The 144179-nt window shown below is 43.3% G+C and overlaps 5 protein-coding genes and 1 pseudogene across 11 annotated transcripts; 2 read left to right on the top strand and 4 right to left on the bottom strand.

The window, feature by feature from the left end:
- Positions 1-3515: 3515 nt before the first annotated feature.
- On the bottom strand, positions 3516-3760 carry LOC121848621 (annotated as a pseudogene).
- A 42990-nt stretch (positions 3761-46750) lies between these two features.
- Positions 46751-50967, top strand: LOC103178930 (N-acetylneuraminic acid phosphatase). Its single transcript, XM_007893920.2, has 2 exons — positions 46751-46878; positions 48903-50967. The coding sequence occupies exons 1-2, from the start codon at positions 46780-46782 to the stop codon at positions 49533-49535; spliced, it is 732 nt and encodes a 243-aa protein (XP_007892111.1). The 5' UTR covers positions 46751-46779; the 3' UTR covers positions 49536-50967.
- A 5991-nt stretch (positions 50968-56958) lies between these two features.
- polr1b (RNA polymerase I subunit B) lies at positions 56959-79435 on the bottom strand. The gene is made up of 15 exons (XM_042333371.1): positions 79238-79435; positions 77876-78043; positions 74123-74269; positions 72206-72338; positions 70875-71011; positions 69884-70107; positions 69135-69306; positions 67058-67229; positions 65218-65499; positions 64792-64925; positions 63621-63791; positions 62409-62565; positions 60730-60926; positions 59302-59555; positions 56959-58274 (listed from the first exon to the last, which is right to left on the bottom strand). The coding sequence occupies exons 1-15, from the start codon at positions 79418-79420 to the stop codon at positions 57392-57394; spliced, it is 3414 nt and encodes a 1137-aa protein (XP_042189305.1). The 5' UTR covers positions 79421-79435; the 3' UTR covers positions 56959-57391.
- Positions 79436-84564: 5129 nt separating this feature from the next.
- On the bottom strand, positions 84565-98886 carry ttl (tubulin tyrosine ligase). Of its 4 annotated transcripts, none has more exons than XR_006084959.1 (8): positions 98682-98886; positions 95809-95887; positions 94936-95168; positions 91965-92100; positions 89271-89540; positions 87757-87900; positions 84977-85766; positions 84565-84682 (listed from the first exon to the last, which is right to left on the bottom strand). XR_006084959.1 is itself a non-coding variant. In XM_042333546.1 (7 exons), the coding sequence occupies exons 1-7, from the start codon at positions 98836-98838 to the stop codon at positions 85646-85648; spliced, it is 1140 nt and encodes a 379-aa protein (XP_042189480.1). In that variant the 5' UTR covers positions 98839-98886; the 3' UTR covers positions 84880-85645. The 4 variants fall into 4 exon arrangements, 2 of the variants coding, with proteins under 2 accessions (XP_042189480.1, XP_042189481.1); XR_006084960.1 differs by lacking the exon at positions 84565-84682 and adding an exon at positions 86707-86928 and having other exon boundaries at positions 85704-85766; XM_042333546.1 differs by lacking the exon at positions 84565-84682 and having other exon boundaries at positions 84880-85766.
- Positions 98887-105058: 6172 nt separating this feature from the next.
- LOC103178933 lies at positions 105059-111787 on the top strand. 2 transcript variants are annotated; one of them, XM_007893924.2, is made up of 4 exons: positions 105059-105174; positions 107264-107479; positions 108307-108490; positions 109631-111787. In XM_007893924.2, exons 2-4 carry the CDS (start codon positions 107274-107276, stop codon positions 111335-111337), a joined length of 2097 nt encoding a protein of 698 aa, XP_007892115.1. In that variant the 5' UTR covers positions 105059-105174; positions 107264-107273; the 3' UTR covers positions 111338-111787. The 2 variants fall into 2 exon arrangements, with proteins under 2 accessions (XP_007892115.1, XP_007892116.1); XM_007893925.2 differs by lacking the exon at positions 105059-105174 and adding an exon at positions 105850-105944.
- Positions 111788-113712: 1925 nt separating this feature from the next.
- Positions 113713-143705, bottom strand: LOC103178934 (zinc finger CCCH domain-containing protein 6). Of its 3 annotated transcripts, none has more exons than XM_007893929.2 (13): positions 143523-143705; positions 132060-132183; positions 131371-131563; positions 131064-131180; positions 130152-130533; positions 129592-129722; positions 127997-128140; positions 125807-125918; positions 124624-124733; positions 123434-123738; positions 120528-121069; positions 118176-118421; positions 113713-116261 (listed from the first exon to the last, which is right to left on the bottom strand). In XM_007893929.2, exons 2-13 carry the CDS (start codon positions 132062-132064, stop codon positions 114751-114753), a joined length of 3798 nt encoding a protein of 1265 aa, XP_007892120.2. In that variant the 5' UTR covers positions 132065-132183; positions 143523-143705; the 3' UTR covers positions 113713-114750. The 3 variants fall into 3 exon arrangements, with proteins under 3 accessions (XP_007892120.2, XP_007892118.2, XP_007892117.2); XM_007893927.2 differs by lacking the exon at positions 143523-143705 and adding an exon at positions 143197-143249; XM_007893926.2 differs by lacking the exons at positions 132060-132183; positions 143523-143705 and adding an exon at positions 143197-143463.
- Between the last annotated feature and the right edge of the window lie 474 nt (positions 143706-144179).

Here is a 144179-nt window from a genome sequence, read left to right as displayed (position 1 = left end):
CCCCACCCAACACAATAAATAAACCAACCAATAAATTGATTATTTTACATGTGCCTCCCTTTGCGCCCCCCCCAATCCCTCCCTACACAAAAAAACTATGCTTGTTTGAATCTCTCAAGTCAGAAATAAAGTCCAAAATGATGGTATCTGCTTGATGTGTTGAGTGAGGCCAATCCAGGGTGTAATATTTTTGAGCGTGGCGCTAAATGCTGTGTGTAAAAGCCCTCAGGGTTACATATGACAGGAGTTCTCCAGATATCAAATCTTATATCTTTATGTAGATTTAAGTGTCTGAATTTTGTAATTGCTTTTTAGTTAGCTTTGTTAGGAAGTTAGCATTAGGACATTACTTCGGGTACTTTCCCTCTCTACTCCCTCTTTCTCACTCTTTCCCCACCCCCACCCACCACTTTTCCAATTTTCCTGCATTCAAAGCTGCAGGACTCAAAACTTTGCTTTTAAACGTGTACTTATGAGTTCTCCACAAGGCTCTCCTGATTGGCTCCCGTCAACACCTCCTTACTTCAGGCGCTGACAGCATCGCCATCCATGGTTGCACACTCCACCTTACTAAGCCAGTCCGGAACCTTGGGGTCTTGTTTGAGCTTCAACTATCCTTTCTACCTCACTCACATCTGTGCCATGGCCCGCTCTGCCTTCTCCCACCTCCGCAATGTCGCCCGGCTCCACCACTGTCTCACATCACAGGCCATTGAAACCCTCATACACACCTTCATTACATCGAGGCTCGACTATGCAAACTCACCGCTTGTCGGCCTCCCCAACTCCTCCCTCCAAAGGCTGATCATCCAGAACTCTGCAGTCCGTATCCTCTCCCGAACCAGGCTCCGTGACCCTATCACCCCCATCCTCGCCCGACTCCACTGGCTTCCCATCATACAGAGGATACAGTTCAAGATCCTGGTGCTCACCTTCAAAGCCCTCCACAGTCTTGCTCCACCTTACCTCTCTGACCTCCTAACCCCATATTACCCTGTTCGCTCCCTCCGCTCAGTGGGCTCTCGCCTGCTTTACGTCCCCTGCCTTGCTCGCCCCACTATCGGCAGGTGGGCCTTCTGCCACTCTGCCCCCACCCTCTGGAACTCACTCCCGCAGTCCCTCCATCTCGCTCCCTCCCTTTCCACCTTCAAGACCCACCTCAAGACCCTCCTCTTCGACTGTGCTTTTGATCTCCCTGCTTCCCCCCCTGCCCTCCCCAAACCCCAACCCTCAGCTCAGGTCCGTAACTGTTTGTCCAGCGCCTTGGAACAATCTCCTTAGAAATGTAATTTTGTTGTTGTTGTTTGGGGGGCAGAGAAACCAATTTCACGACGTGTTGAATTGTGCAGCTTAACCAGAACAAAGCTAAGGTTGCTTCACATACCTTCACCTCCCTCCTCTCCCTCTCCTCTCTCCTCATCTCCCTCCTCACCCCTCCCCCTCCTCCTCCCCTCCCCCTCCTCATCTCCCTCCTCGCCCCTCCCCCTCCTCCTCCCCTCCCCCTCCTCCCTCCTCATCTCCCTCCTCGCCCCTCCCCCTCCTCCTCCCCTCACTCCTCCTCCTCCCTTCTTTCCCCCTTCTCCCCTTTCTACCCCCTTCTCCCCCCCTCCCCCCTGAGATGAGCTTGGTCTGATGAGTGTATCAATGATCCTTAATAAATAAATAAAAGCCGCAGGTGGGGTCGGATGTAACACACTGTTTAAGAAAAAGAAAAATGCGCTTGATTTAAAATAAATCAAAGAAATAATACATTTTAAAAATCTAATGAATGGAAAGCTTTTAAAAAAAATAAAGTGAAGAAGTCATTCCATTTCACTGCCTCTGAGCATCATGTACCGTTTCAGCACACGCACCATTTCAATCACAGATGCTGTTTGTTCATGTCTTTGTGTTTAGAAAAATAAATTAAAAATGGGAAAGTAGACCAGCTCTCTTTTGTGTGTTTCTTGCTCAAAGGTTTAACTTAAAAGAAATCTTTGCGTATTGGTTGTGGTCTCTGACCTTCAACGTGAAAGGCACTGTACAAATGCAATTTTGTGGTGGTGGTGGTTGTTGTTGTGACTTATTTTTGTACCCTTGATCTCGGATCAGGCTTAGAATTGATCCCCCTTACTGCGGAGGTGATTTGGAAGGTAAAAGACCCTCTGTGGAGAGCACTCCAGCTGGCCAACGATTTCCAATCATTGAAGCACTTTCAGACGTCTCGAAGACGTGATAAGGCACTATATCAAATACAAGGATTATTATTGTACTAAATGTGGGGTTGATGCTCACACAGATAATGGTGGCTAGTGCCAGGTCTAGAAGGGTAGGGTGACCAGTAACCGTCTAATTGTAACCTAGAAGGCGGCAGGTAAACTGGTCTCACTTAAAACTACAATTCAAGCTCAATAAGAGAAGTAGAGCTTTGTGTTAAAAAGGGAGACAGGTAAGCTAAGGTTGAAGGTCACAGCTCCACTTGGTACTTATAATAATAATAATAATAATAATCCTTGCATTTGATATAGCGCTTTTCACGTCGGGAGGACGTCCCAAAGCGCTTCACAGAATAGACTGTAAAGTGAATTGACTGTATATTTGTGGGCGAACGCGGCAGCCAATTGCGCACAGCAATGTCCCACAAACAGTCGTAAATTGAAAATGACCAATTTATTATTGTTTTTGTTTTTTTGGAGGGATTATTATTAGGCGTGTGGAGTAAGGAAACTTGCCCAAGGTTTCGCCCTGCCTGGAATTGAACTCAGGTCTCTCACTTGCAAAGCGAGTGCTCTAACCACTGAGCTACAGGACTCCACATTTTTTGGAGGGATTATTATTAGGCATTATTAGGGATTATTATTACTTACATTTCCTCTTAGTATCTAATTGTAGCGAATGGTAGACTTCACCTGTTATTAATGGACACTTCTGTCTCTTTTTGTCCACTCTTACTCTTTTATTCCATCTCCACATTAAATCTCTTCACTGATTACGAAAAGCCTATTGTTCACAATGTAAGTGTTTATTCGGACACAGAATGCCTTTTGTAAATAGATTTTAAAAACGAATTGGATAAATATTTGGAAAAGACAGATAAGGGCATAATTTCACTATAAATGACCTGTTGCTTCTAAATTCTGAATGGTTACCTTAACCCTCAGATCTGTAATGCTGTATTTTAAAACTGCATTAAATGGGCAATGATCCGCACAGCACAGAGTACACATGGCATACACACACACACTCACACACGCACTCACTCACACACTCACTCACTCACCCCCATTAACCAAATTAGACAGAAATGTTCCACTTTGGGACACCCTCCCCGCAGACAAACCTTAATCCCCCCAACCTCTTCTAGGACCCAAATTGTCAAAGGATAATGCGGACCTGAACCATGTCTTCACGACCACCCGAGCAAGCCAGGTGACCGGATCATCTCTCCAGCAGCTCAAGCCCGGCCTGAGCATAGTGACCAAATGCTTAAGTGAGCTCCGAGTTCAAGTATTCTCTGCTTCCGCTTCGTGGGAGCAGATCAAACTTCTTAGATCGGAAGTACTGCAATACCAATCCCAATCAATGGAGGGCTGAAAGCACTGCTGCACCGGGAGCTCACTGCTTCCCATAATGCGCCTAGTTTATAGGTGGGATTCGGTTGTGGCAAACCAACACAAGCAAATGTCAATAGGAGATGAGCTTTCCCAACATTGCTAGCTCAACTAGTAACTGTTCAGAGCAGAGACTACACTTGATCTTAGCCAAAAGGCTGAGAAGCAATATCGATTCCACTGGGAAGTGTGCTAATCCTCTAGGACAACTCCAACTATTCCAAACTTACCTCTTTCATTTATACCCCAATTTAGCCCATGTGACCCTTACAACCAAAAATTGAATTCCAAGGTTGTTTTGTCCAATCATATCTAGAGTTTGATTAGCCAATCATATCCCCTAACTGGTTCATCCAATCACATTTCCTTACTCAGGGTATCCCATAAGTTACAAAACACAAAATACTGCAGATGTTGGAATCTGAAACAAAAACAGAGAGAGTTGGGAACACTCAGCAGGTCAGGCAGCACCTATAGGGAAAAGAAAGTGAGTCAACGTTTTGGGTCTACGACCCTTCGTTAGAACCATAGGTTATCCCATAGGTTATCAAGGCTTAATCTCTGGATTTTGGGAGTTGTTCTCCAAACCTCTGATACCAAGTGTGAAAAGTTTAGTTCAGCAGTTAATTGTCTTAGTTGACACTTGAAGTTATAAAATGTTCCCCAACCAGACTGCAAGGCACCAATCTTCCAAATAAGGAGAAAGAAACAATATCCATCCATCAAGTTTTGATCAAATGTGTCACAGAACCCAAACACTCGACCTCAACTCCCCTTTCTGGTCCAAGTTTTATAACACATTCCTTAAAATCGATTAAGATATTGCTCCCAGTCCTTACACACACCCTGGGTATCAAACAATGATTTTAACCATAATCTTACAAGGTATATGCAGGGCACAAAAGTTAGAGCTGAATGTTCCTAGATTTCTATGTTCGGAGTTTCAAAGAGCTCCTGGGAAAGATCAAGTCAAAGTTGGCGATGTTGTGAAGAGTATTGATTTCACCACAATGAGGGGATACTCAGGTAAAACAACAGGCCAGGTAGCGTGGCAGGAACGATGAGCAAAGATCAGAGAAGCTGTGACCTCAGCAGACTGATGACTTGAGAAAAAGAAAAGGAAGATTGTGACAGAGTGGGAGGCTAGATTCTGGAAGTCGGAGATCATGTTTCAGATATTTCAATGTTATAGGCGGAATATCAAAAGCAGGGATTATTTTTATCCTGTCCAGACATGTAAGACAGGTACAGAAAAACCTCCCCGATATAGTGCCAGTTGTCTTGAGCTTTGTAAATGGTTGCTGATCTGCAAAAGCATTTGTTGAAATGAAACGTTTGAGTCTCCAAAGCCAACTTCCAAATCTTAAGGTATCAAAATTCCCTAAATGTGAGAATGAAGTGTTTGTTGCATATTTTTTACCCTGATCAAGGGATTTATTCACCCACTATCAGGCCTTGTCCTCTGGCACTGGGGTTTGCTGATCCCATGGTAGTGCTAATGTTGGCCTCTATTGAAACTGCTCCTTCATTGCACAATATCAGAAAGCAAGGTAGAAGAAAAAGCCACTAGGCTTGTCTAGCCCGTTCCTTCCACAGGCCAGATACAATCTGATTTACTGAAGCACTACCCAACCCATATAATCTCCTGAATAAAGATTCAGCAAAGTAACTCCCTGCCCCTAAAGGTACAACAGGCATAGCTCTCGCTGGATACCTGTCTAAGCTATTGAATTCAGTCCTGGTGCATATCCTGTTACCAGAGGCATTGCAGATCCTGTTAGGGTGCTGGACTGGTATTACTGTGAGGTGCTACTCCTGTAGTGGGTGCTGTGCTAATCCTTTGGAACTGTCAGTCTGTTTGGATACACTTAAGCATGCTGATGGATTTCAAGTTTCTTGCTGCCTCTCCTGCTAGGATGACTCTACCCATTAGTGCTTTGGCTTGCAGATTTAACAAGAAGGATCCAGTCCCCAACGTTCATTCAGTAATTTTTGGATTCATTGTGTTCAGACCATGCATAATGTCAACATTGCAAATAACTAAATGTATTAAAGAGTTCTAAGTGATGTGCTAAATTAATTGAAAGCAAATGGTGTGGACAAACATTTACATACGCACATGGGAAGCACTGATTTTGCTTCACGCTGTAAGAGGCTCAGTGAGAATAATGTGAGCAATTTTGAATTTTGGTTTCAAATCAGAATTTTGCCCTCATCTGTATCTTCTTGATTTCTCCAATATCCTTTTTGTACTGCAGCGACCAGAACTGTACACAGTTCTCTAATATGGTCTTACCAATGATTTATTGTCTAAAGAAGTTCCCCCTAGACTTCCTTCTAGATCTGCTAGTGGCTATCATATCAACACCCCTTTGTTTGCATTCTCCAAAGTGGAAACAGTCTATCAATGTCCACTTTATCAAATCCTTTCATAATTTTAAAAACCTCTATCAGGTTCTCTCTCAAACGTCCCATCCCCAGAGAGAAAAGCTCTAACCTACCAGTCTTCCTTGAATTGAACTGACTTGAAGCCAGATTTGATGTAATGGTAAAACCAGAAGAGCGCTGAACTCACTTTAAACTTATTCCCAGGCAGTGTTCCTGGAATGATCTTTCTGAATCAAATCCCATAATTTGATCATTGTGATTTTTTTGGCCGCTCCCCTGTCTGGAAGTGGCTCATACATAATTTTGCCCTGTGGGCATCTATGTTTTCTCTGTGAGATTAACACCAACAAAATGTACAGGCTTGGCAGTAATGAGCAAAACCCAAGATGTAAACAGACTTTAAAACTATCTTGGCTTGAGGCTCTCCATAAAACGCGAATAATTTGCACACATCTTGACCAAATCAGACCACAACATTTCTAAGCATCTTTCGAAGGCAAATCAATGATTCACACTCATAGAAGGGTTGGTAGCTTTCTATTTTTCATTCATGGAAGGAAATCAATAATTTAAAAAAAACAGAAATATCAGTTTGCTTCAATTCTGAAAAACAACAACAAAATTACGTTTGTAACGTGCCTTCACGTCAGGAGGATGTCCCAAGGTGCTGGACAGTCAGAGTTTCGGACCCGAGCTGGGGATCGGGGTCAGGGAAGGTGGAGGACAGGGGGGGAAGCAGGGAGACCAAAAGCACGGTCGAAGAGGAGAGTAATCAAGGATCAAACAAGACCCCAAGGTTCTGGACTGGCTCAGTAAGGTGGAGTGTGCAACCACGGATGGTAATGCTGTCAGCGCCTGAGATGAGGAGGGGCTGACGGGAGCCAATCAGGAGAGCCTCAGTCTTGATGACGTTCAACTGAAGAAAGTTGGCTCTCATCCAGGACTTGATGTCTGACAGACATTCTGTCAGGACAGCAGTTTTCCTGGAGTCAAGGGTGGAGGCAGAGAGGTGGAGTTTGGTGTCATCCGCATACATGTGGAAGTTGACCCCATGTCTGCGGATGATGTCACCAAGAGGGAGCATATAGACATTGAAGAGGAGGGAACCAAGGACAGAGTCCTGAGGAACACCACACAAAACGGTCCGGAGGCTAGAGGAGAAAAAGTTTGTGAAGATGAAGTGGACCAGTCAAGGACAGAGCCGTGAAGGTTGAGGTGAGAGGAGAGGCGATGGATGAGGATAGAGTGGTCAATGGTGTCAAAGGCAGCAGAGAGGTCATGAGGACGAGGAGGCAGAGGGAGCCCTGGACTCAAATGGACAGAATGTCATTTATCACTTTGACCAGGGCTGTTTCTGTGCTGTGGGCAGCACGGAAACTCGATTGGAGGGGTTCAAGAAGGGAGTGGCGGGAAATGAAGGAGCAAAGCTGAGAAGCAACTCATCCAGGACCTTGGAGGGGAAAGGGGGGTTGGAGATGGGGCGGTAGTTTGGGAGTAGAGAAGGGTCCAGGGAGGGCTTTTTAAAGATCGTTGTGATGTCAGCGTTTTTTAATGGGGTGGGAACAGTACCAGAGGACGGGAGAGGTTTATGATGTCGGTGAGTAGAGGAGCAAGGAGGTGGAGCAGGGAAGTAACTAGAGGGGTAGGGATGGGGTCGAGGGAGCAGGTGGTAAGTTTCATACGGGTTATGGTGGTGATGAGAGAGGAGGCGGAGATAGGTTGAAAGGTGTGGAGGGAGGGATGGGCAGGTGCCGGAGTGGGAGGGGGAGATGGGGAGGGTATAGCAGATTCAATGGCAGAGGCAGCTGAGCGGATTCCCTTGACTTTGGATTCGAGGAAGTCCAGCATTGCCTCGCAGTTGGCATTTGAGGTGAGGATGGGTGAGGTGTGAGAGGGTGGGCGGAGCAGCTGGTTCGTGATGGAGAAGAGGAGCCTGGGGTTGTCCTTAGCTTCCAAGATTGTCTTGAAGTAGAATGACAATTTAGCTGGGCGAGGGCGGAGCGTAGGATTTGATATGGTCCAGCCAGATCTGCCGATGGACCATTAAGTTTGATTTAAGCCAGGTGCGCTCAGCGGCACAAACCTGTGCTTTAAGGGAGTGGAGGTGTACCATGGTGACCTTCATGAATAGAAGACAGTTTGGGAAGAGAAGGGAGCAAGGGAATTGAGAGTGGAGGAGAGGGAGCTGGGAGAAGAGTGACTGAGGAGGATAGGTCATTGCGGGAGGAAGCTCAGAGGAGAAGGTGTTCAGATGACTCCAAGGCAGCCGAGAAGGAGGAGGGGGGGAGTTTTTTTTCCAGGGACGGTAGGAGATTGAGGTGGGTTGTGTGGCAATGGGGAGAGGGATTGAGGAGTTAGTGATGGTCTGAGATCGCTTTGTTGATGATGGTGAGATCCGAGACAGTGAGAGCCCGAGTGATAATCAGGTTGAGGGAGTGACCGCGGATGTGGGTGGTGGAGTGGATGTGGGGGGAGAGATTGAGGGAGGAGATAAGGGAGGAAAAGTCAGCAGAGGTAGAGTAGGAAGGAGTGAAGTGATGGTTGAAATCGTCTAGGATGAGGAGGCGTTCGGAGCAGAGGGAGAAGGAAGATAGGAGGGTGGAGATGACGGGGATAAAGATGGGGGAGGGCTTGGGGGGGGCGATAGATAAGGAGAATTTTGAGGGAAAGGTTGGCGGGGTGATAAAGGGTAAGGTGCTCAAAGGAGGGGAAGGTTCCAGTGGAGTAAGGGGATCGGCCGAGCGGGGACCGGGAGATGAGAGCTAAACCACCAACATGGCGGTTAGGTTGTGGGGTATGATGGAAGGTGTAGCCGGGTAGTGTGGCCTCTGTAAGAGGAAGGTATCGCCTGGAGTGATCCAGGTTTCAGTGAGGGCAGAATGTTGACATTTTCATCAACGATGAGGTCTTGGATGGTGAGTGTTTTGTTAGAGAGGGAGCGGATATTTTACAGGCCGATGCGAAGGGGACAGTTAAAGATTTATTCACAAGGAATCCTGTTAGACTTCCTGTTAACCCACAAGAACCCCATGTTTAAGAGTCTCTGAACCATACTGCTGAGAGTTCCACATATGTATGGCTTGCATTTCTCTTTCCCCAATGTGTTAAGTGCCAAGGCTGGAGGCACACTGGGGTACTGCTGGAGTTTAAGCAGCAAACATATTGATTGGCAAGATTCCTGTTGCTTCCTCCACATAGGACAATCCTACCTCTTAGGGCTTTGACACAATAATATGGTTAACAACAGCTAAGTGGGAAAAAATTCCCAGTGACCTGTCTCCTTCTCCACATCCCACTAATGGGCCAGGCTGCTTGTTCTGCCATCAACAGATTATAATCTTTGCAATTGATATAGTGCCTTTCAACAACAACAACAAGATTACATTTGTATAGCGCCTTTCACGTCGGGAGGATGTCAGGAATACATTTCAGCGATTCATGCAATATAGTGTAAAGTGCAGTGACTGTGTGTTTTGTGGCCAATTAGCACACACAGCACTATCGCTCAAATAGCCATGAAGTGAATGACCAATTTTATTTGGGAGATTGTTGACAAGGACCCCATCAGAGAGAAACTCCTTTTTCTTTTCGAGTAGTGCCATGGGATCTTTAACATCCACCTGAACAGGCAGATGGGGAGCTCAGTTTAACATTTCAATCTTCTCTGCAGTACGGTGGACCAACTTGGCTAAGGAATCGGTCTATCTAGATGACCACAGAGGATCAACTAGATTCTTTTATTAATTGCCAGGTAGGTCAACTTGCAGATAGCTGAATAGCAAATAGACTGTTTATCTTCCCCTTCCACCCAACCCTCTGGACTTCATCCTTGCCTCCTTCAAGGCCTGTCTCAAGACTTTCCTCTTTGACCGCCCATTCGCTCAACTTCCTCCGCCACCCCCTCTTACCCTTCACCCCTCTTAACTCCAGCCCATAGACTGCACATACATTTCTCTCCACTGAGCATGATCCAAATTTGCGTGACTCACGTTCTGGAACTTGGTTAAGAAATATGACCAGTTAGACTCTATGAGGTCAGGGACTGCTCATTCTTGACATTGAGTTTAAAGATTGGAAACAATTTCATTCCCCAGGCCCTCCCAACACAAGCTGCAGAGCATCCAGAACTCTGCCGCCCATGCCCTCTTCCGCACCAGGCTCTGTGAACCTATCACTCTTCGCTCAGCTCCGCTGGCTCCTCATTTCGCAATGAATCAAATTCACATTAAAATCTCTCCGTGCCCTCACCCCACCCTACCTCCTGTGACTCTGTGCGATCCTACCTCCCCAGTTGCTTCCTCCACTCGGAAACACCATTGAAACATAAAAAGTAACACAGAATGTATCATGAGCATATATCACTTTACATACCTTCCACACTTTCAGTTTTTTCCATGGTTAAAGTATTTCTAAATTTTTAAAAATGCAATTCTTCATTTTTTTACTACTCAATGTGTGAAGTAAACAAAGTGCACAGCAGGAAACCAATACTGTTTGCAGTTAACTGAACTTGTGAGAAAGATCGTTATTGCTTTGTCATCATGACTGATGACTTCTTCCTCAGTGATAAAGGTCACCATCAATCCAAACTTCCACTTGGTGTATCCTCTGTTTACCTCATCGCACAGTTAGGGAATTATTCACATTCATGTAAAATTCTTTCTCCTTTTGAAAAATGACAAACAAATTTCACTTTGAAGCATTGTGAGTTGTGAGACACTTCATGCAGAGTACAACAATGTGTTTAGTCAATTCACTTTACGGTATATTCTGTGAAGCACTTTGATCATTTAGAAGATGTGATAAGGAGCTATATCAAATGGAAGGATTATTATTATAATAATATATAGTGCCCTTCATGTTCGATAATGTCTACAAGCACTTGTAGTGGTGGGGATGGATCCCGAGCAAGGGAGAAGGGTTAAAAGGAGTTGATCATAGGCATGGATGTAGAGGTTAGTATCAAAAACAGAGAGAAGGTAAGGTGGAGGAAAAGAGGCAGAGTTCCGGGTAATCAATTACACTGGTGATGAATCATCCTACTGGTGATGATCAGGAAATGTATCTGACGGTCGAAGAGGTAAGTAGTATATCTGTGGAAACAGGACCAGGAAAACAACCAATTCACTTCCCAAGTAAGCACGTATGCCAAGCCACACAGCGACCAACCATATCGGGTGACATCAACTAGGGCTCAGGTGAAAAATTAAACCAACCATTATGATAAGGATGGCCCCACCAAATACATTCAGTGACATTACATCTTTGGCTAATTTTGCACCACATCGCAAAACTTTGACAGATGCATGGCATATCCACAAGATAATCCAATCATGGACTGGAAAAGACAAGTGAGTCTGAATCAAAACCAATATTTCAAAGTTATTCTGCAAACAGCAAGTTGATACACAGCCGTTTTAATTTCCCTATTGTCTGAAATACAAATGCAGCAACATTTCAACCCCTGCAAATGTTCACAGCACCAGGCCTGCCATGTATCCCGACCTGGTAAAATACAACCTGCAGACACAAGCAGGCGAGAGTGCTACAGGAACTGGGAGGCCTCGGAGAAGAGGAACAAACCGGGAAGAGCCAATCAACTTTGCCCTGTGTCTGAAGACGCACAGGGCAAGATTGATCGTCTCTCTCCGGTCACCTGCAGAGTACCCCAAAACTCCATCCTTGGCCTACTTCTTTTCCTTATCTATATTCTTCCTCTCGGGATGTCAGCCGCAGACACAGGGTCAACGTCCACATGTGTGCAGATGACACTCAACTCTACTTCTCCTCCTCCAGCTGCGACTCCCAGTCCACTGATGTCCTGTCAGCTTGTTTGACGGACATCAAGGCCTGGATGAATGCAAATTTCCTGCAGCTGAATGTCGGCAAGACGGAAGCCATACTCTTTGGCTCCCGTCAACGTCTTCTCGCCTGCGGGTCTGAACTCCTCAACCTCGCTCAGATTCACCAACACCATGCACAACTTAGGCATCAGGTTCAATCCCCAGCTTTCCTTTCCACCTCACATCCATTCCCTGACCAGGACCACTTTTTTCTACCTCCGTCACATTACCCACTTCCATCTGTACCTAACAACCGAAGCAGCCAAAACACTCTTTGTCACTTCCTGGCTGGACTATTCCAATGCCTTCCTTGCTGGTCTCCCCAAATCCACCATACACAAAATTCAACTGAAACAAAACTCTGCCACCCGCATACTCACCGGCACAAAACTCTGTACCCCCATCACACCAATCCTTGCCAGTCACTACTGGCTCTCACTTACCAAACGGATCGATTTCAAGATCCTCCCACTCATTTTCAAATCCCTTCATGTTCTCATACCTCCCTACCTATCTGATTTGCTTACCCTCCACTCCACAACCCGTTGCTTCCACTTGGCTTGCTCTGGCCTCCTGTTTGTCCCTTGTGCCCTCCACTGCACCTTCGTCGGTCATGGCTTCAACCACTACGCCCCAAAACTCTGAAACTCTTTCCCTTAATCCCTCCACCTTGCCCCCTCACTCCCCACTTTTAAGTCCCACCAAAAGACCTTCCTTTTTGATCAAGCTTCCGATCACCTCCCCCCTCTTCCTGGTTCAGTGTCAAACCCCGCCACTGTCACGTGCTCTGGGACACTACACTGCGTAAAGAGCTTTATATAAAGGCAAATTGTTGTTGTTGTACTTGGATGATATCCAACTCCAATACCACTGCTGTCTTCACAGACTGCTTGTCAGACATCAAGTCCTGGATGAGAGCAAACTTCCTCCAGTTGAATGTCAACAACAACAATAATAATAATAATAATAATATTTCAACAAGACCAAGGCCCTCCTGCATACTTTGGGTGCTGACAGCATCACCCTTCATGGATGCACTCTACATCTCAAGGAGCCAATACTGAACCTCAACGTCCTGTTCAACCATCAAATGTCTGCCTTTCCCCACCTAGGCAATATTGCCCGGCTCTGCCACTATCTCTGACCCCAGGCCGCCGAGACCCTCATCCACACATTAATCACATCCAGGCTTGACTATGCAAACTCCCTGCTTGTCTGCCTCCCTAACTCCTTCCTCGACAGGCTGCAGATCATCCAGAACTCTGCAGCCCATGTCCTCTCCTGCACCAGGCTCCGCAACCCTATCACCCCCTTCTTCGCCCGACTCCACTGGCTCCCCATCACGCAGAGGATACAGTTCAAGATCCTGGTCCTCACCTTCAAAGCCCTCCTGCTAACCCCCTACCAACCAATCAGCTCCCTCCGTTAAGTGGGCTCTGGCCTGCTTCACTTCGCTCGCCTTGCCTGCCCCACCATTGGTGGGAGGACCTTCAGCCTCTCTGCACCCATCCTCTGGAACTCCATTCCACAGTCTGTCCACCTCGCCCCCTCTCTTGCCTCTTTCAAGACCCGTCTCAAGATCCTCCTCTTCGACCGTGCCTTCGGTCACCCTCCTACTCCTACCCTCCCCACCCTCCACCCCTCCTGATCCCAACCACCAGCTCAGGTGCAAATCCCTGACTGTCCAGTACTTTGGGATGTTTTTTGACATGAAAACAAATGTAATTTGCTGTTGTTGTTGTTGTAACACAACACCGTTAGTTTAAAAAGTGTTTTTCAGAAGTGAGGTCACAGTGTATGTAAAGGAAAAACAGGATTTTATTTAAAATTAACTTGTTAACAGTGAACACAACCTGGATTTAGTCAATGGCATTGTGGGAACCCTTTTTGCCTGTGTGTTTCTGTGCTTGTGACTGTGTCTCGTGACTCAATGAAAAACAACTGGTTCAATTCCACAACATTCTCTTTTGTTCCTTATGATGATAAGTTCAATGTATGTTTATGGAGAGAGTATGTTTCGACTCTATGGGTAGAAGGACTGGATTAAATTACAAAATACATTGCGTGCCTAGAGAGGTTGACACTGCTAACTTTTTCTCAGACTTGTGTATGGAAACGCTACATCTGCAACTGGTATCAGCGCAGGTCACGGCTGGGGCTCTTTCACAGGAACCTGTGCCCTTCTGACAATGACCAGCACAATGCTGAGTGGCAATGTACATTATGAGCTCAAGTCTTCAGATGGGGCTGAAACCACAACTATTTGCTCCAGAAACCAGTGTACAACAACAACAAGAATACATTTGTATAGCGCCTTTCATGTCGGGAGGACAGTCCAAGGCGCTGGACAGAGTATAGGATTTCAGATCTGAGTTGGGGTCGGGAGGGGAAGGGAAGGGAGGGGAAGGTGGGTGGCCGATGGCATGGTCGAAGAAGAGGGTCTTGAGGCGGGTCTTGAAGGAGTCTAAGGAGGGGGTGAGGCAGAGTGACTGGGGGATGGAATTCCAGAGGTTGGGGGCAGAGTGGCTGAAGGCTCTCCCACCAATGGTGGGGTGGGTGGGTCGGGGGACGTGGAGCAGATCAGAGCCGGCTGAGTGGAGGGAACGGGTGGGTTGGTAAGGGGTTAGAAGGTTGCAGAGTTCGGGTGGGGCGAGGTCATGGAGGGTTTTATAGGTGAAGACCAAGATCTTGAACTGGATCCTCTGAAGGATAGGGAGCCAATTGAGTCGGGCGAGAATGGAGGAGATAGGGTCATGGAGTTTGGTGCGGGAGAGGACCCGGCTGCAGAGTTCTGGATTATCTGCAGCCTGTGGAGGGAGGAGTTGGGAAGGCCGACAATAAGGGCGTTTGCATAGTCGAGCCTGGAGGTGATGAAGGCATGAATGAGAGTTTCAGTGGCCTGAGGGGTGAGGTAGTGGTGGAGTCAGGCGATGTTACGGAGGTGAGGGAAGGCAGAGAGGGTCATGGCTTGAATCTGGGGGAGAAAAGACAGTTGAGGGTCGAACAAGACACCTGGGTTCCTGACTGGCTTGGTGAGTTGTAGTGTGCAACCATGGAGGTTGATGTTGCCAAAGCCTGAGGTGCTGAAGCGCTGGTGTGAGCCAATCAGAAGGGCCTCAGTCTTGTTCACATTCAACTGTAGGAAATTTGCCCTCATCCAGGACTTGATGTCCGACAGGCAGTCTGTCAGGACAGCAGTGGTCCTGGAGTTGAGGGTGGAGGCAGAACAAAAGAGTTGGGTGTCATCCGCATACATATGGAAGTTGACCCCATGTCTGCGGATGATGTCATCAAGGGGGAGCATGTAGATATGAACGAGGAGAGGACCAAGGACAGAGCCCTGGGGGACGCCAGACGTGACAGTGCGGGGGCTGGAGGAGAAACTGTTAGAGGCAACGAAGTGGAGACGGTAAGAGAGATAGGAATCGAACCAGGCAAGGGCAGGTCCGCGAAGATTGAGTAAAGCGGAGAGGCGGTGTATGAGGATGGAGTGGTCGACAGTGTCGAAATATACTATGAACTAAGTCAAACTGACATTATCTATTTAACATTGGTCGGTAGTAAAGACATCCAAATAGTCAGACCCAGCTGTATACCAGAAGTGTAGTAAATGTCCTGCGTGCAGACACAAGGACAGAAAGAGCTTTCCAGCAAATGCTGAAATGCTTACCAGAGCCATCAAGGTTGATCTAGTGGCTTTCTATGAACAGCATGGTTCAGTGATGTCAGCAGTGACTGGATGACTCAAAAGCTCCAACCAGCAGCCCTATTAAGTGGCCCAATACAACGCGGGTCTAATTTTATGGACCCGATACGCCATCTTAATATTGGGTGCAACACTATGTAAATGACAAACTGACAAGCACTCAACTGCCAAAGGTGGCTAAAGTTTGTAGTTGCCATTTCAAAGTTGCAAAACAAAAATACCAAAGGGCTGTGAAATGATGTTGTAATTTCAGCTGAAATTTGGGTATTAAAAATAGACGTGACCATGAAATAATGATGCAACGACACTGGAAAAGTTGACAAAGGTGTTTCTATTAATAACAACCACTGTTTCTCCATTTAAATCAAAACAGGTATTATTGGTTTAAAAATAGATGTGTGTGAGGTCTTTTCGATAGAGAAAGTATATTTTTAGTCAGGCGTAGAAGTGACAGGAATGTACACACTGTACAGAACAATGAATCAGAACAAAGAAAGATAATGTTCTGCTAAATCTGACCTAATGCAGTTTAAATGATGTATAGTGCCCCCTCCTTTTTAATCACTTCCTGCTACTCCATATTCAATGAAACCTCTGTCTTTCCCTTATGCCCCATTTTCTCCCAGAGGGCAAATGACGTATTCCCTGACCTCTGTTGACAGATTTATAATCCGAATAATTTTCCAATGATGTAGGGAAAAAACCTGACAAGATAATAATCTTTACATTTGATATAGTGCCTTTCACGTCAGGTCTCAAAATGCTTCACAGAATACACAGTAAAGTGTAGCAACTCCGTACTTTGTAGGTGAACCCAGCAGTCAATATTTCACACAGAAATGTCCCATAAAGTCAGTGATTCATTTTATTAGAGGGATTGTTGGCCTGGACACAGGGAGAAACTCCTTTCTCTTTTTGAATTTTGAATTTTTGAATTGTGCCACAGAATCTTTAAAGCGCACCTGAACAGGCGGATGGGACCTTGGTTTAAAGTTTCATCCAAAGGACAGCATCTCCGACAATGCAACACCCTCCTCCCCCAGCACTGCACTGGAGTACGTAGCCTATGTGAGTTCAAAGTCCCAATGTGGGGCTTGACTCAGATTTAAGAGTGCGACTGACTGAACTGAGCTTCCCCTCCCCACCATTTCTCAGGTCAACAACATCACTTTTTTTAAAAAATATGTAAATACTAAATATTAATGTTGTAGACATATGTTACATTACTCAGCTTTGTGTGCTCACAGCTTCTTCCAAATGAGCTAAACTGTCACAAAACTGCTCTTTTGCATGTGGTATTTGGTGCCCCACCACAATTGTGAGCAGAGACTTCTATTCCATTACACTACAAATGGTAAGTAATGCCAACAATAACATCATGAACAAATGCAACAATTACCCTGAAATCCAATTTTTCTTGCCAATGTTGACCTTGGCAGTAGGTCTCTGTTTGGAGAATTGGATACTGGGTAGATGCCAATTGAAATGTCAACAGAGGAATCTCAGTCATATATATCACGCTCTCTTTGCCATATCAGAGTTTGTAGACTGAGACCAGGGCTCGTGACACAATGAAAACAAACCATGTATGAGACAGCGAAAATGAAGTTCTCACTGTACATGGGTAATTTGTAGAGCACAATATGGATCATTTTAGACAGATTATTAATAATCTGTCACTATGGTTTGAAGCACCAATGAGTTGCTACTAATGATGGTCAAAAACAACTTCAAGTCTCACCCCATCCTTTCTGTTCCATTGAGTTCCAGTTCTCCAGATAGACACTAAATGCAATCCAGGCATTTGCTGGTAGATTTGATTTAATGGAGAGGAAGAGGAAAACGGAATGGGAAATATCCACCACCTACAACAACAACAACTTGTATTGATATAGTGCCCTTCATGCTGGGTAGTGTCCCAGAGCACTTCTACAATCAAGGGAACAAAACTTAATGCCTGAATATAATAATTTACATTGCATTTGATATAGCGCCTTATTGTGTCTTCAAGATGTCTCAAAGCACTTCACAGAATATACTGTAAAGTGAATTGACTGTATATTTTGTGGGCAAAAAGAGGCAACCAATTGCACACAGCAATGTCCCACAAACAATCGTGGATTGACCAATTTTATTATTTTTTTAAGGAATTATTACCCCAGAAAAAGCGATCTGCCAATAACCGGGTACCTACTTATTGCTAGTAAGGAAACTTGCCCAACATTGGGTCCTGCCCGGAATCGAACCCAGGTCTCTCGCTTGCTCTAACTACTGAGCTACAGGACTCCACATGTGAGGCTGGATTCAGGGTGATTCATTCAATGAAAATTACATGTTGCTATTTGATGAGTGTATGATTCAAATCCTACCGAGACACTGGGAGGGAAAGGGAGGCAAGAGGAAGTGCAATGCTTTATGTTTCATTAATATAAAATGATTTCTCACAGATGTATACTTGATATCTGCCGGATATATTTGATATTATGACTGTAACATCAAAACATCTCAAAGGATTCGCCTAATTCAGCTGGAAGATTGTTTGCGGGAATACAAGGAAAAACTCACTCCTTTTCAATAACAATAACTTGCATTTGTATAGCACCCTTCACGCGGAATAACATCCTGACAGTGGCGGAGTCTGACACCTAGCCAGGGAGAGAGGAAGGGGCGAGGATCAAAAACGAAGCTCTTTACAACAACAACAACAACAACAACAACAAGATTGCATTTATAGAGCACCTTTCACGTCGGGAGGACGTCCCAAGGCGCTAGGCAGTTGGGTCGGGACCCAAGCAGGGGGGAAATGGTCAGGGTGAGGGGAGGGAAGGGAGGGAGAGAGGAGTGGGTAGAGAGTCGAGAGGGGAGCTGAAGGCATGGTTGAAGAGAAAGGTCTTGAGACCAGCCTTGAAGGAGGAAAGGGAGAAAGCAAGGTGAAGGCACTGGGGGATGGAGTTCCAGAGCCTTTAGGCGGGATTTAAAGGCAGGGAGTGAGGGGCCAAGGTGGAGGGTTTGAAGGAGAGAGATCCAGAATTTTTGTTTACATAGAGAGTTGTTTCGGTCTGGAATGCACTGCCTGAAAGGGTAATGGAAACAGAATCAATAACAACATTCAATTGGATAGGTACCTGAAGACGAAAAAAATGCAAGGATATGGGGAAAGAGTGGGGAGTGGGGTTGATTGTGTATCTCTTCCAAAGTGCCGGAACAGGCACAATTGGCTGAAAGTCTCCTTCTGTGCTGTAATATTTTATGATTCTATGAACCAGATACCTCCTTCAGTGAGCCAGCATAGGCTTGATAAGCCGAATGACATCCTTCTGGGCTGTAAATTCTTATATTTACATCATGCATTGCAGTTCATAACATTGTAATGATATTCAAATTTTAGTTTATATTCACAAGAAACTCCAGACTGCCCCTTGGGAACCCAACATCTATCATTAAGTGGTATAGTACAAGGGATAACCAAGGGATGTGCCACTTGACTACCCATGGTGAATCACCTCCTAATTAAAAGATTTCATATCAAAGGGAAGCAATTATACATTGCATTGTGCATTGAAATATTTCAGGTAAGTACTGTGACAGGTTAAGCCGTTAAAAAAGCATATGGGATCCTTGGCTTTATAAATAGAGGCACAGAGTACAATAACAAGGAAGTTATGCTAAACCTTTATAAATTACTGGTTAGGCCTCAGCAGGAGCATCGTGTCCAATTCTGGGCACCACACTTTTGGAAGGATGTCAGGGCTTTGGATGAGGTGCAGAGGAAATTTACCAGAATGATACCAGGGATGAGGGACTTCAACAACAACAACAACAAGATTCCATTTATAAAGCGCCTTTCACGTCAGGAGGACGTCATCTCTGGTATCATCCTGATTCACTTTCCTTTCTCCATCGATGCTGCCTGACCTGCTGAGCTTTCCCAGCTCTCTCTGGTTTTGTTTTATGAGGAACTTCAGTTATGTGGAGAGACTAGAGAGGCTTGGATTGATCTCCTTAGAGTAGAGAAGGTTAAGGGGAGATTTAACAGTCATGTTCAAAATTATGAGGGGTTTTGGTAGAGTAGATAGTGAGAAACTGTTTCCTCTGGTGGGTGGGTCAGTTACTAGAGAACACAGATTTAAGATAATTGGCAAAAGGACCAGAAGGGAGACAAGGAGCATTTTTTTTACCCAGCAAATTGCTATGAGCTGCTTGAAAGGGTGGTGGAAGTGGATTCAATAGTAGCTTTCAAAAGTGAATTGGATTTGTACTTGAAAAGGAAGAATTTTCAGGGCTATGGGGTAAGAGGGTGGCAGTTGGGCTAGTTGGATAGCTCTATCAAAGCGCCAGCACGGGCACAATGGGCTGAATGGCCTCCTTCTGTGCTGTAATGTTCTGCAATTCTATGAGTTGACCTATCAGGGAAAGATACAGTGCAAGACGTCTATCAAATGCTAAATTGTTAGCACTAGCAATTTATATGAAGTGTATTCATAATGTGATATCCCACTATAAGCACACAACAAGTAAAATCATTGGTCATTCACTTCACGACTCCGGGATGTACCCACGTGAAGATGCTTTACAAATACACGTTGTTGTTGCTAGTGGTACATTGCTGTGTGCAAATTAGCTGCCATGTTCACCTACAAAATACAGTCACCAAATTTTACACTGAAACCTGTAAATCACTTTGACACATCTCGGTGAGGATGATTTTATATTTTTAAATTATAAAATCGCTCATATTATCAATTGGTGTGTGATAGACCAATAGTAGTTGTAAAGTATCAATATGCTTTGCCTCATAGAAAATTCTCACAGATCCTGCTTTGAGCTTCCTTTCAGACGCTAATTAATTGCAGATGTTGCTGTTTCAACGTGTTTCCATTGAATCCTCTCAGCCTTCTTGACTGCCATCTGCCAAATATTTTATCATTCTTACATAGTCGCATGATGAATAGAGTGCAATGTTAGCATTTGACTGAGGTTTATCAGGAAAAACACTAAAACACAGGGGAAAGGCACATCAACCAAAGGTTAGCACAAGAAAGGAGAGGCACAAGTAAGTTAGGAAAACAAATTATTCTACTCTTCAGTCATAGAGACTAACTTCAGATGTATGTTATACAGGAAAAATAATACATCTTCTTGTGACTGGCACTATGTGTATCACTGTCAACTGTCTTCAGTCACTCATTTCCACAGAAGAATCCTTGCATTTGATATAACGCTGATAACATCTCTAAGTGCTTCACATTGCAGTAAAGTGAAAAAATTATGTGTAGACAAATGAGTCAGTCATTTTTGCATAGCAATTTGCACCACAGTAGCCATAAGATAAATGATCAATCTGGAGGATTGTTGGCCTGGATACCGGGAGACACTCCCTTCTCAGGAACATGCAATCAAAGCAACTAAAAGTTATCCTATGTACTTCCTGCTTCTAATTATATTTACACATTAGGAACACTCTAGGATATGCAGGTGTTCTCTGCTGTCAGAGTTCCAATATCAATCCATCATGTCCATGACAACAGCACAAACGTGCAGCCAAGATCCAAATTCCTGCTTCCTATTGACAATGAGTACATTATTTTTAAATTGCAAAAAATTGTTCTAAAAAATGTTTATTTTGAGCTGTGTTTAATCATTACAATACATAATATACCAATAACTAAATACAGAAGATATAATGAAACAGGATTGGAATACATCAATAACAATTTGATGTTGTAACGGAGACAGTACGATGGGTAACCTGGAAAGATGAGATTAATTGCATCTGTATCCAGGCCAGAATGGGAACAACCACATCATTTTTCTAACAAACTTTGCATTTGATACGGTGCCTTTCGCATTGGGAGGACGTCTCAGAGCTCTTCACACGATTTACTATAAAGTGCAGTGACTGTGTCATTTGTAGGTAAATGTGGTACCTAATTATCATACAGCAATTTCCCACAAACATGACCAATTTTAATCTGGGAGAAACTCCCTTCTTTTTTTGAACAGCATCATGAGATCTTAAACGTCCACCTGAACAGGTAGATAAGACCTTGGTTTAACATTTCACCTGAAGGATGCCACCTCTCTCAATGAGGTACACTCCCAGCACTATCATGACTCATGACTATCCTCCCTCCAGGGTAGGAGAGTGGGGGAGAGCGGAGTTAAGCAAGGTCTCCTTGGAACTGAACTGTCTCCAGGATGACATGATTGGCAATGGAATGTCAGAATCGAGCCAGCACCCTGTGGCGGTCTCAGTAGTCCGGTTCCTGAAACAGGTAGGGTTGACCTAGCTGAATAAACAGAAGGAAGGCTTATCTAAATCTGCTTATCTAAAGAGCACAGTGGCAGCTGAGCTGGACGCATTCCTATTCAGGTTTATTTGAGGAATCAAACCACTCAAACAACACTCCAAGATAATTTTCTGAGCAAACAAACTTTCCGGTGTAACGTGATTGCGTGACAAGGCTCGGCTTCCATGCTTGGCAAAGCAATAGATCATCTCAATTGAGCAATGCACTCTACTACACAGACAAAATGCAAGGAGAGCTGCAGCGAGTCAGTCTGTCTAAAATGCATAAAATATTGTAGCATGCACTAGCGCAATTGTGAAGATCCCACCAAACATTTTTTTTCTAAATATCACAGTGCACCAATCTTAATCTTCTGCTAACTGGGATAAAGTTAGTGGAGTCCTGTATCTCAGTGGTTAGAGCACTCGCCTCGCAAGCGAGAGATCAGGGCAAAACCTTGGGCAAGTTTCCTTACTCCACACGCCTGATAATAATCCCTCAAGAAAAAAAAATGATAAAAAATTGGTCAATTCAATCCACGACTGTTTGTAGGACATTTCAACCACAAATATACAGTCAATTCACCTTACAATATATTCTGTGAAGCGCTTTGAGATGTCTAGAAGATGTGAAAAGCACTATATCGAATGCAAGGATTATTATAAAGGACATTTAAATCTATAGTACTTTCTATTCAGCTGAGTGAGCTAGACTAAGTGAGTGACAAGGAATTATGTAATAATAATACCTGGGTTAAAGCTCTCTGAATACCAGGGTAATCTAGCTTGCCAATGCTGTGTGCATAATAGAGAAAATACTGACTACTCATAACCAGTGACAAAACATCATTGCCTTCCTTTATCATCAAAAAATGCAACTGTATTTAGCCATTTTCCTCTGCTTCAACATCTGACAATATTTTGAGGAAAATCATTTTCAAAACAAGAGACCAATGCAAGCGGGTCGTAGTTAAGTCTCACTACTTCTACTGACAGTGTGCATGCCTGACAACAGAAGAGGAATCTGGTATGGCTATTGTGGGAACATTGGTTTTACTTGGGTTCTCGCAAAGTGACTGGGTTCAAAGTGGATTCGGCAACTCTTGGTTAATCAGTTAAACATCTCGTTCCTGGGTTCTTATGCATTGACCCCCTACTCAACTATACATTGTGTGTATGTGTGTGTGTATGTGTGTATGTATGAATATCAGATAAAAACAGAATAAGACTCTGATGTGATCTTCTAGAGTCAAATAATTTGTCAACATACATTGGCAATGTTACATTTGAGGGCATTCAGAGGCCACTACCCCTAAAATTATATCCATAATCAGTCAGTTTGACACAGTTGGTAGCATTCTCACTTCTGACTCAGAAGTTGGTGGATTCAATCTTGGCTGATAGTCCAGCATAGTTTGGAGGGAGCACTGCATTGTTGGAGATGAGATATTAAACCAATGTCCAGCCTAGTGGTTCAGGTGGAAGTTTACAATCTTGTGGTGCTATGCAAAGAAGAGTTAGGAGTTTTCCTGGTGTCTTGACCATTATTACTCCCTCAACCAAATTCACCAAAAAACCAAGATCAATTGCATATTTGTGGGCACTTGTAAATGCAGATTAGCTGCTGCATTTGACTACAGAACACAATACTGTACTTCCAGATAATTCAATAGGGTAAATATAGCAATCTTATCACATAGTCTTTAGAATGGAAAATATATAAAGAGGCTATGACCACATCATTATTTTTAGTGCACATAGAAGCTAAAACCAAAAGCAGAAGTCGCTGGGAAAACTCAGCAGATCAGGCAGCATCTATGGAGAAAGGAAAGTGAATCAACGTTTTGGGTCCATGACCCTTTGCAGGGCTATGGGAAGAGCGCGGGGGAGTGGGATTGAATTGGATAGCTCTTTTCAAAGAGTCAACACAGACACGATGGACCAAATGGTCTCCTTCTGTGCCATATAATTCTATGATTCTTTGATACGTCAGAACTGGGGCATGTTGGAAGGGAGAGGCTTTTGAGGACTAACAGAGAGAGGGAAGGCAGGGCAAGGAAGACAAAGGAGAAAATGGGGTACAGGACAGGGGATGATGGAGTTAATGATGCAAAACAAAGGGAGGGAATTGCAACAAAACCGGCAGACCAGAGAGAGAAAAGGTATGTCTGGGACCCAAATGGCATGGTAATCGTCACAGAAGAGCAGGAGGAGTAGGTAAGTTGTTATGGTCTGAAATTATGGAAAAAATAGTTTTTGTTTCAGTTTCCAGCATTCAATTGGCTGCCGCGTTCGCCCACAAATATACAGTCAATTCACTTTACAGTATGTTCTGTGAAGCGCTTTGGGACGTCCTCCCGACGTGAAAAGCGCTATATCAAATGCAAGGATTATTATTATTATCTGCAGTATTTTGCATTTACATTATAGAAGTTGTTGTGCAAAGTTCATTGAAATGACTTGACATGATTAGGCTTATATTGTATGTATGTTCTTTTCAGAAGAAAAGCAGAAAAAATAGGGAAGAACTCTTTATAATGTTGCATTTCAAAATCACTGTTGGGAAGAAATTCAGGGAAACTAAAAGAACTTAATAAAAATAATCCTTTCGTTTGATATAGCGCTTTTCACATGAAGAGGATGTCAAAATGTTTCACAGGATTTATTGTAGAGTGCAGTGACTGGGTATTCTGTAAAGAGAATGCTGCAGCCAATATAGACACAGCATTGTCCCACAAATATAAAGAGCATGAATAAAAGGATGACTTAGCTGAGGTGAGGGCAGAGCGGTAGGTCTTGGTGCAGTCCTGCCAGATCTGACGGTGAACTATTAATTTGGATTTGCGCCAGGTGCATTCGGCAGAGCACACCTGAGATTTGAGGGAGCAAAGGTGGCTGGTGAGGCGGTGCATGAGATGACGGGGACAAGAATGTCGAGGATGGCAAGAGGGAGCTGTTTAGAAGGGTGACCAGGGAGGGTAGATCATTGCAGGAGGAGGGCCAGAGGTGTAAGGCAACAGAGAGGGCATGGAGGGGTTTTTTCTCCATGGGTTATGCAAGTGGGGTGGGTGGCAGGGAAAGGGATGGAGGAGTTAAGAGAGATTAAATAGTGATCTGAAATATCTTTGTCAGTGATGGTAACATCAGAGGCGGTACAGAGATGATGGGTGATCACCAGGTCTAGCGGTTGGCCATGGATGTGAGTGGCATGGTTGATGTAGAGGGAGGGGTTGTGAGAGGAGAGGATGGAGGAGAAGTCAGCAGATGTGGAGTAAGAAGGGGTGAAGTGGAGGTTAAAGTTGCCCTAGATGACGAGACTTCTAGAACAGACGCAGAGCGGAGACAAGAGGGTGAAGATGTCAGAGAGGAAAGTGGAGGAGGGTTTGGGGAGACAATAGATGAGGAGGATTTTTAGGGAGAGATTGGAGTGATGGTAGAGAGTGAGGTGCTCAAATGAGGACATGGCAAGAGGGCAGCAGAGTTTTCAGAGCCAATTGTTCCAGGAACCATGCCCACCCAAAAACTCCCTAATATTGTAACACGCCTCCTTCAGTGTAAAAATCACAGTGGCACTGTGATCTTTGATGTTATTAAGCTGGTTTGTAAAACAGAAATTCCTGCCGACACCTCACGCAAACTGTAAGTTCTTTTGTTTGCGCCATTCCCCTCTGGTCTTCTGTGCTTTCTTTCCCTTTCTTTCCCAGACTTTATATTTTAATGGATTCCTTTTATTTTGGGGGTCGAGGTACATAGAAGTTGTTGTCATTGAAGGGAGGGAAGTGAATGGTATAAAACATCTGTTTTGGCACCCATTGCCAGCAACCCATAGGTGGGATGCAAATTATAGCTCTGCGCCTTTAACTTTATTCGCAAGAGAGCAACACCTTTGGATTATTCATTTCCCATATTGACCAAGCTTTCAAACCTTGGTGCATTTGCTGATGTGGTGTTATTTTGCAAACATCAGCTTAGAGTTGACAAATTCAGGAGCAGCTTTGTGGGTTGGGGTTGTGATAAAGCAAACTTGGTCCTTATCCAGAGCCAGCTAAGTGTGGACAAGTTGCACCATATCGCTGAAAGGCTCAGGTGGAGAAACTCCCTTTGACAGAGAAACAAAGCAAGGTATTGAGAATGCAGTTGAAATGCAAGTTCTAAAATAGCAAGTTAGCTGTTTTTAAAAAAATTAGCAAGTTAGGAAAGGCTCACCAAGTGATTGATTGATTTGTACGAACTCAGGACGATGGCCTGTGGGTTTATGAAGATTTTATGAATAACATTTGTAGCTTCTGCCAGAGAGCTCCCAGAGTGGAGTTGTTACATCATAGTCCCAATTTGTCAATGAAATTCATAGCACCGAACGAGATTGTGGGGTGGAGGGGAAGTGAAATTACATAGAACTACAGCTAAAAGGGAAAGGGGCAGAAAGGGGTAAAGGGATATCACTATTGTAAGAAAAGTCAAATGTAAAAAAACAGCGCAATAGATGTGAAAGTTGTTGAATAATAATAATTCTTGCATTTGATATACAACAACAACAAAATTACATTTGTATAACACCTTTCACTTCAGGAGCACTTCCCAAGGCGCTGGACAATCAATGTTTCATACCCGAGCTGGGGGTCAGAATCGGGGAGGATGGAGGGCAGGGGAAAGGAGGATGATCGAAGGCACAGTCGAAGAGGAGGGTCTTGAGATGGGTCTTGAAGGAGGCAGGAGAGGGTCAAGGTGGAGGGACTGTGGGATGGAATTCCAGAGGGTGGGGGCAGAGTGGCAGAGGGCCTGCCCGCCAATGGTGGAGTGGGCAAGGCAGGAGACCTGAAGCAGCTGCAGCCCACTGAACGGAGGGAGCGGGCAGGTTGGTAGGGGGCTAGGAGGTTGCAGAGGTAGGAGGGAACAAGGCCTTGGAGGGCTTTGAAGGTGAGCACCAGGACCTTGAACTGTATCCTCTCTGTGATGAGATGAGTTGGGCGAGGATGGGGGTGATAGGATCACGAAGCCTGGTGCGGAAGAGGACATGAGCTGCAGAGTTCTGCATGATCTGCAGCCTATGCAGGGAGGAGTTAGGGAGGCCAACAAGCAGGGAGTCTGCATGGTCAAGCCTGGATGTATGAATGCTTGTATGAGGGTTTTCGTGGCCTGTGGTTTGAGACAGTGGTGGAGCCTGGCAACATTGCGGAAGTGGGGGAAGGCAGAGCGGGTCATGGCATGGATGTTGGGTAGAAAGGTTAGTTGAGGGTCAAACAAGACGCCAAGGTTCTGGACTGGCTTAGTAAGGTGGAGTGTGCAACCATGGATGGAGATGCTGTCAGCGCCTGAGGTGTGGAGGTGCTGACAGAAGCCAATCAGGAGAGCCTCGGTCTTGTTGGCATTCGACTGAATAAAGTTAGCTCTCATCCAGGACTTGACTTCATTCTGTCAGGACAGCAGTGGTCCTGGAGTCCAGGGTGGAGGCAGAGAGATAGAGCTGGGTGGAAGTTGACCCCATGTCTGCGGATGATGTCACCACCAAGAACAACTTGCACTTATATAGCGCCCTCTACGCAGGGTAGCGTCTCAGAGCGCTGAACAGTGTCAGAGCCTGATTCCGAGCCGGGGGGAGGGGTGAGGTGGCCGTAAGCACAGTCAAAGAGGAAAGTTTTCAGACAAGACTTGAAAGAGGGGAAAGAGGAGGCAAGGGATTGAGGGAGTATTCCAGAGTTTTGGGGACTAGTAGCTGAAAGTATGACCTCTAACGTTGGGGTTGGAGGATGCCAGGGATGAGCAGGAGGCCGGTACCAGTTGAGCGAAGGCACCAGGTGGTAGATTGGGGAGTGAGGTGGTCGGAGAGATACGGAGGTGCCAGGGAGTGAATATATTTGAACACAGCAGTGAGGATCTTGAAGTCGATCCATTTGGTGATGGGGAGCCAATGGAGCCTGGCCAGAACTGGTGAGTTGTGGGTACAGAGTTTGGTCCGGGTCAGTATGTGGGTAGCAGAGTTTCAAATGAGCTGGATCTTGTGAATGGTGGAGCTGGGGAGACCGGCGAGCAGTGTGTTTGAGTAATCTAAGCGGGAGGTAACACATGCACGCACAAGGTTTTCGGCTGCATTTGAGGTAAGTTACGGTCAGAGGTGGGCAATGTGGTGGAGGTGGAAGAAAGCGATCCTGGACAGGGACTGGATGTGGCGGAGGAAGGACAGCTGGGGGTCAAACCAGATGCTTAGGTTGCACACAGCTTCGGTGAGTCTGAGGGAGAGCCCAGGGAAGTTAAGGAGCTTAGATCCACAGGAGTGAGGAAGTTGATGGGAGCCAAGGAGTGGGGTGGGCCGGGTGGGGGTCGAGAAGCAGGCCACAGGCTGCTGAGTGGAGGAAGTGGACAGGTTAATATGGGATCAGCAGGTCCCAGAGGTAGGGAGGAGCAAAGCCGTGGAGGGCTTTGAAGGCAAGGACGAGGATTTTGAACTCTATCCTCTGAGGGGCGGGGAGCCTGTGGAGCTGGGGGAGGTGTAGGTATTTGAAGGTAAGTATGATGATTTTAATGTTAATCTGTTGGAGCACAGGGAGCCAATAGAGCTGGACAAGGATCAGGGTGACAGGGTTGTGGAGCCTAAGCTATGCACTGCAGAGTTCTGTTTGGGTGAACTTTGAGAACAGTGGAACTGGAATTCAGTGAACATGGTTCTGGAAAACTCTGGAAATACGCTCCAACCGAAAGGATTTTAGAACGGTATTGAATACAGAGATAGGTTGTGAGGCAGAGGGATTTAGAGAGAGTTCCAAAATGTAGGGTGCTCGCTTGCACTTACATTCAGTTTTTACAATTTTCTGATATATTTGTGTACAACAACAACAAAATTATATTTGTATAGCGCCTTTCACATCGGGAGGATGTCCCAAGGCACTGGACAGACAGAGTTATGGTCTGTTACACACAGTTACACGCAGTCCATTTCACAGTAAATCCTGTGAGACATACATCCGACGTGATAAGGTGCTATAACAAATGTAAATACATCAAATCCAGAAAGGCCACACAGCCACGATTTTCTATTTGCAAATTATTTTGCAAAGCGCCTTGGGATGTCCTCTCAATGTGAAAGATGCTATATAAGAGTATTATATTATATTGTGGTTGTATTGTAATATGGCCAAATATGGCAAATTAGGACCTCGTTGTGGCATCATGTTTTATATCCAGCTTGCAGATCACTATTGGATAAACCCACAGATTCACATTACAGGCATCTTCCAAAGCCGTTGTGTAATCATTTACTAAGATAGGAGTACTCAACGTACAGCCTGGGACCCACTTGCAGTTTTCCTTCCCTTCACCAGAGGCCCTCGCCAGAACAGCTGCTCCTTATTTCCTGACTTCGGATGTTACCAACTGGAATTCAACACCATTGCCTCTGCTCCTCAGCTGTTAAGCAGAAGAGAGAAAATGCTAATTAAAATCAGTCAGTCTTATCCCTATATCCAACGGAAGTAAGTGAATGTGCTCCAATGATGGGCCGAATGGCCTCCTTCTGTGCCGTAACATCCTATGAATCTATATACGATGGACCTTGAATGGCCTCCTTTGTGCTATATAATTCTATGATTCTATGATACTGTAAAGTGAATTGACTGTACATTTGTGGGCAGAACGTGGCAGCCAATTGCACACAGCAGTGTCGCACAAACAGTTGTAGATTTAAGTGACCAATTTATTATTGGTTTTTTTTTCTTGAGGGATTATTATCAGGCGTATGGAGTAAGGAAACTTGCCCAAGGTTTTGCCCTGCCGGGAATCAAACCCAGGTCTCTGGTAGAAGATGTACTGGAATTAGAACTGATTGTTCATGAAAGCCACACTGAATAGAGAACTGAAAACCTAACACTTAAAAGCACTTTACACTGCTTCTTTCCTGAAAGTATAATTTGGCCAGTGTTATGTAATAATAACAAGCATGTCTCTGAATTATAATGTAAACAGTGCATTCTTGATTCTTATGGTTCATGTCTTAACATGCCTACCATCCAACACTCTCCTTGAGAAATAAAGCAAAACATATTTTCCAATCATTCTCGATGAATATGCAGACATAGTCCAAACAGATTTCAAATTCTGCACCTTTTGCATTTGCACATAAATTACTTTCTTGAATTCTTAGTTCAGAATTCTGAATAATTATGCCACAAATAGATTTTCAAAGAGCATCATGAATTGGAATAAATTCAAACTCCTGCCGTTATCACCATCAGAACAATGCTGATAGTGTATCTTTCAATGGCATCAAACTACATTCCACACAAGTGGGATGAAATTTGTTCGGTATTATCCATAGTGCATTCGGTGATGCATAAATATTATGCAAAAATCCCATTTGTAGCCGATATTACCAAAGGCTCTGACAAAGGTACAGCACTGACCAGCAATTCAGCCTAAACAATATTTCCAAGAGTTTCACTGCAAGTTAAACCATAGATACACTCTAGTGAACAATACAAACCTTTATTGTATTTGTTAATTTATTTCCCCTCACACAATTCTTAAGGATGATTTAATGTCTCATGGTTTAATGTCAAGTCATTTATAAATTGTCCATCAAATTGGACCCCAAATGTTTGCCTATTCAAGATGAACCCTATTTTTTTACAAGGTTATTTCCTGAAATATTTATCTTTCTCTAAATCCTCTCACATTGGAGATCCTTTCTTCGCACAACCCCCCCACCCCCATCCACCCGTCTCACATCACATGAAGCTGTCGCTCTCAATCCTTGCCAGTCAGATTACTTACCTGTTTCATATTGTGAAACTTAAAACAGAGAAAGGTTTGTAGATAAATACATTTTTTTAAATGTTTTCCTTTTTTCCTTTTTAATGTTTAGTACTCTCCCTTCCTCTTCTGCAGGTTTCTTCATTTATTCCCACTGGCAAGAATAAAGCTAAGACAAAGTATTGGCCTCCAGTCTGCTATTGGTTTTAGATCTAACTTTTTTATGCTCTGTGGATCAGGCCTCATGTCTGGGACTTTGAGCTCAAAATCTAAGTTGATACTCCAGTGCAGTGTTGAGAGAGCACAGCATTGCCAAGCGTCAGATGAGACATTAAACCAAGGTCCCACCTGCCTGTTCAGGTGGGCATTAAAGATCACATGACATCATTCAAAAGGAGAATGAAGCTTCTCTTGGTATCTTTGCCACAATTCCTCTTGGTAAATTGGTTGTTGGTGAGATATTACTGTACACATTTGTCTAAAAAATCCACAATTGCTACACTCAGAAGTAATTACTGTAAAGCTCTTTGATATTATAGGTGTTATATCAAATGCAAGAATCATTTTGCTGTACTTTTACAAGGTTTGTTAAAAAAAACACAAGAAGCAGTGCCCTTCACTTGTTCTAAAACACTCCAGGTTCATTCAGACTCTTCAATGCTGACTCCACACTTCTCTCTCCTTCAAGTTCTCCCAAACCCTCAGGCTGAGCAAGCATCACACCCCACATTGCAGCACATACAATAAAATCTTTTTTAATTTATTTTTTTTGTTCGGGTGGATTAACAAGTTTGTGTAGCCAAACCCAGAAAGCAAGAACACGTATAGAAAATACTTGACCCTTGCTTCTCACTTAGAAAGGATTCTTCTTTGGTTTTGTCAACTTCTTTTCAGTTTTGTTCGTGCTGTTATTTTTAGAAAGGTTTCCAAATAGTTTCAATAAACAAAGGTGCCATTTATTTCAAGGAATACAGTAGATATGTTTCCTTTTTTTAACTAAACTGTAGCTCAGTGGTTGGAGCACTCTCCTCACAAGCGAAAGACCTGGGTTCAAGACCTGCGTGCAGTTTTAAGTAATGATTTGTGAATAATATTTTAAAGACTGTTACATCTGTCTGGCTCTTTTGTGCCAGGTCTTGTGGTAACTGAGTGTGTTAAACAGGACCATAGAACCCATTGCCAAGAATTCAACACGGTGGTGAAAGCTGAATGAAGCTGATCCATAGCTGTTATTCTTCAATCTCAGGAGGACAAAATATAGCCTGGAACTCAATTTCGAAGCCCAAATTCTTTGGAGGTGATAAATGCATTAGCCTGAAGCCATACTTCAGATCTGAGGACTACAAAAAAATTGACATTATTGGTAAAAGTGATTCATCCATGCACAGTGCAGGGAAGTAGTATAACAGTCATGTAAGATTACCAGGAATTGATGAGCCTCCACTTTGTGTCCATAATTCCCTAAACAACAAGCTGCTGATCTCAAATGCATTGTGAGGGGAACATCCCGAAACGCTTCAATTCCACCCAGTCATAGCCAATCAGACCATTTTGTCTTAAAATGTAAGATAAGATTTTACTTCCAAGGCATTTAACACTCCCAGTTTAGCAACAAGCTGGGATTGGGAGCAGGGGGAAGGGGAGAAGGGAAAAGCAGAGAGAAAGCGCAGTCAAAGATACAGGTTTTGCAATAGACTTTGACCGAGGTGAGGGAGGGAGCAATTTAGGGGAACCCTGGGATGGAGTTCCACAGAGGGGGGGCAGACAACAATAATAAGTTGCACTAATATAGCGCCCTCCACGCAGGGTAGTGTCTCAGAGCGCTTAACCATGGCAGAGTCTGACTCCGAGCCGTGGTGGGGGGCGGGAGGAAGTGGCCGTAAGCACGGTCAAAGAGGAAGGTTTTCAGGTGAGATTTGAAAAAGGGGAGTGAGGGGGCAAAGCGGAGGGATTGATGGTGAGTGTTCCAGAGTTTCGGGGCATAGTGCCTGAAAGCGCAACCTCCGATGGTGGGGCAGAGGGTGTGAGGGGCTAGCCGGAGATCGGTACCATTCGAGCAGGTGCCAGGTGGTGGATTTGGGAGTGAGGTGGTTGGAGAGGTAGGGAGGTGCCAGAGAGTGAAGGGATTTGAACACGAGTGTGAGGATCTTGAAGTTGATCCGTTCGGTAATGGGGAACCAGTGGAGCCTGGTCAGAACTGGTGAGATGTGGGTACAGAATTTGGTCCGGGTCAGTATGTGGGCAGCAGAGTTCTGAAGGAATTGGATCTTTTGAATAGTGGAGCTGGGGAGACCGGCAAGGAGTGTGTTTGAATAATCCAGGCGGGAGGTGACAAACGTATCCACTATGGTTTCGGTTGCATTTGGGGTAAGGTACAGTCAGAGGCGGGCAATGTGGTGGAGGTGGAAGAAGGTGGTCTTGGTCAGGGACCGGATGTGGAGGAGGAAGGACAGCTGGGAATCAAACCGGATGCCTAGATTCAGCACTAGTTCGGTGAGTCTGAGGGAGAGCTCAGGGAGGTTGAGTTCAGATCCACGGGAGTGAAGATGTTGGAGGGAGCCAAGGAGTATGGCTTCTGTCTTGTCACATTCAGCTGCAGGAAGTGTACCCTCATCCAGGCCCTGATGTCTGCCAGACAAGCTGATAGAACATCGGTGGACCTGGAGTTGGTACTGGAGGAGGCAAAGTAGATTTGTGTGTCATCCGCATACATGTGGAAGTTTACCCCGTGTCTGCGGATGACATCGCCCAGAGGAAGCATATAGATAACGAAAAGAAGAGAGCCAAGGATGGAGCCCTGGGGTACTCTGCAGGTGACCAGGAGGGGGAGGGAGGAGAAACGATTTGCGGAGATGAATGGAGGCAGTTAGTTATGTAGGACTTGAATCATGCGAGTGTGGTCCAACTAAGGTGGATGAGGGAGGAGAGGCGGTGGAGGATTATGGCATAGTTGACGTGTCAAACACGACAGAGAGATCCAGGAGGAAGAGAAACTAGAAGGAGCCCTGGTCACAAATAGAGAGGACGTCAATTGTGACTTTGACAAGCGCTGTCTCTGTGCTGTGGGCAGGGCGAAAACCAGACTGCAACGGTTGGCTGCCACGTTTCGCGCACAAATATACAGTCAATTCACTTTACAATATATTCTGTGAAACGCTTTGAGACGTCTGGAAGACGTGAAAAGCGCTATGTCAAATGCAAGGATTATTATTATCATATCTGCAAGTATTATTCTGTGTTTACTTTCTCAGTCCCATTTAGCAATTATGGCATAATGGGGGGAAAAGGGAAAAAAATAAATGCGCTGGCTACTTTTGTGCATCTTTAAGCAGTTCAAGAGAGCCAACGATAGAATTGTGGGGGAAGGTTTGTGGCAAGCAGTGGAGCAGAAGAGAAGCCAAGAATATTTAAGCAATATCTACTAGCATCTGCTGCGTGAAGAGAACTTTGCATGTAACTAAGCTGCCAAAATACCTGAGACGAAATCTGCAACTTCATCTCATCCAAAGTAATGGAAATATGCTATTAAACACTGAAGAGCAGTCTCCAAGGGGAAGAAACATCTTATATTGTTTATTAGAATAAAATATCCTTTTTCTTATCCAACGTCTCAAAGGTTCAGCATGTGTTTCCTACGTTGTTATTAAGCACACATCTTGCTAGCTGCACAAACTCCCGTGACCTCTTTTCATTGTCAATGAACATATTTGGAGTCAGCAGCAAGAATTTCCTTGAGGTCATTACACTGCTCTCTCCCCATTACAATGTCAGTATAAATACTGAATTATTCTACCCCTGCTGCTTCATCTTGCTCTTCCTGGCAGAATAAGAGGGATTAATAATAATAATTCTTGCATTTGATATACCACGTTATCACGTCATTGAGACATCTCAAAGCGCTTCACAGGATATACTGTAAAGTGGATTGACTATTTTGTGGAATAATGATAGGTAATATGATCCCACTTACCAATAAGTAGATTCACTATGATGCTGTGAATTTCAATGGAATTGTGCTGTTACATTGTTAATCATTACATTCTGTGGCAAGTGAAATATGTCATGTAAATCATCCCTCCAAACCACATTAACAAAGAGTAAAACTCTCCTTGCACTAGGTATTCAAAGTATTTACAATAGGTATTGCCCTTGCTTCACGTTCCTTTAGTTACTGTCGTACACTGCTTTGTTTTTACCATCATCTCAGGCTCAAGGAAAGAATGTAACACTATTCCTATATGTGCAGCGTTTATTGAATTGGCACTTAATTGGCAAATTGTCTGTATCATTATGGGGGAGAAGTGAATTTCTTGCCCTGCTAAGTCTAGCAAAACATCAGTCACTAGATAATTTTAGTAGCAGAAGGTGATGGGAATTGGTAATTAAGCAGAACAAAAATCAGTTTAAAAATCTCTAAGCTTTTGCAACTCAATATGCTGCAGTACACTACTGATTTGAGTAAAGAAAGAACCTACATTTTTATTGTACCTTACTGGGTCAAAATATTGCAAAGGGTAATCACTGTCAAGTGTTGTGCCTATTTTTTGAAGGCAAATGTGGCAAAACCGTTTTATATAAGCATGCTCCCACAAACAGCAATAAGGTGAATGACCAATTAATCTGGTAGATTGCTGACCAACATACGAGGAGAAATTCTCCTCTCTTTTCACATAGTGTCATGGGATCGTTAGCGTTCACCTGAACAGGCAAGCGAGACCTCAGTTTAATGTCTCATGCCAAATAGTACCTTCTAAATTTCCAACTGCATATATATCCCATTCCAGTCTCTGATACAGACTCATCCTATACACTAGTAATGTTAAATTCAAATTGGATTTGGATTTAGTGTTTCTGATTTTTGAATCCTTGGAATCCAAAGTCTAATGCCCGATCTGGGGGAAGAGGATCCTTTGAAGCAATTTGCAGAGAATGTGGAATCAAGAAAAGTGTCTGGACAGGATCAAAGCGAATTTTCCTTTGTTCATCTTCTGCAATATTCTGTTACATTTTTCTCCTTAACGCTGGGATACAGTTCCATAAATCCTCCCCATCCTTGCACAAGTGTTTGCTTTTTTATTAGTGAGCCAAGACAATAATCATAGTTATAGGTGCCAAACTCAATGCTCCACTCAGTTTACATCACACACACACACTGCTTCCAGAAGGGGTCAGTGGTTAACCTCCCTAACAAGATCAGGTCATGCAAATCACAGGCACGTACAGCGTTTCGCCCACAAAATACATAGTCAATTCACTTTACAGTATATTCTGTGAAGCGCTTTGAGACATCTCGAAGAGGGATTATATCGAATGCAAGAATTATTATTGTCATAGGGAACAAAGGGGCTAAAACAGACATTGCTGTCCATCTGGCTCATTCGAAAGTTGGGAGATTATGTCATCACCATTCTTTAATACTTCATGATGTCCTCATTGAATATTCCAACAAAGCCTTTCCTTCACAGTAATAATGAATCAAATAAAAATGTATTTCCCCCAATTGTCCAAGTTGGTTGAATTCTCCAGGTAAAATTGATCATTCATTTCATGGCTATTTGTGGGGACATCGCTGTGCAAAAGTTGGCTGCCGTGTTCACCTACAATTACACCGACATTACCTTAAATCCTGTGTAATGTTTTGAGAAATGCCATTAAAGGCTCTGCATTGAATGCAATGATTTGTTATTATATTTCACAATTAGCATGAGGGTAACAGCAAAGCTGTGAACCAACACTGGCTAAATTAAAGCAGCATCGTTTTGAGCAACTCTTCATGTGGGGAAATCAAAAAGCATTTCCTCAACAAAAGCATTACCCCAACCTTCAAACCTTGCATTCTTCTCGCTTTCTCACTGTCGACAACCAATGCAGCAAGATCATCAGAAGTCTAACAATCTGACCCTAAGTAATGGCTTTGGAATTTACATATTGAGACAAAATTGGTAGCTTTATCAACATCTATTGGAGTTAGCTTTATCATTTGGGTTCAGTGGAGGCAGTGTGAGTGCTTCTGACTGTATGGTAACGGCCCTTTCCACCCATCCCTTTCCTTCACCTACCTTACTGCGCTCAGAGACTATTTTTTACTGCATGTTGCCTATCAGAACTCAACGAGGAACTGCAGTAATGTTCTCAACATTCCTAGCTCAGCAAGGACCCCTAGTGCCACTCCTCAATACAACCTTAAATATTGTCGCGAGGGTTCATTTTAAAGTAACGTACACACACCATACTCTTCAGTTCTGAGAAAAGAAACAAAGCAAATGATAAAACATGAGGAATTTACTGATAAATTTAGAGATGTACACCTGAGATCACAAAACCGGTATTACTGCCTAAAGACAGCATTTGTACATACCACTGTTCAACAGATTTAGCAGTGAATACTACATGATACCGCACATGTTAAACTACCTTGACCCACAGCCAGCAACAAAGGTTAAAATAGAGAGTAAATGAACCTGTGCCAGTATCCAATAGCCAGCTCCAAGGCAGCTTTGACACAATCCTGGGGCAAAGATCCCTAGTTTCCATTCTCAGTCAAAAGCTACCAAAGGACTCAGGGGCAACTGAGCTTCAGAAAGAAAAGCACAATGAATATAAACAGCATTTTCTGCATGCTTAGATATAGTTTCATGAGCGTGATTTTTTATTTCCACAACTTTATCTGGTTATCTGCCTAGCCTATTATAGGAGCTATTGATGCAAGAGAGGAAAGGTATTCTATTCCCTAGATCTATGCATATCAATAAGCATAGAGTCACACAAAAAAAATTAAAAGTGCAAAGTTTGTGAATGCCAGGTGAGTGCACAGTTGTATTCAGTTCACATTTTCAACTGATGCGCTGAAAGTGATGTTAGAGGTGCTGCCTGCACATTGCTTTGACGTCTGTGGCACCTTATGACCCAGACTAAGTCAACCATTTGTTTGTAATTCAAAATGATACATAAGTTTTTAAAGAAAAATGTAGCAATGGAAATTTATTTTCCTTAATTGAGAAAAAATTGGAAAACTCAGTGAATACCAATTTATATCAATTAAAATTGGAAATCAACAAGCCTATACCTGTATTTCAGCGCCTTGGAACGTCCTCCCAACATGAAAGGTGTTATACAAATGTAATCTTGTTGTTGTTGTTGTATTTGAAACATCACATTTTTCACCCCCAGATTTGCAAGTGATGCATCAGAATGTGATTTTGTATCTTTTTTAAATCATACAGTGAGGAATGTTGAATTTAAAAAAAAAAGTCTAGTTAATCGTATCCCATTCATTTATTTTCACGTCACTTCTTTAATTCCTACATGATAATTTGTTTTTAAAATGGTTCTTTACACAAACATCTGTAGACATTTCTCACTCCTTTCTTAATTGTGTTGCAATATCACCATCAATTCCCTGACTGACATATTAAGATCTGTCTATCTGACATCAAAGTTGGATGAACATCAATTTTCTGCATCTTAACATGGACAAGACAGAAACCATCTTCCTCAGGTCCCACCAACCCTCCTCACGTCTGCTATGATTCCTCAGCCTCCCTGTCTCTCTCTCTCAAACTCACAAACCAGTGTGCAACCTCTGGGGTCAATCCGGCACAGGCACGATGGGCCGAATGGCCTCCTTCTGTGCTGTCTAATTCTATGATCATCAGCTGTCCTTCTTCCTTACATTCAGTCCCTGACCAAGGTTGCTTTTCTTCACCTTCACAAAATTGCCCTCTGCCGCCCAAACTAAATGTTTGTCATCTCTTGCCTTGACCAGTTCTATCATCCAAAGCTTTTCTTCCTATATGGTCACTTGCACCAAACTCTGCACACCCATAATCGCTCACTTCACCAGGCTCCAATGACCCCCCATTTCCAAAAGGATCAACTTCAAGGTCTTCATGTGTAAATACCTCCATTTCTGGGCTACTCCCTATCTCTCTGATCTGCTTGTACGCCTCTCCTCAACTCGTTCCCTCCGCTCAGCTAACACAGTCCTGCTGTTAGTCCCCCACCCACTCTATGCCACCACTGGTGGCCGAGCCTTCAGTCACTATGCCCCTCATCTCTGGAATCCCTGCCTCTATCCTTCCATCTCACCTTCTCTCCATATCTCTTTAAACCCAACCTTAAAACCTATTTCTTCAACTGCACTTATGGTCACCTCCCCTCCCACTTCTGCTTAGCTAGCATCCAACCCACTTTGAAGCACTCCAAGACAATATCCTTCATAAAGGGAGTTATAGAAATAAAGGTTATTGTTGAGACAATTATAATTGGACAATCTACTCTTTATTAATAACATTCTGTAATGATTATTTCACCACATCCCATTTTTCACCTGGACACCAGTAGGGTTTGACATCCTGTATAATTTAATGGATTATGTACGAGACCTGGAATCACAGATTCAAATAGCAAGAAATTCCATGCAGCTCCTTGGCATTTTGAGGTCATTAGAATGAGTGCAATATCTAAAACATATCCTCAGATGGGAATGGGGGAGTTAACAGAAGTCTTCCTGGTTCGATTGGCTAAGAGAAGAATGCTTGGCAAAGCCAGACAGGTCTGCAGTTATCAAAAGCAATCCTGGGAGTATAGACATGTTCTCAATCCTGCAAACCAAAGACCTCTCGGGGAGGGTAAACTTAGCTGGACATGTACTGTGATGCATTTTAATTTTTATACGATGTTGGAGAGCAGTACAGAATGTGCTAAACTTCAAGTTCTTATTTCCTCATTTCCTCAGGGAAGCACCTCATCTCCTGTAACAACTAATAATTTATAAAATATGTTGTGCTACTGATTGTTTCCTACTTGCTGCTACTAACAGTTTTCTGACAGCCATTCCAAATGATAGCTGTAGGACAAATCTGAACTAGTCCATGTTCTGCAAGCAGTTGAAAACTCTATCAGCATGTCAGATGCAACCAGAAAAATTATGGCATCCAAGGAGATTAAATAAAAATGCAAACAACTGAAAACAAAAATGCCTCTGCCACGCTTCATGGAAGTATATCAGCCTTGGACACAGTTGCTGCAGTCTCATTGATCCAAGGAAACAACATCCATTTAAAAGCCATTCTAGACTTTATGAGCCAATCGTGATGTGTTGCCCTGAGCAATCTTTCCTAATCAGTCAGGAATATTATCACACAATACTTGTCAACACAGAAATGTTCTAAACAAAGTAATTGCAAAGTACTGTGCTGAACGTCTTTATGACCATTAAAGGGTGACCATGCTAATACTGAGAAGTTGTTGTTGTATAAGTGGGTTAGCTTTACACCTCAAAATCAATCTGTTATTTCAAGTTTATTTGGTCTATTACCACTATAGATATAAACTTAAACAGTGTGATGATCCCTGCATTGCCACACACTGAATTACATCCTCTCAGAGAATTATAGTTTTCATTTCAATAATATTATTGTCACTAACCCCTCATTAAACCGCTTTTTGAACAACTATAATCTATGGCATAGCATTCATTATTGGTGTTTCCCCTCATCCCCCCTCAATCCCCCCCTCAATCCCTAACCGCTGCCTTGGAGTCCTCTGAACTCCTCTCCCTCTGGCCTTCAACCCTCACCGACCCCTCTTCTGCTCTCACCCTCCTCCACAACACCCTCTCCTCCACACTTGACACTCTTGCCCCTATCACCTCCCGTACTGTCTCCTACTCTCGCTCCTCCCCCTGGTTCACCACCCACCTCCGCTCACTGAAGAGCCAGGTGCGGGCCGCTGAACGCACCTGCGTCAAATCTGGCCTAACGGTCCACCGACAAATCTGGCTGGACCTCCTCAAAATCTACCGCTCCACTCTAGCCTCGGCCAAATCGTCCTTCTACTCCAGGATAATCCTGGAGGCGAAGGACAACCCCAGGCTACTGTTCTCTACCACATCCCAACTCCTCCGTCCCCCCCGCCACCCCGCGCAGGTCATCTCCTCCAACCTTCACTGCGAGGAGATGCTGGATTTCCTTGAATCCAAGATCAAGGGAATCCGCTCCGCGGTCACTTCCCCTCCAACATCCACCCACCACCCACCCCTTCCCTCCCACACTCCGACTCCTACCCATCCTCCCCTACACACCTTCGTACCCGTTTCCCCACCCTCTGTCACCAAACTCATCCTCTCCCTGAAACCCACCACCTGCTCCCTTGACCCCATCCCCACTCCACTCCTTATCTCCCAGCTCCACCTCCTTGCCCCACATATCACAGACATCGTCAACCTGTCCCTCTCCTCTGGCTCTGTTCCCATTCCCTTAAAAACTGCCACCATCACTCCCACCTTAAAAAACCCTCACTTGATGCGTCGCAGCTATCAAGCTACCGGCCCATCTCCAACCTCCCCTTCCTATCCAAGGTCCTGGAACGAGTTGTCGCCTCCCAGCTGCGCTCTTTCCTCTCCAACCATTCACTATTCAAACCCCTTCAATCGGGTTTCCGTGCTGCCCATAGCACAGAAACTGCCCTGGTCAAGGTCACCAATGACATCCTGACCATCTGTGACCAGGGCTCCCTCTGCCTCCTCGTCCTCCTCGACCTATCGGCAGCATTCGATACGGTCGACCACGCTATCCTCCTCCACCGCTTGTCCTCCCACCTAAACCTTCAAGGCCCTGTCCTTGAGTGGTTTAGGTCGTACCTCTCCCACCGTCTTCACTTTGTCTCCACAAATGGTTTTTCCTCCGGCCCTCGCACTGTCTCGTGCGGCGTCCCTCAGGGCTCTGTCCTCGGTCCCCTCCTCTTCACCCTCTATATGCTCCCCCTCGGTGACATCATCCGCAGACATGGGGTTAACTTCCACATGTATGCGGATGACACCCAACTCTACCTTTCCTCCTCTACCCTCAACTCCACGACCACCGATGTCCTGACAGCCTGCCTGTCCGACATCGAGTCCTGGACGAGAGATAACTTTCTCCAGCTCAACGTGCGCAAAACTGAGGCCCTCCTGATTGGCTCACGTCAGCGCCTCTGCACCTCAGGCGCTGACAGCATCAGCATCCAAGGCTGCACTCTCCACCTCTCAAAGCCAGTCAGGAACCTCGGGGTTCTGTTCGACCCTGAGCTGTCCTTTCTCCCCCATATCCGCGCCACAACTGGCACCGCCTTCCATCACCTCCGGAACATCGCCAGACTACGGCACTACCTCACCCCTCACGCTGCTGAAACTCTGGTCCACGCCTTTATCACCTCAAGGCTGGACTATGGGAACTCTCTCCTCGCCGGCCTTCCCGGCACCTCCCTCCACAAGCTGCAGGTCATTCAGAACTCTGCAGCTCGTGTACTGTCCCGCACCAGGCTTCGGGACCACATCACTCCCACCCTCTCTCGCCTCCACTGGCTCCCCATCCCCCAGAGGATCGAATTCAAGATCCTCATCCTCACCTACAAGGCCATTCACAGCCTTGCTCCCTCCTACCTCTCCGACCTACTATCCCCCTACCTACCTGCCCGTACCCTCCGTTCCTCTGGCTCCGGTCTGCTCCACATCCCCCGCCCCAACCGCCCTACTATCGGTGGCCGGGCCTTCAGCCTCTCAGCCCCAGGCTCTGGAACTCTATCCCCCAGTGCCTTCGCCGCCTCCTCCCTTTCCTCCTTCAAGGCCGGTCTCAAGACCTTTCTCTTTGACCGTGCCTTCAGCTCTCCTCTCGACTCTCTACCCCCTCCTCGCTCCCTCCCTTCCCTCCCCTCACCCTGACCATTCACCTCTGCTCGGGTCCTGACCCAACTGTACAGCGCCTTGGGACGTCCTCCCAACATGAAAGGCGCTCAATAAATGGAATTTTGTTGTTGTTGTTGTATTTTGCACAATCTTTTATCTTACCAGGAGGGTAGGGGTGGGAGAGTGACTGAAGGGGCAGTCGAGGCTCAGAATCAATGTATTTCAATTTTAATCTATTCTACACTTTAAACATCGATTTGATACAAAAACGGTATTGAATTGACATAGCATAGATTATTCCCCTCTGATTTTTGTATTTCAGCCAATTTCAGAAGAACATTTTAACTTGGAAAAATTCAGATTAAAGATTCTTGGGTCAATGGTAAAACAAACATCTCTTTAATATCATTTTAAAAATCAAAGAAAATTGGGTGCCAGATAGGCGAGCTTTACACATGTACTAACAGTGGCATAACAAGATCCCAGGGGACCTGATGCGGACACCTTCCCAATCCCCAAATCTAAACTTTTGATTACCTTTACCATCTTGGAAAATCAGAACAGATAAAGTGTGCGTGAGAATGAGTGAGTTAGCAGTTAACAAGATCCCAGGGGACCTGATGCGGGCACCTTCCCAATCCCCAAATCTAAACTTTTGATTACCTTTACCATCTTGGAAAATCAGAACAGATAAAGTGTGCGTGAGAATGAGTGAGTTAGCAGTTTAAAGTTGGATAGAAAGAGTATCCAATCTCAGAGATAAGAGATTGCAGATACCCAGAGAGGAGTCACTTGGCGCTGGACACTCAAGGATCCGCACCCGAGCTGGTGGTTGGGATCAGGAGGGCAGGGAGTGTGGTGGTAGGAGGGTGGAGTGTGGGGAGGGTAGTGGTAGGAGGGTGACTGAAGGCACGGTCAAAGAGGAGAGTCTTGAGGTGGATCTTGAAGGAGGCAAAGGAGGGGGTGAGGCGGAGGGACTGCCGGATAGAGTTTCAGAGGGTGGGGGCAGGGAGGCTGAAGACTTGCCCACCAATGGTGGGGCGGACAAGGCGGGGAACGTGAAGCAGGCCGGAGTCAGCTGAGCAGTGGGAGCGGACAGGTTGGTTTGAGGTTAGGATGTCGCAGAGGTAGGAAGGAGAAAGGCCATGAAGGGCTTTGAAGGTGAAGAACAGAATGGAAGATTTCAATCATTGCATTGGTCACCTTTTAATACTTGGTGATTTAATTTCTGGCCTGATGGACTGCCAAACATTAAAACACTCAGGATTGAAACTGGATGAATGCCCAGATGTAAAGTGCAATACAACTTTTATATTCAAGAAATATCAGAATGAAAGAGCCTATATTGGGATTTTGACTTTATCTATGTCCCAGTACTGTTCACAAGCCAGTGTCACCCTTCCTCAGCCGACAGGGAGTAGTGTAGTGGCAACAATGCAATCCAATTTTTCCCTCAAAACTCGAGGAAACAAATAAAATTTAGCACCTCTCAGATCACGAGTTCCACAGATTGGGGAGAAAATATGCTCCAATCCTTACCATGTCACATCACATATTACTGATACTCCAGAGGCCTTTGCTGCTGCACAACTGCAGAGAATACATTATTTCATACGCACTCGGTAAGATTAAAAAAAGAGCAGGCTACATATCAGTCTTTGAAGCTTGGGAAGTTTAGCAAAATTTTTGAGTTCAATTTAATGAATGACAGTATAGTTTAGGTAATCTTGGCCTGAGGCAAGCTGCATGTCCTCTATTGCCTAAAATGCAAAGATCACTCCACTTTATTTGTTGCTTTATAAATGCTGTAATCAGCTTAGACTATCAGACCATAGACTGAGACAAACCAGACTAATCCTTAAAATCAGGCAGACAAACAACTTGGGCCATTCAAAAATCAATGCATCCGTGGATATGATGAATAACTTTATGCCTCCAAGTATTGGAATCCAGCCCAGAAATGAGCAGTATTTTTGGCAAGCATTTAATTGCGGCATTACCAACGAAGTCAGAATAGTTACAGAGCAAGGTATCCACATGGAAGAAATAGTTAAAGCTAGTAAAAGCTTGCTAAAGTAAAAAAGGTAAAACATCTGATCCTGATGGTTTTCCTTATCAGAATTTTTAATGTATTTTGCTGGTCAGCTCTTTTGTTGATTTCAGTGTTTACATTAATCCTTTGTCCAACTTTAATACAACCTTAATCAATGTATTCATCAATTATGCATTAGATGGCACGTAGAGGTAAGCATTTGATGTATCTGTTTCCAGTATTTATGATAGAATTGTGGCACTTTTTTTTTGAAATGATACTGTTACTGGCAAATGATACCTGGGTATCTTGTGCATGGTACTCACCATTCAAGAGGGGACTTTGAGAATAGTGACTGGAAGATACAAGGGTTATCCATTCCAGTTGTTAGCTCATATTAATATATGGGTTTGTTGGATACCAACATTTGCTTGGACATTGTCCTTCGAATGGAACTGCACCGAGACATGGCAAAGTCTCTTTTCAGTGACAGCAGAATCTCAATGCAGGTTAGTTAAGCTTGTGGTCTAAACCACTCAATCCCCTCTGTTCCATCTGCTCAGCGAATACTGGCCTGCTTCATGTCCGACTGCCTGGCCCATCCCACTATCAGTGGGCGAGCTTTCAGCTATTCTGCCCGCTTCCCTGGAACTCCATCCTGGAGTCCCTCCACTTTGCTCAACCTTTTTGATCACACTTACGGTCATCCCCCACTCCCTCTCCCCCTGGCTCGTTGTCAGACTCCACCACAGTGAAGCTCTCCTGGTCGCTACCCCTCATGAAGGGCATTATATAAATGCAAGTTGTTGTTGTTTGCACTTCCGCTATTTTTAAAGCGCAACTTGAGAACTAACTTTTCAACTGCACATTTAGTCATCTTACTCCATCCGCCTTCCACAGCTCCCTCCACCCCTAGTTCAATGCTGTGAAATATTTTGGCACATGCTTCCAATGTGAAAAGCACTATATTAAGATAAAATTGTTGTTTTTTTTAAGGTGCGTATCCAAACAGATCTCCTTCATGATTCTAAGCTCCAAAACATACTTTTTACTTTGTTTACTTTGGCCCATTTACAGTCCAGGACTAAGCTCCTTGGGATGTCCTCCTGATGTGAAAGTGCTATATAAATGTAAATTTGTATTGTATTGTAAACAGTGAGGAAGATTTATGGTTAAAAAAAAGAGAAAATAGCTATAGGGAGAAAGGCTTGTTCCTGAGCAGCCTGGAAGTGGAGTCCGGTTCACAGCGGGCAAGTCTACTGACCAAAGTCCCTCACATGAGAACCTGGATTAAGTAGCTGGTGTTGAATAAGTCTGGTATATGGTATTGGACTTGGACCTCTAGAACATCAAGGAGGCACAAGCTGCACTGGATAGGTCATCCCACCACACTGAAGGAGATGTACGCCAGATAGTCGATGAGGAATCTCTGAGGTTTGGGATGGACAGCTGCCTTCCCTGGATTCCGCATGCCTTCCCTGGAGTCCTGTAGCTCAGTGGTTAGAGCCCTCGCTTTGCAAGCGAGAGACCTGAGTTCAATTCCAGGCAGAGGGCGAAACCTTGGGCAAGTTTCCTTACTCCACACAGAGCCTAATAATAATCCCTCCAAAACCAAAAACAATAATAAATTGGTCATTTTCAATCTACGACTGTTTGTGGGACATTGCTGTGCGCAATTGGCTGCCGCGTTCGCCCACAAATATACAGTCAATTCACTTTACAGTGTGTTCTGTGAAGCGCTTTGGGACGTCCTCCTGACGTGAAAAGCGCTATATCAAACGCAAGGATTATTATTATTATTATAAGCGCTCTGAGACCAACCAAGAAGAAGTTTAACCATGTGTTTGTCAGTTTAAACAGGGAATACTGAAATAAACAAACAAAAACACAAAATAATTGAGCAAGCAAACAAACAAATATAAATATAAACAACACCTTCTAAGCGCCAGCCAGCCACCGCCGGACGCAGCGGCATTCTGCAAATTGCAGTCCAGGAAAGAAAATACATTTTGCAAAAGGGATTACATGTCATTGTGAAGCTGGAGAGAGTGTTATTGAGCAGAGGGTCAGGTGTGGAGTGAACTCGTGGCCACACATTACAATGCTGTTTATAGCCCAAAGTCCACCAGTACTGGCCCAGAAGTAGCCCAATATTATCAATGGGTAGCAGAGTGGCCAATTTGAGTCACTGCTTTTGAAACTGTGTAAGAGAAGGGCTTCAAATGCGTGGGGGAAACAAACGTTTTGCGGGTTTATTTATTTTTTTAAAAAAATTAGACAAAAGCCCAAAGCCATTTTCCCCGCCCAATACAACCAAAACCCGTTCAATTGGGCGTGAAACCCGCCCCATCCGGCCACATGCCAGCAGGTCCCCGGGCAACCGAACTTAGTGGGCGGATGTCCCGCCCCAGTCCACGCGGCTATTGGCTAAAAGGCGGCCGGTGTGGACCGGGATTGGCTGCGGCGCAGTGTCCATCACTCTGAGTGCCCAGCAGGTTAGGTTGGCGGCTTTGACGTTGGGCTGATGGCGGTTCACGCCGGTTCCGGGGTCCGCGCGCTGCTGTTTGACTTGGACGATACCCTGATAGCGACCACCAGAGCCAGTCACACCGCGGAGAGAGAGGTCAGACACTCCGGCCACACACTGACCACCACACACTGACCACCAGAGCCAGTCACACCGCGGAGAGAGAGGTCAGACACTCCGGCCACACACTGACCAGCACACACTGACCACCAGAGCCAGTCACACCGCGGAGAGAGAGGTCAGACACTCCGGCCACACACTGACCAGCACACACTGACCACCACACACTGACCACCAGAGCCAGTCACACCGCAGCCCCTGAGCTACTCACTGACCAGCCACACCGCAGCCCCTGAGCTACACACTGACCAGCCACACCGGGGCCACTGAGCTACACACTGACCAGCCACACCGCAGCCCTGAGCTACACACTGACCAGCCACACCGGGGCCACTGAGCTACACTGACCAGCCACACCGGGGCCACTGAGCTACGCACTGACCAGCCACACCGCAGCCCCTGAGCTACACACTGACCAGCCACACCACAGCCCCTGAGCTACACACTGACCAGCCACACCGGGGCCACTGAGCTACACACTGACCAGCCACACCGGGGCCACTGAGCTACACACTGACCAGCCACACCACAGCCCCTGAGCTACACTGACCAGCCACACCGCAGCCCCTGAGCTACACACTGACCAGCCACACCGCAGCCCCTGAGCTACACACTGACCAGCCACACCGGGGCCACTGAGCTACACACTGACCAGCCACACCAGGGCCACTGAGCTACACACTGACCAGCCACACCGGGGCCACTGAGCTACACACTGACCAGCCACACCGGGGCCACTGAGCTACACACTGACCAGCCACACCGGGGCCACTGAGCTACGCACTGACCAGCCACACCGGGGCCACTGAGCTACACACTGACCAGCCACACCAGGGCCACTGAGCTACGCACTGACCAGCCACACCGGGGCCACTGAGCTACACACTGACCAGCCACACCGGGCTACACTGACCAGCCACACCGCAGCCCCTGAGCTACACACTGACCAGCCACACCACAGCCCCTGAGCTACTCACTGACCAGCCACACCGCAGCCCCTGAGCTACACACTGACCAGCCACACCGGGGCCACTGAGCTACACACTGACCAGCCACACCACAGCCCCTGAGCTACACACTGACCAGCCACACCGCAGCCCCTGAGCTACACACTGACCAGCCACACCGGGGCCACTGAGAGTAGACACTCACCAGCCACATGTCACAGAGGTGGGATACCAAGAGTGTGCGAGAGGCTGAGAGAGAGCACACAGTAGACCACATGGCAGGTACAGGGAGATATTAAAATCCATCCCATGGTGTTTTTCGAAAAGAGAAAGGCATTTCTCTCTGTGTTTCCTGGTCAACAATCGCCCAAATAAATTGGTTTCTCACTTCATAGCTTTAGGTGGGACATTGCTATGTGCAGATTGTCTGCTGGGTTTGCCTACAAAATATATCCTCATTGCACTTTACAGTAGAAATGTAATTTGTAGTTCTATTCTGTAACCCTCTTTGAGATGTCCTCCTGACCTGAAAGGCGTTGTTTTAAAATGCAAGGATTACTATTTGTAGCAGAACTCTGCAGACAATTTGTCCCACAAACAACCAGGAAGTGAATAATTAATTTTATCCCGGGGATTGTTGGTCAGGACACTGGGAGAACCTCATTTCTTTTTGAATAGTGCCATGGGATCTTTAATGTTCATCTGAACAGGAAGATTGGGTCTTGATTTCACGTCTAAACCAAAAGGCAGAATCCTGATAGTATGGAGTGACCACACCAATCCTGACCACACTGGAGTGTTAGCCCTACACTCTGAGCTTGAAGTTCTAATAATCAATTTATCTGGAGGATTTTTGATCGGGACAATGGGAGAATCTCTAATTTTATTTGTAATATATGCAAAAAGTTAAGTTATTGCCTTTAACGTTTGAAGGTAGCAAAAGTGGGGTTGGCAGAGTTGCAGACCTGTTTTAAGATTTCTGTGGTAGAAGGAATAGAATTTTCACCAATGTTATAAAATATGAATACTCTGTAATTTTTTTATGTATAACAGGTTAAAACCCTTCTAAAATTTAAATATCGTTATGAAGATTCTGCTGCGGACACAGTGATCCAGAAGTTTAATACCAAATTAAAGCAGCATTTCGAGTCCTCTATGAAGCAAGACGTCAAAAAGCTCAGACAATTACACTTCGAACAGGCTATACAAGAAACCAAAGGAGGTGAACCAGATCCCGTTTTAGCCTCTGAATGTTATTCTCTTTGGAGAAATACACGGCTCCAACATATCCACTTCACAGATGAAGTGAAGGCTATGCTGACTGCACTTCGGCAGTCTTACAAGTTGCTTTTATTAACCAATGGGCCTGCTGAGGTACAGCGAGAAAAGATTGAGGCCTGCTCTTGTCAGCAATATTTTGATGCAATTATTGTAGGTGGTGAATATCCGGAGCAGAAACCAGCTCGTTCCATATTCCAGGAATGTTGGAACATCTTGGGAGTGAAGCCTGAGGCCTGTGTGATGGTTGGGGACAATCTAAACACTGACATCCAAGGAGGTGTGAACGCAGGTCTCTGTGCAACTATCTGGATAAACCCAACCAATCAAAAGCCTAAAGGAGATGTGATACCCGATTATAGTGTGATGTCTGTACTAGATGTAGTAGATATTTTAAAGAAGCTTTAAAATGGATGTCTGCAACATCAATAATAGGGGTACAAATAGTTATAGAAGTCGATGCTTTTTAAAAAGTGAGAATATTTTTCGCATTTTGCCCGCAATACAGTCAATCCACTTTGCAGTATATTCTGTGAAGTGCTTTGAGACATCTCGAAGATGTGATAAGGTGCTATGTCAAATGCAAGGATTATTATTATATTCTATAAGGCAAAATGGTCAATAATTTTTACTTTTTTCAAAAACTTAATTGGAACTACAAATCAGTTCAATTTTCAATTATTGGTTAGATATAATAATAATCCTTGCATTTGATATAGCGCTATGAAATTAGTTTATAATAAGGGAGCCTGACTGAAATTGTAGAGTTTCAACTATTTTTTAAAAAATCAGGTATGAAATGATTTTCACACTTGCACTGGTTGGAATATTTCCATTTAGTTATTTTTGGTGAAATTAGTATCTAGTTAAACAAATTCTCTATCCTGGAGGAGATGTATGCGGTGGGGTTTAAATGTGCACTTACTGGTGGGTTGTTAATGCTACTGTATCTAAAAACTAAAAAGTAAACTTAAAATGAATCTCATTACCTCACCTCAGCTCATCAACACTGGTTTTACTTGAACAGAATTTGTGAAGAACATTGAATTCGTCATGTATAAATTTATAAAAGTTTAGTTTTAACTTTGTGAAATTACTTGAAAGACATAGGGTGAATAAAACAAGAGCAGAACAAAAGATAGTGCCTTGGCTTCCATTCAATATTTTTTCAAAGTTTTAATACGATCAAGTCTATGAAAGATGGAGCACAGTGGTACACATAAATATTCAGCAACATTCAAGCTTTCTCATTTGTTTCTGGGATATAAAGTTTCAAAACAATCATAAGGGGCAGAACAAAGAAATAATTGTTGGAAAAATGTAGTTCATGGGTTAGAATATATTGATTAATATATAAATGAGAATGACATGGTATTTTCTTAGCTTTCACTTGGTGTGCATAGACCAGTACTATATTGTATAACTTGTCACAATTTGCTTAGGGCATGGTTTAAATGTGCTTCCACTTGTGGGTTGTTATTGCACTGTATCTAAAAAGGAATGAAACTTGTATCTAAAGGCTTGATTATTGCACTGTTTTGGGGCTTTGATATTACATTTGCAATTATTTCAGAAAATATACCAATTAGAAAACATTTATTATTATTGTTCCAGTTTCTCAATGCACAATTTTTATTTTTTAAAGGTTGGTCTAGATAATGTGAATGAGCAAACTGCAAATACAAAACATTATTTTAATATTATTTGTTTGTTGCAAAAGTGCCTTTACAAGTCTTTTGCTGTGAATTTATCAAATGATTGAGCAAATGGGAGCCTCTGTTGATTGTGTGTGTGACTTTTATTTGAAGTAAACCCAAATAAAGAGTTTAACAATATGCAATTTCCTGTCTACTCCATTTAGTTAACCAGCTTCTGGATTTCTTTGTGTGAGGTTTCCCCAATAGGCTCTCACCCCATTCCTTTACCTGCTCTCTTCGCTCAGCTGGCTTGATTGAGCCTTCTGTGTGATCCTCGACCCCTCCACAATTAAATTTGTATAGCGCCTTTCACGTTGGGAGGACACTATGCTTACTTAATTCTATTAGGTATTAGGTGCAGGTTAGCAAGAGGCTTGGGCTCGCCTGCATGTGCAAAGGCTCAGTTGGCTCTCACCCAGGACTTGATGTAATGACGTCAGTTGTTCTGGAATTGAGGCAGAGAGATAGAGGTAGGTGTCATCCACGTAACATGTGGAAGTTGACCCCATCTGCGAATGATGTCACCAAGAGGGAGCATGTACAGGTTGAAGAGGGGACCAAGGACAGAGCCCTGAGGAACAACAATAAAATTACATTTGTATAGCGCCTTTCACATCAGGAGGACGTCCCGAGGCGCTGGACAGACAAAGTTACGGACCCGAGCTGGGGGTTGGGGAGGATGGAGGGAAGCAGGGAGATTGAAAGTATGGTTGAAGAGGAGGGTCTTGAGACGGATCTTGAAGGTGGCAAGGGAGGGGTCGAGGCGGAGGGACTGCGGTATGGAGTTCCAAAGAACACTGCACAACCGTTCCAGAGAACACCGGGGACTGGAAGAGAAACTTGGTGGAGACAAATTGGAAACAGTGTGAGATTAGACCTGAACCATTCAGGGACAGAACTTTGAAGGTTGAGGTGAGAGGAGAGGCGGTGAACGAGGGTGGAGTGGTCCACGGTATCAAAGGCTGAAAGCCCGACCACTGATGGCAGAGTGGGCAGGGCGGTGGATGGGAAGCAGACCAGTGCCTGCTGAGCAGAGGGTCAGGTGGGTCAGAAGGGTTTAAGAAGGTCGCAGATGTAGGGTGGGGCAAGAACATGGAGGGATTTAAAGGACAGGGAACGTGAATTTGCATTGACTGAGCCTTTGGTCTCTTTCTAACTCAGAGTGAGAGTGCTACTCCTTCTTCTCCTCCCTATTTGTACTCCCCATTATCATCAAAGTGCCTAAAGCCACTTATCTTGCATGAAAAACAATGAGTATAAGTTGTAAGGTATTGAGTTTATATTACTAAGCTCCTTGGGGGGTAGGTAAGCAGGATTTCCTTGGAGCTGAATTAAGGTGACATACTTCTCGATAGTATATCAATAATCCTTACATTTGATATAGCATCTTATCACGTCATCAAAACGTCTCAAAAGGCTCACAACAACAGCAACTTGCATTTATATAGAGCACTTCACACAGGTAGATCATGAGGAGAATAACCAATTATTCTGGAGGTTGGTTGGCCAGGACAGAGAGAAAAACTCCTCTCCCTTTTGAATAGCCATGAATCTTTAACATCCACGATTGTAACACTCTGGTAGCAGTGCACAGAAGTACCAGACTGAGCTCAAAGTCCCACCTCAGGCCTGAACCCACAAACTTTGACATAGGCAAGAGTGAAACCACCTGATCCAAACACACACATAAAATGATATATTGCCTTTAGCGAAGAATCCTCATACAGAGTACCCAATACCTCATCCTGTACTTTTAGTTAGTTACTTCATCTCCAGAAACATTTTCTCCTCTCGCCTCCGCTCCGTCTCGTGCAGTGTTCCTCAGGGCTCTGTCCTTGGTCCCCTCCACTTCAATATCGTTATGCTCCCTCTTGGTGACATCATCTGCAGAAATGGGGTCAACTTCTACATAGATTCATAGAATGTTACGGCACAGAAGGAGGCCATTCGGCCCATCAAGTCTGTGCCGGCTCTTTGACAGAGCAAGTCACTTCCACTAACCCCAATCAACAGCTTTCTCCCCATAACTCTGCAAACCCGTCTTCTCCAGATACCTATCCAGTTCTCTCTTAAAAGCTGTTATCGAATCGGACTTCACTACCCTTTCAGGCAGATCATTCCAAATTCGAACAACTCGCTGAGTGAAAAAATTTCTTCTAACCTCCCCTCTGCTTCTTTTGGTAGATACCTTAAGACTGTGACCACAGGTCACAGACACACTGACCAGCAGAAACAGCTTTTCCTTATCTAGTCTGTCGAAACCTTTCATGATCTTGAAGACCTCTATCAGGTCCCCACGTAACCTTCTCTGCTCTAATGGGAAAAGATCTAACTTCTCCAGCCAGTCCTCATAGCTAAGGTTCCCCATTCCTGGTATCATTCTCGTGAATCTATGTATGCGGATGCACCCAAAACACCCAACTCTATCTCTCTGCCTCCACCCTTGACTCCAGGACCACTGCTGTCCTGACAGAATGTCTGTCAGACATCAAGTCCCGGATGAGAGACAACTTTCTTCAGTTGTACATCAACAAGACCGAGGCTCTCCTGATTGACTCCCGTCAGCGCCTCCTCACCTCAGGCGCTGACAGCATCACCATCCATGGTTGCACACTCCACAGTACTAAGCCAGTCCAGAACCTTGGGGTCTTGTTTGACCCTCAACTATCCTTTCTACCCCACATCTGTGCCATGATCCGCTCTGCCTTCCCCCACCTCCACAACATCGCCCGGCTCCACCACTGTCTCACACTGTAGGCCGCCAAAACCTTCATACACACATTCATAACATCCAGGTTCGACTATGCAAACTCCCTCCTTGTCGGCCTCCCCAACTCCTCCCTCCAAAGGCTACAGATCATCCAAGGACTCTGCAGTCCGTGTCCTCTCCTGCACCAAGCTTCGTGACTCTAGCACCCCCATCCTGACCGACCCCACTGGCTTCCCATCACACAGCGGGCTCCGGCCTGCTTCACATCCCCCACTTCACCCGCCGCACCATCAGCGAGTGAGCCTTCAACCACTCATCCCCCACCCTCTGGAACTCCATCCAGCAGTCCCTCCGCCTTGCCCCCCTGCCTTGCCTCTTTGAAGATCCATCTCAAGACCCTCCTCTTCGACCATGCCCGATCACCCTTCATCCCCCCTGCCCTCCAACCTCCCCGATCCCATCCCCCAGCTCAGGTCCAGCGCCTTGGGACATGCTCCCAATGTGAAAGATGCTATACAAATGTAATTTTGTTGTTATTATTCCAGGAAATAGGTGGCATTTATCAGCAATAAACAGTGGCAAACACAATGGAGTAGATTGTGGCTGCCTGACTCCAGAAAGCACAGCCCTGTCTGCTATTTTTGCATAATTACCTACGCAATGCTCTCCTGATGTTGTGCCCAGACCAATCCAAATCTACCAACCATGTTAATCTCAGTGAGGTTATTCTGGGACACAGCCAACTCCTTGAAAAATGTCACAAAGCAGCATAGTACAAGGAGAGGTCTGAGATTTTAAAAATTTGATATGTACAATTATTTTTCTCATTTTCTTCCCATTGGCATATCCCTTTTGCTTCTAATTTTGCTTCCTCTTGCTGGGGTACGATTGTACAGGTGCTGATTGTCCTACTGTTACCCAACTGCCATTTTGAGCTTTGGAAATAAGTTTGTCAGTGGGACACTTGACTGTAGATTGACACTCTAATGCAGTGCTGGAGGTGTGCTGCATTGTCACAGGTGCCACCTTTAAATGAGATGTTTAACTAAGGTCCTGTCTGCCTGTTTAGGTAGATGTTCCAAGATCCGCTGGCACTATTTGAAAATAGAAGAGAGTTTCTCCTAGTGTCTTTGCCAACAATCCCCCATTATACAATTTGACTCACTCCTTTGCTGTGTGCAAATTGCCTGCCATGTTCACCCACAATATTCAGTCACGCCACTTTACAGTATATCCTGTGAAGCACTTTAAGATGTCTCGACAATATAAGGCACTATATCAAATGCAAGGATTATATATTGCATAACTCCATTGAGATTAGCAAATGCAGAAAAGACCATATTCAACTCCTGGTCCGAAAATTGCAGCTCTATATCCTCTACATCACTGGGGCTGGGCTGCCTTGGTACTGTAATGATTTAATAGTACAGTACTACAGTACCCCTAAATCTTTGGTATTCTTCAAAACCATTGTTAAGATGCCGAGCAAGTTATGCAAAAGCTGGATTTCGGTAGAGCAAAAACAGAAACATTTATTACAAGTCAAACTCTGTCAATCAACATTGATATTTGACAGCAGGTACAAATTGTTCTGAAGGATCTATAAACACTGAAATTCTTGATCACTGTTCCCAGAAGTTCCCAGAAAATGATGCTTATGGCCAGTCAGGTTGAAATGTCGCTTACTTGTGCTACAGTCAAACATAACCTCATTGAAAGCTCACTGGTGCACTAGAAATGAACTAATCCCAGTTGTTTATGCACACATTTGCACATAATCCTACTGTGAAAAAACCCTAGAACTTGACAAAGATGCCCAAATGACTTTGATGTTTCCTGCATACTTATTATCAAATTATCCTCTGTATCCGAGTTGCATATTCATTCATTACAATGGATGTTCTACAGTTACGTGCATCTCAAATAACCTAGGGTTGACTGAAAGGCAAGAATGTACTTAGAAATAGAAATGCACGTAGCTGTCGATTCAATCAATGCATAAAATCAGACAATGAAGATAAATTGACGCCATAAAGCTTTTGGTCAGTGCAGAACAACAACAATCTGCAGTGAGCTAGTAGAGCAACGCCTAGAAACTGGAATGCACTGATGACCACCTTGGTGTACAATATACAAGCTGATTAAAATTGGATAGTGCAGAACATCTGACGTAACCTTACTGTGTTGCTATTTTGAAATACGTAGTTAAAGATCTCATGGGAAGCCCGTGTTCATCTGCTCTTCCACCTGCTGACTTTAGCAGGGCAACATTAAGGTCATGTTAAGAAAACATTTCGACAAAAATGTGTTAGGTTGAAAATGGAGTTTGACAATACATATGTCGAACTCTCAGTCTGGTTTGAATACTCTTAAGCATGGTTCCCACAGGTGTCTGACAAGGGTACTCTAAGCAAAGATGGTTATCATTCATTGCAAACTATTTGAAATTAAAATTCATAAACTTTTACTGCAATCTTCTGTAATCCACAACTTGTATTTATATAGCGCCTTTCACAAGGGGTAGCGTCCCAGAGTGCTTGACAATGGTGGAGTCTGACACTGAGCCAGGGGGAGAGGGAGGGAGGAGGTGACCTTAAGCACGATCAAAAAGGAAGGTTTTCTTTAGGCTGGATTTGAAAGTGGGGAGAGGGGGCAAAGTAAAAAAGAAAAGTTTTTTTAAAAAATATATAATTTGAATGTTATTTTTTCTCTCAATCAGACACAACTCAGAGGCAGACAAAAAGTAAACTCAAACCACTTAAATTCTGCACAGTGAATGATTATATATATATATATATATGTGTGTGTGTGTGTGTGTGTAGCAAAGGTTTCTTGTGATATTCCAAAGATTCAGTCAACAGGAATTTATATTCTCACTACAACTACAAACTCTCTTGGAGAGAGTGGGGGAGTGGGATTGGTTTGGATAGGGCTTTTCAAAGAGCCGGCACAGACACGATGGGCCAAATGGCCTCCTTCTGTGTTGTATAATTCTATGATTCTAAGCACTCCTGAGACCTTAGTGCAGTATTTTCCCAAAGCTATGCTAAGTGGCAGGCTAGTGGGGGCACCAGGCTATTATTGTAGACACTGCACTACAAATGCCAGTTTCTGCCTGAGATTCCCAACGCTATTATTTCCATGTCTCAGGAATAGCGGTTAAGTGACATCAAATGGTCAAGGCTCTCAGCATTTTTTAAAAACAGATGTTTAACAAAATAAGAAGTCAGAGTGCCACAGCATCCTGAAAACCTTTTTCAAGCCAACAATGGTTCCTAAAAATGCGTTACTTTCACTCAAGTGGAACTTGGTAAGTAGAGTATGTTTTTAAAATTAAAAAAATGTGATTAACTATTGGGCTGTTCCAACACAAGCACACCTCAGCCCTTTCAAATGGTAGTCACAGGAACGGTGGGCTAGACTGTGAATTATACAGTGTGATTTATTTCAACCATGTAAAATACTGCATATTCTCCAGTACAAAGTCTATAAATAAAAATAGGGAATGCAAGCAGTGGTTTTCAAACTGAAATTTAAACAAAATAGTCGCACAGAAAATTAAATTATCACAATTAAAAAGCCTTGGTTTATCATGTGATTGGTATAAAAGCAATTGTATGCACATTGGCCAAAGGCTCATGATATACTAATAATGTATGTGCTGCCCCCAAGAGTCCACATCTAGCTATGGATACAATCAATACCGCAAAACACACTGCACTATCTGTCAAGCATTAGTCTGGATTTCACTCTTTCATTATTAAAATGCTTCATTTCTCCCCCCACCCAAGAAAAAATAAGCTGTGAAATTCATATTCAAAAATATTAGAAATGATCTGACTTTCCAGCCTGGTAGGTTAGCTCACATCCAGTCGAATTTTAATGTTCATCGCTGCAAGTTCCGCCACAAAATATCGGAAAACATAAGGCACAGAAATAATCTCAACAGTGTCAGACTGTTTACAGAGAGTGCAGTGATGTTTCCTGTGACGTGTGGCAGACCACGATGGTGGGGGCTTTTCCAGTATTGGCGACAGGAGGCTGCCACACTTAATACAGACGTGTGCTACGGAGCGATCCGAGCAATTGAAGAGGCGGTCTTGAAGTAAGAAGGACGTTCCATGAGCTAGTAGAGCATCGCGCTCCATCTCTCCAAATCGGATGCCACCTTGGACGTTTCTCCCTCCAACGGGCTGGTTTGTCAGCCTATCTCTCGCTCCAGTAGTTCTAACCTGGAACTTGTCAGAGACCATGTGACGTAGGCGCTGGTAGTAAACCACTCCAATGAAGATGTCTGCCTCCAGCTCCACACCACTGATCCCACTGTACATTCTTTCAGTCCCATAGAAGTTATAGCCGGAAGCCTGCAGCATCTTCCCAAAGTACTCCAAGGCTGAATTTTCCTCAGAGAACGTGAATGGTGTGGCATCGTGACACAGGCCATGCATGGCAGCAGATTTACCTGCCATGCTTTCTATCAGCATTCCTATGGTCATACGGGAAGGGAATCCGTGGGGATTAAACAGGATATCTGGCATCATACCACTCTCTGTGAACGGCATGTCCTCTGCTGGCCACAGTCGGCTCAAGATGCCCTTTTGCCCGTGGCGACTAGCAAACTTGTCTCCAATGGTGGGGTTACGGGGGATTCTCAAGGTGATGCACACACGTTTAAAAGTTGCTGTCCCATTATCATTGCTGCAAACTTTGATGTTATCCACAACACAACTTTCTTTGCTCCTGAAGGAAAATAAAAATGTATTTATCACTTAATGTATTCACAAGATTTAAAGGACACCACAGCCTCAGGCGCACCATTTTTTTCACCCATTTTCCTCCTCTTCCTGAAGGCATTGGACTTTCCCCTTTCGCTGGTGCCCTATGTTGGTTCCGCACACAAACACACACCCTACATATAGCAATCAAGAAATCACTTTCCGTGCACAGGGAGCCGCTGGCGATACCACGTCTGCCCAGATGAGATCATCTAATACAGAACAGGGGCCAAACCTGGAACCTTCACCCATTTATTGAAGGAATCGCTGAAAAACTGGGGAGCAATCAGGATCACACACGCAGAAGGTCACTGTGTGATAGTCACCGTCTAAGCCATAAAAATACCTTTTCTGAATTCTCCTAATTACCTGAATAATACCTGTGAGCAGCAGCTTTATTAAAGTATGAAAGAGCACATCCAGCTTTAATACAGCTTACACTACATGGGAGTCATTGGAAGCAAATTTTGGTTCAACTACAACAGAACGTTTTGTTTGGAACTTGTGTTAAAACAACCATTGGAAAGAGCAATGACCCAAAGTCAAAGTAAACCTAGAAACCAGAAGAAAGTTTTATTGCAGATCTTATACTTTGCAAAATAAATGACGACTAGATTTTCTTTACGCTCTCAATACTTTTAAATGGGTGTGCATGGAAAGTATTTTTAGGCAACCAAATTTTCAACATAAACAATATTGTAAATGTTCTTCTATATTTTATTGCTCATGTTTTGATATTGAGAACTTGCTGCTGATTTTCCCCAAAAAAAACCATATGAAATCAGAGGCTGGCTTACAAGATGTAAACACTCTCACTGCGCAAATCCCTCAAAAATGGTAGAACAGGGGTTCACAATTCTGCTAGATGTTGCAATATGTTCCACCAATATTGCTCTCAATGCTTTATACCATTATTATATTTAAACAGAAGTACATGAGAAATCGTCCAAGGAAGTGACGTCTGCGGTAGACATGACATTGTCTCTACTCACTTGTAGTACATCACAAAGCTATCCCCTGTGTTGAGATTCAAGTAACTATAGAAGGGATCACCGTACTCCAGCACGGCTCCTATCGCTGGCAATCCGTCCTCGTCGAGTTTCTGTCCCACTCGTGTGTCGCCGGGTTTGACACCGAAGACCAAATTAGAGTCTCCAGCTGTCACTTTTTGATCGAGATTGATCAATTCAGTCTTATAAACGCTTCCATAGGCAAATCCTCTCTCCCAAGATGCTTTGTTGACGATCTTTTATATTTAATAAAAATAGTAGTTAGCCTTTTGATGTGCAGCACTGATTCTTAACAAGCTCAGTATACAAATGAACAACAATTTGCATTGATATAGCGCCCTTTACACTTGGTAGTGTCTCACAGGGCTGAAACTAGCCCCTTGGCTCTACTTTCACTGCAATGAATAAGTAAATATAAGGAATACAATAGTATTCTTTTAATTAACGGGAGCCCTTGGGGGTGGGGAGGGGAGAGATGACCGAAAGCACAGTCAAAGAGGTAGGTCTTGAGACATGCTTTGAACAAGGGGAGGAAGTCAGAGGGATTCAGGGATGGAGTTCCAGAGAGCAGAGACAGAGTGGCTGAAAACTCACAGCTCACCATCAGCGGGTGAGGAACACTAGAAAAATGACTGTATTAACATGTTCCAGTTTCAGATATAAACTTGCCTGAAAAAAATTATAGCCTGGTTTCATACATCTTATGTCAAAGAGAGACTGTTCAACTGTTTATTTGTAAACTGGGTGACAAAATTTGGGTCACATGCTGATAACAGGGACATTTTGGATCTTGTGTTGATTCCTGAGAATACAGTAAAACCTGGAGAAATTATGTTTCCCAAGTTATCCAAACTCTTCCACTACAATGTTTAATTAACAATGTGCGATACAGCCCTCCAGTGCATTGACTCTGTAAATGCACTCTATGGCCTGGTATCAAGCTTTACGGACCAGGAAAGACATAATTCATGGCTAATATTTGCTTTGTTAGCTGACTTTAGCCAGGGCCGGTGTAGGGCTGGTGCAGGGGTGCTCCTATTACCCTTATTGTCTGGCGCAGGGGGAAAAAAAGGGTTCCCTCTCTTGATCACTGGTCAAGAGTAAAATAAGTTTTCTTTTTAAAAAAAATTCCCAAGACACTATTCGAAAAGAGAATCAGTCAACGATCCTCCAGATTAATTGTTCATTAACCTCATGAGTGTTTTTTGGGAGCTTGCTATAGCAAAAAAGGATGCCGTGATTACCTAAACTATCCAGTGTATGTATACGTGACAGTAATTATTTGTGAAGCATTTGATCCGTTTAGACAAGAGAAGGCGTTACAAATAATGCAAGTTCTTTCTCTTTCTACTGTTGGAAAGTATGGATGAACAATGAGGGCAAGATGGGGTTTGGTAAACGGGTACGTACCATAGCATCTTCCATGTCATATCCTGTGTACGAGATGACAGCTACAACAGCATTAGTGCCTATGGGATAGTTATCCATGTTAAAGTAGTCATACATGTAAGGTCGGACAAGAGGGCTCTGGGGAGTGAGAAGACGGTAGAGTTTGTTGTCGGATCTATACAGGTAGCTGTGCAATGGGAATCCCATTGTTTGCTTTCCTGGAAAAGAGAGCAATTAAAATAAACAGCTGGACTACAATATTCACCAAGCACATAGAAAATAAAGATCACAATACTACAACAAATTACATTTGTATAGCGCCTTTCATGTCAGGAGGATGTCCCAAGGCACTGGACGGTCATGGATTTGGACCCGAGCAGGGGGTTGGGATCAGGAGGGCAGGGGTAGGTGACCAAAGGTTCAGTCAAAAAGGAACGTCTTGAGACAGATCTTGAAGGAGGCAAGGGAGGGAGCGAGGCAAAGGGACTGTGGGATGGAGTTTGAAATGGTGGGGCAGAGAGCCTGAAGGCCCAACCTTTGATGGTGGGGCGGAACAAAGGAGAATCAAGACATGACCTGGTGACCATCTCAGCAAACCATACTTTTTTTTAAAATTGCAGTTCACAAGCAACAATACTGAAGCAAATACTAGACACTGCAGCAACAATAAATCTAGTCAAACCTCAGCAGTAGCCTCATTACTGCAACATTTATAAGTACAATACACATGTCAAAATAAAATTTTTACTCTTTAAAATAAATTGTCGTTTGTCTTTTTTTTAAAAAACGAGCCTGATTTGATCCCGTTTTTTTCTCGCTTCTAAACTGTTCCCCCTTCCAATGCCAATGTTGCTCTGAAACCAGTCACAAAGGGATGCACAAAAGTAGCCGAAGGAAAGGGTCTCATTTCGCTCGCCGTGGGGAAACAGCAGATTTCTGCCAAGCACTTTTCTCCCCTCCCACTCCATTAAACAAAAACAGAGATTAGGAAACACTGCAATATGTCATTTTATCATCAGCTAAACCTTCTCAACAAAAAGCAAACCAAGGAAAAGAATGCATATCACTATATTATGCTCCTTCGATCAGCGAGCACTGACTTGCTTCATGTCCCCTGCCCAGCCACTCCACCGTTGGCTTTCAGCCTTTCTAGCCCCACTCTCTGGAACTCCTTCCTGTAGACCATTTGACTCGCTTCCTCCCTTACCTCATTCAAAGTCTGTCTGAAGACCTACTTTGACCATGTTTCAGTCATTTTTCCCCACCCCAACCCCCTCGCCTCTCACCTCCAGCTCAGGTACCCAGCTAGTACTGTGAAGTGCTTTGGGCCAGCCTCCTGACATGAAAATTACAATATAAGTATAAATTTGTATTGTGTTGTATGTTAATCAGGACTTACTCGCTTTAAAGGGTTAGTGAAATTGCAGCACCTGTTACCTCAAACATTTAAATCATCGCTTAAGCCAGCTCATCTTTGCATCCTGTGACACCATTACGCATATGATTCACCACTAATTTTATTCTCAACAATCAAGGTGAATATAAGCTGTGGCAAAGCCTCTTCCAACCCCCAAAGAGTCACATTTAACCCTTCAAACTCTGGAATCTAAAGAGCTCTACAGATAGAAGTGCGAGGAAGGTAATCCCCGACTGTTTGGTGTGATCATCTTATATAACTGCTGTGAATTTATTTCACTTACCCATCTGACACTGGTACATGTTCCTAGGACTCTGGTTATGATCAGAGTAAGGAATTAAGTTCGCCACTACGCTCAGCATACTGTGAGGAAATAGCTCCTGATGAGTGGTTCCTCCAGGCACAATATCCTGTTCTGTGATGGCAATATTCATGTACAGCTGGAAACACATCACAAAAATATTATGAAGACCATAATATTTACTCTGAGGTTACTGTAATAATTGCTGCAATATAACATTAAAAGGGAATGTTAGGTGATTTACCCTGAGAAAGATCATGGGTACTCCTTTTAAAGAAACAACAATAATCCTTGCATTTGATATAGCGCTTATCACATCTTCAAGACTTCTTAAAGCGCTTTACAGAACAGACTGTAAAGAGAATTGACTGTATATTTGTGCGCGAAACGCGGCAGCCAATTGTGTACAGCAGTGTCCCACAAACAGTCGTGGATTGAAGTGACCAATTTATTATTATTATTTATTTTGGAGGAATTATTACCCCCCAGAAAAGCGATCCACCAATCGACTAACACCCAGGTTCTTATTTACTGCTAGGTAAACAGAGGAGTACGTGTGGAGTAAGGAAACTTGCCCAACATTTTGTCCTGCCGGGAATCAAACAAGGTCTCTCGCTTGCAAAAGCGAGTGCTCTAACCACTGAGCTACAGGACTCCATAATTAAGACTGGAATTTAAGAAGTTTACACATATTCTGTGCCATTTTTCTTAAAAAGACATGCAGACTGAGATTAAGTGGGGCTGCTGCTGCCCCCTGATCACAGGCCAGAAAGGTCAAGCACTTACTCTGCTGAACAAAAACAGTAATTTGGGTTACACCGAGAGAAAGAGAGAGAGAGAGAGAGAGAGAGAGAGAGAGAGAAACTAGGAGTGAGTCAGTACCCAGAGTAATATCTCAGTACCCAGAGATGGGGTGTTGGAACCAACTACATCACTTGCCCCAAACCTGATTTTGAATGTTTAAGATATCTTGAATTTTACAGTTGATTTTCGCTCTCAACAAAGCTCTCCTATATACCATTGAAAGTTCAAGGAGATGCCAAATATTGAAAAATACACTACACACACAAACCACCCATAACATCCCGGTTCATAAAGATGAAGTTTTATTTTTCTCATTATTAAAACACTATGAATAACAAACAACCCTTTCTAAAGCTTACAAACAATACATGCCAGGATGGTTTTCATTACCTGTTCAAGGGTGCCAATGAGCTCTTCCTTTCCCAAGGCCAAGTTTCTGACAGGTCGTATCATCCGACAAGGAGTGGTGAAGAGATACAATCCTGGGTAAATACTGGGTTTACCCGTCATTGGAATCAGAACAATTTCAATCCATAGAGGGACTTTCTTCTCTTTTAAAACCTATCACAAAGCAATTCAGAGTCAACAATGGAAACTGGTCGAACACCCAAAACTGAGATTAGATGAAAATCTCTTAACCATTCATTCAGTTTATATCCTCCAGCATTTTACTTTATTTATAAATGAAATGCTGTACACTGTCCAGCGCCTTGGGACGTCCTCCCGACGTGAAAGGCGCTATACAAATGTAATCTTGTTGTTGTTATAAATGAACTTCAACTCAGCAGAGCAAACATTCCTGCAATGCACTTTGAGAGGCACTGCACATGTGTAGATCGAAACTTCCTATACTATACAGGTAAATCACATAGGCTTGGATTTGCCAGGAAGCATTTTTTTTACCCAGAGATAATTAATGACTAAAACAAGTTGGCTCCTTGAATTGCAACCTTGACAGTCAGGTCACGTGATTCATTTTAAAAACAGCTTGATGCTGCACTGGGAGGACAGTAGGTGGACATCCAGGAAGGAGCAGACCAACTTTGCTGAAGGGCCATCTTCATCTGAACCAATCTTTTGGGAAGACTTATGAGGATGTTGAATGGGAGCAAATTATCAAAGGAAATTTGTAGATACCGGTAGTCTCTCAAAATTCAGTGTGGTGTTATAGTGGGTTTATGCCGTGATTAATTTGGGGTCAAAATTCCAAAGGGCACATGAATATATTGATGGCTAAAGTATAATTGATTTTGGTTTCCTTTTTTAAAAAAAATGAAGTGTTTTTAAAATTTTCTCCACATTGGCATAAGCCTCTCTACTCGTGGTCTGGCCTCCTCTTGCTGGGATGCAGTTGCATGGGCTCTGATTACCCTCCAAGCCCCCATTTGAGTGGCCATTGTTCATGTGTGAGCCTCAGCAGTGAGTGTTTGCAGGCTACTCAACTGCAGAGGGCATCATTGCAGAGGGCCTGTCTCTGAACCCACAACCTTTTGGCTGAGAGGCAAAAGAGCTACCACTGAGCCAGGGAAACATAAATGGCTGAAGGACAACAAACATGTACCTTGAAGGTGCGCAGAGTATCCGCGACGTGTGGTCCCATCTCTCTCTCCACCCACCCAACAACGGAGCCGTCCAGAAGAACTGAGTAGCACTCAGAATACGGACTGTTGGGCGTGCCATCCACTGGTGTAACACCTGCAGAAGACATACCAGAAACCATTATTTAAGCTGGGAGTTGTACTTTATGTCCTCAGTGGGTGACTCAACACACAGAGTTTGGCCGTTCAGCCAGTCCAAACTGCTCACTTTTTTTTTAAAAAAAAATCACAGGAGATCTTTTGTTCCCATTTCCCCACCTTTCATGAAGCAGGAGGGGTTTCCCCAGGAGGACAGCAGAATAAATAACACCACCAAACACCTTCTTAAAATGACAATAAGCAAAACCCAAATCACTGATCATTTAGTACGAACAGCCGAACCAACTCACCCAGGGCACAAAGCAGAGCTGGCAGAGAGACGGTGCTCCATGACTGGGTCACAATCTCGCAAATGGCAGTCAAATGGTTCATCAGCCCACAAGGCTCTCCATCTGGAGTGTGCACAGGGCACAGGAAGCCCCAGGACTCGGGGAGTAACTTACGCACAGAGGTGGTTCTCATCTTAGCAAAAGCAGCCCCTCTATGCACGCATCGGAAATGAGAGAGGTAACGGACGAAATTCAGCTTGTCTGCCACAACACACAAACCAGAATCCTGCAACATACCCAGACCTGGGAGGAAAATAACAGGCAGTGTACAATATTAGAATTAAACTTGCATTTTCAGAGATCTTTGCATGTCAAAATGTCTTACAGCTTCACAGTAACTATTGTCAAGTACAGTGACTGCTTTTTGTGGACAAATCAAGAAATATTGGCATGTGAATTTCTTTGCTTATCCAAGAAGGGTGCCGCCCAATTCAGTTGTACATTTGAGAGTAGACTAGCCATGCTGAATTGTGACCTTAAAAGAAAATCCCTATGTTTATAAATATAGCTGTTCAGTTCATGGCTGTTTGTGGGACACTGTCATGTGCAAACTGTCTGAATCCAGCACCTTGGGATGTCTTCCCGACGTGAAAGGCGCTATACAAATAATTTTGTTGTTGTACATTCAACTACAAAATACACAGCCAAATGCACTTCACAGTAAATTCTGGGAGGCACTTTCAGATGTCCTCCCGATGTGAAAAACATTAATGCAAGGATTATTATTATCATAATAATAATCCTTGCATTTGATATAGCGCTTTTCACGTCGGGAGGACGTCCCAAAGCGCTTCACAGAACACACTGTAAAGTGAATTGACTGTATATTTGTGGGCGAACGCGGCAGCCAATTGCGCACAGCAATGTCCCACAAACAGTCGTAGATTGAAAATAACCAATTTATTATTGTTTTTGGAGGGATTATTATTAGGCGCGTGGAGTAAGGAAACTTGCCCAAGGTTTCGCCCTGCCTGGAATTGAACTCAGGTCTCTCGCTTGCAAAGCGAGTGCTCTAACCACTGAGCTACAGGACTCCACATAAGCAACTCAAACTGATTAGTCCATTTACAATATGAACACAATGCAACTAGTTAGCTTTCATAAAATAGCCCTCTGGCTGCGCCAGCCCACGAGTAAACAAGTATTGGTTCAAGCAGCAAAATACCAACAGGATTCCAAATCTACAGAAAGGGTTATGTTTATTTTTAGTCAAGGGATAAATATGACATGAATGCAAGAGCCAAGAGAGAGGGAAGAAGCCTAACTTCCAGGTCACAATTACCAAAATCACTTTATTTTCACTTTTATTTCTGCTCTTTATTTGGTCAGCTGCTCTGAGGGATCCTTATCCTGTTAAATAGTCTTCATGTTGGAAGGATGTCTCAAAGTACTTCACAAGAATTATTGTGAAGTGGAGAAACTGTGCACAACAATGTCCCACAAACAGATATGAAACGAGTGACCAACTTTATTGAGGAATTCTTGGCCAGGACACCAGGGAAACTCCTTTGTCTTTTCGAATAACACCATGGGATGTTTAACATCCATCTGACAAGGCAGACGGGGCTTTGGTTTAACATCTCACCTCTGACGATACAACTCCCCCCACCCCAACATTGCAATGGAGTGTCAGCTTAGACAATGTGATTGCAAGTCCCGACTTGGGACTTCAAACATAAGCTTCTGACTCAGAGGTAAGAGTGTTACCACTGCACCAGGAAATGGTACTTCATTCTGTACAGGGCTTTGAGACATTTACTTTCCATAAAAGACTCACACAAATGCATGTTGCATTATTTACCTGTTTTTGAGTGCAAGTTTCCAGTAGCCAAAAGATACTCAAATGGCCGGGTTAGATCTCCCACCATACTTAAGGCTTTCATCAAGTTTTCTGAATTCATAGGAAAGGCTCCTTTTTGATTCTTCTTGTCCATTGCAAATTTTATAGATTGTAACCACCAAGTCATTTTCTCCTGTCAAATAAAATCAGGGAAAAGTTACTTTTTAAAAGAACAACAGGGTTTAAGAATATAAATGTTGGAACTACACCTAGAATCTTTTCTTCTGCCTGCATGAAAAAGATTTGTTGCTATTTCCATGTAAGAATTTTTAGCAGGTGAACTGAGCGTAATGATTATTTTGTTTTGAGGACATTTTAAAAGAAACAGTACCAGTATTTTCATCCATCGCCGGGCAAGAAAAATGACTCTTTCCTTACACCTCTGACAATTTGGAAACCAGCCACCAGGGGATGCAGGAGAGCATAGCCAGGATTAATAACCTTAGTACAGTGGGGGTGTGGAGAGAGACACAGGTGCAACTTCACTTCCCCAATGCTCCTCCCTAATTAAAAAAATAACTTATTCATGAAGCAAGTGCTATGATGTGGGGAATGATCAATGAATCCTTTAACCTTCTCCACCCCTCCCAAGAGGGTAACTAATTCCTCTCCCCCGCCCATCACCAGGCATTCCAGTAATAACAGTATCAGTGACAAAGCAAGAAATGAGAACCGATTTCAAAGACTTTCGTCATGGAGCAACAGCAAGGTTACCCTGTACAAGATGTGTTGTACAAGAGCAATGCAATGGTAATTCCTTTGCAGTGAACCAAATACAATTTTGCAGTTAAAGTCTTTTGCAAACAACAACCAAAAAATTACATTTGTAAAGCGCTTTTCACATCGGGAGGACGTCCCAAGGCTCGGAGGCCAAAAACACCCTCATCTCCCTGACAAATAGACTTGAAACAGAAAAGTTTACAGCATTGAAACAGGCTGTTCGGCCTTTAACGTCTGTGCTGTTTTTCTCTCCATGAGCCCTAGTCTTACCTCACTTTCCTGATCACACCCAGAAACACAAGCACAGCCTCTCCCCACAGAAGACTGGTACTAATAAGAGTTTTAATTTTAAATCCTAGTAATAAGTTAATGGAAGATATGGTCTAGGAATTAATAAGCATGACCTAAACGAAATGTCAAACCTCTAAATATAGGTTTCTTTCTGAATTTCAACCGCTTGCTGATTCCTGATTTTTCATGCATGAGAATAAAATAAATTTAAAAACAAGCAATATCCCTAAATCCGTTCCCTACCATCTATCACTTAGTTGCAGTCATCTATTATGGACCAAACAAAGAGTCCGCAGTGCTTATTACCAAAACAAATGCGACTTCAAACAAAAAGACTCAAGCAATATGGAAACAAGTAGTATGTAATAATATTCATCTAATAGTAGTGAATTAATTCTTGTTAATGTGTTCGGGTCTCTTTTTTAAAAAAGAGTAGATATATATAGTATACATATTATATATAGTATAACTACTTTTACACCAAAAATGTTGAATTATTGCCAACTTAAAATATTAGACGCAGTTATTTACATCTTCTACCTCAAAAAAATTAACTTTAAAGATCACACAGTATTTTTCACAAATAATACCTTGCATTTGGTATAGCACTTCTCACATCTTCTTGACATCTCAAAGCGCTTTACAGATTATACTGTAAAGTTAATTGCCTGTATATTTGTGGATGAAACACGGTTACCAATTGCGCGCAGCAGTGTCCTACAAACAATCATGGATTGAGTGACCAAATTATTACTGTTTTTTTGAAGATTATCCCCAGAAAAGCGATCTGCCAATCGACTAACAACCGGGTTCCTACTTACTGCTAGGTAAACAGGTGTGTGGAGTAAGGAAAGTTGCCCAACATTTCACCTTGCTGGGAATAGAACCCAGGTCTCTCGCTTGCGAGGCGAGTGCTCTAACCACTGAGCTACAGGAATCCAAATGAATTAAAGATAATATAATTCCTGTTACAGTAGTATGAACTAATAGCAGATTGTGGAATGAGGGAAAGCTGCCAGAGACTAACCTTTAAAAACATTAAAATGAGCTGCCCAGGCGTCAGCACTTCATGATTTATCAAGCTGTCGGGATTTTCTTCCTGACATTCATCCTTGGCGAACGTAAACAGCTTCCGCGTCATCAGACAAAGCAAATAAAATTTCTCCACGTTGGCCTTCAGGTGTATGCACAAGCACTGGCTGCAGGTGGACAGAAAGAGGTTGCATGTACTATTTGCATACTGTCAATAGGCCTCCTGTATTGATGAACGCATTGAGCTAAACTGATGTATGTCTATATAATAAATAGCAGCTGTAGATGATTGTGTTTTCAGTGACACTGAACTGGATAAGGAGGCCGCTTTTTGCACCAACATTGTGCTGATCATTCTTTTTTTCGTTAGGATCTCGAGATTGGATGATGCAGTGGCTCAGCATAATGTCTCTTCATTTCAGCGATCTGGATTCAATTCCAATCCAACTGGTGGATAAATCTCAAAAAGAAGCAAATTTTGTATCAACTATTATTGACCATTTTCAGTTCATTTAAGAATAATCTTTGCATTTGATACAGCACTTTACCATGTCACATTTCAACGCACTTCGTAGGCAGTGTCACTCTTTAAAAATTACCAACTGTAAAAAGGTCCAAAATATTAGAAGTCTCTAAGCACTGAGTTTGCCCCCCCACCCTGCCTCGTGAGCCTGTGCACCCACTGAAGCTTATTTTGCCCACCTCCCATCATAGTGGTTTAAGAATTTAAAAATTAATCCTTACTCAAACAGGAACTCTGCAGCTTGCTCATTTGTGTACCAGTCTGGCAGGCGGAGCTTCACACTGAACCTCTCTCCCAGGTAATTTAATGCTTGCTTCTTGGTGTTGCAACCCTCCATCACTACCAGTCTCAACATCTGCGTCACAGCGCTCTTGAAGAAGGAGTTGTCCTCTCTTCCTTTAATTAACTCCTGGTAAATCTGGTAATCCGTGAAATCAACCAACCCCTGCAACAAAACAGGCAATTTTAAAAACAGATCTTTACCTAAGGTGAAAAACAATCTTTATTTGAATATTCATTCAATTAAGTTGTACATAAGTAGCCTTTCACCATTAAACAACACTATGCAAGCATTCAAAATATAGGAACTTTACTTGTAGGGATTTTTATATTCCCCTCACCTTTCCGATGGGCTCTGTGTAACACAACACCTATGGACAGTACAGCGGCCAAAACTATGCAATGCAACTTTGTAACCAAACGGTAAAAGATGCGGCAACGGTGATCCTCTCTTTGAATGTATGAAAGTCTTATTTTATTACGCAACACACAACTACACCTTAAAATATAAGATTTCAATTACACAGTTCTCCAAGATTTTCGTATAATAAATGTTCCTCAGGAAGGGCGGGGAACTGGTCTGATTTTGGAGTCCTGTAGCTCAGTGGCTAGAGCACTCACCTCGCAAGCGAGAGACCTGGGTTTGATTCCCGGCAGGGCAAAACCTTGGGTAAGTTTCCTTTCCCTACATGCCTAATAATAATCCCTCAAGAAAAAAACAATAATAAATTGGTCACTTCAATCCAGGACTGTTTGTGGGACACTGCTGTGCGCAATTGGCTGCTGCGTTTCGCCCACAAATACACAGTCAATTCACTTTGCAGTACATTCTGTGAAGCGCTTAGAGTCGTCTCAAAGACGTGAAAAGCACATATCAAATGCAAGGATTATTATTATTTTTATTATTTTGTCCTTTTAAATATTCCACCTTACCTTGAGTGCAAAGCATAGAGGGAGGAAGAAGAGTTCTTTCTGGTAGATGAAGTTGACCATTACACTGCCATTGTCCAGATAGTGAAGGTTCATGTTAATGGCAGTGTGTTCATCTCTCACACAGCGCATGCTGACACCTGACAAAGGAAAACACACACTTGTGAACAATTTTTTTTATAAATTAAGATCTCGAATAAATTAACAAAATTTATTTTTATTATAGTGCCTACAGTGGCACAATGTCTCAAAGTGCTTTACAGTAATTACCATCACATGTGGTGACTATGTATTTTGCAGGTAAATGCAGCAGTCATTTTGTGCACCGCAATGTCCCACAAACAGCCATCAAGTGAGTGACCGATTTTTCTGGAGGACTGTTAGCAGATTGGATAGCAGAAGAAATTCCCTTCTTTTTCGAATAATGATATGGGAATTTTAACATCAACGACAACAACTATAGCACCTTTCACGTCAGGACAACATCCCAAAGCGCTGGACAGTCAGGAATCCGCACCCACATTCACCTAGATAGCAGTTTGTGCAGTAAAACCAGCTCATGCAGACACCGAGAATAAAGGCAACAGTGGAATTGTAACCCAGTAACAATAAAAAAATCACATGAGAGGAGATTAACAAGAGGAAAAAAAATAAATCAATATGAACGAGGAATAATAGATGCATCCTTATTTTCAAATCAATCCTCACACAGTAACTCAGCAACTATCTGGTAATGATGGGTTGTACAGAATTGGATGCATTTGGTGCAGAGACAAAAATGCACATATTATAGTGATGCAAAGTAAAACACAACTCCATTCTGCTAACAATTCAGCTACAGCTCAACATGAAATACCAAGAGCATTGCCACCTAGAATATCTCTCATAGAGTTCGGCCACTGTTTTCCAATTGAAACAGTAATTTTCAACAAACACCACGGATACACAGGACAAAGCAAAACATGTACCAGATAAATGTAATTTGTTGTAGTTGTTTATGAGCAGCACAATTTTGGAGCTCGAGCAGAGAGACATTTGAGAAACATTCCACCATAATATTCATACATAGAACATCACAGCACAGGCCACTACGCCAACTGGTCCATGTCAATGTTTATACTCCACAAGTCCCCGCTCATTCTCTTCTCCCTCATGTGCGCATGCTGCTTTCTGCAGTCTGTTAAGTGAACACTCTAGGTGTTGTTGGACATTAAGCCACAGGACCCTCTCCCATATAATAAAGATTCTATAAAAACCCTTGATCGGAAATACCAAATATAATTAAAATACAGAACAGCCCAAGCTCAGAGTTAAAAACTATAAAGTGTAATTACCGTACTGGGTGTAGCCAGGGCCTCTATTCTTCCACTTGGGCCTCACCATAGCAATTGGGAAATTGCGTCTTGGCATGATGAGCATTCTGATGATCTTTTCTATGCCATTTATTATGAAGTATCCCCCCATTTCCTATTGAATAAAGGATAATAGGCGGAGTTAATTCAATACTGTGTGCAGTTGACCTCAATGTTGACCTGAAAGGAGACGCATATCTATTGGTAAGTCCTATCTGTGATATTCTCCTTATTTCATAGAATCATAGAATTATACAGTACAGAAGGAGGCCATTCGGTCCATCGTGTCTGTGCCGGCTCTTTTAAAAGAGCTATCCAAATCAATCCCACTCTCTCCCCATAACCCTGCAAACTTAATCCTCCCCAAATGATTATCTACTTCTCTCTTAAACTTGACTTTTCTCAAATGTACTGTACAGGGCTGCACTGCACACGGATCACCCTCAACTCATTCTGAGAGCCGGTAAATGAATTTTTTTTTTTTTTAAATGTACTTAATGCCCATTAAGTTAAACCTTAATGAGAGTTTGAAACTCTTTTTCCAATTTTGACCAACCAGTTTCAACACCTGGTTGGTCAAAATTCCTTTGTCCCCTCCCCCAACTATAAGCCTCAGCATGTCCTCCTCCACCAGTGTGACATCTTCTGTTTCCCCACTAATCATCCTGTAGGCACAAATGAGATTTAAATTTAATGTCAAATTAAAGAAAATTTACACTGTAAACCTAAGCCCATTAGTAACTTGATGGTGACTGCCCAAATTTCAAGCCGTAGACTTTATTCAAACCAGATCCCAGAGATAAAACACTTTGTTCCACTGCCGTTTCTGGCAAGTGTCCGCATGGATAGAAAGTACACAGATTATAGAATCATAGAACATTACAGCACAGGAGACGACCAATCAACCCATCGTGCCTGTGCCAGCTCTTTGGAAGAGCTACACAATCAACCACACTCTTTCCCCATAACCTTGCAATGTTTTCCTTTTCAAGTACCTATCCAATTCCCTTTTGAAAGCTGTTATTCAATCTGTTTCTGTCACCCCTTCAGGCAGTGCATTCCAGACCATAACAACTCTGTGTAAAAAAATTCTCATCTCCCCTATTGATCTTTTGCCAATTATTTTAAATCTATGTCCCCTGGTTACCGACCCACCTGTTGGAAACAGTTTTTCCCTGTCTACTCTATCAAATCCCCTATAATTTTGAACATCTCTATTAAATCCCCTCTTAAAATTCTCTGCTCTATGAGAACAATCCCAGCTTCTCTAGTCTCTCCACAAAACTATAGTCCCTCATCCCTGGTACCATTCTGGTAAATCTCCTCTGCACTCTCTCCAAGGCCTTGATACACTTTCTAAAGTGTGGTGCCCAATACTCCAGCTGATGCCTAACCAGTGACTTATAAAGGTTTAGCAGAACTTCCTTGCTTTTTTACTCTATGCCTCTATTTATAAAGCTACAAGGGTGCCGTATTTTTTTTAAAGCAGCTCTATCGACCTGTCCTGCCACTTTCAAAGACCTGTATATGTGAACCCCAGGTCTCTCTGCTGCTGTACAATTTAAAACGGTACCATTTAGTGTATATTGCCTCTCCTCATTCTTCCTCCTAAAATGTATCACCTCACACTTCTCTGCATTAAACTTCACCTGTCTGCCCATTTTACCAGTCTGTCTATATCCTCCTGCAGTCTGCTACCATCCTCCTCACTGTTTACTACATTCCAAAGTTCTGTGTCTAGATCTGGCAATAATTTATTTTCTCTGCACCTATTATTGGAAATTCAATTGCGGCAGGGGCTTATTTACAATGCGGAATATTTCTCTCTTTCCACTTGGAAGGATGGAATATCCCAAAGAAAAAACAAGTCAGGTTACACTTGGCATCTTTTTGCATTACCTCTGCTTCTTCGTGGTGTTTAATGAGACCTCGAGGAGACAAGCCGTGCAGGTTACATAGTTTGGATTTAACCATGATAGGGATCATACCAAGGCTCTGTTTAATAATCCCTTTGGGTAAGCCATTCACTGACCAACTAACGTCTGCCTGGAGGAGAAATAGAAAAATAATCATTGAAACAACAACAACAAGATTACATTTGCATAGCGCCTTTCACGTCGGGAGGACGTGCCAAGGCGCTGGACAGAGTACAGCATTTCGGACCTGAGCTGGGGTTGGGGGGTGAGGGAGGGGAGGGGACGGGGGGTGGCCGATGGCATGGTCGAAGAGGAGGGTCATGAGGTGGGACTTGAAGGAAGCTAAGGAGGGAGCGAGACGGAGTGACTGGGGGATGGAATTCCAGAAGTTGGGGGCAGAGTGGCTGAAGGCGGGTGGGTCGGGGGACATGGAGCAGGCCAGAGCCGGTTGAGCGGAGGGAATGGGCGGGTTGGTAGGGGGTTAGGAGGTCGTAGAGGTAGGGTGGGGCGACGCCATGGAGGGCTTTGTAGGTGAGGACCAGGACTGGATCCTCTGAAGGATAGGGAGCCAATGGAGTCGGGCGAGAGTGGGGGAGATGGGGTCACGGAGTTTGGTGCGGGAGAGGACACGGGCTGCAGAGTTCTGGATTATCTGCAGCCTGTGGAGGAAGGAGTTGGGAAGGCCGACAATAAGGGCGTTTGCATAGTCGAGCCTGGAGGTGATGAAGGCATGAACAAGAGCTTCAGCGGCCTGAGGGGTGAGGTAGTGGCAGAGTCAGGCGATGTTACGGAGGTGAGGGAAGGCAGAGCGGGTCATGGCTTGAATGTGGGGGAGAAAAGACAGTTGAGGGTCGAACAAGACACCTAGGTTCCTGACTGGCTTGGTGAGTTGTAGTGTGCAACCATGGAGGTTGATGCTGCCAGAGCCTGAGGTGCTGAGGCGCTGGGTGAGCCAATCAGGAGGGCCTCAGTCTTGTTCACATTCAACTGTAGGAAATTTGCCCTCATCCAAGACTTGATGTCCGACAGGCAGTCTGTCAGGACAGCAGTGGTCCTGGTGTTGAGGACGGAGGTAGAAAGATAAGAGTTGGGTGTCATCCGCATTCATGTGGAAGTTGACCCCATGTCTGCGGATGATGTCATCAAGGGGGAGCATGTAGATATTAAAGAGGAGAGGACCAAGGACAGAGCCCTGGGGGGAGAAAGATAGGAATCGAACCAGGCAAGGGCAGGTCCGCGAAGACTGAGTAACGCGGAGAGGCGGTGCATGAGGATTGAGTGTTCGAAAGAAGACAGAACAAAAATGAAGAAGTTTGGTTAACTTTTTCAATCCTTTACCTTACCAGGATACAAAGAAGACCCTTTCTGAATCACATCAACATTGCAGGAGACCACACTAACATCTGATTACATGATAGGTGGTAAACATCCACCAGATTAATTGGTTATTCATCTTATACCTGCTAAACACAGTCACTAAACATGAAAGTAAATTCTGCTTCAAACAAAATGATATTTTGTCAGTTGATAAATATAAAGAGATTTCAGTCTTGTTTTTCACAACTGCAGTACTTCAACATTCAAAGTCAAATATTCCCACTGCATGATTCCACATTATGGGTAGTGGAAAGCAAGAAAAATCGATTTTGTTACTGGATGTTCTTTGCAACTTTCAGGCAACATTATCTTTCGATCTGGTTGTCGCACACAAGCAATGCAATAACATTCGCAATAACAGCGCTGCATTTTGAGGTGAACTGCATTGTTGTTGCAATGTAACAAAAGCATTTAGAGAAGTCCTCCCAATGTAAATGTACATTTCTATTGTATCACACAAGAACACCCTGAAAAATGAAAAGGCTGTGCAATCTATCCCTGCACTTCACAGAACCATAGAAACGTATGAAACAGTAGGTGGTCATTTGGCCCATCACTTAATGTTGGCGTTTAATCCTTCCAAGAAGCCATCCATCCTAATAATAATCCTGCATTTGATATAGCGCCTTATCATTTATCTAATAATAACCTAATCCAAATTTCATGCTATCCTTCCCTCCTCGTGTGCTTGTTCAATTCTATTTTTTAAATGCCCCCGACTGTTTCACAGTCAAAATAATTTTCCCCAAGTACTCTTACATAAACAGTGCATCCCTTTAAAACGGCAGGTCCTGCTGGAAACCATCGGGGGGGGGGGGGGGGGGAACGATAAAACATTGTAAAAAATGTTAACACCACTTTTCCTCGCCTATTTCATGATAGAGGGGGGAAATGGTCAGCGTGAGGGGAGGGAAGGGGCGAGGAAGGGGTAGAGAGTTGAGAGGGGAGCTGAAGGCACGGTTGAAGAGAAAGGTCTTAATAATAATCCTTGCATTTGACATAGCGCTTTTCACGTCGGGAGGACGTCCCAAAGTGCTTCACAGAACACACTGTAAAGTGAATTGACTGTATATTTGTGGGCGAACGCGGCAGCCAATTGCGCACAGCAATGTCCCACAAACAGTCGTGGATTGAAAATGACCAATTTATTGGAGTAAGGAAACTTGCCCAAGGTTTCGCCCTCTGCCTGGAATTGAACTCGGGTCTCTCGCTTGCAAAGCGAGTGCTCTAACCACTGAGCTACAGGACTCCAGGTCTTGAGACCGGCCTTCAAGGAAGAAAGGGAGGAGGCAAGGCGAAGGCACATGGGGGATAGAGTTCCAGAGCCTAGGGCTGAAAGCCCTGCCACCAATGGTAGGGCGGTTGGGGCGGGGGATGTGCGCACGTTAAGCTGAAGAAAGTTGTCTCTCGTCCAGGACTCAATGTCAGACAGGCGGCTGTCAGGACATCGGTGGTCGTGGAGTTGAGGGTAGAGGAGGAAAGGTAGAGTTGGGTGTCATCCGCATACATGTGGAAGTTAACCCCATGTCTGCAGATGATGTCACTAAGGGGGAGCATGTAGAGGGTGAAGAGGAGGGGACCGAGGACAGAGCCCTGAGGGACACCGCACGAGACAGTGCGGGGGATGGAGGAAAAGCCGTTTGTGGAAACAAAATGAAGACGGTGGGAGAAGTACGACCTAAACCACTCAAGGACAGAGCCTTGAAGGTTGAGGTGGGAGGATATGCGGTGGAGGAGGATAGCGTGGTCGACCGTATCGAATGCCGCCGATAGCTCGAGGAGGACGAGGAGGCAGAGGGAGCCCTGGTCGCAGATGGTCAAGATGTCATTGGTGACCTTGACCAGGGCAGTTTCTGTGCTGTGGGCAGCACGGAAACCCGACTGAAGGGGTTTGAATAATGAATGGGTGGAGAGGAAAGAGCGCAGTTGGGAGGCGACAACTCTTCCAGGACCTGGACAGGAGGGGAGGTTGGAGATGGGCCGGTAGCTTGATAGCTGCGACGCATCAAGGGAGGGTTTTTTCAAAGTGGGAGTGATGATGGCAGTTTTTAGGGGAATGGGAACAGAGCCAGAGGAGAGGGACAGGTTGATGATGTGTGTGATATGTGGGGCAAGGAGGTGGAGCTGGGAGATAAGGAGTGGAGTGGGGATGGGGTCAAGGGAACAGGTGGTGGGTTTCAGGAATAGGATGAGTTTGGTGACAGCACAGTGTGAGGGGTTGTTGAACTTACATTGCACAAGCAGGTGAAATGAAGAATATGATCTTCTTACCCGACAATGTTGGTTAAAATTTACCCATGATTTGAGATTTTCTCCGCCCCCACCTCCTATCCGCCTGTGTCGGACCACCCATACTTACAGTTAGCTTCCCCTTGTAAGTACTCCGCCGTCCTCTGCACTCTGCTGGGTAGATTTTCAGGTCACTGCAGATGCAGCCTTTAGGCACCATAGGAGGGGAGATGACAGCATCCACAAACGCCAGAGAGATACGTTCATTTTTGAAGTTGAACTCCAGTGGGGGAATCGCCTGCAAGAAGGGATTGAAAATACATGATTTTCAAAAAGAATCGCGTCACATTTATATCTGGCATTGTCACTTGCCACACAAGAGGTTTTTTTTAAACGTATGAAATGAATTGCGGAACATGCAAGTCGGTCTCAGCAAGTTGCAATTCAATGAATTTTAAGAAAAAGTAAACCGAGTGGCATAATGTCATTTGATTCCTATTACTTCAGCTCAGCCTCCCTGCAGGTGAAATAAATCAATTTACTTTAAAACACATTCTCAACTGTGTAGAGAGTGACTAAAGGTTAAAGGTAGTCAATTCTACCAAAAGGTGGTCGGTTCCAATGGTATTTGGAGAATGAAGGAAAGTGGGGCAGTCAGAGAGTAGCAAACAAGCCCCGGGGGGGGGGGGGGGAGGCATGGGGGGGAGGGGGGGGGGCGGCCAGGGGAGGGGGGGGGGGCGGGGGGGGGGGGGGGGGGGCAGGCCATGGGGAGGGGGGGCGGCCATGGGGGGGGGGGGGGCGGCCATGGGGGGGGGGGGGCAGGCCATGGGGGGGGGGGGGGGGCAGGCCATGGGGGGGGGGGGCAGGCCATGGGGGGGGGGGGCGGCCATGGGGAGGGGGGGCAGGCCATGGGGGAGGGGGGGGGGGCAGGCCATGGGGGGGGGGGGGGCAGGCCATGGGGGAGGGGGGGGGCAGGCCATGGGGGGGGGGGGCAGGCCATGGGGGGGGGGGGGGGGGGGGGGGGGGGCAGGCCATGGGGGAGGGGGGGCAGGCCATGGGGGGGGGGGGAGGGGGGGGGGGGGCCATGGGGGGGGGGGGGGGGGGGGGGGGGGCGGCCATGGGGGGGGGGCGGCCATGGGGGGGGGGGGCGGCCATGGGGGGGGGGGGCAGGCCATGGGGGGGGCAGGCCATGGGGGAGGGGGGGCGGCCATGGGGGGGGGGGGAGGGGGGGGGGGGCGGCCATGGGGGGGGGCGGCCATGGGGGGGGGGGCCATGGGGGGGGAGGGGGGGGGGGGCGGCCATGGGGGGGGGGGGGGGGGCCATGGGGGGGGGGAGGGGGGGGCCATGGGGGGGGGGGGGGGCAGGCCATGGGGGGGGAGGGGGGGAGGCCATGGGGGGGGAGGGGGGGGGAGGCCATGGGGGGGGAGGAGGGGGAGGGGGGGAGGCCATGGGGGGGGGGGGCCATGGGGGGGGGGCCACGTGCTCCTCTCACCTGCGCCGCCCGCACCAGCCCGTCGCCGGTCGCCTGGTCGAAGGAGTCCACGTGGGCCCTGACCAGCTCCTGCAGCGCCTGGTGCTGCCGCGGCCCCGGGCGGCCCCCCCCGGCCTGGGTCAGGCCCCGCAGGCTCGGCCACCGCTGCTCCTCACTCACACTGCGCCACTTGCCGTCCTCCATGTGCCGCCGCGCCGCCCACTCAGGGCTCCGCCAGGAGGAGGGGACACGAGGCGCGCGGACAAAGGTTCCGCTTTGCTATTTGCAGTTCTGCTGCACATTTGTGATGAGACAAACACTGAGTCCTGAATCACCAGGAAAGCAGATGAGGGATTCACACTTTTATATTATCATCTGCAGCTGCTCCACGACTTGCACTGCATCACCCACTCGACGCTGCCTCTGCTGAAATAGTCGTGTTTAATTATTTATGCCTTAGGGCCTTTTATTCAAAGACTATAAACACTGTATGGATTGTTGAGCTCTTTTTTTTTCTGCCCAAACTCTCCTCTCCTGAAAGGGTGTAAACGACTGATGTTGGGGTCAAGTCCAGTTATTAGCTGATAAATCAACTGGTGCAATTTGCCCTTTGCCCTTAAGCGCTCAGAAGCACTATCCGTCCTGAAGGGCGCTGTATAAATGCGAGTCATGACCCAACTGTGCAGCGCCTTGGGACGTCCTCCTGACGTGAAAGGCGCTTTATAAATGGAATCTTGTTGTTGTTGTTGAGTCGTCGTCCCACATTGATTCCCTCTTATCTAAAAAAGGGGGGTACAGGGAAGCATCCGACACCTATTCGTGTAAAACATTTAAAATCAATATTTGTATTTTCCTAGGTCAGGAAAAACGTGTTGAGAGGCGGACATAATTCGTAGCATTGGGAGGCTACTTCGGAGACAAATAACATTAGGAAAGGCGTAACGCGAGGGTGGGCCATATTTTGTAAACCAAATCCAGAGAGGGAGAACAAATTGAAGTCAGCACAGCTCCAGATGCGGACAGTACTGGAGAAGCCGGTTGCATGCGTTTCTCTGATGGGTGTATCTGGTTTAGAATTGTATTGTTCTTGCTGAGTTTGTTGCTGAACTCAAGACGCACCAATTTGGGCCAGAATGATTTATTTACGTCGGAGCCGATTCAGATTTCACGCCGTCCGCGGGAAGGAAATTTTGGGGAAGCCCTCAACGGAATGTTTGGGAACGTTTACCTTTTACGTTTCAGAAGAGCGTCCACTGGTATTTCACTTCTCAGTCGGTTAACAAATCGATTTGTTTGCAATTACAGGATCACATTTTTCTTCATGCAGGTTTTTGATGTGCCAACTTTTATTGGAGCTTCACAAAGACGGTCCAGGCTCAAAATATTAATCCACTTCACAGCCCACGTCCTCTCCCGCAATGGGCCCTGCATGCCCATCACTGCCATCTTTTGGCTCCACTGATTCCCACTCCCAGAGTGGATCAGCTTTATGTCTTCACATTCAAATGCCTGCCTCATTTTATCTCTTCGACCTCTTGTGACTTTACTTGCCTGGTCACTCTATGTGTTCCCTGCTCCGTCTCTCTCTCTCTCTGGAAGTCTCTTCAGCTGACACCCTCCCTCTCTGCATTCAAACCCACCCAAAGACCTAACTCTTTGACTTCGCTCTTGGCCACCTCCCTTCACCACTTTATCTTCCCTCTCGATCCATGCAAAGCATTCTGAGACGTTCTCCCCATTCAAAAGATGCTATATCAGTGCAATTTTTTGTGGTTGTATAATGTTGAAATAGTTCAAATTGTCATAACTGTACATGTGGCAAATAAAACATTCAATAATAGCCAGAAAATGTAGACATTTAACAGAATATATAATGTAAATAACTTTTTGGCACTTGGGGTTCAAAGAGTATTTGATGTATTTGTGCTGTGTGCTCATACATCATCCCAGTATTACTTGTATTCTTTATTACACCATGAATCCACTATCTTGTAATCCTGTCAACCTCTCCACAGTTTGGGAGTTCTCAGTGTACAAACTACTGTAAATTCAAGGCTACCCAATATGGACTGCAAAACAGAGACAGGTTTCCATTTTACAAGAGTAATTAACAATCTTAATTACCAAGCAGCAAACCTGCCTTGTCAGTCGGCTTATAATTCAAAGAACATAATAATAATAATCCTTGCATTTGATATAGCGCCTTATCATGTCGAGCTGTCTTAAAGTGCTTCACAAAATATACTGTAACGTGAATTGACTGTTTTGTGGGAGAAACGCAGTAACCAATTGTGCACAGCAGCATCCCCCAAACAGTCATGAGTGACCATAATTTTTTTATTTTTGGTATATCAACTATGAATTAAAAAAACAATATATCACAATAAGTATCTTTTTTTCTGAAAATACGATTGTTATTTTTATATGTAAATGTGTTTGCTAGTGTCAGTGCTGGCCTAATTAAAATGTCAACGTGCCCAGCTCAAGAGATTTGGTATCTGGTTTCCCTTTTTTTAATTCATAGTTCCCTTTTGGGGAAACCAGATAGTTGGTTCAGTTGATGTACCAAAAAAAAATTGATCACTCAATCCATGACTGTTTGGGGGACCCCACTGTGCGTAATTGGCTGCCGCGTTTCGCACACAAAATACACAGTCAATTCATTTTGTAGTATATTCTGTGAAGTGCTTTGAGTCATCTCGAAGACGTGGTAAGGTGCTATATCAAATGCAAGGATTATTCTTATGTTCTTTGATTTGTCAGCTGACTGAAAAGGTGTGCTGCTTGGTAATTAAGAGCACACGGGGCAGATCTGTTAAAGAGTTCCCAGGTAACAATCTATACGCTTCCTTATTTAAAGAATATTGAATTAAAATGTTAATCACTTGGCTAGAATCAGTTGCTTAGTGTGCTTAAGCTGCTAAACTGCTTAATGCTGTTCACAAGACATAATATGGAACAATTTAGCTGACAGAAACCAAGGTAACTTTAAAGTATTCCACTGTCACTCACAAACATTTGTTTTACAACCCAAGTAGTGAGCCACTCTTGCCTGTGAGCCACTCTTAGGACTGCTGTAGTAAGATGCTATCACAAAGTAATGTGACCATGTCTGGTTGTTTGTAGAACATTGCTGTGTGTAAAGTGGCTACTGCATTTGCCTACAAATACACAGTGATTACACTTTCCAGCAGATGCTGTGAAGCGCTTTGAAACATTCTTCTGACATGAAAAGGTGCTATACCAAATGTTTTTTTTTTAAAACGCCATTTGCATTTTTGTTTGGATTAATACACTTTAGCTCGATCTGGGTTTGTGTTGGCTACAAACCAGGGAGGTCAAACAAATCTGGCCCAGACTTCCCATGAACCTTCATTTTTTTAAATCTAGCTTCTTGGGGTTGCACCCCTAGCCAAGTGTGTGGGCTAGTTTTATAACAAGTTGAAATCTCTTACGCATCTAATAGCCGTATTGGCAAGCGATGGCAATTGCGTCTGCCACCATTTGTCTGACTCAGTTTTTCAACATCTGGTAACATCGATCACATCTTGCAGCGCATTTCAACGTCTTGTAACTTTGATCCCTGATTTTTAAGTTCTGTAGTGATAAGTAGCCCTCATATCTTTATCCAAGAAGAAAGAGGTAGATCAAGCATTTCAAGAGGAATGGAGAATTTCATATTTCTTTGTGGTCATGAATGGAAAGCACACATGCTTTATTTGTAAGCAACAGGTAGCCGTGGTGAAAGAATACAATGTTCGAAGACACTATGAAGCAAACCACAGTGAGAAATATGAGCGCACAGAAAAGTTACACGAAAATAAATTTTCTGAATAGCAGTTGTTGAAAAAGTAGCAATCAATGTTTACTATTGCTCACCACATAGGTGATGCTGCTGCTAAGATGAGCTATGTAATTGCCCATCAAATGGATGTGTCATTGAAATCATTTTGTGAGGGGAAATTTCTGAACAACTGCATGCTAACAAGCTGCAGAAATAATGTGTCCAGATAAGTGACAAGGTTTTTCAAATATCAGCCTCTCAAGAGAATCAATGATTTAGCTAAGAATTTGAACATTCGACTCCAGGACAAAACAGTCCTTTGCTGCTTTTTCCAATTGCAATTGACGTAACTAACATGGTTCAGCCAGCATTATTCATTCATGGAGGTGATGACAACATGTACTTGCAAAATTGGTGCTGATGAGAGACACAACAAGGGCAAATGACCTTTTCAACAACTTGTGGGAGCTCTGGATGTGGACTGGACAAGAGCTGTGAGTCTGGCCATAGACAGAGCACTGTTAATGGTGGGCAAGAAAACAGGAGTTGAGATAAAATTGAAGGTCAAATTGCAAACTATCAACCCAAACCAGTGGTTTTGTAGTTTTCACTAAACTTTACACCAAGAAGCTATGTACTAAAACTTTGAAAATGAATCATGTTTTGAACATGGTTATTAAAACCGTAAATACAGGTCTCAATCACCGTCAATATAATCAGCTGTGGAAGAATGTAAAATTCACCATGGATTACCACATCACACTGAATTTCAGTGGCTATGTCAGGGACAGGCTATTTTCTGTGCTGAAATGCTTTATTGAATTGTGTCTTGAGAACCTATTATTCATGGATCAGCATGGAGACATTGTTACTGAATTATAGGAAAATGAATGGCTTCAATACTTTGCTTTCAGGTGGACGTTACAGAGCACTTGAACTCACTCAACAGAAGAATGCAAGGGCACAACCAAGTAATGACAGAATATTAAGCCAACATTTAGCCTTCGACATTAAGCTTCGGCTGTGGGAGAAGCAACTTTATCAGAGTAACTTGGCACATTTTTCCACCTTGAATTTACTATTGGAACTCAATGTGATGCTGCACAGAACATACGTGCAAAATTTGTTAGACTGAGAAAGGAATTTGAAGAACGATTCTCTGACTTCAGGAATTCTCTTAGTTTGCAATTTTCAGCACACCATTTTCTGTCAGTGTGCATGATGTACCATAGGAGCTGCAAATGGAAGTTATTGAACTGCAGTGTGACTTGTTGAAGGACAAGTTTTCCAATATTGATGTTACCACGTTTTATCAATTCCTAGCACCTAATTATCCCAAACTGAAGTCTTTTACATCAAGAATTCTTTCCATGTTTGGGACCATATATGTGAGTGAACAAATATTCTCCATCAATATCAACAAGTCTAAACCATTTGTGACACAAATCTGAACTTGATACTCAAGACAGCTTCAGCCGAAGCATTTGCTCCAAGTAATGCAATGGTTCAAGCTAAGAGATATTGGAATAAATAGCAGTAACAATAAATAAAATGTAAATGTAAGTAAGTATCAATATGGTTTATCTTTATTTCTGTTTCAATAACTTTTGCTGAATGTGGCCCACACCAAGTGCCAGGATATCGGATCAGGCCCACCATATAAAATGAGTTTGACACCCCTGCTATAAACAGAACAGAAAATATACTTTAAAAGTTTGAATAGTCCATTTCATCCTGCAGAGATTTTAAAAAAATGGCATCAATGGTAAGAAAAATAAATACAGAAAGGATATGGTTTACTTAAAATTGGCATCTTTAAAATTGGCTCTATTTTGGTCCTCTAGGAGAATCACACATTAACATAATAAACTAACAGAAGTTGAGTTATTGGTTTGCTTTATTCTTGCTATCAATTGCATTTAAGGACAGCTACACAGTGTTGTAATTTGAACGAAAGCAGTGCACGTGGACCATACCTCCTGGCTTCTGAAACAGTAAAATTCATGATCGATGCAGTATTGTGCACATTCCTTCACACAGATCGGAAGTCAGTTTAGTCTCTATATGTTCACAGTGATATCCATTCCTATGCACCACTATGAATGATATTAGCAAAAAACAGTAAAGCATTTTCAGAAGTCTATAACTGTTTTAGTACAGTACTATCATTGAGTGCATCACTGAGTACTTCAATAAAATCCTTCAGGATCCCATTTCTATCTGAACAGTCGACGTTTGCTTTGGGTACTATTACACATACTAGACATGTGTAAGAAGCGCAACACATTCAGCAGAGTTTGAAAAATAGCGTGTCGGGAAACACCATTCCTTTTTTCTGGAATTCGATGTAATTCTCTCCTTTCCTCCCACACCCCCCCCGCCAACAAAAATGTGCTAAAGCTGCATAACTATCAAGCTATTGATTCATACAAATAATCAGCCTCATCTTGTATTTAAAGGTTACCATAACAATTGCTAGCCACAGTTTACATCCGTAATGGTCGTTCAATAGACTTCAGGGATACTATAAAGAGTAGGACGAACAGGATTCTGTTGACAATGCCAGGTGCACTTTAGTGAATGTTTTGATTTTAAAATGGGGGGGGGGGGGGGGGGAGAGAGAGCAGGAAAAGATGACACTGTTATTAACTTCCCAGTTTGATGAAGACTGATTGTTGGCTTGGCTTCTGTGGTGCATCACTTATTGGGAAGACACTGGAAATGGCTATATCCACTATTCCTTGACAAAGTTCAGCATAGAGTTTCCTGAAAACAAGGATAAAAATATGAGAGACACAGCCAAGAGAACAATAAAATCCCAATCGGGTGGGGGGTGGATCATTTAGAGTTCTCACTACCCAGTGACGCCTGGAAGCTGCATGTGTAGGCATCACATGAGGTCTTTTTGACCACTGTCAATTATATGGTTGTACAGACTATAGATGCACCCTCTGGGTTTACACATGGAGAATGGCTTCTTGGGTAAGTTAGCAGAGATTTGATGGTTCTCATGTATTTCAGTATGTCAGTGATTTCAGGAAAGTAAAGGAAAACACAAGGACAGAAAAGTTGTATTTACAAACATTTTCCTCTTGTGACATATCCTTCATGGAAAACTTTCTTTAAAAATACAGACCAGCTCATCTTACCTATTATTTCGATCACTATCCTCCTTATATTCTTGTGTTGCAACATTATTATTAAATTTTCATTTCCTGATCCAAAATATTAATTCAAGTCTGAGAACTAAAAGGCCTGATATTAGAATCAAAGATTTTAAAGGTTCAAAATCTCAAAATCCTAAATTTTTTATCTTTGGCATAGTAGGGTCAGTAATATGTACTTGAGTAATATGTTACTCTGCATAAATACAGAAGACAATACAGAGTGTAGTAGAGCACTATCGTGGACACTACCCATTCAGTTTCCTTATGAGGGAAACATAGTGCCTCTCTCCTTCCAAAAAATCCAAAGAATTTGAAAATATCCATCTCACCTTACATCCTTCAATTGGTTGGTTTTCTTTGCCTGACATATTCACAGTCCCACCTGGGGACCGTGACATTCCCAAAGTATAGGACACAGGAACCGGCAGAATCAGAAAAGACCACTATAGTCCATCTGGCCAGTCCCATTTTCATGTACCATCTGTCTCCCTCTGTCACATATCCTCCAAACTCCATCATCAAAGCATATCCAATTTTACCTTTAAATTCACTGCCACATTGTCTGCCTCCACTGCATCCCTTGACAAACTATTCCACGTTGATTAACCTCAGCGTAAACTGGTGACATGCATAAGTGGAACTCTCAGTCTGGCTTGGATACTCTTAAGCATGGTGATGGGTTTTCGGAGGTTAAACTCCCAGATGACCAAACAAAAAGCGATACAGGAATGTAAGGATTGTAAAAGCCCATTGTGGTCCATCTAGTTGATATCAAAGTAAAAATAGATGAACATTCCTGTGTCTCATACCCCTCAATAGATTTCTCCATCAAATAGACATCTAAATCCATTTAAATTTACTGCTTCTTCTGAGGTTAAAGCCATGACCTTTTGTTGCGTATTCAACTTGTATTTACCCTATTAACTATCAATCCCAAATATTTACCCATTCCTTACTAACCTCCAGAATATTTTTGAATTAATTCAATATCTCTTATTAGTTGTCACCTCCTCAATGTTTAATGCCATCTGCAAATTTCGCATTGTTCAATGTATGTTTAACCACTTAGTGTGGTGAACAGTAAAAGACCCCAAAAGATTAAGCTTATTTGATTTGTCATCTTCCTCTTTCTAAAATTTTTTCAAAGTGACCAACTATTTTATCCACGAGCTATAATTTTCTTGATGACACAAGTCATCCATCATATGGAAATTTACCAAATGCCTTCAACAATTCAAACACCTTAGAGCTGCAGGATTAGCAACAAATACCGGCAGGAAAGTCTATTGGACCAAGAGGCAGCTATTAAAAATTGAATAATTTAAGGCAGCTTGGATTTTTTGAAGATTATTTAATAAGGTAGCCAGTACCTAAATTAATTATCCTAGACTTTCTGCAAAGCAAATGCACAATCAGTTACCCAATCGCCAAAGATCTTTCAGAAAGCAATACAGTAAAGCTCTAAATAAAATGACACTTACACAACACGCTATGTTTTCCTGGGATATTTGCTAAACTGCCACATAAATTACTGACAAAGCACAACAGCAAACCAAGTGAAAAAACATGCTGGCAAATCAATTTCTTACTGGGCACAGGCTGGAGCTCCATTTACTTCAATCAGCCAGACCTTGAGATCTTCATCAACCATAAAATCAAAGCCAAAGAGCTGAAAGCTGTTGTATGGGAGAAGCTTAGTGCCAATTGCAGGCTCTATACACATGAGGCAGCTTCTAAAGACGGAAAAAGTGTAATTGTAACAATCATCAATAATAGCAAAGATTCACCACAAAAGATAATAGAAATGAGAAAAAAGTCACATTTAAACACTTCTAACTAACATCTCAGTGCAAAGCTGGAAGTCCCATCTTCCCAAGGTGCCATAAAAATGGAAGTTCTTATTGGTGTGACCTGCTAAAAAATGGTCACAAATATTTTGCGACTCATGATTACCTGACATGCAAATCCACCAACTGCAGTTGTGATACATTTGAAAAGCTCATCTAGTGTCCTGGATAAGGAACCTCACCACAACACAGTGGGTACAAAAGTTACTGCCTGACTTAACCACAACAAATACACTTCTCATAAATCATAGCATTCAGATAGCAACCTACAAATGCTTACCTATGTACAAAACAATGCTTGGAGGCAAAAGACCTTGTAGCCTTTTAAAATAAATATAACAATAAAGGAATTCACTACATTACAGAGTAAGGCAAAATGGAAATGTCCATTTCTTTAGCTCCCACCTATTCAGTTTAAATGCTATAAAGGTCATATTATATCTAGATGCCTACAGGGAGTCACTGTTGTGGAAAATGTGGGAAGGATCACACACCCATTTGCTACTGGACTGTTAAATTGCCTTTAACAGTCTTGTGAAAAAATGTTAAACTAAGATAATAATCCTTACAGTTGAAATAGCACCTTCTGATACCAAGACGTATCAAAGCGCTTCACAGGATATATTATAAAGTGGATTGTCTGTATTTTGTGGGCAAAACACAGTAGCCAATTTGTGCACCGCATTGTCCCACAAGTACCCATAGAGTGAGTGAATAATTTTATTTAGGGGATTTATTGGCCAGGACACCAGGTGAAACTCACTTCTGTTTTGGAATGGTGCCATTTGATCTTTAATGTCCACCTGAACAGGCAGAAGGCACCTCGGTTTCACATCCGAAGGACAGCATCTCCGAATGCAACGCAACACTCCATTGCAACACACCCCCAGCACTGCATTGGAGTGTCATCTTAGACTATATGATTGCAAGTCCCAATGTCGAGCTTGAATTCATAACCTTTTGACTCAGAAGCAAGAGTGCTACCATTGAGACAGGCCTACACACACCTTTAAAATGCCTTTAAGTGTAAGAAATTGAATTAGATATTTCATGTGTGAAATCACATGAGCAGAACATTTCAACTTCAAAACAAGTTGAGGTTCCTAAAAATTCCAGACACAGGCAGTTAAAATTTCAATTTGAATAATTGTCAGTATCAATAATCCTTTAGCCAAAGAATAGCATGAACACAAACTGACTGGCGATCTGGTTGAAAGCAGATTGATTATGTAGAATACAGAAAGGTTAAAATTTACCTTATGATTTGCTTGATTTGTGGTAAAATACTGCTGTCCAAATTAACATTATGAGTGTTCATTAAATACTGATTGAATTCTTCGAAGAACATTTCATTCCCATCTTCATATTTCCCATAATTTTTGGATAATTCTTTCTGAATGCAATGATTCGTTAGATGGCTGGTTTTATCCTGAAAGTCAGTGCTGTTGTATGGTTCAGAGGAAGTCCGCAAAACACCCTCCTTGTAGAGGTAAATGTTATAGTGATGATCCAGCAGGACCCAGCTTCTGGAGATAACAAAATAATGCACCATAAAGAGTTTGCACATTTAAACAGAACTGGACAATGCAAGAGTAAATACTTACGGTTACCATCACTTCGCCATGGTCACCTCAGTCTCCCTTTGTATCCTATAGATGCTGAATCACAGTGGAGAAATTCTACATTTCTATGCCTGGTATCCATTTGATACTTTACCCAAGTGGGTATTCTTCCTGCCCAGACAGTGAGTGTTGGCAGCCTTCTTGAGTATGGTGTGTGGAGGTGTTCCTCCAAGCCAAGCCCCATCCTGTCTTCAACTGACATCCATGTACATGCACTCACAACTAGGGAGCAATGGCAATCAGGATGCACATTTGACCTTTCCCTGCAGGGCACTGAGACAAATCATATTGGAGCAAGGATCCTCATACCATCACTTGTACTGCAGCTTGGTCAAGAAGCTCTCAACAATCTAAACATTGTTTGGCACCGGTTCAATTAGCAAAACACATGTGAAAGATGTTACATTCTTCTCTATGGTTCAGAGGATGGGCATGGCTGGCCTATGTTCATCACCTCTCCTTGAGAGCAAGTCTGAGATCAAACCTACTGATTTGATGCCTTTGACAAAGGATGCCTGCCAGAATTAGCCTTCAAGAATGGTCACTGTTGTTCTCTCCTTCCCTCTCCAAACAAAAAAATAAGATTTGAAGATTGGAATGTTGTTATTTTCAAAATAAAATCTACAGACCTGCGTCCTTCTACTGTGTAACGGTGGACACAGGTACAGCAGAGTGCAATGCTACAGCACAAATCTTACCTCTCCAATCATTCATCACTTGTCAGCAACACACTACATCTTTATATAAACAAGCAATGGGAGTAGCTCCTGTGGAGAAAAACCCGATGAAAACCTGGGCTAAAAAATATTGATCATTATTGACCGTATTTGTGCTCACCACTATCTGGGAAGTTTCTAACATAGTGGATACCAGCAAATAGCTTGCAGGTTAACTAAAGAATTTGCTTAAAAACATCCAGTATATAGTAAGCAAGAAAAAGTGCGTGTGTGCAGGGTGGGTGGGAGGGGTGTCAGCTCCATTACTTGCATGTAAATGCCTGGTCTCCGCTTACCACTTCTCCATGAAATTGGGAGCTCACTGCATAGGGTGTGGCAGCCTCAAACCTACACTGTAGCACCTCTTATAAGAGAATACCAGAACACGACACCATATTGATAATAAGTGTTAATCTATAGTCACTGACAATATAGTGTCCTCTCAACAAAAGCTTATTCTTCCTCATAAGAAGCCAGAATCAACTATCTAACCCATCACACCAGTCCTTGCCAGGCTCCACTGGCTCCCAATCACCAAACAGATCGATGTGAAGATCTTCTCGTTCATTTTCAAATCACTTAATTCCCTCACACCTTCCTACCTATCCGACCTGCTTAACTCCAACTCCACCACCCACTGCCTCCAATTTGTCCCTTGTGCCCTCCATTCCACCATCGGTGGCTATGCCTTCAACCACTACACCCTAAAGCTCTGGAACTCTCTCCCTTAATCCCTCTGCCTTGCCCTCACCCGCCCCACCTTCAAATCCCCTGAAAGATTCTTCTTTTTGATCGTGCTTACGGTCACCTCCTCCTCCCTCTGGCTTGGGGTCAAACTCTGCCACTGTGAAGCGCTTCAGGACGCTATCCCGGATGAAAGAGTGCTATATGAATGCAAGTTGTTGTAGTACCCATTTTGACAATGTACAGGACCAGAGGGAATAAACAAAAAAGTGTGGTAAGTTTTCTTTAAAGAATTGCAGAGCATTGATACTCAGCACAGCTACAATTTTGAAATAATGGCTCCACTAAGGTCATCAGTAAATACAGGTATAATATGTGCTGTATGTAACCCATGTGTAAATCATAGGTAAATGCACATGTTCATGTAACCTTAATTGTACAATTGACCAATCCTTTTCATTGGTTTTTAATTACATAATCAAGCGCTCCTATAATACCATCTGCAAACATGGGTTTAAACATAGCATGTAATACACTTGCATTTACACAAATAAATAATAATAATAATCCTTGCATTTGATATAGCAGTTTTCACATCTTCTAGACATCTCAAAGTGCTTCACAGAATACACTGTAAAATTAATTGATTGTGTTTTTGTAGGCGAAACACGGCAGCCAATTGCGCACAGCAGTATCCCACAAAAAGTCGTGGATTGAGTGAGCAAATTATTATTTTTTTTAAGGATTATCATCGACGGAAAAGCGATCCGCCATTCAACTAACAACCGGATTCCCACTTACTACTAGGTAAACAGATGCGTGTGGAGTAAGGAAACTTGTCCAACATTTCACATATGCATAATAGACACCAATCCTATCAAAATTGGCAACAGAGCAGCAAAATAATGAGAAATTGGACACATCTTACCTTATATCAAATTTGCGATGTCCTGGTTCTAATAATAAAGGTCTCTCAAGGTATTTCTGAATCACATGAACTTGTCCTTGATTATCTATGTAGTCCAATAGTTCATTGGCATCAGAGGAGATCAAAATTCCAGCTCCTGAAATGAAGAACATGTTCAGTAAATCCAGTTATTGAACAGGCTGGAATGGAAAACATTCTGTCCAGGATTTCAAGATATTTTCTGGCATAAGTCTATGTACGAGTGCAAATAAATAGTGCACTACAACACAAGCAGAAATAATGAGATGATAAAGCAACTATCCTACAGTTGTCCATTTAAAGTAAAGGCCACTGAGAAGAGCAACAACTTGCTGCACGTATTATCAATCCCCAATATTATAATAAACCTTACATTTGATATAGCACCTTATGTCTTCGAGATGTCTTAAAGCACTTCACAGGATATACTATAAAGTGTAGTGACTGTGTGTTTTGTGGCCGAATATATCCAGAAAATTCTGTTCCACATGTTAGAAAAATTCCTCCTGAAACCAAAGTAATTTCTTCATGCCTTAGCTCCTCCCTGCCTCTCTGACCTGCTTGTTCTCCACTTCACTGCTCATCCCTTCGCTCATCAAACACAGACCTACTGGGTGTCCCCTATTCCCCAGCTATATCATCCCCCTTCCCATCACTTGGCATCCAACCCCACCATTGTGAGGCGCTCCGGGCTGCTATCCTGCCTGAAGAGCATTATAATCCTTGCACTTTGATGTAGCATCTTATCACATTTTTGAGATGTCCCAAAGCACTTTACAGAATATACTGTAAAGGGAATTGACTGTATATTTTGTGGGCACCCAATTGCGCACAGCAGTGTCCCACAAACAGTTGTGGATTGAGCGACCAATTTATTATTATTATTTTTTTGCAGGAATTATTAACCCCGGAAAAGCGATAATGAGGCAGTCTTGTACTCTGTTACTGTTCCTATTGGAAAGTATTTGTTGATGGATGTGAGATAGCGAGAGGAGTGTATGTGATTCTAGACCATAGTTACTGATTTACATCAAAGATATCAGTAATAGAATCTACCAAGGTAAGCATCGACATCATCGCCTCTGGTAAATTTAGTACATCAGCACCTTAACAGTGTCTGGTCATGATAAAAATAAAAGCTGAACAGGATAAAACAACTATTGACTCTCGTGTCCCATCACATATTTTATTCACAAGCTCTTGAGAATGCACCTAATCTCCCTGAAATCACTGCCAGAAATCAAAACCTCTACAATACTACAGCACCAGTAAAGTAACAACTTGTATCTTGGTCCAGGTCACTGTTAAATTCATTCTTCGTTCACTTAAGTCTTGCTTGCATATAACAACATATCTGCATCTAACAAAGAGTCCGATCCCATTAAAATTCAGTATTTGCAGAAACCTCATTATAACAGGCTATAGAAATGGGGCTGAGTCACTTCATGCGAGCAGTAGGCAAGAAGCCAGCAAATGCTCTTGCAAGCTTTTCTGGGTTCACCTACAAAACACACAGTCACTGCACTTTGTAGTATATCCTGTGACATGCTTTGAGACATCCTCCTGATCTGAAAGGCACTATACAGTACCAGAAAAAAATGTAAGCATTATTTAATAATAATAATCCTTGCATTTGATATAGCGCTTTTCACGTCTTCTAGACGTCCCAAAGCGCTTCACGGAATATACTGTAAAGTGAATTGACTGTATATTTGTGGGCAAACGCGGCAGCCAATTGCGCACAGCAATGTCCCAGAAACAGCCATGGATTGAAAATACCAATTTATTATTGTTTTGTTTTTTTGGAGGGATTATTATTAGGCGTGTGGAATAAGGAAACTTGCCCAAGGCTTCGCCCTGCCTGGAATTGAACTCAGGTCTCTCACTTGCAAAGCAAGTGCTCTCACCACTGAGCTACAGGACTCCACGTAGTATTTACTACCAGACACCGAGATGCCTTATGCATCTGGGTGCTACAGACAGGAAGCAATCAGTAAACACTGAAAGCAGGAAATGTACTGCACTTCCAATATACCACAGGTCCATGGCACATCCATGCTATACAATGAACCATGCACTATATTGGGACACAATAACATGAGTACAACTGTACATAAGAATGGAGAAAAGTGCTAACGGTAATACAGTAAAATCCCAACCTGCCTTATAATAACAACAAAATTACATTTGTATAGCGCCTTTCATGTCGGGAGGATGTCCCAAGTCGCTGGACAGACAGAGTTACAGACCCAAGCTGGGGGTTGGGGTGGGGGAGGGCAGGGGGGAAAGCAGGGAGATTGAAAGCACGGTCGAAGAGAAGGGTCTTGAAAGTGGTGAGGGAGGAGGCGAGATGGAGGGACTGCGGGATGGAGTTCCAGAGGGTAGGTGCAGAGTGGCGGAAGGAGCCCGCTGAGCGAACAGGGTGGTAGGGGATTAGGAGGTCAGAGAGGTGGGGGGAACAAGACCGTGGAGGACTTTGAAGGTGAGGACCAGGATCTTGAACTGTAACCTCTGTGTGATGGGAAGCCGGTGGAGTCGGCCGAGGATAGGGTCACGGAGCCTGGTGCAGGACAGGATACGGGCTGCAGAGTTCTGGATGATCTGCAGCCTGTGGAGGGAGGAGTTGGGGAGGCCGACAAGCAATAAGTCAACAGTCAGCACCTCCACATTGGTCACATGACAGTTGACATTACTGCATATAAGGGCAGAGAGATGGGCAGCTCATTCTCGCATCAAAACGCATCATTGCACAATGATGCAGTTTGAGGCACGACAACACACTTTGAAGCAACTTGACAATTTAAAGAATGGCAACTCATTTTGGAACGTGCCATCCAGCTTCATGCAAATATTTTGGACTTGTCAGAACAAGTTTAACGTTTATGGCATCGGTCTTAAGGAGTTTACCAGGAGAAATGCTGTCATTACGTTTGGATAGCCAGGCAGTGCATACCTTTGGCACCTGCTGAAGATTTGGCTATCCACACATTTTCATCTACATTCCCAAGTCTCTTGTTGTAAGATGCCAGGAATGCTTCCCGATCGTCTGTCCTCGGAATAATCCTTTGAGCTCTGAAGCCATTCTTTGCCAACTCCACAGTGGTATTAGCACCCATGGGATAAATCACATACGATTCAGGAAACCATGTGCATGATTCCATAAGTTCTGGGATTGACTTGATCAGTCTGAAACAGAAAAGTATATTAATGGTATCCTAATGCAGCAGACTGATATTTAAGTAAAGGAAAGCTTTGAACAAATAGGCATTAGTGCAGACTTTAGCAAAATACTGCTCCATAAAATAAATGCAATTTTAATAAAGCTATATGGATTAGATTGCTGACCACATTGTATTTTGAAATAACTTCATAAAGCAAGTGGTTTGCAAGCAGTCACTGAGGCTTATTGTCCGCAAATTGGCTGCCATGTTCACCTACAAAGTTCACAGTCACTACATTTTAGAGAATATCCTATAAAATGCTTTATGACATTCTCCTATCACAAATGAAAAGATTTTTTAAACTTGCAATCAACTTTCCTGAGAGCAATATATGCACCATAGAGTCAAATGCCAACATCTGCTACAATCGTTCCTGTCTGTTTAACTTACAGCATCAGATAGGACACAGTGATAATGGTTTTGCAGTGATATGAGAACTAATCAATAATGTCTATGTAACTCTTCAGCACTCTTTTTCCCTCCAGTGTTTTCATGGAAAGAAACAACAGCAGCCAAAAATAAAGCTTTGAAAACAGCTTGGCTCTGTGGTGTACAACAGTTTAGGATCTCAAGGGGATATGTTCCATTCCAAGTACTGTACGTACTTAACTAACGAAGCCTTGCGGCAAAGCTTGTCAGCACCCCTATAGTAATTCACAAGTTGTGAGAGTCCTGGTTCATGACCTGCAAATAAGAACAGAAATAGGTTAGGGGGGGGTTCAAGCGAATCATTTAAACCTTCTAACATACAGTTGGGGAAGATTCTACGTTATAACTTAAAAGGAAGAAATACAGATCAGCATTTTCTGTTTGCCTTGGAAAAATCCAAGGACAGCAACATGCCTATTCACCTTGTTGTCTACATACATGAACTCATATAGTGTAGGCTAACACTCCAATGCAGTGCTGTATTGTCGGAGGTGGCATTCTTCAGATGAGACTTTAAACTGAGGTTCTGTCTGCCTGTTCATGTTTATATTAAAGATCTCACAATCCAATTCCAAAAAGAAAAGGAAGTTTCTCTTGCTATCCTGGCCAATGATCCCCCAGATAAAATTGGTTAGTCGTTTCATATGGAAGACATTGCAGTGCACAAATTGGCTGCCACATTCACCTGCAATTACACAGCGACTACCGTAAATCCCGTGGAGCGCTTTGACTCGTTCTACCAATGTGAAAGGCACCATATCAAATCATTTTGCTTTTCTTTAAGACACTTTAATATACAGTGGGACCAACGTCAATTCATAGAATCATAGAATGATACAGCACAAAAGGAGGCCCTTCGGCCCATTGTGTCTGTACCGGCTCTTTGAAAAGAGTTATCCAAATCAATCCCACTCCCCCACGTTCTCCCCTGAGCCCTGCAAACTTGTCCTCCCCAAATAATTACCGAATGTCCTCCCAAATAATTAAACATTATTTACTTCAGAAGCTGGTAATAATTTGTGCTCAGTTCCAAATATAGTACTACACAATGTATAGCTGAGAATGCCCTGGAATCACTTGGCTGCCAAACCCTAAGGCAGAAGCCAGTGAAGTGTACATGGTTTCGAGACAGAATGACAGGTAGGTCAGATTAGAAACTGTGCAAACACAAAGTCATCATTATTGGCATTCACTGCACTGGTTGACAGCAATGATAAGATACACTGCAGCACTGCAGCAGACCTTTCTGTCCCAGATTTTAGGGAGGGGAAGAGGGAGGATCAAATTGATGATGGATTAAATTATTTCCTTTCAAATATCATTTTTTTAAATAGTATTTTATCTCACAACTCAGTTTAATGTAAAAGTGAGCAGACAGGTTCCCGTCTTCCAGTTTTGCTCAAGCTGAAGCACACTGCTGGAAACTGTGAGACAGTCATAAGCTAATTTTCTCTTCCATTTCTTGCCTTGCCTCACTGTATAACGGGAGGCTGCTAGCTTTCACAAACTCTTTGTTCCTTTTCCCCTCCCGTGACCAGCAAGATCAGTAACTCACTGTGTCGTTTAAACCTGGGGCGGGGGACACGTCCTTACACAAGTGCCACGAGAGTGCACTAAGACATCAACAATTTGCCCCACCCATCAGGGCAAAAGGAATTTTCCAGTATTGTTCCCCAACAGTTAGAAAGCCAGGAACTGCAGACAAGCACTAATGTCGATATGATTTTGTAACACACTGCTAAATTAAAGAGATATAGATGTTAGGAAAAGCACTGGGCAGCTGTGAGACAGCATTCTGGTGCACTAAGGTGTGCGTAAACTGGCACTCTTGCATCCCCATCTATCAGCTTACACACAAAGGATATTATGATTAGTGGAGTTCTCTTTGGGGTGGAAGGAAACCTATGTGAACCCATTCTTAATGTTTTGATACCTACATTTACGTTTATTACTTAGTAGTCATAGACAGTGTAATTGTATAGCTTCTTCCTGGATTGTCTGCAGCAATTATACAGTATAACTACATTTTCATTTTATTTTCAATATTAGTGTCTGGTAAATTGGATACCTGAAGCACAACTTTCAAGGACCACACCTTGTTACATAAAATTACACAGAATGATACGGCACGGAAGCAGGCCATTCGGCACAAACTACTTTTAAATAATGTATGTAGTTGATGACTAAACTCATTTTCGAGTAGTTTTACAACTAATGCTATCAGTGCTTTTCTTCTCCAAGAATGGGACCAAGGTCGGTACAAATTCTGCAGATGAGCATTTAGTGGCACAAAAGTTCAGGAGAGATCACTGCATTGGCTCCTGCGATAATGCACCAGAGATAGTATATTTAAAATAATAAGTACCTTATGTCATGTTATTTCGATTTATTTTAAGTTATTTAAAACAAAATTCTGGAACCAAATCATTCAACAGTTGAGAAGACTCGGTCATTGCGGGTGCAAGGAAGTTCTGATGACAATGCACTCCACGAACATTACAGATACCGAACCTTACATTTCATGCACAAAATATACAGTCATTTCACCGTACGGTGTATTCTGTGAAGCGCTTTGAGACGTCTCGAAGACGTGATCAAGGCACTATATCAAAGGCGAGGATTCTTCTTATTACTATAGAGACAGACGGGTTAAGGGGACCACACCGCCAGGTGCGCCTGAAAAGAGCAACACCGCCCGGATCTGCAGAGCAAATCCGCACCGACTTAGAAATGAAGTAACAGATCACAACCCTCCCCCCCCCCCCCACCACCCCCCCCCACACCCCCACCACCCCCCCCACACCCCCACACCCCCACCACCCCCCCCACACACCCACACCCCCCCCCACACACCCACACCACCCCCCCCACACCCACACACCCACACCCCCACCACCCCCCCCACACCCCCACCCCCCCCACCCCCACCACACCCCACACCCCCCCCCCCCACACCCCCACCCAAGAAAACAGATGCACACAAACACCATCAGCTCCAACTGCACTGCAGAGCGCGTTCATGCAGAGACAGACGATGGCCCTCCCTTACCCAGTGTCCCGAACGGCAGCTTGTTCCTCTCGCCCAGCATCAGGTTAAACCTGGGGTTGTCCTTCTTCAGCCTCCGCCACTGCCCCGAGGACAGCAGCACTTTGCCCACTTCAGCGTAGACCGAACTGTTCCGATCGCGGACCACGAAGTTGTACATAGTAGAGGGACGGCGGGAAGGGCAGGGCAGGGCAGGGAGGGCAGGGCGGCAGGGAGGGCAGGGCAGGGCGGCAGGGAGGGCAGGGCAGGGCGGCAGGGCAGGGCAGGGCGGCAGGGCAGGGCAGGGCGGCAGGGCAGGGCAGGGCAGGACAGGGCAGGGAGGGCAGGGCAGGGCGGCAGGGAGGGAAGGGCAGGACAGGGCAGGGAGGGCAGGGCAGGGCAGGGCAGGGCGGCAGGGCAGGCAGGGAGGGCAGGGCAGGGAGGGCAGACAGGGCGGCAGGGAGGGCAGGGCAGGGAGGGCAGGGCGGCAGGGCAGGGGCTCTGAGGGGCACCTGCAGCAGTGAGGAGCGGCACCAGCACCGGGTCAGTGAGCGGCACCAGCACCGGGGCAGTGAGCGGCACCAGCACCGGGGCAGTGAGCGGCACCAGCACCGGGGCAGTGAGCGGCACCAGCACCGGGGCAGTGAGCGGCACCAGCACCGGGGCAGTGAGCGGCACCAGCACCGGGGCAGTGAGCGGCACCAGCACCGGGGCAGTGAGCGGCACCAGCACCGGGAGTGTTTGCTGGTGTGTGGGGGCGGTTGTGTCCTCTCTCGCGCTCTCTTTGTTTGGGCGGTTGGTGGCCGCGGAGACGGGGCCCTGAGGTGCTGTGGCCACCAGCCGAGGAGGGGGGCGGGGCGGGGCGGGGGGCGGGGGTGTTACCGGCTGCCGGCTATGGCTGTGGCTATGGCTGTGGCTGCAGTTGCTGCCATTCTCCGCTCCGCTCTCACACTCCGCTCTTCAGCTTCATTCTGTTCGTCTCAGCTGTCACCCGGCATCGACCGACGGACGGACGGCAACTGCGCATGTGCGGTGCCGTACGCGCCCCCACCTTTCCCCGGGGCGTGCCGTACGGCACACGCGCAGTTGCCCTCCTCCAGCGATGCAACGTTGTGGGGGGGGGCGGGGACCGGACCTACAGCTCCCAGAAACCAATCCGCTCACTCGCTCCGCTGCTGGGTCGTCGGTCACGTGCCCACCAGCAGCGCTTCCGCCATGATGTCATCGGCCACGACGTCATGGCCCGGCTCGAATCTGTGCGCGTGCGCGCTCCTACCTCCAAGCGCCCCGACTGTCCCAGAGAGTGAGAGTGGGAATGTGCAGCACAGGGCGATGGAAAAGTGCAAATGAAAAAATAAGTGCTGACTTGCCGCAGAATATTTTGAATGATAATAATCCTTGTATTTGATATCGTGCCTTACGGCATCGTTGAGACGTCTCAAAGCGCTTTGCAGAATACACTGTAAAATGCAGTGACTATTTTGTGGGCGAAAGGCGGCAACCAATTGCGCACCGCAGTGCTTCAACTTTATCTCAATTGATGAAATGTTATTTTTGGTCGACTCTGAAATGGCAGCGTATGGATAAGTAAAATGAACGCGCTCATCTGCGGTTTTTGCATGAAGATATTTTGTGCTGTTGTTTTGCAATGGATCGACTCCACGCGTTCAGTTGGGAATAGAACTGTGCATACAACAGTTCAAAAAGTTGATTGCTCAACAAATTATAGGTTGTAGGTCTCTTAAGGTAATTCGTTAAACAAGTTTGTTTATACTCAGGATGAAGGAACTTTACGCCTTGGCAATTTTTTCTTCCTCTCCTGAAACTTTTGATACCTTTTTTCCTTCTACGGCAGTGCAGTTCCTTGGTTGCTGATCAACCTCCAGCATTGACAGTAAATGTTTGTAGGCTATTCGTTAGCAAAGGATATCACATTGAAGACCTAAAAAAAATTTAAGCCTAATGATCAAATACTTTTGTAGCAAAGGTCATTGACATGCAATCAGGATTGAGACTGGCTGATTTTACCTTGGTGTGAAGGCAATTTAATAAACCTCTAATGCTGAGCTAGCAGTTACCGAAACACAGACTAAAGGTATCAAGGACTATTCCGGTCAATAGGACTCTGCAACTCACAGCAGTGTCATCAAAGGAGCCAGACACAAAGAGTCCACTTTAAAATGTCTAGAATATGAAAGCATTTATTTGGGTTCCAAAGTTATATAGATGACTATAGAACGTGAGTTTAATATTACGAGTGACAGTGAAATATTAACAACTGGGTGTCATATAGTGTGTTAGATTGGTCTGGTTATGTATTGATGTGCCAATGTTAGATATAATAGTGCATTATTGTTACAGAATATTGTTGAATGTACTGTATCTTCTGACATTAGACTGTACAAGAGCAGGATCATAAAAGGATATCAATGAACTCCAACTCTGAGTCTCCCTTTTACTCTGGCTCTGTCCCAATCTCATATATCTATTCATTGCTGGATCTGCCTCTAACTGGTTCTATCTCTGACCCCATCGGTATCATACACAGAGTAATTAGGATATGGAATAACCTGCCAGGAGCAGTGAGTAAGGCAGAATCCATATTGGCCTTCAAGAGAGAACTAGATAAATACCTTAAAAAGAGTCAGCTACATGGGTATGGGGAAAGGGCAGGTAAATGGGACTGAAAGGATTGTTCTTGAGAGAGTTGGTACTGACACAATGGGCCAAATGGTCTTCTACTGTGCTGTGAATTTCTATGGTTCTACCTTTTGGTTTGGCTCAGTTGGTAGTACTGTCGCCTCTGAAGTTCACGTCCCACGTCAGAACTTCAAACTCACGGTCAAGGCTGATGCTCCAAAACAAAGCTGTGGAGTGCTGCGTTGTTGATGTGCCGCCCTTTGGATGTTAAACTGAGATTCCATGTGCCTGTTCAAGTGAATCTTAAAGATCACATAGCACTATTTGATAACAGAAGAGAGTTTTGCCCAATATTCTGCCCAACAATCCTTCAGATAGAATTGGTCATTCACTTCACTAAACTTAATTAAATCCTGTGAAGGTTTTTTGAAATCTACAAAGTGAAAAATCCTATATCAAATGCAAGGATTATTATTATCTCTGTCTCCATCTCTCACAGGAGAACGGGGATCAGTTCCTGTGATCCCTGCAAAGCAAAGCTTGGTAGGTTGATCCTAGCTGGATAAGCAACCTAACGACAATGCTCGCAATGACAAGCTTAGCTGGTTAAATTCCAGCAACATCCCAATGCACACTCTGGTTCCTAAGCCTTGGTTCTCATCAACTTGTGCCTAATACTCTCGGAATTAGGAAATCAGGGGTTGTCTCCAGGGTAAGAGAATGCGCATTCCATTCCAGACACAGAGAAATTTCCATGTGTAACTAGATGTGTCAGACTGGTTTGGATACTGAAACTGATGATGTTTTTCCAAGTATATCAAACACACGTGTAACCAAAACAAAATTCTCTTGTCTCTGACTCTGATTCCATCTCTATCTGACTAACTATCTGTCACTCTATCTATCTCTGACCGCCTCAGACCATCTCTAATAAAATCTGTTTTTACATCAGGTACCCATCACCATCAGGTTTCAGATTGATGATCAAAACCAGAGAGACCGCCAGGGAGGGTTGACTTGATTCCCACATTGTGTTGCAAAGCATGTCACTTTGGAGCCAACTCAGCCCCAAACAAAAGCTCCCCAACCAAACCTACCCCCAGGGAAGATAAATCACTCTCTCTGGATTGCCTATAATTTTCCGGTATTTGGCCATGATCCATAGATGTGCACCATTGCCACTCAGGGCCCAACAACTGTCTGGCAGGACGTGACTGGGCAGCTATTGGCGTTGCTAGGAGGCGAAACACCCTGCTGTGGTGTGAGGGCTGGTGTGGTGTGAGGACTGGTGTGGTGTGAGGGCTGGTGTGGTGTGAGGGCTGGTGGGGTGGGGGGTGTGAGGGCTGGTGTGTTGTGGGTGTGGGTGTGAGGGCTGGTGTGGGTGTGGTGTGAGGGCTGGTGGGGTGTGAGGGCTGGTGGGGTGTGGGTGTGAGGGATGGTGGGGTGTGGATGTGGGTGTGAGGGCTGGTGGGGTGTGGGTGTGAGGGCTGGTGGGGTGTGGGTGTGAGAGCTGGTGAGGTGTGGATGTGGGTGTGAGGGCTGGTGGGGTGTGGTGTGAGGGCTGGTGGGGTGTGGTGTGGGTGTGAGGGCTGGTGGGGTGTGGGTGGGGTGTGGGTGTGAGGGCGGGTGGGGTGTGGGTGGGGTGGGGTATGAGGGCTGGTGTGGGTGTGGTGTGGGTGTGAGGGCTGGTGGGGTGTGGGTGTGAGGGCTGGTGGGTGTGAGGGCTGGTGGGTGTGAGGGCTGGTGGGGTGGGGTGTGGGTGTGAGGGCTGGTGGGGTGGGGTGTGGGTGTGAGGGCTGGTGGGGTGGGGTGTGGGTGTGAGGGCTGGTGTGAGGGCTGGTGGGGTGGGGTGTGGGTGTGAGGGCTGGTGTGAGGGCTGGTGGGGTGGGGTGTGGGTGTGAGGGCTGGTGGGTGTGAGGGCTGGTGGGGTGGGGTGTGGGTGTGAGGGCTGGTGGGGTGGGGTGTGGGTGTGAGGGCTGGTGTGAGGGCTGGTGGGGTGGGGTGTGGGTGTGAGGGCTGGTGGGTGTGAGGGCTGGTGGGGTGGGGTGTGGGTGTGAGGGCTGGTGGGGTGTGGGTGGGGTGTGGGTGTGAGGGCGGGTGGGGTGTGGGTGGGGTGGGGTGTGAGGGCTGGTGTGGGTGTGGTGTGGGTGTGAGGGCTGGTGGGGTGTGGGTGTGAGGGCTGGTGGGTGTGAGGGCTGGTGGGGTGGGGGGTGTGAGGGCTGGTGTGGTGTGAGGGCTGGTGTGGGTGTGGTGTGAGGGCTGGTGGGGTGTGAGGGCTGGTGGGGTGTGGGTGTGAGGGCTGGTGGGGTGTGGATGTGGGTGTGAGGGCTGGTGGGGTGTGGGTGTGAGGGCTGGTGGGGTGTGGGTGTGAGAGCTGGTGAGGTGTGGATGTGGGTGTGAGAGCTGGTGGGGTGTGGATGTGGGTGTGAGGGCTGGTGGGGTGGTGTGAGGGCTGGTGGGGTGTGGTGTGGGTGTGAGGGCTGGTGGGGTGTGGGTGGGGTGTGGGTGTGAGGGCGGGTGGGGTGTGGGTGGGGTGGGGTGTGAGGGCTGGTGTGGGTGTGGTGTGGGTGTGAGGGCTGGTGGGGTGTGGGTGTGAGGGCTGGTGGGTGTGAGGGCTGGTGGGTGTGAGGGCTGGTGGGGTGGGGTGTGGGTGTGAGGGCTGGTGGGGTGGGGTGTGGGTGTGAGGGCTGGTGGGGTGTGGGTGTGAGGGCTGGTGTGAGGGCTGGTGGGGTGTGGGTGTGAGGGCTGGTGTGAGGGCTGGTGGGGTGGGGTGTGGGTGTGAGGGCTGGTGGGGTGGGGTGTGGGTGTGAGGGCTGGTGTGAGGGCTGGTGTGAGGGCTGGTGGGGTGTGGGTGTGAGGGCTGGTGTGAGGGCTGGTGGGGTGTGGGTGTGAGGGCTGGTGGGGTGTGGGTGGTGTGAGGGCTGGTGTGAGGGCTGGTGGGTGGGGGTGGGGTGTGAGGGCTGGTGGGGTGGGGTGTGGGTGTGAGGGCTGGTGGGGTGTGGTGTGGGTGTGAGGGCGGGTGCGGTGTGGGTGGGGTGGAGTGTGGGTGTGAGGGCTGGTGTGGGTGTGGCTGGGGTGGGTGTGGGTGTGAGGGGGTGGGGTGGGTGTGGGTGTGAGGGCTGGTGGGGTGTGGGGGTGGGATGGGGTGGGGGGTGTGGGGGGTGGGATGGGGTGGGGGTGTGGGGGGTGGGATGGTGTGTGGGGGGTGGGATGGGGTGGGGGGGGGGGGGGGTGGGGGGGGTGGGGGGGTGGGGTGGTGTGTGGGGGGTGGGATGGGGTGGGGGGTGTGGGGGGTGGGATGGGGTGGGGGTGTGGGGGGTGGGATGGGGTGGGGGTGTGGGGGTGGGATGGTGTGTGGGGGGTGGGATGGGGTGGGGGGTGTGGGGGGTGGGATGGGGTGGGGGTGTGGGGGGTGGGATGGGTGGGGGTGTGGGGGGTGGGATGGGGTGGGGGTGTGGGGGGTGGGATGGTGTGTGGGGGGTGGGATGGGGTGGGGGGTGGGGGGGGGGTGGGGGGGGGTGGGGGGGGGGGGGTGGGGGGGGGGTGGGGGGGGGGGGGTGGGGGGGTGGGGGGTGTGGGGGGTGGGATGGGGTGGGGGTGTGGGGGGTGGGATGGTGTGTGGGGGGTGGGATGGGGTGGGGGGGGTGGGTGGGGTGGGGGGGTGGGATGGGGTGGGGGTGTGAGGGCTGGTGGGGTGGGGGTGTGAGGGCTGGTGGGGTGTGAGGGCTGGTGGGGTGTGAGGGCTGGTGTGAGGGCTGGTGGGGTGTGTGGGGTGTGAGAGCTGCTGTCTTCTCGGTGCACTTCACTGAGAGCTCCTGTCTGTCTGTCTCTCTGTCTCTCTGTCCGTCCGCGGTCACAGCGCTCTGCACACATTAAGGTAAGAGCTCGGGGAGCACAGGCCTTGCAGACAGTCACACAGACAGTCCCACAGACACACAGACCCACAGACAGCCCCACAGACAGACCCAGACGAGCCGGCCCCGCTGTCAGCACCGACATGGCTTCCCCTCGGCTCCGCGGCTCTGCGCTGCACTGTGCGGTGTCAGACTCTCAGCGCAGCCCCGGGGCAGCGCCCGGGCACTGACCCACTCACTCACTCACTGACTCACTCACTGCTCACACACGTTGGCAACGTCGTGTCAAAGACATTTGGGGACTTTTGGGCGTTTTTTTTCTGTGGTCGATCGGAGATGTTTTTGGTGTATGTAGAACCCGGTGTTGTGCAGGTAAATCTGCATTAGGTTCACTTTTGCTCATTGGGAGTGGATGTGAGGGCAAGGACGGTGCTGAGGGGCTGTAGGCTGGAAACACTGGGCTCCAATATGCTGCAGCCCCCTCCCCATCCCCCATCCCTCCCTCCCCTCCCCACACAGGGACTGGATTGTGTCACAAGACCTGTAACATTGTGGGTTCACCTTTTATAGTGCGATCTTCCATTCAAATCCAGGCTTTCAAGGGGTTCTGATCCCAGTCTACAACACAAACTGTCCATAATCCGCGGATGTGGACGGTTGCACATTTTCTGGAGCTCTACCCCCCCCCCCCCCCCCAAAGTCTTCTTGGAGCCGAACTGACGCCGTGTTTGGCAATCGAATGTCGGAGTCGAGCCAGCCTTCTGTGGTCTGGGTAGTCCTGCTCCTGAGCCAGGTGGGTCCGGGGCACTGCAGGACTTAGAGGGGCAGACCAGTCACTGAGGGCAAGGATTCTTTCCATTCAACTCTTAAACCAAAGCTTTAATTGGTGGGGCGGTCCTCGCTGGACAAGCAGTGGGAAAGCTCGCCCGACAATGCTGTCAATGACAAGCTATGCAGTTTAAGCTAATCAGACTCCAGCAGTACCCTAAACGCACACATCAAGGTCCCCAGCCTTGGCTTTTGCCAACATGCGCCTAATACTTTACAGAATTGGGTAAGCAGAATGCGTCCCTCCAGAGAGAGGGTCCATTCCATTCCAATAAATATCTCTGGTATTGCCGTGTGGTAGGTGGGAGGCATGGCATTTTCAGTTTGGTTTGGATACTCTAAGTATGGTGATGGGTGTCTGCATGTGCCAGACACCAGGCTGCACCCCCACCCCGCGTAATACCTCCTGATCTCCAAAGGGAGATACTGTAAGTTGTTTCCTTGCTTCTCTTCAGATATCCGATATTAACACCTTACATTATTCATTATTAACCAATGGTTTCTAAAGCATCAAATTTCTTTGGTCCCAGCTCAGAAACTATTGTGTTTGTGAGTATTTGCTCATCCCTCTAGTTACCTTTATGTTTGAATCGTGTTCCTAACCAGATAGTCATTTGGTTTTATTCAAAAGAATTAAAGCAGAATGAATTGTTTTGTGGAGAGTTTGTGATTGCATCCTGTGTAGAGACATTTTAATTGCCTTCTCATTTCCTCCAGTTTTGCCATCATGGTTTGAATTGAATCATCTCTTATATCTTCATTATTCTTTTCCTTCAACATCTTACAAGTCTGGACTATATTGAAAGAAAGCAAGTACAGCTATTTCAGTTTCTCTTCATAACTTAATTACTGAGTCTCAGTATCATCTGAATAATTTTTTTCCAAAGAGCATACATGTATATTGCACCTTCATGTAAGATAATGTCTACGAGTGCCTCACAAAGGCAGAGTACACACCTCGCCAGGGAGGAGGGGAAAAGTGAGGGAGTGAGTGCTAGAGGTTAGGATATTTTGATGAAGGCTAGGCCACTCTGCTCAGTGAATGGTAAATAATCTCATCCAAATTCTTTCCCTTTTCTCAATTCTCCTTATATAAGGTGTGAGAAAATGTATACTGTGCCTGACACACATCAAAACAGAAATCAGCAATGTGATTCTTTCTATCTGAAATGTCCCTATGGATGTCAGAATGAGGAACTAATATTTTTAATTTTCCCATGCATAAAATGTTAATCCTATTAGTGGCTAAATTGTTATTGATTTAATCTGATTATTGTCTTCTAGGCATTCACAAATGGCTTCCCTTACTCAGAATTGGATTGGTTCTGCAGTCAAGACCAAGAATATTGAAAGAATCATCGTTCCTACTGCTGCTCAGATATCCCATTTGATTATCTTAAGTCAATGGCAAGACATAAGTGATGACAATTTCTCTGATCTGGAGCCAACAGCTAAGGAAGTGGCCAAAGCAACCGAAGAACTTGTTTTTGCTGCAAAGCGGTAAGATCTTGGTTACTCTGCGTTGAGAGCATTGATGGGAATGGTGTAATGACACATTCACTATTCAACATAATCTGGAATAAATACAATATCATTCCTATTTCCATTCAGTCCCCTGATTGGACAACTGTTTATTTTAATCTTCTGCTCTCAAATTCTAGGCTCTGGTTACACTGATCGCTCAGTTTATATCAGTGTGGCACAATAACCTCAGGATTGAGTTTGCAATTATAAATCTGTTTTTTCTTTGGTAAAAATGTATATGCAGAGAAGGCCGCTGTTTGATGTCACAGAAAGCACTTTAACTTCAATAGAATTAAGAAAGGTAGACAGAAGGTAAAAAATATAGATGATTTCACAAGAAACAACAGTACTTTGTGGCTTGCTCTTTAATATTTTTGACTCTCAAGCCACTTATTCATCCAATTTATTGTCCATCGATTTCCTTCAGGATTATGGACCTCTGCTGTTATATTGATTTTGCAGCAACAGGAAAAAAAGAGCAGCAGTTCTGAACTATCTGCTTATTATTTTACACTTATTCTGTATTATTAAAACAATATATATATTTAAATTAATAATGGATTTTGTCCTATTTGGGGACACACTATTGTAGAACAAACTATAGCTGTACATGACCATGTAACTGATTTTGCACTTCTTGATATATAGCTTTATATTTTTCTTCACCCCATTATATGCCAAATACCGTATCTCAGCTGAAAGAGCAGCAGGCGATTTCGTCTCTTGCCTTTGTCATTCCACAATGATGTGTGTGAGTCGGTCTAAGGTGATATAATAGATACAACTTTGTTTGCTTTCTTCAGCCTTGTAACGGACTCCGTTGATGATTTGTTGAAAAAGGAAATGGGCCCAGCTTTAGAGTTTGCTGCAATGTCTGGAAAGGGTATTCTGATGGCAGCCCAGAAACTCGCCTTTCAGCCTGCACTCAGTGAACACAGGAATGAGCTAATCACTTCTGCTCAGAACATCCTACAAGGAGTTATGCAGGTTGGTTTCGTCCTTCAGATAAGACATTAAATCAAAGTCCTGTCTGATTGTTCGAATGGACATTAAAGATCCCATGGCACTATTCAAAAAGAGAAGGGAGTTTCTCCCTGTGTCTTGGCCAACAATCCTGCAGATAAAATTAGTTATTCACTTCAAGGCTGTCTGTGGGACATTGCTGTGTGGAAATTGGCTGCTGGATTGCCCTAGCAAATACACAGTCACTACACTTTATAGTACATCCTGTGAAGTACTTTGAGAAATCCTCCCGATGTGAAAGGAGCTATATCAAAAACAAAGATTTTTTTATTTATAGATCTCAGAAGAACCAGTTGTACCTGAGGCTATTATTCTGGTAATAGGAGGTGTTGCTTTGCCCTATTTATTGTCACAAAAAGCAATTTTCTCTGAGCTATTTCAGTTTGTTGAAATGAAGTGCTAATGCACATTGAGTTTTCCCTGTGATTAGAACGGAATGCACTCTCTCTGGAGGGAGGCCCCCTGCTTACCTAATTCCAGACAGTGTTAGGGGCAGGTTGGAGAGAGTCAAGGCTTGAAGCGTGTATTACAGTACAGCTTCTTATGACTTTGAGTGACCTCAACTCAGCGATTGAGTTTAAAAAAGCAGTTTATTGAGCCACTTGGTGGTGGTTTCAATAGCACCACTTTGGTAGTAAAGATCCAATCTTTTGAAAATGTTAGATCAAAGCTGATGATGTACAGCCCTCTTTTTATTTAAGCGTCTAGATATGCATGTCATTAGTTTTACTATATTGGTATACTACTATTATTTGTATGTTAGTGTAAAAGTAATTGCATATTACAAAACTACTGCTGATTTCACAAGATCCCAAACACAAAAGTTAGTCCCTCTTTTCCCCACTCCCCCATTTCGGGTAGTTTGATGTTGCTGGGCTGTATATGAAAAATAAACAATTTAAAAGAGTTAAAAGAGCCATTGAAAGATTAGGTGACAGTTCCTTTGTTGTAAAGAACAAAGCTGCTTTTGTCTTATCATCTGGAATGTTGCTTTGGAGCACTTCTGATTGTTTCCCTAAATTCCTATGTAACCTGAAATTTAATTAAGATTGGGAATACAGTACACATTGAATTTCTCACTAAAGTCAATGTCCTTTGTGTCAGATTCTCTTGACAGCAGATGATGTTGAGGTGCGTAGGATTGTACAGGCCGCCCACTGGCTGCTGGACTGCTTGACCTTGGTGGAATCTGCGAGGGTCATGGCAGCATTGCTCGCTGCTTTCAGGGAGTTTTCAGAGGCATTGCTTTTGCTCAACAACCTGATGGAAGGACGCCTTCAGGAACTGAATGACACGGTGCAGCAGCAGCATTTGAACCAAGCTTTGGAGATCCTTAAAAAATGTGTCCCCATTTTGCACACAGCCACGTACACCTTCGTAAAGTACCCAAAGAGCGACCAGGCCCAGGCTGCGAAAGCATATGCTACTCGTCAGATTGATGTCACAGTCTCAGATATCATTGCACTATTGAAGAGTAGTTCATCAGGTGATGAAGCTCATAACAAAGGTGGTCTGTTTGCTCACCGATTACACCAGCTTTTAAACATATTATCCAAGTCAAAACGATCTCTCATTGCAGACAGCAACTTTGACAGCCTTGTTGAGGGGGTGGTTTTTCACTGCATGATTGTGGCTAATGCATCTAGGGAGACAGTTCAGCACAAACTAGTGACACAGTGTCAGCGTCTTCTGCAGCTCAGAACTCAAATCTCCGACCACTGCAAGCTCCTAGTAAGCCTGGGAAGTCTCCGACAGTTACAAATGGACTTTGACACTGAATGCGATGCTATGACAAAAGAATTGGAGAGATTAGATCAGTGCATGGACACCACAATTCTCTATCAAATTGTGGACATCTTTACTGAAACAAAAGAGCCTCTTGAACGCTTAACAAAAGTTGTGTCTGGATCTCCAACACCAACTTCTCACCTTCCAGCCAATGTCCATGTCTTGAGTTTGCAACCATTTGTCACATCTTTCCTTACACACACTGACAACATGATAAAGGTGGGAGATTTCACCTCTGCATGTTGCACCCAGTTACACAATTTTAAATCAATTCAGGCTTCTATCAGGTGTTTGAAGCATCTGAGAGAAGACACAATGGCTGTGTTAACAAAGTTGAGCAGGGGTCCTCAAAATCCAGAGCTACTGGAAAGACTGCATCTGCTTAACAAACACTGGGCACACGAAACCGAAGATTTGTTGGCATCTCTTGATGCTGTTATCAACGTTCACGAGTTTATTGAACTGTCTGTACAAAAGATTCTGGATGACATGGAGGAATGTGAAAAACATATTTGTGATCAGAATTTTAGTCAGTTCACACAGAATGCTGTCAACCTGTCTGGACGGGCAAAGCGTGTGGCACAAATTGCTAAACGATACCTGGATAAAAGCGATGATCCTATCTTCAGAAATGCACTATTGGTGTTAATAAATCAGTTGGAAAGTGCCATCCCACCAATTCGCTTAGCTACAAATCTATGTCTAGGAGACCTTGCGGATATATCCATGAGAGCCAACCTCTTAAAAAAGATACAACAATTGATTGACTTAATCTACACAGTGCGTGATGGCATTGATGGCATTAACCACCACAAACTTCTTCACCCCCTACGTGCCCAGGCCCGGAAACATGAAGGTCTTAAAGAGATAAACTACCTAAATCATTTGGATTTTTCATTGATAGATACCAAAAATCCCACCAACCCAAAAACAAGTAGCTTTGAATCACAGGCAACGTATTTAAGCAGACCTCTCACTTCACAAAATCTGCTTGATAGTGATTTGCAAAAATGGACACTTTAAGCCTATAAGGGATGGCCTTTCTGCCCAATAATGTATTATCTGTTTTGAATGATTTTATTTCTACTGCATAGAGTAAATATACCTTTAGCGATTGCATACATTCTTGAACTGTTGCTATACTGATGCTATTAGAGAGGCTTAGAAAAGACAGCCATAGTCTAATTTTTTTTCTTGTCGGGTTACAAAATAAGTGATTATTTTATATCCACACAGGTATGGACTCATGTGGAGTATAAACATCAGTACTGATTAGTTGAGCTGAATGAATGGCCTGTTTCCAGTGCTGTAGCAATATATGTAATTTCATGACTATCCAATGAATATTAGCTACAATCGAATAAATAAGAGTTCAACAGAATTTTCTATTAAAACCAAATACCTTAACAGCGATTCACGACCACCTTACAATGTTTCCGGTGGAAAATCCTCAAAAGATAAATTGTAATTCAACAATAAACTGTATTTAACACAAACTCAGTGCTTCTAGTTCTTATTGCTGTCATTTATGCATTAACGTATTGTTTTATCCAAATATCGTCAAGTACTGTAGCTCACTGGTTAGATCACTTGGCTAGCAAGTGAGACCTGGGTTCAATTTCTGACAAGGCAAAATGTTGGGCAAGTTTCCTCACTCCACACGCCTGTTTATCTAGCAGGATGTAGGAACACGGTTTGTTAGTCGATTAGCGTATCGTTTTTCCGGGATAATAATCCCTCAAAAAATACAATAATAATTTGGTCACTCAATCCACAACTGTTTGTGGGACACGTTTCGCCCATAAATAGTCAATTCACTTTACAGTATATTCTGTCAAGCGCTTTGAGACGTCTGGAAGACGTGATAAGGCACTATATCAAATGAAAGTATTATTAAGAATTTTTAAGAACATGAATATTCTAATTTTACGTCTGTTTTTAACATAATAACCCGTGCATTTGATATAGCACCTTATCACGCTTTCTAGATGTCTCAAAGCGCTTCACAGAATATACTGTAAAGTGAATTGACTATATTTTGTGGGCAAAACGTGGCAGCCAATTGCGCACAGCAGTGTCCCACAAACAATGCAGTCGATGGCTGTGAGACAAAAGCTTTGATGGAAGCTATTGGAAGTCTTGGGCCACTACTATATTCAACTTAATACCTCTCATGGTGAAATAGCCTGCTTTGTCTGAATTATCAAAAGCCTCATTTGGAAATAGGAGACGAGATCGTGATTAAGAGCAAAAGACCCCAGAAGCAGCATGCTGTTAACAATCTTAGTATGTTGCTATAAAGTGAAATGTAAACTTTAAATTACATAACATCTTAAAGGAATTTACCAATAGTTGATCGAGTGAAATGAACAAATAATTCATAGGTTTATCAAAAGATGTGTGTCTATACTGTATAACTTTATTTGGTTAGCTGGGTTGAATGTCAGGAGGACATCCCAAGGCAATTAACAATACTGGCTTGTCCCTCGGGTGGGTTCCCAAACCCCAATGGGTAGGGTGGTCCCAGCTGGACAAACAGTAGAAAGCTTGGCAGACGGTGCTTTCAATGGCAATCTATGTGTTGCTTCTGGTTAAACTCAAAGCAGTACCCTAATGCACTCTCTAGGATTCCCTTTTCCTTAATACTCTCTAGAATTGGGTAAGCAGAGTATTAAAGAGTATTCCTTAATACTCTCTTCAGGGTGAGAGTGCTCTTACTATTCCAGACAGAAAGAAATTTCCATGTGTAGATGGTATATAGTTGTGCAACTCAGTTAGTTTTGGATACTCTTTAAACATGGTGATGATATTTTGCATATAAGACATGAAAACACTGTATATGTGTAAATTTGTAATTAAATTAGTTAATTTAACCAAACTGAATATTTCAGAAATTTGAATACCCTCAAAACAAGCCCAGATTTGAGTTTTCTTTTGTTATTCAGCTGGTTAAGTTGGAGTACAAATAGTCATAGCTTTAATCCAGCCCCAAAACTGAGTAGATATTAATCTGCATAACATGAGGCCAATTGGATCATCAAGTGCACAGATCTGTGCACAGATATTCGTGAAGAAAATTAACCTTTCATCTCAACCTGTATAATGTTATGTCAACTTATTTACGTCACTGACCTGTCAGTTTTCTTAAAGCTATAGTTATGCAGTATGGATCTAAGCAGTTCTTTTGGCCACAGATCTATTTTTTGCACAGCTGTTCAAAAAATGAAATCTCTTTAAATCTGCTGCTCAATTCAATATTTTAACGTTTGCAGATCATATTTTCAACTACCTTTTAAAACTAGTTTGTATTCATATATTTTTGGCAACAGTCTTCAAACTTTAGGTATCACAAAGCACTGTATAAAACATTAACTAAAAACTACAACATGCATATAAAATATAGTTTAAAGATTTTAATACATTTGTACAAAAAGCTTTTACAGTAGGCTTTGTGTCTATAAAGCTAACTAAATATCAGTAGCTTAATATGAAAATATGGTGTCATACGTAAAGAACAAGCTCATACACTTATTAATGCACAATAATCCACTGATAGTTCCCTGTATTAAATGGATAACATATTCAGTAATTTAGGACTTACTCGAACTGAACAAATGTGATTATCTTCACAATAAATGTTTGATACATTGTGTACATTAATTTTCATTAAGTCATGGTTCTAGGTAACTTGCAAATTAAACAGATGATTACTACCTGCCATTCAGTTTACTGTCAATACTTTCATAAATAATCACATAATTGGAGATGTACAGTGCATATCAATGGGCAGTGTCTAAATGCAAATGGTTCCACACACTTGATTGTGACAAAAATCTTAAAGCAACTAAGTTTAAAAAAAATTGCAGTGCACAAATCAGCATCCATTTCAAAGTTAACTGACAAAACCTGTTAGGACCTTGTACTTTATACAATATACCATCTTTAGAGTGGTACTACTCAAACTGTACAATAAAAAAGAGGCAGTAATTTAAGATTAGCTGTATTTCCAACAAAAATACTAAAAACAGTTTATAGTTCTTCAGTGTACTACTTCAATAATACATAATCACACTTAATACCCAAGCAAGAAATAACTTTAGAATGTGAGAACCGTACAATAAGTTTGAACCAATTCCACATTTCGGTACACATACGAGATTTACTTCACCGGGAAGAAGTTTGCAATATGGTCACAGTTATACTCTCTATAATACATATGTCTATTACCATAAAAAATTAATTCAAAATGTAGCTCTTACATACACTGACCCAAAAAAAATTAGTCACACAGTCTGACATATGCCACTGCATGCATTTCTCTGGACAATTAGAGACTGTACATAGTAAAAAAATAAATAAATAAAACAAGCCAAATAAGTTAAAGAATTTTGACAAACAATATACATGGTGAACATCAGGTTTTCAAGGAGTAGAAACTAACAGAAAGGTGATGCAGTTGGATCGAAAGTCTTGAACATTTCTTTCAGTGGTTTTTTACCCTTCTTACTATTTAAATCACTTTCCTCCACTTGAGCAGCTGGCCCAGAATGTTTAGTCTGCCTTGGATCATTGTACTGTGGTCTGATGAGGCCAGCTAAAGCCTGAATGGGTAGGTTATGAACTGCAGGAACAGCACTGAGAACTGCAGGAGCAGCAGTTGTCTGCAGTGCTCCAGGCTTTAATTGAGACCTGCAGTTATTAGATTTCTCTGTGATAACATCTGTTGTATTGTCTGTGTTCCTACTCTCCTGCACTGATGTAGATTTATAAATGAGTGAGGAATCACTCTGCACATTTTCAAGTTTGATGGCAGGTTTTGGTATAGGTTTCTTTTGCTGCTCTCCTTCGTTATTGGAATCGGCCTGTGTGGTTGACACAGAAGTTACTAAGCTTTGAGAAGTCTGTGTCCGTGGGTCATAGAGACTGATGCCACTGAGCAAAGTGCTGGGAGCTCCAACTCCTGCTCCACCTACAGACAATTTGGGAGCATAAGGGGGAAGTGGGGACTGATCTGTTTTTGCACTCACTCCCGATACTTGTGTAGAGCCACCACTTATTTTTGACAAGCGAGGATCTACTCGTACAGGGTGGGACTCTTTTGCAGTAGTATCTGTGCTGCTGGGTTTTAGCAGTCGGGGATCAGATGACTTTTGCAATCGTGGATCTAAAGGTCTGTCAGCCCTGGGCTCTGCAATTTTTTCAGTGCTTTTTATTGTGGTACTCTCTTTAGGTCTCAAAGACAAGCGTGGATCAGCAACCGGACGAGGTTCAATTGCAATATTCAGAGCTCTATTCAACCGTTGATTAGCTATTAAAGGAGGGAGAGGCAAATTTATTGAAGATACAGGGTCTGGCTTTGGCAGTGGCAATGGCAGTAGATCTTCAGGAGTCCAAACAACAAGTTTTGCAAAGTGTGGCTTGGAGAGGGTAATGTCCATTTTTATGTGACTGAACTGTTTTAATTGACATCGTGGATCCTTTAAAGTCACACTAGCCATCATCTCCAAAGGTATTATGGCAGGCTTCTCTCTCAGCTCTCGTTCTCCATCTTCATCATCATCCATAGCTTGCTGCTTATTGTTTGATGTTTGTACATAATGAAAGTCTTGCTTGGGGCTTTCACCAACTGAAAGCCCTATACTAGCATGCTCCTGACCCTTCATCTTTCTGGGATCCCTTAATAGCCTGGGATCAGCAGTGACCAACTCTAAAGGTTTTTTCATCTCTCCCTGGCGTGGGTCAGCTCGTAACCGAAGATCTGAAAGTTTATTTTCAGACATTTTTTCCTTCACAAGTCTAGGGTCCATAGATGTGTAAGATGTCTGTTCCATTGTACGAGACTGTTGGCTCTTTATGCTCTCACTCTGTTTCTTAAGGGTCTTCAGTATTGATTTTACACTGATACCATCTTCCTCTTCATCACTGGAATACCAGTTTACAGCCTCATCTGCAGAAATTAGAAAACTATTTTATTCCAGGTTTTGAGTGATCAGCCATAATAAAATCATACTATGCTCAAGAATTAATAAATTTATTCTTGATCAAATGTGCAATACATTCTGTCAGACTACCTCAATACTTCTGCCAATACATTAAATCATACTAAAATCAGCAGTAAGCTCCAAATCATGGTAGGTCAAAAAGAGAAATGTGGGACAGGTAGAAAGAGAGAAAACTTGTGTGGCGGTTCAAATCCTTTAAAAGAACAGGGAATGGAGGCAACATAATATTCTCCTGCACACAATTAGAAGTATTATCCAAAAATATTACTGACAGTTTTGTCCAGTGAGGGTGATGAGAATGTGCAACTCAATATTCAAAACTGTGGTTGAAGCAAATACCATCAACGTATTGAAGAGAATACTTGATTCTTCCAGAGGGAGAAGGGAATAGTGTAGTATAGGTGAGGAGAGTAGAAGTGTTGCAGATTCATGTGGACTATAAACAGAAGCGCAGACAGCATGGGCCCTATTTCAAAAACGATACATGCAAATTGAACAAGTATCCAGGGACATGTTAAAAATTAAATCGGAAGTAAGGAAGTAAGTCAAGCATTGCTCTCCCCTCACAAAGAGTCTATTTCTGGAGAACCGATTGAGCAAAATACCAGCTAGATGGCAAGAATTCAATCATTTATAAGGAATAGGATGGTTTCGCCCACAAAATATACAGTCAATTCACTTTACAGTATATTCTGTGATGTGCTTAGAGACGTCTTGAAGACATGATAAGGCGCTATATCAAATGCAAGGATTATTATTTTATTATTATCTAGTGGCCTTGCCCATAATGTTCTTAAAGTGGTATAGATAAGTGGTGGTCAAATTCTGGAAGATCTATAACTTCAGATCAGCCTGGAGTACCAAAAATAGTTGCAAATGTTCTTCAGAGAAACTCTCTAAAAGATAGCCATGAACTTTTTTTCTGGAACAGACTGAACACATGAAGAAACTATGGGGCAATGTAAGGCACCTCAAACAGAGATAGCCTTGTGGCTAATTTAAAATTAGCTGCTGGCAACAAACCAAATAAAAGATCATGGTTGAACCAGTTAGTAGGTGCAATAGACACAAACCATAATGGCGGGTTAGTGTTGTCCAAAGTCTAAATTCAAACAAACCTTGGCCATTCACAAAAAACTACAAACCGTCAATTCCCCAAAATACAATTAAATATCAAGGAAAAGCTGAGGATGTTTTGAGTGTATTGCAGGTTTTTTTCAGAAGAGTGGGATGGGTGGGGGGACATGGGACATGTTAGAAATTAAGTTGGAAGTAAGGATGGACACTCCCAGACAGACAGACAAACAGAGGGGAGTGAGGAGAGACACAGTCATACGGGAGATAGAGACACACAGACAATTTCAACAGCGGAGCCTCGGGTGAGTGAAGCCCATTTCCCGCTTGTGCCGCATAGCGAATGCGCTTCCTGAGTCTCTCCTCCCACGGTAGCAGCATTGAGTAAATATCCGGCAGCAGTGCGCAAAGGCCTAGGGCCCCGAGCTCACTGTGTTTGTACACGTTTGTTGCGGAGAGGGTATTTGTAGCAGATTCCGTGGAAAAATTGCGGACTCACTTTTCTATTGACCCAACATATCATAACAACCTCTCAAAGGAGGTAAACACCATCAAGTGTAGTGCCTTTTAGGCAAAGGCTGCAGCAAGATCCAGAGACATGGGGTGATTAAACATTTTGACAGAATGGCCAGGACACTGAAAAAAAGCTCCTTCTTCAAATACTGTCATGAGATCTTTAACTTCCCTTGAACTGAGCCAAGCCAACCTGAGATTTTGAATAAATGAACTAATATTTACTAACATAGGTAACAATTTTCCAATCAAGGAAATTGTTGTTGACTGACCTTCATCTTTGCTCTGCAACCGCTGAGATTGTCCACAATTATCTTGTTGTCCCTCTTCTTGCTGCTTCTGCTTAATTCTCAGGAACAAGGCTTTTTGTTTAGCTGGGAGAAAGTCTGGAACACTAACAGCTGTCTTACGACCCGTTGAGCTACTGGCATCTGATTCACTGTCACTCTCTCTAGAATCATCGGTGCCTAAATGAGACTGATAATCTCTCATCTCTGTTGTAGAACTTGATGCTCCATCTATATATTTGAAAGAAGAATAAATCAAGTTGTCATATAGTATGTAAGCCAGACACTCCAGGAGCATTATATTTGTCCCCTATACTTTCACTGCCTTAGCAAACTTACACTAACTGAAAATGTAGACATGTGCTATTACTTCCAGACTTGATGGTCTAGAACTAGTAGTCAGGAAGTGCATAAGATTTGTTTTGATGAAATGGCTTGCTTGCTTTCTCTCTCAAAATAAACCTCACTTTTGCAGATTCTGAAACTTTTGGTCCTCATAATATTTGTAAAAGGTTTTAATTAATCTCATTCTGTCTGCCTGTTCAAGTCGAGGTTAAAGATCCCAAGGAGAAGGGAGTTTCTCCAGGTGTGCTGACCAAACATCTCTCAAAATAAAATTGCTCACTCACTCCATGGCTGTTTGTGAGATATCGCTGCGATCAAATTGGCTGCCACTTTCACCCACAATATACCGCTCTACAATATATCCTGTGAAGTGCTTTGAGACTTCTCAAAATGACATGATAAGCCAGTATATCAAATGCAAGGTGATTGTTATTGTGTGAATCACTTTCAGAAGTTTCTAAATCCAAATGCAAGAAGTTTGTTGGCTATAGTTCCCAAAGAATTGCATTTTTACCACTCTGAGGTGCAATACATCAGCGCAGTTACATTTCTTCCAAAGGATAAAATAGACAAGCAAATGGAACAAATTAATTTCAAATCTTAAAGGAACTACTACATATAGGTTCAAATAATGCTTGAATATTACTAAATCATCAAAATGTCTAATGTTTCACCAGAAGCCATCAAAATTAAATTCTGAAACACAAAGTACCAAATGCATGAAAAGATGGCCTAAGATGTTTAAAATCCAGTTTCTAAACAGGAGCCATTGCCAAGTAATAATAATAATAATAATCCTTGCATTGGATATAGCACTTTTCACGTCTTCTAGACATCTCAAAGCGCTTCACATAACAGACTGTAAAGTGAATTGACTATATTTGTGGGCGAAATGCGGCAGCCAATTGCGCATAGCACAAACAGTCGTGGATTGAAATGACCAATTTATTATTGTTTTTTTGAGGGATTATTATCAGGCATGTGGAGTAAGGAAACTTAGATTCATAGATTCATAGAATGTTACGGCACAGAAGGAGGCCATTCGGCCCATCGAGTCTGTGCCGGCTCTTTGACAGAGCAGTCACTTTCACTAACCCCAATCACCAGCTTTCTCCCCACAACCCTGCAAACCCGTCGTCCCCAGATACCATAACCTCCCTAAGCTTATACTCTATGCCCCTACTAATAAAGCTCAGTATACCAAATGCCTTTTTTACTGCCTTATCTACCTGCCCCGCTACCTTTAATGATTTGCTTACTTGAACACCCAGATCTCTCTGTACGTTCACCCCCCTTAAGATTGAGGTACCAAGTCTATTTTGCCTCCTATCATTTTTCCTACTTAAGTGTATCACCTCACACTTATCCACATTGAAATCCATCTGCCACATGTCAGCCCATTCCACGTTCTGTGTATGTCTGCTTGCAGTTGGTTACAGTCCTCTTCACTATTTACTACCCTACCTAACTTTGTATTATCTGCAAACTTGGAAATAGTGCTCTCTATGCCCAAGTCCAGATCATTAAGATATATTAGAAAGAGCAGTGGTCCCAATACCGATCCCTGGGGGACACCGCTGCACACCTCCTTCCATTTCGAGAAACACCCATTAACCACTAACCTCTGCTTTCTGTCACTCAGCCAGTTCTTAATCCAAAATGCCACTGTCCCCTTGCTCAAAGTTTCACCCTGCCGGGAATCAAACCCAGGTCTCTCGCTTGCAAAGCGAGTGCTCTAACCACTGAGCTACAGGACTCCATGTAGGTATATTTTGATGTTGAATGAATGTTTTAAAGTTTTATTGTATGTTTTAAGTACTATTTTTTGAAACAAAGCAGAGGCATTGTGGATAAGATTGGGCAGTGGGATTGAATGAACAGTTTGCTCTGAGAGATTGTACAGACTTGCTGGGTCAAATAGACTCCACCTGCACTGTAAATTTATATGATTCTATGAAAATTAATTTGATGAAATTCATGGATAAGACTTACCTCCCATATGGTTTTCTTGCTCCAAACTGTGCACTGCTTGTTGTGAATAATAAGAGCTATAAAAAGCCATTGGATTTTGCATTTGCTGGAACATACCATCTTGCTGCATTTGTGGTGGTGCATCCATAGGAAACTGTGGATGCATTTGATTTGGTGATGACTGTGGTGGAAACTGATGGTGCTCCATGGGCATGTTCATCATAGGTCCCTGAAATCCCATCGGACCTGGAGCTCCATTTGGTCCTGAATTTATTGGTGGCCCAGGAAATCCTGGCGGCATAGGGAAATCAGGGTGACAGGGAGGCATTGGTGCTCCAGGTGGTCCTGGTAGCATTGGCGGCATGCCTGGTGGTGGTGGTGGCAGATCATGTGGACAGGGAGGACCAAAAGTACCCGGAGCCTCTGAAAGTTCATTAGATCCTGGAGGACCCATATTTGGGCCAGGCATTGGAATCGGACCAGTTCCAAACATCTGAGGAGGTGGAGGTTGGTTGTTTCCTTGAAATGGATGCTCAGGTGATGTGCTGTTATAAAATTGCGGCCTAAAAATCAGGCAAGAAAGTTCACAATTTATATTAAAGGCGGAAAAACAAACCACTTCCTGGAACCAAACAGAAAAGCAAGTATCGTACAAACTTCCATTTAAAAAACCAAAATGCTCACACAGCCAGTTTTACTTTACTGTAGTTATAAAATGATTTCCCACCCAGATGCATCAAAAACAGTTGTATGATGCATTAATTCTGTTTTGTACAAGTTTGTTTTCTTGTGGTATTCTAACTCAGGGCAGGTAGAAGGCCTGTATGTTTGTGCTCTACTAGTGTTTTGTATCTATGTGTTAACCCCCACAAAATATAGTCAATTCACTTTACAGTATATTCTATGAAGTGCTTTGAGACATCTCAAAGACGTGATAAGGCGCTTAACCAAATGCAAGGGTTATTATTATAGTTGCTGTTTAAACCCAAGTTTGCTGGGCTGCAATTTTTCAACTTTACTGGGCTCTGAAAAGAGCCTGGCTTTTCAGCGACTCTAAAGAGATTAGAAATGGACGATATGTCACAATTACTAGGAATAAAATCCATGAATGAAAATCTATACTGCCATAATAGTAATAGTAACTTCATGTTAGTATGCTGGATATTTCTCCCACAAAATATACAGTGAATTCACTTTACAGTATATTCTGTAAAGCGCTTTGAGATGTCTCGAAGACGTGATAAGGCGTTATATTAAATGCAAGGTTTATTATTATATTGGAAATAACTGCTGTATTCTCATCAATTATAAAACACCACAGAAAACCTTCTTAGATTTCCATATACCCAAGTACCTCCTCTCCCAAGCTCATTCACTAGCAGGAATTCATGTTGTGTGCACAACAATTCAGTCAATACAGACACTTCAATGTGGTACTTCATTTGTAACAAAAGATGAGACAGATATTTAAGTTTCCAGGGTTTTTAAAATAGTTTCTAAAGTTTAAATCCATTGATAAGATACCAGATTTTTTGGGGGAAAAACTCTGGCAGATGACTTTTGCACAACACATTACGGCAATAGAAACAGTTGATTCGGCTCAACACACAATATTGTGCCAGTTGCACAATATTGGTTTTTAAAAATGTCATCTCCAATATCTATTGAAAGCACCAGTTTTGAAGTAGAACAAAAGGTTCCATCATTTGTGGGAAAAATCCAACATGTACAATTCTATAATCTCAAAAGTATTTTGCCTTTCTTGTGCTTACAGCACTACAGTGAAGTCTCATTTTAGGCAAGAGTTGGGAGTCCATAAAATCCCAATCCAGTTTATAACTAGGTTGAGATAACCGGTTTTACTGCACATGTAGGCATCAGGCAGTCTCCGATGCTAAAATGGTCTTAAGTCCATGTCCACTGGCAATTCGCATTATAAACAAACCAGCGCTGTAATAAAGCACATTCAATAGGGCTTGTACTGCATTTAAAAATTTGTGGTAAAACCAGAAATAATGTAAGTACGATAATGATAGAAACTAATACACAACAACAAAAATATATTTATAGCGCTTTTCACGTCGGAGGACATCCCAAGGTGCTGAACAGTTTGAACCAAAATATATAATTTTAAATTTAAGATATACCAGATGTAACCAATTAAAACGTAGCCTTCTAGAATAGATTAGAATTTAGGCTTTTTTATAAAAAAGTGAAAAAACAAGCTATCACGAACATTTCAGTACAGTAATTTCATTTATAACACTGACTTTGATATAAATTTAAAAATTAAACTTTACACTCATGAAAATATTTACGACCACCTTTTCAGTTACTGCCTTCAACCAAAGGAGACAGATGAACAATTAAATCAGAGTACAAAACCAGAAGTCACTGGGAACACTCAGCAGGTCAGGCAGCATCAATGGAGAAAGGAAAGTGAGTCAATGTTTTGGCTGAAACATTGACTCACTTTCCTTTCTCCATAGGTGCTGCCTGACTTGCTGAGTGTTCCCAGCGACTTCTGGTTTTGTTTTCAGATTTCCAGCATCTGCAGTATTTTGTGTGTTTTTTTAAATAAAATCAGAGTGTCTTAACAAATTAAAGCAGCAACATAGTTTAGAATATGTAGCTAACAACATGTATGCTACACATACTTGTAACTCTGGTTTTATATCCCTCCAACTGAGTTTTTAAAGCAGAAATACTGATTGCAAATTTTCAATAGTGGATGCAACCATAGTGCATTTTTCCTTCAGTGATTTCAATGTGTTCTGTGTAACCAGTCATTAGCAATCTTTTTGTCATCATAAGATTGATGACAAAAAGATTGCTAATGACTGGTAACACAGAACACATTGAAATCACTGAAGGAAAAATGCACTATATTATAGGATTACTTTTAACTTTCATATAACTTAACTTACCTCATTCCCATCTTGTGCACAAATCCACCAGTTGGCTGTACAACAATATCAAACAAGGAGGGAATCTTCCTATCTGATCCACCAGGCGAAGTGGGTGGTTGAGGACCTAGGGACTCTAGACCAGGAAAGCCCTGTGGAGGAGTTGGCAATAATCCAATCCCTGATGGTGGTTTAGAAAGAGGAGTTATGCCTTGTCTCTCAAGTTCTTCCAGTTCTTGTCTATCGTCTTCTTCATTATATTCATATGTATAATCATCAACAGGAAAGGATGACTTAAACATTGCTTCAGTTTCACTGGTTAACACCTGACAAAAAGCAAACATTAATTTTGGTAAAGTAGTAAGGAGCACAGCTTTAATTAAAGCAAAACCTTTTTTCTAGATTTATAAATGTAAAGTTTAACAATGGGTTTAACCTAGCTAAGACTGAATAAAAGAACATTTTCAATTCTATTCTACCATGGATGAGGACCTAATACCCATCATCAGAAAAGATTGAGATGACCAAACGAGAAACAAAGTTATATAGCTTCAGCTTTCAACGTAACTAAAATGGTGACCACATATGCCGATAAAAGGAATTATCATGAAATCCTTCAAAAGATTTTGATCTGAGAATGTTCTACGACAATGCTTTCTTTAAGATAAACAATTAGTGGAATTAAAATACAACAGGATGTAAAACGAATGCTAAACGCTGTATCTAGTTCACTTAGCCAATCGTTTTTGTTGTTCTCCAATTTTCCCTCACTTATGCTCAGCTATACCACACATGGCTGCAATTCTCAAGTGATTGGTCCAAATTGCCATTCTTCATGTACAAATTTGGTTAGTTGGAGTCATGGGTATACTCAACCATACATTTTCAGCAAAGTGTCGAATGTAAGGATGTTGTGAACCCGTCCAACACCCTACTTAAAGTCAGTAAACTCAGCACAAACTAGGGATTGAACCTGGGGATTTTTTGGTACATGTAGCTCAAATTGTGCATTAATGTATTCATCGGCAGTTACTAATTAAATAGTTTGTACTTTACAAAGAACATACAGTACAGAAATAAGCCACTCAGCCAAAAAACAGTCCGTCCTCGTGCCTTATACACTTCACATGAGTTTCCACCCATTTATTATTCCCCCCCACCCTTCTTTTCCTCTCTCATGTGAAGGTTTATCGCCACATGTATTGACTGACCTTCTCTAACAGTTCCCTGGTTTCTTCAGTAAGTGGAGCATGAGAAAATTTGCAGGAATCTCCTTGGTAGCATTTTGCTCCTGTATGGTAGAACTTACATGGATATTCACGTAAAATTACATTAAGGAAAAAAGTGTTTTCTTAAAATACATACACAAAATAAAGAATAGAAATCAGTTAAGAATTTTGGAGCTTTTCCAGGAACAATTCACCCACATCCAAGATAAATTTTCAACAATAAAACACATAAATGTTAAGAAAAAAATAGATGAGGCAGCCATACAAAAAGTTGCTAGGCAATACCCATTTAACATTTCTGCACACGCAGGTCTTATTGTATATTCACAAGCTAACCCTAACAAAAAAGTCAGTCAGACAATCATTGGATTTGTTACTGAGGGTTAGTATAATTTTATTGAAATAAAATATCTCAACCTACAGGATTTGTAGCCTTGATCTGGAAAAGAAAAAAGTGGATAATAATAATCCTTGCATCCTTGGGATGATAGACGTATACGGTGAGAAGAGTCACTTGGCCCATTTTGTCCATGCTTTGAAAGAGCAATTCATTCAGCCCTATTTATCTGATTTTCCCATGCAACCGAAAATTACTCTTTTTTAAATGTGTATTGAGTTCCCAACCAATTGAAGGCCAACAATGGATTCCATTGGGACGTCCTCCCGATGTGAAAAGCGCTATTTCAAATGCAAGGATTATTATTATTATTCTAACCCAACCAGCAATGCATTCCACATCCTAACTCCATAAACATAAGTGCTTCCAATCTCCCCTCTTTTGCTCAATAATGAATTTAAATTGTGCCTTCTAGTCAATGACTCACCAGCCAGTAAAAATAATAATAATAATCTCCTCTGCACACTCTCTATGGTCCTCAGATTCTTCCTAATGCAGGGTAACCAAAATTGAAAACAATACTCTTAGTCACAATTTATATAGGTTAAGCATCACCTATTTGGTTCATTTTCTTTATCCCCATTTATAAAACCTAGGATCACGTTATCTTTCTTCACAGCTTTGTCTATCTGCTTTCCCACCTTTAAAGATTTATGTATGTTAACCCAAGGTTTCTGCTCTTTTACTCCATTTAAAGTCTCTTGTAACAAATGAAGTCTCAGATCTGTGACTCAACCACTAAATGCATGTAACAATCATAAAGGATATCATGCATGAAAATACAGTTATCTCCTTTGGTACAATAACCATTTAGATAAAATTTGCAGATATCCTTCTTCTTCTCTAGAACTACGTCATGACTGTACCGGCATTGGTCCCCCTATTAAAAAAACAAAAATATATAAATACAACTGGAACAGAATAAAGCAAGATAGCTGCAAAAAGTAGAAAATCTTTGAAAAACTCAGGTCAGGACAGACAGAGCAGTTCTCAGAAAGGGAGGAATTCCTAGGCAGTAAGGAGTGGATGGAAAGGAAAATGAAGCCCGGTTGTACTAGGCTGCGCACTCTTCTGATCAGTGACAATGAAAAGAGTATTCCTGCCTGGGTTCTCGGCTGTGGAAGACTTGTGTACAAAAATCTTTTAAAACTGAAAAGTATTCTCTGCTGAAATGTGCTATAATATCAGATGTTATATATTTATGGATACTTCTCAATGTGCTAAGAGCAGTGTGTGGTCAACCCATGGCCCGTGGGGCCATCAAGAAGCAGTCCGCTGAACATTCGCACGAGTCTACATGAATCTAATTTAAATCAATGTCTTGTTTTCAGTTTTTTCTTGATTGAATATTTCTTGATTAATAGCATAAATCAATCAAGACATTTTTGTTGTTAGGAAATTAGGAAAAATGTGGGGAAATTTGACAGATTTTGTGGAGAATTGCAGGGGTTGATTGGTACATTTTACTGCCAATCTGCATTTTTTCACTATATTGATAAAAACTAAAGATGGGGAAATAGCACATATTAGATTGTTGATTTTTTTGTATTAAGTGACTCTTTAACAAACACTGGGTGTCCCATTGGGGTGGGAGTGGGGAAGGGGGGGGGGGTAGGGACACCAACGAGGCTAAAGGAGCTAACCACCTCCTGACTCTCAAGGTCCAGCACCGCACACAGCCACAGTGACTTAGAGACACATACATGTGTGCACACACTCACACTTACTGAGACACACACATACACACAGACAGAGACACACACAAACAGAGAGAGACACACACATGCTCACAGACACAGAGGGAGACACATTCTCAGAGAGAGACACACTCAGACACAAAGAGAGAAATACACATACACAGACAGGAGGCACACATACACTTTCACACAAACACTCATAAACACAGACACACACGTATATAGAAGAGACACACAGACACACTCACAAACACATACATATTACAGAGAGAGAGACACACGCACATGGACACTCACACATAGAGAAAGACACACTCACAAACAGAGACACTCACACAGACAATCACAAAAACAGGGCCTCCAGAGCCACCCCGCCCACACTGACTTTGGGTAAACAGCTGGGAGGCCCAGGGCCAGAAACTTCACTTTTTAGCAAGATTGTAACGAAGAAGGGCGTTTGTAGTTGATACCGCAGAAAAAGTGCAGCCACACTTTTCTATTGGCCCAGCTTATGACCATCCCTCAAGTGGCGTTGTGAAACCCATAATCCACTGGCTGTATTTATGTCACTGTATGGGGGGGGTATGAGAAAAGAGGGGGTGCAGACAAGTAGGAAGATGGATGAAAAAGCTCTACATAAAATCTCTCTTTCAAAGGAGCAACCTTCCAACAAGATAACAAGCATCAGTAAGTAACTTGTTATGTAACAGGTTAGGTAAGAATTGGCCAGAGCATATCTTTCCTTTAAACAGTAGAGCATTTTTCTAACAAGCATCAGTAAGTAACTTGTTATGTAACAGGTTAGGTAAGAATTGGCCAGAGCATATCTTTCCTTTAAACAGTAGAGCATTTTTCTTAATAGCAGTTCACCACCTCCTGATTCTCAGGGTCCAGCACCACACACAGACACTGTGATCCAGAGACACATATACACACACACAGAGAGACAGACACACATACACCCACAGATACAGAGAGACACACACACACACTCACCGACACAGAGACACACATTCTCAGAGAGACACACTCAGACACAAAGAGAGATACACATACACAGACAGAAGAGACACACACATACACATTCATACAGAGACACTCAAACACACTCACATTTACATAGAAAAGACACAGACATATTCACAAACACATACATATAGAGAGAGACACACTTACATAGACACTCACACATAAAGACACACTCAAACAGAGAGAGACACGCTCACATTTTTGAAGTAGACAAACTTCAAAAATAACATACCCTATTACAGCGTCCCTCCAGAAAATACTTGCATATGCCTCCTCTTCTATTTTTTTCCCCTGAACCTCGGTGACAGAAATCTTGATTTTTGTTTTTTCTCTTCTGCGGAAAATGTGGTCCTCCATATGTTCCTCCATAACCATCCTGTGAAATACAATTTTCATCAGTACTTTTGCTTATTTAAAATGTGTGAACATGATTTAGTTTTTGAGTTATCATAATATAGTTGCAAGTTTACTATTGCATCTTTCAAACAGCAAACATATATAGTTTATATATTCATAATGTTCATTACCACCCAAGAAGATTCATGTTTTGCAATACAAATCTCAATCACTTTTTAATAAAAGATAATTCAATATTTAAATCCCAAGAAAGATTAATTTTGCAAGATTACAAAAGTCTAAAAATTATTAGGGTCACAGAAGCTCCTTCCTCGAGCCCTCCCATTGATTCGAATTGGAGTTTGAATAATGCTAATGTTTTTGCCTCCATTACCTTCACAAGATGAGTTTGGATGAAGGTGGCTCTTCAGCCCATCTGATCTCACCATACCATCTTCCTATCATAGCATCAAGTTGCTTTTTAAATGAGTATGGTAAATTGTTTAGCCAATTATTTCAAACATTTATGACTTTTCGCGATATCTTTTTACATTTTTCTACACTCATTTCCACTTTCAACTACCTATGCAATAATAATATACTCCTCATTTAACTGCTTCAAGACTATAAAGCTAACAATTTCTTTATGATTCGCTTCACCTATGATAAGCATTGTTACTCTTTCCTATAAGCTTTCCAGTGCATTTCTTTTAATGGTTTAGTGCCCAAAACTGAACATAGTATTCTAAGTGAGGTCTGAGCCCATGTTTGTAATGCTTTTGCTTTAACTTCTAAAGACTTTCATTCTACCGATGTAGCTGTACACCGCAGCATTCTATTAGGTTTTCAAATTGCTTCTGCACATCGTTTTAACATTCGAGTTGACACATCTAATATTCCAGACAATAATAATACTCCTTGCATTTAATATAGCGCCTCATCACATCATTGAGACATCTCAAAGTGCTTCACAGGACATACCATAAAGTGGATTTACTGTGTATTTTTGTGCGGACGAAACACAGCCACAGAGCAGGTGACCAATTTTAGCAATTTTATTTTGGAAATTGTTGGCAACGACACTCGACCTTGGTTTAACGTCTCCAACAACGCAACCCGCCAACCACCCATCACTGCACTGGAGTGTCAGTTTACACTCTGTGATTCCAAGTCCCAATGTGGGGTTTGAACCCAACCTGCTGCCTCAGTCATGAGAGCGCTATGTTTGCACCAGGCTGACACACAAATAACTTTACATTTGATATAGCACCTTTCACGTCAGATCTCATAATGGGTAGTAATAGTATCTCAGAAATAAATCTCATCAACAAAATTCCATTATTTGACCCGAAGTGTTACTAGGTAATATTCCATTGTATCCAGTGAAGTAGAATGCCCTACAATAAATAATTTTAGTTCAAAGTAACAAAAAAAGTATGATTCATTTTAAAAAAAGTATGTACAATACTTTATTTGTTTCCTTTGTTTTACCTCATCACCACCTTCCATCATAGAACCGTCAGATCCTCTTCCAGGACCCCAACCTTTGCGCTTCTGTTTGTGTTGTCCTCGCATACCACGTCCACGACCAAATCCTCGACCTCTACCTTTTTGCATGGGACCTGAAATAATTCCAGAGTAAAGTTTATTTTTCTGCTTTTTGAAGTCTGCCCTTAAACTGCACACCTGCCTGAAGAGAAAAAGTAAAATGTTTAGAATTATAGGCTGCATCACCACAGATCTTGTCAACAAATCTGGTCACTAGATGCCAGCAACCAACCTGAAATGACTTTCCCTAAGGGCAAACTTTGATAATGCGACACCGCTTCTAATATTTAGGCACCTCAAATTGACCTCCAACAAACAAGCATATTCTTACAGTATTTTTACATAAAAACTAGTGAGTTAAAAAAGATCATGTTGTCTTGAGGCTTAAATTGACAAAACAGCCATAGTAGCTGTAGTGCTACTAGGACTATATTCAACATGCATTTATATTCAAGAAAAACTCCAGTTCTAAAATTCATTATTCCTGAAAACAAACAACTGACCTTTCTGGCCACCTTTCATGCCAGGCATTTTGTTCTGTCCATGGGGTGGTCCTTTTGGATTATACCCAGTTGAGGCTTCCTTTGCCTGTCTGTACTGTTTCAATTCATGAGCGAAATCATCACACTCCTCTTCGTCATAGGCTTCATACTTCTCTTCACTGTAGTCGCTATACTCAGCGTACTCCCGGTTCTCCGGGTACTCCCGGTTCTCCGGGTACTCCCGGTTCTCCGGGTACTCCCGGTTCTCCGGGTACTCCCGGTTCTCCGGGTACTCCCGGTTCTCCGGGTACTCCCGGTTCTCAGATTTATTATTATTGTTGTAAGATTTTTGAGCAGGCAAGGGTGGAACAGGCTTCATGTAATTTCCAGGTGCTTGTGGATGCTAAAAAGATTAAAGATTCATGAGATATCCACACACAAACCAGTCACCAATAGTACCATGAAAATCTTACTGGAATACAACAACTTGCATTTACATAGCACCCTTCACGCAGGGTAGCATCCCAGAGCGCTTGACAGTGGCGGAGTCTGACCCCAAGCCAGGGGGAGAGGGAGGTGACTGTAAGCACGACCATAAGTGGAATAATCAACCTTACATTTGATATAGCATGTCAGCAAAATATCTGAAAGCCCTTCACAGGATGTATTTACTGCAGTGATTTCAAATTAGTCACACTGTCTCAAAAGAGTGGGATTAAACATCCCTTCCTGTATCATTCAAATACACTTGCAACAAACTGGCCAGATTGGAAAGGTGGTGCTCTTGTACATTACTTCCCAAACCTACAATGAAGGCTAAAGTAGTTACTCAACAAAGCACTGTATAAATTGTACTAATGCAGTAAAACACTATTGTAACTTTCTTATTGAAAAAACACCAACACATCAAAACAATTTTCGGCTACTGCTTACCGGAATGAAAGAAGCATCAAAATCTCTGTAGATTGCAGGGCCTTTCTTGTACGACTTTTCTGCATCGATATCAGAGTCATAGCTGAAATCTGAATCCCCACTGGAAGGGGAATGCTTCTGTAAGAAAATTCGAACTCATTCATCTTCAAGGGTCTTGCACTTGAATGGAGATGCTCATAGTATTTTCAAAGAAAAGAATTAAATCCTCTACTTCTATTATTGTTTCTAAAAAAAAACTACAGGTCTATAGGTATACAAAATATCTACTTTCCAACAATCAAGATATCAGTCAAATAATAAACAATACCTTGTGTTTCTCCTTCTTTCTTCTTTTTGCTTTTCTTTTTACCCGTTCTTTCTCTCGCTTTCTTTTCTTCTTAGATCTCCTATGAGATGATTTATCTTCCTTTTCTTTAACATCTTTTGTCCTTTTCTTTACTTCCTGGGTTCCTTCAGTTCCATCATCATCTATCTCTCCATCTTCAAGTTCCCCGTCTTCCCTGTATAATACCAACTTAATATTCATATCACATAAAGCTACTGTATTTTTAAATATTTAAAAATAGTCTGAATTGAGTAGAGCTTTTCCTTTTGAAAAAAATGAACATCAAACTGCAACATTTTTAAGGAAGCTTTGTGTTTTATAGTCAATTCTCTTTTAAATGTTACAGAAAAGTAGTTTATGTTTCAAATTAATTATTTGTTTATATTATTTAGCAGCCATGATCTATCATCAACCATACTAAAAAAAAGTAGGAAAGTCTAAGGGTAGTACTATCTATTCAACACTATCCCACCTAGTTAGAAAAGGCATAAAATAATATACTAGTATACTTAACTGTAGCAGAGAATCATATTTCTTTCAAATCCTTGACAAGCCTCCCAATTTACTACTTGGAGGAATTGAGTGCAATCCACACTGGATTGCATTCAGCTGAACTTTAGCACAATACGAGAAACCACACATCAATACTCAAATAGTACTGCATTATGTACCTCATGGTTGGTCAACTCTAGATTGCTTCCCAGGACAATCCAAAGTTTGTATTAAAGTAAATGGAGCTGCTCCAGGATACACTCAGGACCTCGGAGTGTAACATATGGCTGGAGTAATCCATATCTTAATTGGTACATAGGGTTGGAAAACAAAGAAGAATTTTGTGTTACAGATAAAATATATTTTCATTACATCTCTTTTCAGTAGATAGGGGTATACTTTGTTTTTAAAGTTTTTTTGTCCTGTTCACACACTTTGTTTGTGTGTATATGCATGTAGTGTGCGTGTGTGTACACGTGCATAAGCATTCGTGAAGAGGATGAGAGAGAAAAGAGAATGGTCTTCAGATCTAAGATTTACAACTATGAACGCAGCAATCATTAGATTGAACTTGAACATTATTTTTTTTTGTCCTGGGAGAATTATTCAAGTCAAGGTTAATCTTGCTCCTTCCTATCTCATTTATTGAGACTATTAAAAAAAATTGGTGGTGGGCGGGTGCAAGACTCACTCCTGCTCACTTTTTAACTGATGTATAGGTGACTTCCAGAAGCCTTTGACAATACTAGTGTTCATTTAGATGCCGCTAGATATACATGCAATTCATAGTACCTCAGCAGTTGAACCTCCACCAGACACCATCTTGTGTCACCCACATTTTTTGTTTCTGCCAAAAATCTCCAGCTTCTGAAACAGGTTCAGAGCTGAAGTTGTGAGGCAGAAACATGGAGGTAGGTTCATCTAGGCCAGGAACATAATGCAATCCAGGAATTGAGCACTCAAAAGAGGTTTACTAACTGGGGTGGGGGGAGGAGAAAGAAATGAGGAGAAAACAAAAATTACAACGTCATTAGTAAAATTGGTACTTATAAACAGTAATTCAGTATTCTGAAGCCACGAGGCTGTAATCAAATTTAGGCTCGTTCACAAGCTGTGGGACTAAGACACTGGTTGATGAACGTCAGAATTCCAAATTTAAATTATTGTCTCAATACAAACAATTGGGAGTAAGCCAAATTTCTTTACAAAAAATGATTTTTTTTAATGAAACAATTGGAGTTCTAAAGTGTTGTGATTGAATATGGATCAAACTTGTAAAGCCCAATCATGCATGACCTAAAGATTTATGCCAGGTACTGAAATAATTTCAGGCGTTTATTGAAAAAATATTTCTTTTCTTTTTAAATTCAATGCAGAATATCAAGTTGATTCTGAATATATTTGGTACTGTATAGCTAGCATACATGACATATATGTGTGTGTGTATATGTATATATAGGGCATACTATAATTTAAAGTACATTGCAATCCTCCCATAGAGGTGGAGATCATGCTATCAGCACAAAACATGCAATATATGCTATCCACATGCTATTTATCCACATAAGCCTCTGAGCAGAAGTTAGATTCAACCCCTGTGAGATACTGCAAAAGCACTGCTGTGTATATGTGCAAAGGTATATACAAGGTTTTTAAGGACGCGCTGAACCTAATAATCGTATGAGCATAACTTCACACGTGCGCATCCAACAGTGCACAACAAACAGCCATGAAGTGGATAACCAAGTATATTCGTAAGATTCTTGACTTAATAATACTGGGGAAAATATTTTCTTTTCAAATAGTGACACGAAATCTTTAATACCCATATGAACATGTAGACAGCACCTCAGTTTAGCAACTCATCCAGAGGGCAGCAAATTGACAATGTAGTTCTTCCCCAACTTTATATTGGAGCATCAGACTTTGAGTTCCCAGCCTTCTCATTCTGAGGTGAAAATGCTACTAACTGAGCCACATCTTTTGTGTCAGTCTGTCTCATTTTGTTTTAGTATGGACTCCCTAATATTGCTGTTTTGAATGTCATTATGTTAATTCTTCCCCATTCAGCCAAAATAATAGAACAATTTGTCTCACTAGAATCATAACCAGATGCCACCACTCCATCTACAAGATGCAATAGGGGGTATACAGTTCTACGAATTTCTCCTTTCTCAAAGAGCTTTGAGGGTGAATGCTGGAAAGCTATTTGAGACAAAGCCTGATTCAGTCACTAGAAGTCTACAAACCCTTACCACCTTCCCAGCAATGATTACTGGATAGCAGCTAAGTACAGGAACCCTGGCTGCTTATTTGTCTTTCTAACCCAGAGATGCTGAAATCAATTATTGCACGTTCAACTGCTGCCCCAAATAAGTTATGGTTCCTTCTCCTGACAGAAATGTGTATCTGAATGCCAAATAACAGAATCAGGTTCAACTATGATAGCTATTACTATCAAGCAGTGACAACCAACTGTGCGAGGTTGCATATGAGGTATTTAATCCAACTGGCTAAAGAGGTGCAACTTTCAGAAGTGATGGCTTATGGGAGAGGAAAATCAATTTGTATAACTCAAGGACCTTGTATTGTAATCATAAGTAAAGGGAAGGAGTACTGTATAATGCATAACTCAAAGATGTTTGCAATTTCCTACATGGCAGGTTTCTGGTCTCAGACATGGTATTGTGGACAGATGTCAACTTCCCATATGGAAAACAGCAATGGAATGTCTCAAGAGACTACCTGCTTAGCCACATAACTGGGACAAAACTAAAGAGATAATGTTGATTATGATTAACTTTTACTGGCAAAGTTGGAACGTAAAATGGTTGTAGAATTGTAGAGTTGTATTCTGTACACTGGCATAACATAATAACTTGAAATAAATCAAGTATGTCTGCCTGCCTGCTTATGTGAACGTTAAAGATGGCGTAGTTCTATTTGAAAAGGGAAGTTTCTCCCAGGGTCCTGGCCAACAATCCCCCCCAAAAAAATTGGTAATTCACTTCATGGATATTTGTGAGACAATATGATGCATTTATTCATGCCCACCTTATTCTATAAATACACAACTGCACTTTACAATTTTGCGAAGCGCTTTCAAACATTCAGCGATGTAATAAAAGGGCTACGTAAAATGCAAGATAATCAAAAAAATTGAAAAAATCTCGTCAATTCTAAGTTGGAGTAATGGAATTTGCGGACGCTGGAAGTTACATTACCTTGGTTTCATTCAAACTCCTTCTTTTAAGCTAACAAAAACTTACTGAAGATTTACATAATAAATTACATCTGGATGTAAGTAACAATACTACAATTTAACAAAGGGGTCCACAAGATAATCGACAAATGTAAAATCTCAGGTTGATCAAAAACAGACAATTAATACTCACTCAGAGCACGAGACATCAAAAATAAAGCTGCCAAGAAACACTGAGTTTGCAAATGGCAATCACAAACAAGGCTACTGTGACAATCATGATACATAGGAAACAAGTACACCTTTGACTCATTCATATTTAAGATTAATATGCAGGCCACAATCACAATACTTTTGTTCCCCCCACATATAATGTTAAGGTACGGCCATGAAACAAATCAACTCTCATCCAACCAAAATACACGTATTCTATATCTGTAATTCTGCCTTTGAAGCTACACACATTTCACAAGGGGCAATTCTATATTAACATGGGACCCAAAATAATATTCTACGTGTTCTACTGAAAATACTAATTATAGTACAATAATGTACACTTACACAGCGCTTTTGTCAGAGCACTTTACAAAGACTGAGCATGAGCCTGAGCTGAGAGGGAACGAGGAGGGGAACAGGTGGCAGTCAGAGGTAAATTTTTACGCAGGACTTGAAATCAGAGAGGGAAGAGCCACAGCAGAAGGATTTTGGGAAAGTTTCAGTGGTAGTAATGTGACTTAAGGCTTGCTCACCAATGGTGGGCACAAAGAGTGCATAGGGGAGGGGTGGGGGGAGTGTGGAGGAAATGGCCAGAGTTGGCAGAGGGAGTATGGTCACAGGGGATCTCAGATAGAATGTTGCAAGGCAATGGAGGTATTTAAAATACAGGATAATGATTTTAAAGTTGATCTGTTAGGTGCAGGGAGCCAGTGGAGCTAAAATGGTGGTGATGAAGAACTCACAAGGTCAAGTGCGGGAGAGATTACAAGCTGCAGAGCTCTGATTGGGAGTTAAGTTATTGTCATAGAATACAGTTGAATGGTTTAAAAAATGTAATGGCAAAAATAGCATACTTCAAGGAAAGTATTAAAATGGAATAAATGAGAAGAGTAGTCGCCTTTACCTCTAAGGTCTGAATTTGAATGCAGCAAACTGGAAGGCTGAGAAGTATTTTCTGCTGCCTAGAAGAGTCTCAAAGTCAGCTCCCAGTGGTTTAGCCCCCCCACCCCCATCACACACACACCCCAAGTTGACAATCTTACCCAGAGACAACTCAGAATGGCTGTGGGCGAAAATGGGATAATGTCATACTTTTTGAAACTGGGGTTAAGGCATGTAAGTGGAGCATACTAAAGGCAGTTTTAGTTCACCAGCACTATACTCGTCCAGGACAATACAATTTTGGAATAATATTGGTTGTATCTTCCAGTTTTTCTAGCTATTCCTCCAAATGGTGAAGTATAGAATTGAGGGAATGCCAACAACATGTACAGAACTTTACAGGAGTTAAAAACTCAGTTTTAAAAAAAAAGCTTATTTAACAACTTGAACTTGTATACACACCTTTCATGTAGCAAAACAACTCACATGAAAGGCACCAGGGGTTAATCAATGAACAAGGTCAGACAAGGTAGGAGAAAGGTGACCAAAAACAGTTAACAAGAGCAAGTACAACATTTTGGCCACAATATTTCTGGGGTAGATAGGTTGTTTGATTTTATTGTATTAACACCTGTGGGAAAGCTCCTAGCACTCTAGAATGCGTAAAATCTGTTCTTTCATCCATTTGTATGTGACCTGCACAATAGAAATGTTGACTTAGTCAACAGCAGAACCACCACATTGAAGGCAGAAGCCAGCCAAATAGCTGATGAGGAAACTCTGAGGCTTGGGGCGACAGCTGCTGGAAGGCGTTACTTGGAAGTCCGAGTTTGTGAACGCACGTTCATACATCCAGCGCCTGGAATCCACCTTGATTGCCCTCAGAGACACAAGCAGCTGCTGCTAAAACTCTGCACCTCCAAATGGTGGAAACATCATTCATTGCGAAGCGATGTGTGCCCGAGCTGCGGACAGGAAGACGGTGGCAATGATCGGAGGGTGTTCCTTGTACCTACCATTCACCCAGTGAAGGTTGAAACCTGCGCTTGTTGGATGTCGAATGACCAACTAGTGACTATCCTCCTAGGAGGGGGGGGGGCGGGGGTTGAAGGGAAGCAGGATCTCCTTGGAGCTGAACTGGCTCCAAATTGACATACCTGACAATGGAATGTCGGAATTGAGCAAACCCTCTGTAGCGGTCTCAGTAGTCCGGTTCCTGAGCCAGACGAGTCTACTGTATTCTAGCGCATTGCTGATGACAGCACAGCCTGCCTCATTGGCAGGACCTGGAAGGGCAGACCAGTCACAGGGGGGCGGGGAGTCATTCCACTCAGCTCCTGTTAACCCTGCAAGTCAATGCTCTAATGGTTAGGATTGTCCTAGTTGGACAGGAAAGCTTGCCAGACAGCAATATCAACGGCAAGTTATGAGGTTTTAGCTGGTTAAACTCTAGCAAAACCCCAACGCACAGTCTGGGGTCCTCAAGCTTTGGCTCTTGCCAACCTGCGCCTAATGCTTTCCGGAATTAGGTGAGCAGATATATCCCTCGAGGGAGAGAATGCACATTCCATTCCAACAATCTATCTCTGAGATTTCCATGTGTAGGTAAGACGCGTGGAAATCTCAGTTCGGTTTCGATACTTTTAAGCATGATGATAGGTTTCCGCACGTGTCAGAAACCTGGCTGACCAAAAGAAAATACATTTCCTCTCACCCAAGTCAGCTTCACTTGAGAAAAACATGAGTGTAATACCCTAAGTTAGAAGTTCAAATACAGATTGGGATCAGAAGTAGTTTGTTATTTCTTTGAAGTTGCATGTTTTGATCTAATTTATTTCTGTTTGCATGCTATATTAACATTTAACATGTGTTTGTTGCAGTTAAAGAAGAATGTGTTGTCAAACTTTGTTAGCAACAGTTGCAACTTATTTCAACATGGGCAGCTGAGGGACTGTAGGTACATGCTGACTCAGATTCTGCACATGGAACAGGCATGACAACCTCATTACTCTATTGCCACAACTTTGAAGCAATGCCATAGGGACTGGATAAGCTGAGAACTGTTTTTTCAAAATAATATTTTTGCTCATTAAAGTGACTATGTCAATGTTGAAAAACAGAATATTTTTCTACTTCTTACACCCAAGTCATAGTATGATTGATACAGCACAAAATACTATAAATCCACTGTAACAATTGGCATTCACATAGCATCTGTTAAAGTAGGATTGAACAAGTCAAAGCACTTGACAAAAAAAACTGAGGAAAAGTGCAACTTACAGGCAACATCCCAAGTTATAATCAGGGATTTGAAAGCAAGGAGAGAGAAGCTACAAGATGAAGAGCTTCAGGAAAGTTCCAGAGAAGTAGAGGCCTTGTGGCTGAATATCGGTTAACGGTGATGGGTTGCACATCTGTGACAGTATTTGAAGGCAAGGACAAGAATTGCGATTTCATTTACTGGGGTACAAGTGAACCTGACAAGAATAGGGGTAATGATGCTATGAGGAGTCTAGTACAAGAGAGAATACAGGCTGCAAAGGTCTGGGTGAGTTTGAGCTTATGAAGGTTAAAGCTCAACAATGAAATTGAATGACTGCAGAAGAACACTTTTGCCTGCACACATTGCTCCAAATGACTTTTCCCATTTCCCACGCTATAAACTGGAGTCAGTTTGCCAATTTGCCCAATTGCTGACAGTACTAGGAACCAGATCTTCCATAAACAGATTCCAACTCTGTTTGCATACAACATTTACTGCTGATGACCAACTTTCAACCCATTAGTCAAAGCTGAATGAGAACTCCAGCTTCAGAGACAAAATAGTATAGTAGCCAACCATGTTCCCAAAATATTAAGAGCATTTTTTTATAAAATTATGTATTTGCTAAATAAAGATTTTTAAGTATTCCTTGGTCTAAGGCAGTTCTATTGCTCTTTCCTCTAGTCTTTTTGTTCATGCTCAAGAGTGCCACCTAGTGGCAATCGACCGATTTGAGGCCTTTGGTCGAGTGCTTAGTGTGATACTAATCAGACACTACATTTTCTTTCATTGGAGGTTTGTATTTAAATATGTAAGGGACATTCCATTTCCAACTTGGACAAGTTTACTAAACTGAAGTCAGTGAAGCTTTCATAGGAAAACCACCTTAAAACGCCCTAAAGATAAATCAAAACATGGCCCCAGGAATGAATCGTACAATATATTACATTTGTAAAGCTTCCTTCACCTCAGGAGGACATCCTAAGGTGCTGAACAGTCAGGGATTAGTCAGGGTGGGAGAGTGGTGGGGGGGGGGGGTTGGGATCAGGGAGGGTGGAGAGCAGAGAGGGTGGCCATAGGCACGATCGAAGAGGGGCACTTTGAAGAAGGCATGGGATGGAGCGAGGCAAAGGGACTTTGGGATAGAGTTCCAGAGGGTGGTGGCAGAGAGACTGAAGGCCCGACCACGAATGGTTGGGTGGGCCGGACAGGGGACATGGAGCAGACCTGCTGAGCGGAGGGAGATTGATAAGAATTTAGCAAGTCGGAGAGGTAAGAAGCGGCTAGGCTATGGAGGGCTTTGAAGGTGAGGACAAAAATTTTGAACTCGATCCTCTGAAGGATGGGGAGTCAGTGGAACCGAGCGAGGGTGGATGTGATGGGGTCACAGAGCCTGGTGTGGGAGAGAAAATGAGCCGCAGAGTTGTGGCTGATCTGCCGCTTGTGAAGGGAAGAGTTGGGAAGACTGACAAGCAGGGAGTTGGCATAGGATGTAATGAAAGTTTTGGCGGCCTAAGGAGTGAGGCAATGGCGGAGTTGGGCAATGTTGCGGAGATGGGGGAAGGCAGAGCAGGTCATGGCAAGGATGAATGATGGATGAATCCTACATCCTGATGTGCAGCATTATGAATACAACACTATCCAGTCATAGATTAATCTGTTGCGACTTCAGGTGGAAGCTAATTTAAGTAGGGTAAGGCATACCTGCTAAGATATATACTTGCATTTGTTGAGATATGCAAATCATACCACATCACAATATTAAGATAACATTAGCCAAATCACAAGATTCACAAGATTTCATCCCTCCAAATTACCCACCCTTCCGTCCTCCCATCATAGTGTCGAGCTGCTTTTTAAACGTTGTGTCTGCCTCTACCACCTTTCCTGGCATCCTGTTCCAGTTATTGATTACCCCGAGTATCCAAAATCTTTCTGCTATCTGTTCTGAAATTGCCCTTTTACAACTCTAAACCTAAATCCACTTGTTCTACTGTCTTGATGCATCCTAAAGGGTTCACTTTTTCAATCCCATATAAAATTATATACACCTTTATAAGGTCCTTTCTGAGTTATAGTCCCTCAAGACTAAGGAGCTCTAGCTTGTCTAATTGTTGATAATAGCTCATTTCTCTGACACTGGGGAGCATTGTTATTTTCCTCTGCACTGCTTCTAGGGTCTGGGCATCCAACTTATGTTCCAGTGACCAGAACTGTACGCAGTACTATAGGTGCAGCCTGACCAAAACACAATACAACCCGAGTATGACATCTGGGAATCAAAAGGAGCACCTGAAAGATACTACATTTGTGGAATTAAAACTGTCTTAATACTTTAATCTTCCACACATCAAGTATCTTTCTAAAGATAAGGAAAACCAACCAGAATCAAAAGCACTACAGGAGTTTTTTTTAAAAAGGGAGACGAGGGTGCAAACAATTTTATTTTCACTCATCCTTTCCAAATTTTCCCTGACATTAAAAAACCCCAAGAGACAAACATTTTGTAATCAGCTTCGAGAGTTCTCACTCTGTAACTAGTTACAAAGAGGTGTATGAAAGAAAACACCCCTGGGACTGCTTTTCTGAGGGCAAGTGTTTTGTGATCTGCTTGGCTCTTCTTATAGATCATCTCATAGATTAGAGAAGCACAAACTGATAAATAATGAGTGTGAACCAACATTCTAATTTCTCATCTTAAAATATTGGGAACTTACTGGACCACCACGTTTAAAATTTCTACAATTTAAGACATTAATTAATTAATGCTTGGGTGACACTCAGATAACAAGCCCTACGTCTCTGCAATTTCAAACAGGAAGTTTTAATGTTTCACAAGAACATGGACATCCTTGCTAACAGATATATTTAGAACAATCATCTATTTATGTCAGCCCTCAAATAAAATCATGCATACAATTCTGACTATGAGCATTAAGGGAGTACATTGACAGAGGAAGTTATTCCCAAACTATTTTCACTCCTCATTTAACCTTCCAAAGTTAGCTCCAATGATGAAATTGCATCATCAAACCGTAAAAATAAAATACTGTAGTTGCAAAGATTTCTGATCAACATCTTTTCATTTGTGTTTTATCCATTTTGGTTCTTTTTCCAGTTTAAAAGTGAGGATTACTGTACTAAATAATTTTACTCAAGCCCAATTGTGAAGGAGCTAAATCATCATTGGCATAGAGAACCAAACCAATTTAGTATCATTAATGTATTTTAATTCAGCAACATGTCCAAGCTTGTACTCAAATAATGCTATCCGTGTTTATTGCTTACTTTTTACTATCAAATATCAACAGAAAATTGACAGAACAAAGTTCTGTAAATAATTCTTTGTACTAAAATTGGTAAGATACTTTGAACATATCTGTTACAAGTTATCAAGTCTTTCATCCGAAATCTAACCGGCTACATCAAGTATGAATTTCAACTAACCTAGTACAAAATAAATGGCTCACAAACAATTTCTACAAGAAAAAGTATGTTAAATCTGTCTCCCCTGTCGTCATTTAGATTATATTTTTCGACTACTTATCCACTGGGAACTCATTTAACATTCCACATCTATGCGTAATGCGAGCATTCCCACTGAACCTGAAATGATTTCTAGGGTTTGGGACGAGTTGGAAAAGAGGAAGAGGGAAGGAAAAGAAGAAGGGGAAACTACTGTATTCAAATGCGTTTTTGACTGCAGTCTCAGATTTACGAGTCTACAACAAATTAAACAAAAAATTGTGATGCAATGAATCATCTTGTTATATAGTTGCCAAGCTTTTTTAAAAAAGGGGGTAGTCAGCTGCAAGTATATTTAAACAAAGAATATCTTAAGAGCTGAAAAGTTAAAATTTTGAACACAAAAACATCTGGCAGCCCCAATGTTCTGAGTTAATTTTAACCCCCTCCCCCAAACTGACTATTCTTGGACTTTTTAATTTTGTAACGACCAGGTGAATTGATGTTACAGATCTATGTGCAAAAGACTGCTGGAGAGAAAAAAAAAGCAAAACCGAGGGGGGGGGGGGGGGTTAAACAGTTTTGTTTTCCGATTTTTTTTCTTTTTTATATTAAAAAGTCCACGTGATTATGCTTGCTTTGTAAATTTAAGCTTGGGAGAGGGACTCCTTTGTTCTGTGCTCATGGGGTATTTCTGTGGCGCAACAAACTAAACGTTAACATGTCGGTCAGGCAGGCCATTGATTTACATAAAGCTTCACTGCCAAAATGGAGTCTGTAATCTGATGAGACAGCATGAAACCAGATCCGCCCCAGAGGCTCCCGTTCGAGAAGGTTTTTCACGGACAAAAGAAGTTCGGAGACAAGACATTCAATCTCGTTAATTACAAGAAATAAAATCAAATTATTCCCTATGTTTATATATATATATATATATATTTTAAAAAGCTTCCAACCCTCCGCCCTCCCACCAAGTATAAAACTTACCATGATGAGCAGTGTAATGTTATGGACAAATGGATTTTTTTAAAAAAACAAGCATGCACAAATTGTAGCCTTTTTTAAAAAAAAAGGACAGGAAAAGCCCTTCCCAGCAAACATACTGTACAGAGAGAGAGAGAGAGATAAGAGATGCAAACTGCTTAGTATTCATCTCCCATGAAACTGATTTCCTTTTTTTCTCTTAAAAAAATTAAACAGGTAGATATAGATAAGATAATGGCAAGGTTAAAACTTATAAAATAAAAAGTTATTGCAGAATGGTTGATATATAAGAATGTTACTCGACCTTTCATCCCCTGCCAGCTCAGACTCTGTCATGTTTAGAGCATCATTTTTGTCAACTGGGGTTGGGGGACTGGAGAAAAGGCTTTCAAAAGCCATTGGTTTTGTTTTGCCCCACAAAACAGAACAAGACTGAGAGAGAGAGAAGAGACACAAGAGTCTCCCAAAACTGAGACGTTGCTGGTGTGACTGTTGATGGCTGAAGATGAAAAAAACTTCACGGTCAAACAGTTGGCTTTTTTTGGTTAAACAAAATAACACAAGAGCGTTCAGTCTTACGCGAGTCTTATTTGGTTAAACTGTTTGCGTATTGGCTCTAGAGTTTGATACCCCTCTTTTTTTTCCGCCGTTTTGTTCTTGGTGAGTTTGGTTGGCGAGAGGAGAAGGAATTTGTTCACACGCTGTGGTTATTCCTCACAAACATGGCGCTCGGTGCTCTGGCTTCGCGCAGCCGCGGGGACTCGCTTCTCTACCGAATTTTTTTGAAAAAAAACGACGCATTCTGCCGCCTCAACCTAACCTGACACCGGACCTCCCACCCCCGCCACTTGCGGCCTCCTATTGGCCCATCGCCGGTGGGTCTCGTTGAAGTGCCTCGTCAATCAGGCTCTCGCCCGCGTCATTTCCGTGTCAGCACGTTAGGTTGGTGTCTGTGTGCGCGTGCACGCGCCCGCGCGAGAGAAAAGCTGCGAATGTTCCAGAGAAAAAAAGAGGAACGGCCCTCGCTGGGCGCCATGATACTTTGGTGATGTGGTCGGCGATGGGTGCGGCCACTTCCCTTCACCCCCCCACTCGCTGGCCTCTGTACCCCCTCCCCCGTCTCTTCGGACTGGGTCCTGGGACAAAAACTCGCAGAACGCGACCCGCCGCTCGCGCATTTGCTCATGTATTAGGAAGGCGAGGATCAGTGTAAAAGACACCCGACTTTTTCCTGTCTGGAGCAGATCATTCCCCCCCCCCCACCCCGGTCTGGCGAGTGTTAAACAC

The sequence above is a fragment of the Callorhinchus milii genome, unplaced genomic scaffold (assembly GCF_018977255.1).
Source record: "Callorhinchus milii isolate IMCB2004 unplaced genomic scaffold, IMCB_Cmil_1.0 Scaffold3, whole genome shotgun sequence".
NCBI lineage: Eukaryota > Metazoa > Chordata > Chondrichthyes > Chimaeriformes > Callorhinchidae > Callorhinchus > Callorhinchus milii.
This window is presented reverse-complemented; position numbering and strand designations above follow the sequence as displayed.

Excerpts from the sequence above, each read along its gene's own strand:
- polr1b (XM_042333371.1), bottom strand. The coding sequence starts at position 79,420 with ATGGAGGACGGCAAGTGGCGCAGTGTGAGTGAGGAGCAGCGGTGGCCG. Across the intron at positions 72,339-74,122 it reads AACACCACGAAGAAGCAGAG|GAAATGGGGGGATACTTCAT; the intron begins GTAATGCAAAAA and ends TTTATTCAATAG. Across the intron at positions 62,566-63,620 it reads TCATTGGCACCCTTGAACAG|CTGTACATGAATATTGCCAT; the intron begins GTAATGAAAACC and ends ATGTGTTTCCAG.
- LOC103178930 (XM_007893920.2), top strand. The coding sequence starts at position 46,780 with ATGGCGGTTCACGCCGGTTCCGGGGTCCGCGCGCTGCTGTTTGACTTG. Across the intron at positions 46,879-48,902 it reads GTCACACCGCGGAGAGAGAG|GTTAAAACCCTTCTAAAATT; the intron begins GTCAGACACTCC and ends TATGTATAACAG.
- ttl (XM_042333546.1), bottom strand. The coding sequence starts at position 98,838 with ATGTACAACTTCGTGGTCCGCGATCGGAACAGTTCGGTCTACGCTGAA. Across the intron at positions 95,169-95,808 it reads CGCAAGGCTTCGTTAGTTAA|ACTGATCAAGTCAATCCCAG; the intron begins GTACGTACAGTA and ends TTTCTGTTTCAG. Across the intron at positions 85,767-87,756 it reads GGAGCTCCAGCCTGTGCCCA|GAAACTCTATGCTGAACTTT; the intron begins GTAAGAAATTGA and ends CCTTGTTTTCAG.
- LOC103178934 (XM_007893926.2), bottom strand. The coding sequence starts at position 143,291 with ATGGCTTTTGAAAGCCTTTTCTCCAGTCCCCCAACCCCAGTTGACAAA. Across the intron at positions 129,723-130,151 it reads CATGAAAGGTGGCCAGAAAG|GTCCCATGCAAAAAGGTAGA; the intron begins GTCAGTTGTTTG and ends GAATTATTTCAG. Across the intron at positions 118,422-120,527 it reads GCAAGAAAACCATATGGGAG|ATGGAGCATCAAGTTCTACA; the intron begins GTAAGTCTTATC and ends TCAAATATATAG.
- LOC103178933 (XM_007893924.2), top strand. The coding sequence starts at position 107,274 with ATGGCTTCCCTTACTCAGAATTGGATTGGTTCTGCAGTCAAGACCAAG. Across the intron at positions 107,480-108,306 it reads CTTGTTTTTGCTGCAAAGCG|CCTTGTAACGGACTCCGTTG; the intron begins GTAAGATCTTGG and ends TGCTTTCTTCAG. Across the intron at positions 108,491-109,630 it reads TCCTACAAGGAGTTATGCAG|ATTCTCTTGACAGCAGATGA; the intron begins GTTGGTTTCGTC and ends CCTTTGTGTCAG.